The sequence below is a fragment of the Micropterus salmoides genome, unplaced genomic scaffold, assembly GCF_014851395.1.
Source record: "Micropterus salmoides isolate LMB-PRFRI ecotype aquatic unplaced genomic scaffold, ASM1485139v1 Ms_hic_scaffold_2, whole genome shotgun sequence".
Taxonomy (NCBI): Eukaryota; Metazoa; Chordata; class Actinopteri; order Centrarchiformes; family Centrarchidae; genus Micropterus; species Micropterus salmoides.
The window spans coordinates 30,819,481-30,950,923 of NW_024041150.1; the positions used below are offsets into that span (position 1 = coordinate 30,819,481).

At 40.9% G+C, this 131,443-nt stretch overlaps 3 protein-coding genes across 8 annotated transcripts; all 3 read left to right on the top strand.

Annotated features, from left to right (window-relative positions):
* Nucleotides 1–798: 798 nt before the first annotated feature.
* On the top strand, nt 799–18,684 carry LOC119913313 (flocculation protein FLO11-like). Of its 4 annotated transcripts, none has more exons than XM_038732718.1 (7): nt 799–1,060; nt 12,657–13,801; nt 13,963–14,154; nt 14,282–14,377; nt 14,751–14,886; nt 15,044–15,184; nt 17,403–18,684. In XM_038732718.1, exons 2-7 carry the CDS (start codon nt 12,659–12,661, stop codon nt 17,483–17,485), a joined length of 1,791 nt encoding a protein of 596 aa, XP_038588646.1. In that variant the 5' UTR covers nt 799–1,060; nt 12,657–12,658; the 3' UTR covers nt 17,486–18,684. The 4 variants fall into 4 exon arrangements, 3 of the variants coding, with proteins under 3 accessions (XP_038588646.1, XP_038588644.1, XP_038588647.1); XM_038732716.1 differs by lacking the exon at nt 799–1,060 and adding an exon at nt 10,594–11,979; XM_038732719.1 differs by lacking the exons at nt 799–1,060; nt 17,403–18,684 and adding exons at nt 10,597–11,979; nt 15,303–16,299.
* A 2,361-nt stretch (nt 18,685–21,045) lies between these two features.
* arhgef40 (Rho guanine nucleotide exchange factor (GEF) 40) lies at nt 21,046–64,460 on the top strand. Its single transcript, XM_038731231.1, has 27 exons — nt 21,046–21,316; nt 30,282–30,371; nt 31,280–31,387; nt 34,551–34,836; nt 36,343–37,495; nt 37,780–38,018; nt 38,093–38,281; nt 39,748–39,862; nt 40,521–40,614; nt 40,729–40,815; nt 41,719–41,835; nt 42,773–42,871; nt 43,033–43,184; nt 44,206–44,344; nt 44,823–44,942; nt 46,048–46,239; nt 46,359–46,889; nt 48,229–48,620; nt 49,041–49,290; nt 50,226–50,315; nt 51,710–51,916; nt 53,722–53,901; nt 54,225–54,405; nt 55,986–56,096; nt 58,558–58,667; nt 61,509–61,552; nt 61,818–64,460. Exons 1-26 carry the CDS (start codon nt 21,314–21,316, stop codon nt 61,533–61,535), a joined length of 5,262 nt encoding a protein of 1,753 aa, XP_038587159.1. The 5' UTR covers nt 21,046–21,313; the 3' UTR covers nt 61,536–61,552; nt 61,818–64,460.
* Nucleotides 64,461–71,398: 6,938 nt separating this feature from the next.
* Nucleotides 71,399–90,668, top strand: znf219 (zinc finger protein 219). 3 transcript variants are annotated; one of them, XM_038731490.1, is made up of 5 exons: nt 71,399–71,567; nt 80,436–80,520; nt 80,793–83,130; nt 83,308–83,466; nt 85,237–90,668. In XM_038731490.1, the coding sequence occupies exons 3-5, from the start codon at nt 80,796–80,798 to the stop codon at nt 86,433–86,435; spliced, it is 3,693 nt and encodes a 1,230-aa protein (XP_038587418.1). In that variant the 5' UTR covers nt 71,399–71,567; nt 80,436–80,520; nt 80,793–80,795; the 3' UTR covers nt 86,436–90,668. The 3 variants fall into 3 exon arrangements, with proteins under 3 accessions (XP_038587418.1, XP_038587416.1, XP_038587417.1); XM_038731488.1 differs by lacking the exon at nt 71,399–71,567 and adding an exon at nt 76,477–76,572; XM_038731489.1 differs by lacking the exon at nt 71,399–71,567 and adding an exon at nt 76,479–76,572 and having other exon boundaries at nt 83,308–83,454.
* The last annotated feature ends 40,775 nt before the right edge of the window (nt 90,669–131,443 follow it).

The following is a 131,443-nucleotide window of genomic DNA, read 5'->3' on the forward strand; positions in this document are numbered from 1 at the left end:
AAGAAAGATTTGAACACAAACTGAACGTGTTGGGCATATCCAATCCATATAACGTTATAGCATCTACTGTTATAAACCGCCAGGTCCCTGCTGCCGCTCAACTGCGGTAATGTATATTTTTACCTGACTAAAAGTCAGCAAATCCTAACCTCTGCAGTATTAATTTTGACCATTCCTTTTATAATGTGTCTCTATCATGATGTGGAAGCAGAATACCAAATCAGTGGAGTTGCCCTTTAACCCTTCTTTAGTGTCAGATGTGTGGCAAAAGGGAAATTTCAATCCCAGGACAGAAACGTTAAATGAACAACTTACAACTTTCACAATGTTCTGTTGGAGTAAAATCCATTCTGCTAAAAATAAACTACTTGGCATGTTTTTTTCCTATCATGTAAAAATGGTAACAGTCCTCTTTCATTATGAGACATTTCGGAACATATATTAGCCTATATATTCTATCATAAATACGAAACAAGTGCAGGAACAGACCCATTTTAGCAGTTATTATTTGAGTACACTTTTAATCAAATCAAGCTTAATTACAGACTTAATTATGTCCCACCAGGAATAAAGAAGGTGCAATTTCATCAATAACTGAACAATAAGAAGTTATAAGAAGTTATTGAGTTTTTTTGCAATTAGCTACATCTGTGTGGGGTAACGGCTTTTCATTGTCTATTCATTTTCAAGTTCCTCTGGGGAGGGGAATGGAAACATTGCAGAGAAGGACTGTAGTGTTCTTGTTAGCTGAAAGGAGGAGAGGGGAGGGGAGGGAGGTGGGAATGCGTGGGACAGCTGGACAGACGGAGAGGGGAATGGGAAAGAATGCAGCTTCGACATTCCCTGGCTGGGAAATATAGCGGAGAGGGGGAGAGACGAGTACTGTTTTCAAGCACTGAAATTGTATGTGAAGAAAAATTTGAAGAAAAATCATTTCAAGGAGGCCCTTGGGGCTGAAACTGAAAAACTGAAAGGAGACAGTTCTTGTAGAAAATGCAGAGAGAAAGCAAATGCAGAAAAGGAGCTGAGGACTATTTAGGAATTCCTGCCTGAAGTCACGGTAAGTCCCTCCTTCTTTAAGGTATTGGGAACTTGAGTTTGTCTATGTCAATAACATTAGATTAAGTGAGTAAGATGTGGTAGCTTTGAAAAAAGGACATTTGTCTTTGCAGTTGCTGCCCCAAGTTGTAATCGTACATAGCACAGGGCAGTCAGCAGGTGAAAGCCGGAGCCAAGGCAGAGCAAATTGAGAGCTATGGTGAGCCTGATACGTAGGCGATCTGTCAGTTAGTAGGCAAAAAGTCAATGCCACATCCAATCAATTTCAGCAAACATTCCAGCATGATTTAATGAAAAGAAAGTGAAGGTATAAAGAACACTTGGCAGTTAAATATTTAACAATTATTTTATTCCAACATGAAATAAAGCAGGAAAGAAGACCCTGACACACCAGGACACCTTATTTTGGTGATCCACACAAGCGATTTTCAGGACAGTAAAAAAAAAAGTTTATTTATTGAGCTGTCCCTATAGACTTTTATCTCTCAGTAAAGATCAGAATAAGTAAACATGAAGTGCAATTAGGAATAATGATGTTATGTCCTTGCTGTTCAGATACTGAATGGACATGAGTGTTGGAGGTGAGTGCTCTGAGGTGCAGAGATAGTAAAATCCACACTAATAGGTCCCGATAACCAATACAGAACAGTTACCAGAAGGAAATTACTAAACTAAAATAAAAAACATTAGCAATCTTGTAACTATGAACTGACCTCTCACACATTTAATTATTTGATATTTGTTTTAAAATATCAACAAAACAAACAAACAATGCACATCATACAAAAACACCACACTACAGCCGAACATGAGCAAATGTAATACCAGTCAAAGTTTGAGTACATTTGCTAAATACCTGGTTATTGATTTAACCAGATATTTCCCCTAAACAGTAATTCCAGTTCTGTACACTTTCACCCAGAACGATGATGTTTGTTTTAAGTAAGATATCAATTAAGAACAAGTCATTAACTTGTTCAACAAACAGAATACTCTTGCATTTCTCTGTCGAAAGCTATTATCGTCCTGCCTTAAATGAGCTGTCATGTTTCTTGTCAAGCTCCTAACTGAGATCTGTTCTTCGTCATCTTTCTTGTTCGGTTTTATTTTGGTGATAGTGTGTGTACAGCTAGTTCTCTAAGAAAACTGGTGATTGTTTTATTAGCATTTGCTGAGAAATATGTGTAATATAAAAACAAAACCTCTATTCTAGATTCATTGCGTTCCTTTATAGTGCATGTACTGTTTAGTCCAAAGTGACTTGCAAGACACCTGAGTGCATTAGCATAAAGTAGACTGAATGAAGAGCAACTGAATTACACCTTTAGTCCTTTAAAAAAGAGGGACCTGCTTTTACATGGGAGTCTCCTTCTGACATGGGAGTCTGAAAGGAAATCTAATTTACAAATTTCATCCGGGCTGCTTTGTTTCACGTGCACATATGGGTCTGTGATGGAAAAGAAGAGTGACAAATTGCATTAGATGCACTGGCACTGGAAGCTACAGGTTAGAGAGGAGAGAGATATAAGTAAGTCAACTTGACCTCTTACCCAGATACAACACATGGCATAGCTATGTTGATAATACCAACTGGTGTAGCCAATTGTTTTTGCAAAAACCAAGTGTCTGTGCCATCAAGATGTCTGTAGTAACTCTGAAGTAGCTGCAGGTTCTATGGCTAAGATGGGAGACACTATGCATATGTACAACTGTTTCACCAGTCGCAGTGTTATTGAATTTAATTTATTGAAGGATAGCCCCTTGAGATGCAGCACCTCATTTTCAAGGGGGTCCTATAACACAAATACATAATGACCAAATCCAAAATAGAACATTACATAACTATATATAGTACACATACACATATAAAGGGCTTTAGGGCTTTTGAAAAAAATATCAAAGACGCTTTTGCTAAAAGGTACAGATGGAATAAGGTTTTGTGGTCTTTTGAGACAAAAAAAAAAAAGCTTTTTGGTCTATATAAATTTGTAAATGTTGTGCTTGGTGAACTGATAATCTCACAAGTCAATGGTTCCAAACCATTTTAGCTTGTGGAACCTTAAATGAAGCAATGTGTCATACACGCTGCTACAGGAGTAGAGTCAGATGTGCAGGAGTCGGGCTACTGGCTGCCACTCATCATCATCTGCTCTTCTTCAAATACCAGTCAGGTCCCTGCCAGCTTTGTGTGTCTTTCATAGTTTGGCTTTTTCCTGTTTTCCTTTCCCTGCAGTCTTCCACCCTGGACTGACTCGTGCCTCCACTTCTGTTTGCCTTGGACCCTGAATCCTTCCCCCGGGATCTGTGTTCTCTCAAGGTGGATCAGACTTCACTCTGATCCTGGACTTCTCCTGCCTGATTACACTTCCTGCTTTCCTGCCTGTATCCGCTCTCTCTCCTGTCTCACAACTCAAACCTCCCCAGAGCCACAGACTGCCCCACACTCAATATCAAGTGTTGTGTTAATAAATCCTTCTTTGCTCAAATGACCTGACTCAGTATTCTGTGTTTCTGCTTTTGGGTTCTCACCATTGTGTAACTGTGACACAATGTCTGCTTATAACCCTTCATGACAAGAGTTCTTGGCAGGGGCAAGGACACATAGTGTAAATTTACCCCATTCTTATCCCTAAATTTAATTATTTGGTGACCTCTCAGATTTATGTTATTTATTTCTCCAGTTTGGGAACCATTATTATATGAGGTGTCTAACCAGAGGTGGGGCACTCGAGTTGCAAATTGGAAGACTTGAGACTTGCTTGACAAAAACAGACAAAAGACTCGACTTGACTTAGACTTGAGACAGATGACTTGAAAATGACCTGGTTTAAAAAAAAATCACTGTACTTGCATTCACAATACTTGCATTCGCTCATTCCAAGATTTGCACATAATCCTGCAACCATGTGTGCTTCACATAACGTTAGCAGTCCGGATCTCCGTAACAGCGGCGTAGAAAAAGACTGTTACGTAGTACAACACAAACATTCAAGGATTATGTTGTCGATGACAGTAGGGAGAAAAGAACAGTGGTGTGCAAGGTCTGCAGCTCAAACATCAGTGACACAATTAGTGCCTCTGTCAGACCAAACAGTACAAGCAAAATTGACGTAACTCACTTTGAAGCCTCATAGTAAAGTTAACTTAATTCACTGATCGGTTATATTCCAACAAAAACTGTCTTTTTACGTTTTACCTGACAAAGGTCCAGACGGTCTATTCCAGTAAAAAGATTTAGTCCAAAACACATTAATCCATCAATAAATCCCCAGGGACTGCTGCTGCATTGTTTCATATTTGCCGGCGAACGTGGCTAATATATCATTATAACCGTAAAAACTTGGATTTCGATGTAAACAAATGCTATATTTTGTATTCAAATTAGCCGCTTAACTCGACTGACAGCCAGTTCAATCCAATAGGAGCTCACATGTCCGTTTCACAGCCTACAACAGCCAACGAGAGCCCGATAACTGGCATTTTCTGTAGCCCAATAAATTCTTAAAATAACAATATCCAGCATTAAGTAGGAAGGTCATGATCTACCAGCAAAAAAACACATCTGCATCAATCTACAGTGTGATGTTTTTGACAAAAATAAGCTAAGACATATCTTAGAAAAACCTGTGAAAAATATGAATCTTTCATGGTATTGGTATAAAATTTAAAACTGGACTAGGTAAGGCTTTATGCTGTGGCCCCACAGTGTAGTTGTCTGCATGGAAACAAAAAATATATTACTTTTAGTGTGCATAAACTTATATTCATCAATTCCAGTAGCACTTACAGTGATTCTGACTTTTGGGTTAGACACTTCAGAGTGTTATCTTTCAGAAAATCACCAAAACCATGTATTTACTCATGGTTTAAGAACTGCATTTAATTAACTTTGGATATGCTTTGAATAGATGTTTAAAATTAAATTAATTTTACTAGAATGGTTAAGAGGTTACCATTACTGACAAATGTTTCTATTACTCTATTTTTCTACCCTATTTCAATAACCAGTGAAGCCAATAGTAGACTAAATAATAGAAACACCTTTGTATATAGTTCAATATAGTTAGAACAGAAACACTCACTACATATTCCAAAATGATCATACAGTTGAATTGCCACCTCTCTTAAACTGTTTAAACAAACTGAATTCCCAAGAATTTTATATGACTTGACTTGTGACTTGCTTGACTTTCATCACAGTAACTTGGGACTTGCTTGAGACTTGGACATATATACATATACAGTCACCTCTATGTTTTACTCTTTGGCGTACTGGGACATTTTGCATACCGGTACTACTCCCAAGCTGACGGTGTTCTGTCGATTTATGACCTATTACCTATCGAGATAATAATAATAATAATAATGATCAAATTTATTTTATAGAGTGCCTTTAAAAGCAGCTTCTCAAATATCATCTTATCTTCACATATATCATCAGAACACCGGTACTCTCTTCTGCCCTCTCCATTTCAGGTTCTCCGGGTGCTATGGGACACTCACCTGCTCCCTGCCTGCTAATCTCTGGGTGCTTCTCAAGTCTCTTATTTGTCGTTCCTCGGTTGAACCGGAAGTTGTTTTGCTCCGCCATCTTGCAGACCGTCCCAATCATAGATATCCATAATAATGGAAGGAGTTATATCACATTGAGAATGCTTGCGCAGCTGTGGAGAGAGAAAAAGAGGGGGAACGACCGAGCGAGGGGAGGTCCTGAGCGAATATGCGCTGCTTATTTTAGATAGTTAGAAAACGCGGTCAGCGTTGATAATGTGGCAGGCTGCCACAAATAAAACAGTAAATCAGTGTGTGGGAAACTGAAATAATACATTACATTTACTGTAGAGGTCATCCAGCTTGATCATTGCTTTTATTCAGCATCTGTGACTGAAGTAAAATCAATTAATGATATTTCTGAGGCTGGAAATAACGTGAACCTACACGTTGCAACATTATCCTCACTTTAATCACGTTACAGTAACACAGCTCTCATGGGTCTCAGTTATTGTTGACAGTTCAAGACATAGGCTATGCATATTAGGGAGAGAGAAAAGGCTTAATAGCCAATGTGATCAACATCCTTTATCTGTCATAGTCGGTGATTTCTCTTTTTTGTTATTGTAGAAAACATTTTATAGCTTATTTCAACAATCTGAAGCATAAAACGGTGTTGAAACAGCATCAGATTATAGCAAATCCAAAAGAAACCAAAAGAAAGAACTGTGAGACTTTCTCTCCTTTCCTTTCGTAGGGATGGTCTGGTGTACCCTATGCTAAAGGAGATATGAAAGGAAGCATTGAGGCTCCTTTCCATAGCTTTTAGAGAATTCGACCAGCTCTTATCATGGCTTCCTCTGAAATACTTCTGGGTCACTTCACTCAGTTAGGAACCTTCCTAAGCAAAAATGACTCTGCCGGCGCAGAGACCGTCAACTGCAGTTGCTTTTCTCCAGCTGCACAAAGTTGGAACCACACTATTGCCTGGTCATTTAAATAAAGACATTTCCACCATGAATTGCTGCAGAAAATGTCTCCAGAATGCAGGAAGTTAAGTGTTTAATGCTCAAAGTCGTCACACCCCTAATTCTTTCCACTTCAAGCACAGGTTGTTTGGGTCTTGTTGTATGAAGTTTTAAAGCCAAAGTTTATGATGAATGGTACAACAGCTGCCGGGGTTTGTTGTCCTCTCTTACGTGTGGCTGCGCGTATGTGTTACGTAGGCAGGTAATAGGTAACAGAGGGAGGGGAATAACAACAAGCTCATCAGACTTTTCCTAAAAATAAACATTTGTTCTTGAGTACCGCAACTCGAGTCCAAGTCAAATCTGAAGACTTTTGTGGACGAGTCTCAAGTCAAAATATGTTAAATTTTATCACTTGCTAATGTCACATCATCACTGGCCAACCAACTACTTCCTCCCTAATTTTATCCGTTTCAAAATTATTTAAAATAATTCTATGTCGGACTTTAATCACGGCGCTGCCACTTTCTATTAGCCTACTACACTTCCTGGTATTATGCTCATTTTCAGGTTCAAAATCCTATTTAGGGGTTGTACCAGAAAAGGTTTACATGGTTTGATTTTCAAAAAATACCATCTTTTTTGTTATACTGCACATTGCTGCAGCTCCTCTTTTCACCCTGTGTTGAATGCTTCGTTTTAGCTATGGAGTGATACATTTTGTCTCTGAATGATCTTTGTTGCACAGTTCCTAGTTAAGGACTACTAGCCAATCAGAAACAGAGAAAGGCGGGTCAGCGAAAAGACGGTAAACAGCTTTTGAGGGTGTGTCGGACTAGTCGCTCAGCTAGCATTATGGCACGTACTTTCATTGTGACATCACAAGTAAAGGAAGTAAAGGCTGGACTACAAACGAGCTGTTTTCAGGCAGTTCAGAGCAGTGTTTTCTGTGGGAGATGGGAACTCCCTTTGGGCTGGACTTTGGGCTTTTTCACTTTGCAAACCTGTTACATGCACAAAAAAGATATATAACTCAATAAAGGAGAGGGAGAAAGCCAAAAACCATAATACCACCTCTTTAAGGATCAATACTGTTCCTGTAAAGCTGGGTAGGTATGTATTCAATACGAAATCAAAACAGTAGGGCTTTATAGCATTACATTCAAAAGATGTTATATTTCAGATTTGGTGTTGGCAATTGTTGTACAACATGTTGTATGCTGGCACTGTATCTCCTCGGCCAGACTCAATAAACCATGCTATGTTAAGTCTTCATCACATCTGAACCTGGCTCGCAATATTTCTTAAACACATATTACTATCCTTTGTACCAGTATCACCTTTTTATTGCCTTTGTGTGAAGGGTTTGTAATGTCACATAAAAACAATCCCCTTACTAGGTTTTTCTGTGACCTCAGACATGTATGCCTAATCCTATGTGAAGACTCCGGGTCGGATTTTCCAGCATGCATGCTCTGGAGCCTCTTGTCTTCTGATTCTGTATTGTACACACAGCACAACACAGACTCCAACACAACTCCATGTAAGGATAAAAAAATAAGAAAACAGGCAGGCCAGACAAGAATTACATCACACACCAGGTTGCAATCTGAAAACTGGACCGCTAGTGACCACTGAAACTATTGCTCCTTTAAGCTTATGGTTATATAAATGTACTTTATTGTCACTACATACATGTAGTGAAATTCATCCTCTGCAGGTCAACAGCACTGACTGGACCCAGAGAAATCCCACGCAGACAACATGCAAACTCCACACAGAAAGGCCAGGTTTTGAACCCCCAACCTTCTTGCTATGAGGAAACAGCGCTAAGCACTGCACCACCATGCCACCATATTGGTACTGGTAAATTACAAAAGAAATATAATAATGCAACATTTACAAGCGTGAAACGCACTGTATTGTGGTCACTTACTCTTAGCTTTAATGACTGACTTGATAGTTTCTGCCGGCCTAATAGAGCAATTTTCATGTTATGGTGATGTGTAGCACACAGTTTTAAGGCAAAGTATTGAGTTCAGACGTGCTTTGATTTGCTGACGTCAAGATAGGTACAATTGACAGTGAGGGTCACATTACACTCAGCTAGTAAAAACACAGCAACATAAACCTGACCCTCTGCTGTGATTCCAAACTACTTAACAGCCACATGGACCCACATTTGGCTCTTGGCAGATATTCATTTTGGACCCTGAGCAGGTTCTTGTTGCTGTGCAGTGTTTTCAACTACAGCATAATTGTTTAACGCTTTGCAAACACATTTAAGAACATAATCTCAAAATTTCACAATATTGCACCGCTAAATAATGTAGCCCACGCTTTATCACATAGCATTTGTCTTATGTGTTATGTCTTATTAAACCCTGAACGTCTTATACCTTAAATGACGTAAGATTGTTCCATATACAGATCAACTTGTTTGTAGACCAGAAGTACAGGTGCTGGTCATATAATTAGAATATCATCAAAAAGTTGATATATTTCAGTAATTCCATTCAAAAAGTGAAACTTGTATAATGTATACATTCATTCCACACAGACTGATGTATTTCAAGTGTTCATTCTTTTTAATTTTGATGATTATAACTGACAACTAATGAAAACCCCAAAATCAGTATCTCAGAAAATTAGAATATTGTGGAAAGGTTCAATATTGAAGAAACCTGGTGCCACACTCTAATCAGCTAATTAACTCAAAACACCTGCAAAGGCCTTTAAATGGTCTCTCAGTCTAGTTCTGTAGGCTACACAATCATGGGGAAGACTGCTGACTTGACAGCTGTCCAAAAGACGACCATTGACACCTTGCACAAGGAGGGCAAGACACAAAAGGTTATTGCTAAAGAGGCTGGCTGTTCACAGAGCTCTGTGTCCAAGCACATTAGTAGAGAGGTGAAGGGAAGGAAAAGATGTGGTAGAAAAAAGTGTACAAGCAATAGGGATAACCCCACCCTGGAGAGGATTGTGAAACAAAATTCAAAAATGTGGGGGAGATTCACAAAGAGTGGACTGCAGCTGGAGTCAGTGCTTCAAGAACCACCAAGCACAGACGTGTGCAAGACACGGGTTTCAGCTGTCGCATTCCTTGTGTCAAGCCACTCTTGAACAAGACACAGCATCAGAAGCGTCTCGCCTGGGATAAAGACAAAAAGGACTGGACTGCTGCTGAGTGGTCCAAAGTTATGTTCTCTGATGAAAGTAAATTTTGCATTTCCTTTGGAAATCAAGGTCCCAGAGTCTGGAGGGAGAGAGGAGAGGCACAGAATCCATGTTGCTTGAAGTCCAGTGTAAAGTTTCCACAGTCAGTGATGGTCTGGGGTGCCATGTCATCTGCTGGTGTTGGTCCACTGTGTTTTCTGAGGTCCAAGGTCAACGCAGCCGTCTACCATGAAGTTTTAGAGCACTTCATGCTTCCTGCTGCTGACCAACTTTATGGAGATGCAGATTTCATTTTCCAACAGGACTTGGCAGCTGCACACAGTGCCAAAGCTACCAGTACCTGGTTTAAGGACCATGGTATCCCTGTTCTTAATTGGCCAGCAAACTCGCCTGACCATAACCCTATAGAAAATCTATGGGGTATTGTAAAGAGGAAGATGTGATATGCCAGACCCAACAATGCAGAAGAGCTGAAGGCCACTATCAGAGCAACCTGGGCTCTCATAACACCTGAGCAGTGCCACAGACTGATCGACTCCATGTCACACGGCATTGCTGCAGTAATTCAGGCAAAAGGAGCCCCAACTAAGTATTGAGTGCTGTACATGGTCATACTTTTCATCTTCATACTTTTCAGTTGGCCAACATTTCTAAAAATCCTTTTTTTTTGTATTGGTCTTAAGTAATATTCTAATTTTCAGAGATACTGAATTTGGGATTTTCATTAGTTGTCAGTTTTAATCATCACAATTAAATGAAATAAACATTTGAAATATATCTGTGTTTGTGTAATGAATGAATATAATATCCAAGTTTCACTTTTTGAATGGAATTACTGAAATAAATCAACTTTTTGATGATATTCTAATTATATGACCGGCACCTGTAAGTGCAGATAGCTTTAAAGAAAGCAGAATAAAGCCAACTGGCACACTAGAATTATAACAAATGCAAGAAAGAATGCACTAATATTTAATTATCATGAGTTTATTTTGACTATCAAGAAGTTTTCACAATATAAAAAATATTTTGATTTCATTTGATATTCATTCATTAGTTTGTGTTAGTTTTGTCCTATACCAGAACATATTCCACTTCCCTGACAATTTTCTTTCTTTGAACATTTGTTGTACTACTGTGTAAAGTGAATTGGTTGTTTTAAGGGTGCTATAAATAAAGTTCAGATTTGCCAGTTCAATAGGGATGGCTGGAAAAGGTTTATAATAAACCACAGAACACAATTGAGATATTGAAGCAAACAGGAGAGATTGCACTGCCACTGACAAACCAGTTCTTGGCATTGTTTCAATAGTCACATAACTGGTTTTGTATACAAACCCATGGTACTTTAAACATGCACACATGTACAATGTCATATTGTCTGTGTTTTGAATGTTGTTACCTCTTATGGCAAAAATACATTTTTGCACTGCTGGAGGATGTAAATGGAAAGTCACAGGGTGGCTGTCTTTTAAAATGAGAGGGAGCCATCTGGGACATTTGAGAACCACTTGACACTGCTGAGTGGAACATGCTAAAACTACTTTAATAACTAAACAGCATTTACAATACTGAACGATGCTTGATGTATCTTACTTTAGTTACAAATCACTGACTAATAACATTTGGAGTTAGTCAGATGAGCCCTACCTGTCCATTCAAATCTCTGAGATTCATTAAATTAATCTCAAACTTAAAACCCTTAGTATTATGGTTCATATTTTTTATAAATAAAATTGTAAAAAATATGAAGTTGCTTTACATAACACTGCTGTATTATTGCTATATCAGATAACTACTCAGAATGACTCTACACACTAAAATTAGCATGTTTCCTTATCTTTATCATATAAATCAGGTACAAAAACTGTGAGTTCAAGGAAATATGCATTTGGTAAACTAAACTCTCACGGACGTAGAGGGTTAAATGAGCAAAGACATGGGAAAATGCATGTGTGGTTTCCATCACATACACCCTTAAGCTCCAATTCCCCACCCCATTCTCTACAAAACGTCACATCAAGTTTTTTTCTTTTTGCTCTGATACCTTGACTCTTCCCCACCCTTACTTTCCTCCCTTAGTTTAAATAGCTGCTCAGAATGAACAGGTGTCACATCTTTACCTGGGATCCTGTTAAGAACATCAGAAGTACCAGCAGTCCACCTGTAAATTACAGCTGAGAGTAAAACTACACTGGATCCTCATTTCAAGAAAGTGCACATCTTTTTGCTTCCTAACACAATTTCACCCTCACTGAACCGAAGACAAGAATATCTTCAGGTAGGCTAAAACTATATGCAAGTCATTAAATCTATTCATAAATTATTTCTGACCATGGACCAAGACCATGCTGTGAAGATGAAATTAATGAAATATAAATTTTACATTTACACTGGCTGTAGGTAGTAGTGACATGCAACTACATAACATCACTATTACCTATATATTTAGCTAACACTACATAGCAGCCAAAAACATTTGGGGAAACAACAAATGAGACCTATGAGTTTTCTTGTGTCCTCTGCTCTCTGTATCGGTGTTTCACCAAGGTCGGGGCTCAACTTCTCCGACCACACATACAGTGAATTATGGAATGTTATAATGTGAAGCTCAGTACTCGAGTACTTTATTTGTGGTATTGTGTTACATCAACTTCATCGATATTCATAACATCTGGAATACTTTCTTATTTAAGTGTTGAAATGTTATTCATCAATCTCATAATTAGACACTCTTTTTAGTGATAAAATGTGCTTTATCATAAAACACTGTATTCAGAAAACTGTAAACGGAAATACAAAATTTGGGAACAGTTAATCGGAATCTGGAAAAGCTTAAAACAGACTTCAGTAAAATATTTCACCAATAAATAATTTCTCTACAGCTTACCCGATACAATCACTGTGAAGCATCACATTTTATTATTTAACTGAATAATCTTACCCTACCGACTCTAGGTATGGACAACAGACTGATCCTCGTCATCCTGTTAGTGATACTGTCCTGGATATCTGTGGGAACCTATGCTCAAAGTCAATACATTGCAATGGAAGTGTCAAATGGCGTGACAAGTGCACCAGATGAGACCATGGCAACAAGCATGACAAGTGCACCAGATGAGAGCATGGCAGCAAGCATGACAAGTGCACCAGATGAGACAGTGGAAACAAGCATGACAAGTGCACCAGATGAGAGCATGGCAGCAAGCATGACAAGTGCACCAGATGAGACAGTGGAAACAAGCATGACAAGTGCACCAGATGAGACAGTGGAAACAAGCATGACAAGTGCACCAGATGAGACAGTGGAAACAAGCATGACAAGTGCACCAGATGAGAGCATGGCAACAAACACGACAAGTGCACCAGATGAGACAGTGGAAACAAGCATGACAAGTGCACCAGATGAGACAGTGGAAACAAGCATGACAAGTGCACCAGATGAGAGCATGGCAACAAACACGACAAGTGCACCAGATGAGAGCATGGCAACAAGCATGACAAGTGCACCAGATGAGAGCATGGCAACAAACATGACAAGTGCACCAGATGAGAGCATGGCAACAAGCATGACAAGTGCACCAGATGAGAGCATGGCAACAAACATGACAAGTGCACCAGATGAGACCATGGCAACAAACACGACAAGTGCACCGGATGAGACCATGGCAACAAACATGACAAGTGCACCAGATGAGACCATGGCAACAAACATGACAAGTGCACCAGATGAGACCATGGCAACAAACATGACAAGTGCACCAGATGAGACCATGGCAACAAGCATGACAAGTGCACCAGATGAGACCATGGAAACAAGCATGACAAGTGCACCAGATGAGAGCATGGCAACAAACATGACAAGTGCACCAGATGAGAGCATGGCAACAAACACGACAAGTGCACCAGATGAGAGCATGGCAACAAACACGACAAGTGCACCAGATAAGACCATGGCAACAAACATGACAAGTGCACCAGATGAGAGCATGGCAACAAACACGACAAGTGCACCAAGTGCGCCAATGGAAACAAACATGACAGCAGCACCAACGACCGCAGCCCTAGTGACACCCTACATCATCCCAGTGGGATATCTTCAGGTGAGAATTTCCCAAAAATAAAAATATAAAATTTAATAAAAAAAATAAATCTTGGTGGAAAACATTAGAAAAAGATCATATAAAGTCAGTTATTTATGGTGTTTAACTTAATCAAAGTGCACATTTCCCACCCACTTCAATGTTTCCCGTTTCCTTTGAAGACACCTCTTTCTAGGGCAGAATGTGGGACCCAACAGCTCTGTGTGTCCGCGCCTGCTGTCTGTGACCCCTCCAGTGATACAACATGTTACTTTATTGGTGTCAAGCGGCAGAGCGGTCAAAACTTTGAGTTTGCACTCTCAGGACAATCCGCAGGCTACACCGCTAACTCCCTGTCACCTGATGGCACACTGGTATGTGGAGTTCTGTCAGTCACAGATAAAAGTACCATGAAGTCTAACCCAGACCCAATCACAGCCTGAATTTTGTTTGAATTCATGTAAACCGGTTGTATTAACCATTTCTGGTTTTGCTCCACAGGGAGGAAATGACTCAGCCTACGTCTGTGCAAACGACGGCGGTGTTGTTAGATTCTTTACAACTGTCCTCAGTAAGATCCAGCTGATTGAGACAAAGGTTAGTTCTAAGAGTATGAATGAGACTACATAGCAAACACATGGCACACATGAATTGCCTGACATGTAAACACTGTACTATAACATGCAATTTTTTGTAAAGAAAAAAGAATGTGAACAGCAGTAGATACAGCTGATCTAGCCTAGTTATCAACCTTATTTCTATGTCTATACTTCCATTAAATTTTCTTTTTGTTCTAATACTGAACAGACACTTAACATTCAGTGGTTCACTCAGTATGCACAAAATGACACACATAGCCTTTATGAACCTGCTGCTTAAACAATAGCACGGCAAACGTTAATTCAAGTCATCACTATCTGTATGGTATAGAAATATTGGATATATTTATACACTTCTTCTTTCTCTCTAGCTAAACGTGAGTTCAGTAATGGGCAGGGTCGATGGAACCAGAATCCAGTGTACATTTGTTGCCACATTACCACCAACAGCTACTAAATCAGCAACAGTTTACGCACTTGCATTCTTGACTGGATCTTTCAACAGACGTAAGCTAACGTATTAGCAATACACATTAAATCACACATCATTTGCACTTTAATCAGTCAACTAAGATCCACTGTCTTAGTTGAGAGTAGCACATATAATGTCTTAAGAATTGCTAATAAAATCTGCAATCCTTTTGTGTTTTGGTTGTGATCTCAGATTATGGAAATCTAGGAACCCCTGTTGTCCAATTATTGAGCCCTCTTCTAGATCTGGGAAATCCTTATGTGACCAATCAGACCGCTACCTCTGGCATGACCAGTGTCCACGCCACTACATTGCAGCAATCACTGACGCAAGGTAAGCGTGAGAGATAGGCTTGTTTTTGTCCAAAAGTTATCCAAAAAATGCTGGGAATTACATGAGTTTGTTTACTGCCTAATGAAAAAAGTGTCTGTTCTCCCATCCTCCCCTATAGCCCTACTGATCACTGTGGGTGTGCTGGGCCTGACCATCTTATGAGGAAAGTTTTTTTTTAACCTCCATGAGTCAAGACAAGAAAACCTTAACCTTAACTTCCCTATTCATATACATGTGCCACTGAATGTAAACTGTTCAAACAGCTAGGCTCTGAAAGTCATTTTTAAATTTTATTTTCATTGAATGTTATTTGTCCTACAAGCTACTTACTTGCAGGCAAGTACATTGACTCTCTGCTTGTGTAAAATCAATCTTTGACTAGAATTGGGTACAAATGAAAAGAACTATTAAAACTCGAATTAGAAAGACATCACAAAAACATCAAACCCAAATCAACTGTACCAGTACATGGCTTTCAACAATTATACACATTTTGAGTTCGGGGTCTGTTTAACTTTGAAGCCCACATTACCACTGTCAAGCAGAAACCTCGTGACATGGTAACTTCTCTGTAACCCCTACAGAAATCAGTTATTATACTGTGATGCCAGAAAAATATCTGACAAAACTTTTGTCAAAGAGCTCAAAAAGTAATGAAATTTTTGTTAACCATGATATTATTTTAGCCTCAGAAAAAGTAGATGTGCCCTTATGAAGGATCATAATTTTGCTTTGTGTGTGTCATAAATATATATATACAATCTTGTGTTATGTTTCTTGTGGCACACGCAAGATAAGCAAAGAAACAATGTTTTTCTCCTCTTGTGTGTTTTTGCATTATGTTATTATATGATGTTATTGTCTTTGGTGTGAATGTATTGTTGATAATTCAACAATCTTTTTACAATGAAGCCTTCATTGGCTGATATTTTCATGTGTGTGTGTGCGTGTATGTGCAAGTACACATGAAAATGACCAAATGCTCATAAAGAAAATGCTATATACTGTATATGATGCCGAATATTGGTGAAACTGAATTTGCTCGTTGTGTTAGGAAACAATTGAATTTTATTACATGTTTGTCAAATAAATACTTTACGCAAACTGATTACCCAAGTAGTGGCATTAATAATTTGTCATATCAGCAAAAACAACTTTGAATAGTCCATGGTATTTGTTGTCAAATGCAACAACTCTCCATACTTGTGCCACATTTTAATGGATGGTTGGGAGAAAAATGTGTTACAATGTGTTGACTCCAGCAATGTTTGAGCTGTCTCCAATTGGAGTAAACATTTCTGTACCTCATTACGTTTTAGATATTTGGCCACGTGGTAGGGCTCCTGTCATGGATGTTATGTAATGCTAGATTTGGATTAAATTTGTCATGCTTAGCCTTGTTGATATAATATATTCACATAATACAAGTAGGTTACAGAAAAGCAGATCTAACTGTAAGAACTTGAATGGGAGTAGATAGTAGTAGCAGAAAAAACATTTATTTGTAAAAGAGATGATCAGTGTCACACTGGCCTTCATTTTTTAATAAGACCCTGTAATTAGCCCCTTAGTCAGTTATATGTTACATTGGTGAATATATTTGATAGCTGTATCAAAATTAAGCAACATAGTAACCTAGCCACTTAAGCTACTTTAGGCAAAAGTTACACAGACAGCTAGTATGGCTTAGGTCACTTGCAGGTGAAAAGACACATAGAGTAAAATTAAAACAAATAATTAGTTTACATGTAAAATTTACACATTTAAACTGGCTAGCTGTTAGCTACGACCATACGCGGCCTTAGACAAACAAACAGCATTGTCATTGAATTGGCCATTTTCTCCTGGGATGGCCCCTTATCCTGTCAGTGGGTGTAGAAGTGGACTCGATGACTTCTGTTCCTGTACTTTGATATAATCCACCCCTGGTGGGGAGTAGACTTGCTAGCTGTGCACAAGGTTACTGCTGTCACCATCGTCAACAGAAAACAATGTTGTCCTGAAAGGCTGCTGGGGACACAGATCCTGATTAGGAAGTCAATGTCGTACAATAACATCGAAAACCCCAGGTGTGGCACAATATCAACAACTAGAATATTTAAATGTGTTTCTTCTGATTTAGCTTCAGAGCAGCAGCACAACTACACATTAAAGAGCTGCCATTTACATTTTAGAGAAATTGTCCCCAAATCACATGATGTTTCTCTCCCTCCATCAGTTGTGGTGTTATCTCATCAGTGGAGGGAACATCAGTATTCACATTCCAGTGTGCAGGCATGGAAGGTCGCTACGTCATTGTGACCATTCCAGGAGACTGGAAGGTTCTGACGCTATGTGAAGTGGATGTGTATGCTTCTCTGGCAGGTATGGTCCTTGAATATTATGTCCAATAGATAGAACTAGCTATCAAATACTGTGTTATGTCTGATGTGGTTCTATACATTGTTGGCTTCTGAAACTGACTGTTATATATGCACATGTAATTGTTGTTGCTACAATATCCAAAGTCAGGCACAGCTGATGATCCATTCATCCATCCATCCATCCATCCATCGTCAACCACTTATCCTGTGTACGTGAAATAATATTATCATTTCTTCATAAATCAACAGTAACCAGCAATATTCATTCTCTCCAGTACCAGTAGTTGTCATTCTTCTCTTTCTACTGCTCCCCCTCCTCCCACTGTGAACATGCTACTGAGTGGCAGGAATGTGACAGCGGTGGGAGAGTCATCCATGCATTGATGCATTCATTTTCAAGGCCATCACATGTGGGTTTCTCTCACTGTAATCTCATGTAACCATCAGTCTGATGGAGGGCAGATGACTCGATATCTCTTGACCTCTGAGAGTTAGCTGAGACCAAGATTGTCACCTTTTCTCAGCTAAGAGCCTGTTCTTTCTTATTGTTTATTTTCTAATTGTTTGTGTGGTTTTTGTTAACAGTATTCCCATATTTGAGATGAACTAAGAAATCTTGGCAATGCAGTAAACCACTGATTAAATTAAAAAAAACATTATTAATTCATACATTATAATCTCAACATAAGTAGTGACTATACAAATGTGTGAACTGGCATTCCTACATACTATAAAATCAAATTGTATGTATGATGTGTTTTACCACTGAGTAAGATGTACAGTCCATGTAGCTGTAAAGTTCCTTGCCTTAATGTTGTAATATTTTATCACGTCATCTGGTTTTGAAATGTGAGAAAGATCATGGAGATGTGAAATGCAGAACTGAACTATTAATAGCAATGTTCACTACAAGAAACTTAGTTTTTGAATCAAACAACAGAAAATGTGATACTGGTGCATATTTTTCTGCAATTGTCTGATTGACCTTGAGGTAGGAAAGAACTTATCAGTTTCCATGTTGTGTTAGTGTTTCATAATATGCTAAAATAAATAAACCTTTGTAGACAGTGCAAATAAAGCAAAATTATTGAATTGTTGAATTGAGTAGAATTCATGTTAATAATCAAACAGGAAAAACATAAATACATAAACATGTATTTAAATGTACATAAATACATAAACATAAATAAATATGGAAATAAACATTTGTCAGCCGGTTATGGCCTCAGCAATGTTGAACTGTGGGAGTTTTATCTACCTGCTCAGGTTATACACTTGCATCGCTGCAGTTGCAGTTCATTGCTATAGTTAAACCCTCCTATTTAATTACCCTACTGTAACAGAACATTTTAAAAAGGCACCATTATACAGAGGAAGCATTAAAAACACAACAAGGACACATGTTTAAATTATAAGGAGTTGCCCAATCCTGTGGGTTTAAAGGTGCAAAAAGTCCTTCTTGCCAGGTTTCACGACTTTCACCTAGAAATTCGAAGTTTTCTATCCTTCTATTCAATTTGATCAAATGCTTTCGCAAATCCAATATGTCCCTGTGCATTTAAGATATCTCGCTTGATTCATTCCCACACTTCCCACACTTTTGTTTGATCACTTTTCTTTATGTTTTTGATAAACTAGAAACAATCAGGTAAAAATGTCATATACTTCAGACACATGGTAAGGAATGTTGTTACTCCTTTTTTTTATGTAACTGAGCCAGAAACAAATTGCATATTTTTAAAGATAATTTTTAACAGAGTCAAGCAAGGGGCATATGTTTGCCATCATCTTTTATAGTAATATTTATCTATTAATTCCATAATGAACTAAATGATCTGATGAGTAATGATGAAGACAGACTCTAATAGAAGATCGCCTCTGTTAACAGCAAGCTCCTTTTCCAGCAACTACTTTTCCATTATTGCAATATTTTACATATAAACAAGGGGGCGCTGTTGAACCACTGTAGTGGCTGTTCAAAAGTGACTGTAGTCATTGCAGCGGTCTAACCCGAAACCATGGAGGCTCAGTTTAGCAACTAGTGTGGCACCATTATGGGGCAATAAAACCATAAAAGACATGAGAAACTGTGTGAGTCATGGCAACTCAAACCCAAAATGTTGCTTATGTATAGTGCAAGCACGTCTCCATCAACATAGTATAAACATTTTTCCCAATAGGTGTAGTGGATTGCATTAACACATGGCATACACGGAAGGTCATAAAACTGTGCAATGGCATGAACTTTAAATTATCTATTTAAGGATAGTAGGTGACTTGAGTATTTCATTAACAAAATGGCAAAGTTAACCTAATCGTTTTCTTGAGTTGATGTGTCACAGGACATTTACATTGCTTTCAATCCCTTTATAACTTCCAGGCAAGAGTCTGTTACTGTGTGATTTCCAGAAAATTAAACACTGTATTGTCACATGGCACGTTTTAATTTAGACTGTGTGCATAATGTAAATCTTACATCCACACTACTACATTTTTGTTTTTGTCACTTTTAAAAAGAAAAAAATCTCACACCAGTGTTTTAGCTGCGGATCAGAATAGATCTCCGTCTATATTTTATAAGACTAAAGAAAGGATGTCAAAGGGCCATTCATGTACACTGGGCATATGCATGCTGCATTTACTAGGTAGGGGAAGTCTAAAGGCCAGTTTACACTTAAGTGTCAAATCTACACCATAGCCTATGGCTCTCAAATCACCTTTCCCAACTAATGTTTTGCCAGTGTAATTGCAGAGAGACGCTGACACCAACGCACCAGCATAAATGCTCACGTCGGCACGTGGCATAGACTCGATGCGGAGGTATAAACTGGTGAAACTTAATGAAATGAGACCAGGTTGCATTTAGTTGCATTATGGTCCGGAAATGTGGGATCCAGCACTGGAGCTTGATCCATCCTTGGAACTAAAAGTGTCTCTTGCATGTTGTGGAAGCACAATACTAAATTACTGGAGTTGCCCTTTAACCCTTCTTTAATGTCATGTGTGGCAAAAGGGCAATTTCAATGACCCATAAATGAAAGATGAGACAACTTAAAATTTTTGCAATGTTCTGGTGGAGGTAAATCCATTCTGCTAAAAAATCACTTCTTTCAAATTTGGCACGTTTGTTCCCTTTTATTTTTTTGTGTATGACACTATGGAACATAGGCTATCTATTATATGTTATACCGGAAACACGTGCAGAAACAGACCCATTTTAGCAGTTATTATTTGAGTAGCTATTTTCAATTACAAATACACTTAATTATGTTCCACCGAGAATAAAGAATGCCTAATTTCATCAGTAACTGAACAATAAAACATCAGAGGGGTGCTTTTGCAATTACGGCTGGGTGGGGTAAGAGCTTTTCATTGTCTATTCATTTAAGTTACTCCAGTGGGGAGGTGGAAAGTTTGAGTGCAGAGAGGGACTGTAGTGCTCTTGTTAGGTGAGAGGAGGAGAGGGGAGTGGAGGGAGGGAGGTGGGAGTGCGTTGGACTGCCGGGCAGACGGAGAGGGGAAAGGGAAAAAATGTAGCTTGGACATTCCCAGGCTGTGAAATTTAGCGGAGAGTGAGAGAGGGGGAGAGGCGAGTACTGTTCACGCGCTGAAAACGTACGCGAAGAAAGATTTGAAGAAAAATCACTCTAAGGACGTAATGGGGGCTGTTTGATAAAAACTGAGAGAAGTTTTTTGCAGAGAATGCGGAGAGGAAGCAAATACAGGAAAGGAGCTGATGACTATGTAGGAATTCCTGCCTGAAGTCATGGTAAGTCCCCCTTTTTTAAGCTAAGGGGAACTCGTTTATCTGGAGGATGATAGAAATCAAACTTTTCTAGACACGGTGTTCACGTTCAGAAAATATTTCCAAACTCATTCTGGGACTCAAATTGTTCATGTTCGGGAATCTGTATATATAAAACAAAACGATCTTTGCTATGAAGGGCTGCTATCATAGGGTTTTCTGTTTTTGACCTGTGGCAATGTGACATTTTAAGTATTTTAGCCTTCACAGTATATTTTTAAGATTTGCATAGTCTTTTTTTTACATTTTACAAATATCCAGACTTCCACATGTCCTTCAAACCCCCCAAACAGCAGTACTTTTATATTTTACATTAACTTCTCATAAAGGCATGTATTTGATTTGGGAAAGAGTTTAGTCAGCAGTTACAACTTGCAAAGTTGTCAGATCCCAGTGGCCGCAAATTATAATGACATGATTTAAGTTGTGTGACGTTGGTGATGTTTGTGGTTGACTTGCTGGGGGAATCGGGGGCTTCACAAAAGCAAAAGCGCTTTCTGTTGCATCTCTAGGGATTTTGTTTACCATCCCCACCCACTTATGGTCTGATCAGTGACAGACAGACAGAGAGATGATTCAGGCAGACATATGACACATTTATCCATTATGCACATGTGAGAAGATAAATTGCATTAGGAATGAAAGAAATCAGCAAAGAGAGATTTAGATCATGATCCTGCTCCTGTGCCTTGGGCAGGGTGGAGCAGTTTGGCAGAGAGAGGAAGAGAGAAAGAAGAGAGAAAGCGAGAGCTGGAGTGGGAAAGAGCAGAATAAAAGAGGAGGGTAGGGTTACTTTTTATTTTAGGAGTCTTGGACGGCAGCAACGGTGGTTTCAGTGATGCCGCATTTTCCACATTGGACCTGGGAGAAAAGGGGAGAGAGAGAAAAAGGGAAAAAAGTGAGAGAAAGGGGGAACAAGGGATGGCATGGACTTCAGGGGGGGAAGAACATGTGCAGTATAGTTTCATCTTTCTCAAGAACTAGTTGGGGAAGTTTAGGAGGGAAAACTAACAGATGTACATACAAAAACTCAGAGTTACAGCAAAGTCATAGGTGTATGACACCAGGCTCTGAAGGGTGGATTTAAAAATCTGCAACAACCTGTATGAGGGAACTAACAACCTCCCCAATACGTGTCCAAAACACTTCACCCACGAGGAATGATTGCATGCATACACACTCGCTCAGGGACAAACTTGGCTGCTATTACATGCACATGTCACCGTTATTAAAATGCATCAGCAAACAGAGTCAGACATTACAGTGACACATGCAATGGTGCTCCTTTTTCCAAGAATATGTGGCAGAGGGTATTTCCATTCCCTCTGCCTGCTGAGATTTTGAAACACTAATGGGATGTACCAGTCTTACATTCGTGCCAAAAAACAAAGTCTGACAACAATTGTCTGTGCTGGTTTTAACCTGCTTGAAGTACCAGGCGGGTGGAGATAAGAGCACTAAAACAATCCGGACAGGGTCAGCAATGCTGTCAATCACAGGAATCGTTCTTTAACTTTTCCGTTTCCTGTGATTGTCAAGATTCTCTGACAAACATTGAATGCACACCAAGGATGGCTACTTTCCAACATAGCGATTTGCTGCTCATGGCCATTTCATTGCCACCTCTATTGAGATTCCATGCGGTTTCTTCGTTTGCCTTCAGTCGTGGTCTTCATCACATTTTGCCCCATAATCCAGAATATAGCTACAGTATCTCACAAAATCGAGAACAGCCCTCACATTTTTGTAAATAATTGATTATAACTTTTCATGTGACAACATTGAAGAAATGACACTTTGCTACAATGTAAAGTAGTGAGTGTACAGCTTTTAAAACAGTGTTATTTGCTTTTCCCTCAAAATAACACATCACACAGCCATTAATGTCTAAACTGCTGGCAACTAAGTGAGGACAATGATCAAATTGGGCCCAATTAGGCATTTTCCCTTGTTACAAGGTCTTAGGTGTGAATTGGGGAGGAGGTGTGTTAATTTGGTGTTCACTCTCAGACTCCATCACACTGGTCACCGGAAGTTCAACATGGCACCTTATGGCAAAGAACTCTCTGAGGATCTGAAAAAAAGAATGGTTGTTCTACATAAAGATGGCCTAGGCTATAAGAAGATTGCCAAGACCCTGAAACTGAGCTGCAGCACGGTGGCCAAGACCATACAGCGGTTCAACAGGACAGGTTCCACTCAGAACAGACTTCGCCATGGTCGACCAAAGAAGTTGAATGCACATGCTCAGAGTCATATCCAGAGGTTGTCTTTGGGAAATAGACGTATGAGTGCTGCCAGCATTGCTGCAGAGGTTAAAGGGGTGGGGGGTCATACGCTGCACACTGTATCAAATTGGTCTGCATGGCTGTCGTTACAGTTCACTGAGGGAACCATGAATGGCAGCATGTACTGTGACATACTGAAGCAGAGCATGATCCCCTCCCTTTGGACACTGGGCTGCAGGGCAGTATTCCAACATGATAACGACCCAAACACACCTCCAAGATGACCACTGCCTTGCTAAAGAAGCTGAGGGTAAAGGTGATGGACTGGCCAAGCATGCCTCCAGACCTAAACCCTATTGAGCATCTGTGGGGCATCCTCAAACAGAAGGTGGAGGAGCACAAGGTCTCTAACATCCACCAGCTCCATGATGTTGTCATGTAGGAGTGGAAGAGGACTCCAGTGGCAACCTGTGAAACTCTGGTGAACTTCATGCCCAAGAGGGTTGAGGCAGTGCTGGAAAATAATGGTGGCCACACAAAATATTGACACTTTGGGCCCAATATGGACATTTTCACTTAAGGGTGTACTCACTTTTGTTGCCAGTGGTTTATAAATGAGTGGCTGTGTGATGTGTTATTTTGAGGGGACAGCAAATTTACACTGTTATACAAGCTGTAAACTCACTACTTTACATTGTAACAAAGTGTCATTTCTTCAGTGATGTCACATGAAAAGATATAATCAAATATTTACAAAAATGTGAGGGGTGTAATCACTTTTGTGAGATACTGTATAAATCATTAAATCTTGAGTTAAAGCTAGCTAATCAATGTTTTCACACTACCACTGCATCAAATGATTATGTTTAATGGGATAAACCCACAGTCACAGTTCCCCTCAGCTCTATGGAGCATTTTAGCATATTTTAGCTCATTGCTCACAACTGTATCACTGCTGTCATTAGCTTCGCCTCAGCAGAAAGCTGTTTTCACTGGAAACATTCTGATAAACCCTTTAAACACTACCTGCCTAGAAGTCAAACGGCAGAGAAACAAAGTTAGCAACTAGCTGGTGAGCTGGTAGCTAGGTGGCCAGAAATACAACTCCATATGAATGCTCCCAATATCAGCTTTTTGAGGTCCTAATATTTCAGTGTTATTGGATCTCTAATAAAAAGCATACGATTATACAGGTTGTAAACAAACCTTGTGTTAGTCAAACTTATTATAGAAATTGTAAATTTATTAAGCAGATTGTCCTTTGTTAACGTCAACCTTGTTCAACAGTTTTTGTGTGAAATGAGGGATTACTACCAACAAACCAGGCATGGTCACTTTCAGTTTTACCTACATATAATGTGCTTTTATAAAAATAAGACAAAACTGTAAGCTTGTTAACAACCTGTTTGTGTGACTGCTCTTGTCTTTATTAAACTGGCATAGTATGTTGCTAATGTGAAAAAATACCATGCTCATTTTTCACATTTATAAATAACCTTGCACACGAGTGTTGTGTGAAATCTCATCTGCTGTAAAACTTGCCTTTACTCTATTCAGCGACAGACTGTAGCACTTAAGTAGGTTATAACAATCCCGGCTAGCTGTTTGACCTACTGTAGGTCAGGTCAGATTATACAGGAAGATTTTAGGGAAGGAAATCAGTGTCAGGCCTCCCTCTTTCTTCCTCTTCATCCTGCTTTCCGTTTGTCTGTCTGCCACTTTCTTTTTCCTGTCTCCTCTCTTCACCTCCACTGTTATTTTCTCTTCCCTCTTTTTCTGTTGGAGTCTTTCTAATTTTTTTCTCCCAGTCATGTCATTTTCTATCACGCCCACCTTCTCCAAACTCCTTTCGGCTCTCTCGCTCTTCCTCTCTTACTCCTTCCTTTATGTACTGTATGGGTCTACATCTGGTTTCTATCATGGTTGCTGCTGCTCTTGTTTCCCATCGATCTCTCCCACCGGTCAGCCTCCTCCTCTTTCTTTTCTCCTTTCCTTTTTTCTGTCTGAACCCTTGATCTCTGTAGGGCTGTCTGGTTTTCTCAATGTCTCACTGTCACCCTGTCCCTTTTTCAATCTCAATCTCAGTTTCTCAGTTCACTCACACTTCAATAAGCTGAACTGGCATGAAGTTTTAAGTGTTCAGTTCAAGTATATATCTTCCAAAACCACTTGAGTTCCCACTTTTTTGCTTTACCCTTGACTTCTCAATTTTATTACAGTTTTCTTTTTCTAGAGATTTCTTTATCTATCTCTGTTTTTGTTTTGTTTTGTGCCAAGCATCTGTTTTGACGACTACTGCTGCCTCTTCCATTTCAGTCTACAGACAGGACAGAAAGACGGGAAGTCTGACGCAAGAATTCAATACCCTTGTTCCGTACTCTCTGTCCATATTTGACACAAACATGAGGGTACACACTCACTGACATTTCACATGCCGGATGAACACACACACACACTTTTCCTGTGATGTAATGACCACAGACTGTAAATTACAGTGGACTATGTGAGTAAGATGTCACCTGCGACATTGTGACTAGTAGCTTTGAAAACAGGACATATTTCTTTGCAGTTGCTGCCCAACGTTGTAATTGTACATAGCCAGAACAGTCAGTAGATGAAAGCCGGAGCCAAGTCAAAATCAACAACAAAAAACCCTTTGCCACAGGGCGGCTTGTGGTCAGTTGTAAAATTATTTTTACAGTTTTATAAAGAAAAGCTTAAGTCAAGGTCCACTTACAATCTTTTCCCAGAGGTTTTAACTTTGTGTCACTTCGTCTTTTGGATGGAGTTTGCTTTGTTGTCATGGAGGCAGCTTGCTTGTAATGATATAAACTTTGGTCATGTGACAACTTCTCTAATTTTCAATATTATATAAATATCATATCTATAAATATCATCTGCCAGTGTCCTGTGAGAACCAAGTATCATCAAAATGCTGACTTGTCATGAGCAGAGAAAACAGTCCTGTTTTTCAGCTTTGTGTCAGTGCACTCCAGTGGGTTTTTAAAAGGTTAATTTAGTTTAAGAAATAGGAACATTTTCTCATAAAGGAACACTTAACCCTTTAGTTTTTCTGAAACATTCAAAATCACCAAATTTGGAGATACATGGTTTTCTCCAATACGTCATGGACTATGCTTATGGTAAATTCATAAACTGTTTTATAAAAACTGCAATGTTGCACTTGACTCTGCATGTACTGTAGGTTCAGAGGTAATACTCAGTATTTAACCTCTAATTTTGTATTAGTACTATTTTACCTAGCAGACGTCCGTAGTTCTTTGGTAAAAAAAAAAAGACTCTAAACAGTAGTTTCAGTTCTGTACACCTTTTACCAGATTGATGACGTTTGTTTTGTTAGACATATTCTAGTTTCAGTAAGTTATCACTCAAGAACAAGTCATTAACTTGTTTAGCAAATCATGCACTTCTCTGGCGAAAGCTAATCTTATCATGCCTTAAATGAGCTGTCATGTTTCTTGTCAAGCTGCTAACTGAGATCTGTTCTTCGTCATCTTTCTCGTTTGGTTTTATTTGGTGATAACGTGTGTACAGCTAATTCTCCAAGGACACCGGACATTGTGCTAGTAGCATGCAGTACATAAAAACAAAGCCTCTATTCCAGATTCATTGCGTTACATTATAGTACGAGTGAAGAGTAACTGAATTACACCTATAGTCTCTTAAAAAAGAGGCACCGGCTTTTACACTATTTCTGTCTTGGAGTCTGAAAGGAAATGTAATTTACAAATTTCAATAGTGCTGCTTTGTTTCAGTTGCACATATGGGTCTGTGATTGAAAAGAAGAGTGACTAATTGTATTAGATGCACTGGCACTGGAATATCCAGGTTAGAGAGGTAGGTCAAGTAAATCAACTTGACCTCTTACCCACACAAAACCCACGGCATGACTGTGCTGCTAAAACCCATTACCATGATTTTTTGGGGGGGAAATAAGAAATATTCACATTTGTGGTTTGGTGGAAAAGCATCACTCTGTTCCACTCTCTATCATTCCCAGTGTGTTTGAATGATTGTGCTTCCAGACAGAAATTCCATTCTTTGGATTTTAGCTGTGTGTGTATATCCCGTTGAAAGGCATGCTGAGTGGCGTGCAATTGCGCATCACACATCCAAACCAAATATTGTTGCAAGCTAGCGAGCTTGTTACTAAATCAACTACACTGAGTTTAGCTATCATCCAGTCTCAAAATTATTTTTTCTTTTTATTAGTTGCAGAAATATATAATGTGATGCTAATATGTATAGAATTGGTTTTAGGGCAGCTCTCCAAACACAAGTAGCCTATTTGCACCGGCACTTAGGCCTAAGTAATGGAGCTCTATGAGTGGTAGAATGAGTTGTGTTCTCTGGCACAAGCCACACATTTCATCCTGAGCAGCTCCATTAGGCTTGATGGGCTCAATTTGCAGAGTTGTTCCCATTCAACCTGCGTCTACACCTGAGTTGAAAGTACAGACGCTTTGCACGCAGTTATGTTGGCATTAACAGTCAGTTTGATGATACTATAGAGAAAACGGACCAAAAGGCGTTGAAAGGATACCTGAGTGTCCACTGCCATGTTTAAATTTTTTCTTTAATTTAGTGTTGTGCGGAATTAACTCGAGTCTTGTGGGATGCTTTAAAAAGGGCTTTATTCTAAGAGGAAGTTCCTGCTGGCTTGCCTTGCAATCCCCTGAACCCCCTGCTGTGCTTTTACTAGCCTCAATATGTTCTGTCAGTGAGCCAGAAGGCTGTTTGAGCCTCTTTTACAACCACTACACCTATTACACCATGCTGTCTGTTGTTTATTATAGTCCGCACACTGAGACAGCTCCTCCTGGATATACGTCTTTACATAAACTTTAATATGACCCATTTTGAATGTTCCTTTTTTAAAATAATGTGCAAAAGTGTTGATTCAGGATGCTGGATCTTTGACAAAGCGTCGTATGATAGATTACGGTCACGAGTCTAAATTTGTCCCCACAACTATAAAAATGTCCACTAAATAGTAATGTAGTCTAGTTTTGGTAAGTTGAGTTATTAATATAGTAATATGAGTGTGAGGTGCACCATTGCTTTTTTCTGTCTTGTTTCATCATAATGACTTGGACACGCACCCTTCTGTCCTTTTTTGAAGAACATTGTTTGCTCCTTCCAAAAAAATGAGTGATTGAGTTGTTTTGTTTACTAAAAAGCCAACGGACAAACACGACCTTATGGCTGCTTCTGGAAAACTGAGCTGTGTTCAACAACATGTATGTGAGTTCACTGTAAGTCATTTGTTTTTTTCCACCGTATAGCTCACATCCAAAATTCCCTGTTACTATGGAAAAACAAAGCTGTGTGAATTTGAGCCTGACTGTGCCACTATGTTAAGGGCTGAAGTCACAGTTGAAAAATCTGGTTTGCAGCCAAGAGAAAAGGAAACAGAACCTAACATCTCCTGTGTGTGAACCTGATCAACCTCAGCAGAGCAGGTCTCCAATCAGAGTGATACTGTAGATCTGATGTGACGTTTGTCACAAGTGTTCTGCTTTGTTTATAAGTCTCAGACTTTCTCCTCTTTGGTTTTCAGTCCCCCAGTGGCTTTTGGTCTGTTCCTCCCTACAACTGATTGCTTTCTTCTGGGCCTAAATTTCCATTTTCCACCCCTCTGTCCTGCAGACTTCAAAAGACTTTCTCAAAGAACAATTGCAAATAAGTATTGACAGTTGTTTCGACCTCAGTTTGAATACCTGATTTGTTGAATTTGTTTTGTCAGGGCACAAGTTGTTAGTCACAGTTCTTCTCAAATGTTTGTAATACTCATTCTGCCCTCCTCTGTGGCTAAACTCAAACTCTCTACACAAAAACAAACCCAAAAAATAACTTTCAAATACTGTTGAACCTAGGTCTTCTTCCATAAACTCCCACACCACCACCAGCTCATTCCCTCCTGGCCCCTGTCTCGCTAGCCGTTTTTTTCTTTTCTTTTTCCGTACACTCTGTTCTTCCGTTCGGGGTTTTCTCCCATGGCTTTCAATCCATCCCCTTGGTCGTTGTAGTTATTCAGCACAATATGGCGTCTGTTGAAGAGAATCCCAATGTAATTGTTGTCAGATGACATTCAGAGAGTTGGATGGAGGTGAAACAAAGTAAGTTGGGATAAAAAAAGAGAGAGAGCAGGAAGGGGGATGAAACTGAGCAAAAGAGTGAAAGAAGCAGATGGGAGGTTTGAGAGGAAATGTGTAGGGAGGAAGAGAGAGAAAGAGAGAAGTTGGAAAAAAGAGAGAGGAAAAAAGTTGCAGGTTGCCATGCCGACGATACAAAAATAAACACTGTATGTGCTGCGTGCACTGCTCTGTCACCCTCCACCTCACAGGCCGGCCCAGCGTTATGATGCGTGTGTGATTGTGCATGCAACTGTGCGTGCACGTACGGTGTGTGTCTGTGTGTGTGTATTAGGGGGTAAACATGTTGTAGTGGTTGTACTCTTTTGCTCTGGGGGTTCTTACATTTACTGGGCCTTGGAGGCAGTGTTTGACACTCCCCAGAACATACAACAGGAAGTTGAAAGTAGAATATGTGTGTATATTTGTCTGTGTGTGTCAGCACAAAGCGAGACAACCCGGCTGTTAAACACAAACACAGACATTAGCGTTGACTCAGTGTCCGGTTAAGAATTAACCATTTCTTACCATCTTTGTCTCTCTCAGGGTTCGGAGGCAATGGAGGATTGTGTGCAGGGGGCGCTCTCATCGCTTTATCCTCCTTTTGAGAGCACGGCACCACCCCTCCTCTCCCAGGTAGATCTCACAAGCATGCACACACACCTTACCTCCAGTCCACATCTTTAAAGCAATAAACAGGGGAATATATGTAAATAATGCAGATTCAATTAAATGATAAGGAGATGTTGGAGTATGTGGGGAAGGCGATGTTATGTGTAGATAACATGGCTTTCCCAAGATATAAACTGCTGCTAGAAGCCAAACCAAACAAAATCCAACTACCGGTCAATTATAGCAAACTTACAATTTATCTTCCTACAACCGGGAGCTTGACATGGCTTGTTCTACTGAAAACTGCACACTATTCCTGCTTTTAAGTCATACCATTTATTTTGTGAAAGAGCAGTCAGCTGGGAAAAACTGTTCAATAGCTTACAGGTGCACTGTGGGAATTGTTGTATGCTCTAATATCTCTAACTTAGCATTACAAAGTGCCAATGTTGCATTTACTTTTAGTGCTTTTACCTTTGTTTCCCTAAAAGCCAGTCAGTAAGCCAGTAAGGGTCCTTTGAGGTACAGCTATTGGGCCATGCTCCGTTAGCAAATTTGGTAATTGGTTTGTTCAAACTTGCCATGTAGCTTCCAATCAAATTTCTTTGTTGCTATGGAAATAGCTGCATGGAAAAATAATATGGATGAAATTAAGCAACCTTGGTGATGTTCTTGTTTTAATGTCTGATTACATGCTGTCTGGGTTGAGGAAATTCTTCCACTCTTGAGCAAATGAAATGCTTTCAAAACCCACTGGATACACTCAAAACTGCATGAGGTCTTGCTGAATACTGCTCTTAGTTAATGAAAAGCTCATATTGTGAAGATGATTTTTTTCCTCCAGACAGCAGTGAAAATGTAAAGTCTTGTCATTCACTGCATCCGACCGTATTCACTCAAGTGTTTTTGCCCATTTTTGAATGTTTGACCAGGTCTTTTCAGTCCTGGAGTCGACGTATCAACACGACAGTCTTCGGTACCTCCTGGACTACTTTGTTCCGGCCAAGCATCTCCTGCACAAACTCCAGCAGCATGCCTGTGTGAGTTCCAAATTGCAAGCACTGTGAATGAGTACACACACATAGCCATATAATCAGAAGCGCAATCACCTGTCAAATGCAAAAAGTATAGTGTGAGAACTCTGTTAGCTGTTTTGATTCCTTAGATTAAAAAGCGTAATCCGGTCATTGTTATATGTATGTACTGGCAGAGCTGTCTTTGGGGCAACCAAGACCTAAAGGGCAGGTCCAAGTGAGGCCATGCATTTTCATAAAAATTCTGTTGTTTTTAAACCTGCAGTGCAGAACTTTGGTCTCCATTTCTGCCGGTGAGAGTACTTAGACAAACACTGTCGAAGCCTGCTCATAACGAATGTCCACAGTTCTAAGACAACAATCCATTATTTAGCTAGAATAAATGTAATAGCCTGTTCAACAGCGGTAACATGACATCTCTTTATGCCCTCAGTCCCTACTCTTCTCTCAGCTTCTCATAAAAGCGACACCAGTAGTTATCCTCGAGTAGTTGTCCTCGCCGTCGATCACTTTCTTTTTTTGACTTTAGTTTAGTGACTTCCTCTGAATGCCAAGTTTCTTTTGTATCTTGACCATCAGAAACTTTTCTTGTTTCTTGTTCTTAGGTTTTTCTGGCATAGACTCTCCCATTCTTCTGGTTGCTAAGGTTGTTCCAGAGCCATGTAGAGAGAGAGAGCTGCATCATCTCTGCTCAATTTCAGTACATCCTATACAACAACATTGCCAAAGCATATTAACATAAACCATATAACCATACTAAACATAAATAAACAAAATAAACAATAAACAAGTCTCAATAATAAACGTTCTCCAATGGATCTATTTTTTTTTTTTAAACACATCACTACCGATGTGAAATACAGAGAGATTTATCTGGCGGTGATAGGCTTTATCAGCATTGTGTGAACTGGCAAGAGCTTGAATGGAACAGATGTTACATCAGGTCTTTAGTTCTGACGAACAAGTTCAAGCCAAGTCACAAGTCTTTTAAGTCTTTTGGGGCAAAACAAGTCAATCGAGACACATCTTTAGTCATGTCCAGACTTCCATGTCAATCTCAAGTCTTTGTTTTTGTGCCCTGCCCTTGTGCCTTAAGGTTTCAGTCCTGTGTCACAATACCTGATGACATGGGAGACACCAGTGTGGCACAAGTTATAATTTGACACATGTGTGAGCCTAGTAGTTGCTTACTACACTGCGGAGGGTTGAGTTTGCTCTAAAACTCTAGCTGGCCGGTAAAATTAGTGAAAGTGGCTGGTGAAATTGGAGATTTACCAGCCGCTGTGACCTGCAGACAAAAGAGGTAGTTTCCTGCCTTGGAAGCTCCAAGAATGAATTGACAGAGATGAATGAAATACAGTGAACAGAAGGGTAAATAAAACACTTACGTTTTTTAGAATCCCACATACACAAAGCAAATGCATGAAAATAGTATGATATAGGATACATACATGGAAACACTGTGCAAACATGAGACTTCCACTTTGTGCCCTCACATTACACTCTCAAGCATGTTCTGCCTCACACACAGAAAACAAGACAAAGAAATGCGATCCAAGATGTACGTAATTCAAAGCTCCGAGATTTATACTGAACAGCATTCCTTGTATTTTAATTTCCAGCACCCACACACAAAGATAAACAACACACACTGTTATAAGCACAAGCTGGGAGGCTAAGAACGGTCTCATATTTCCATTTACAGTTTCCCCAGACTTGCGCACACACATGCACAGGCATTGTGAGCAAACTGTGTTTTCATTGTAGCTGAGTGGAGCTGCCTGGGACGGGAGTTAGACTGTGAGTCATGACAATAATTCGCTCCATATGTGAGTGTGTTACTGCTGTGAGAGAAAGAGAGAGTGAGTAACAGAGAAGTGGTGGGAGTCGAAGGAGAGAATGAAAATGGCTTTCATTCACCACGCTCGCATGGCGTGTGTGCGTGAAAAAAGAGAAGATGCTGGAGGTTGCAGACTATAGTAGACTGATTGAGGACTTTTTGAGAAATGGTAGGTGTGGAAGAGGGAGCAAACACAGGGGTACATTGAGGGAGAAGTAGGAGGAGGGAGGAGGGCCAGAGGACACAGAGTTGCAGAATGTGGACTGACTCAAAACAGACAAACTTTTTAAGAGAGGAAAAATCACATGCTTTTTAATGCTAATATCCACCCTGACAGATATCAGGCTTTTGCTTCCCCTGAAACTTTGCTACAGCAAGAGAACAGGCAAGAAAAGATGCAGGAGAAAGGCTTAAAGGGAATAAATTGAATAAGGAATGGAGAGGTAGGTAAGGAATATAATTTGATCATGTCTCGTGAGTCTAGAGAACACGGATGGGGGAGGGAGCAGCCTTCTGTTGGTCGATTAGATGTGACTGGGGGACAGAGAGGTTCTGGATCTCAGTTTGTGAGAGAGAGGATGTAGCTCTGTCACAGGATTGATTAAGTTAACAATAGCATTTGGGATTGTGAACAGATTAATTGATTGACAGTGCAGGATCAAACTAGGGGCCTTCTCTCCTTCACCTAAATTCAGAGTTCTTGAGAAAATGCCTTGTGGGCTTTTCTATATTTAGACCCATTTTGTTGAGTGTGCTTTATTTAGATTGATTTTCTCAGTCTCACAGAGCTACTTGATGTGTTTTCCACTGACACTGGAACAGTGGATTGTTTGGCTGGCTGTTGTGAAGAGTTGGTCATCTGCATGCTGACTCTCTGCAGCTATCCAGAGTCTTCTCACTGTGTCATGCCAGCTAAGCAATTTTACACTGTAGAAAACCCTGTGCGAGTCACATGTCTGCCATTTGTATGTGCCACTGGCTTTTGGCCAGTTGAGCTAGTGAATACTGTTGACTGGTGTGGTATCAGTTCTAGAAACTCGACATATAACTAGGCCAAACACAATCACGCAGGCAGGCTCCAGTTAACTCATGTGGGCTGTGGTTTGTGAATGGGAGAAAAAGATTGTATGTGAGCATTAAATAGGAGCATTAAATAGTTTTTGGCAAGAAAATGCAGGATTTCTACAGGGAAATCAGAGCACTATACCTTAAGAGGTATAAGAAGAAGACACAAAATTTAATTTCATGCAGATGAAGGTTGCATTTTTTAAATTTATACATTCAACACACTGTCTTCTCCTTTTCTTCTTCTTCTTCTTGTCATTCCAGTCTCAGTACCTTGGCTGCTTGTTCCTTCACTCCGGCTGGCCTCTCTGTCTAGGTGAGAAAGTGGTTGTACAGCTCTCCACCCTGGATTGGAGGCTCCTGCGCAGTAATGACTTCTATCTGCAGGTGGTGCCCTTTTCTACACGTTGCCCCCGACTGGCTCTAAAATGTCTGGCCCCTGGGGGGCGCACTGTTCAAGAAATCTTGGTACCGGAGTCACAGCACCCCCTTGTGTTCACCACTGAGTGGCTGCACAGCGTCAACAAAGAACGGGGCCACAAGAGAGAAGGTAAGGAAAGGATTCCCTATACTTCCGTTTACTTTTAAAGGTTCAGTGTGTAAGTTTTAGTGACATCTAGTGGGGAGAATTGCAAATTGCAACCAGCGGCTCACGTGCATTCACATGCTCCTCAGATGGTCCCATTTCTCGAGTTGTGAAGTTGTTCTTCCGACTTCATTGTGTGATCATGTGCTCTTAAGTCGGAATGTGGAATCAACGCAGAAGTTGCTACAAAAATGTGTTGGATTAGCATTATTAGAGCATATAAACAACACGCAGACATCCAGTTCACTCTACATGGACAGCAAACTAACTGTTAAAACCATATTACAAATGACATAATTTCAAAATGCATATGCAAAGCGTGACCACAAATCAAAGTTCTGTATGCTTCTTAATTTCCCATGTACATCCATCCATCCATCCATCGTCAACCGCTTATCCTGCGTACAGGGTCGCGGGTTCCCATGTACAGTTCTATTTTTGAAATAAAGATTTAAGGAGGAAAAAAAGATTCTGATTACCACTTGAAGGCACCATCAGTGACCACTCACCGGTGGCTGACACACTGTCGGCTCTTACTAAATAATATGCGTGGTCCTCCATTTGTCCAATTTTTTTTTACTACTACTACTAACTTTACTTGTTGTTGTTGTTCTTCTTCTTGGTATGTATTCAAGGTAGTGATGAAATGTGCTCTGTAGTGCAGTTTGTCCATTCGGGCTACTGTAGAACATGGCGGCGCAACATCCATGTAAGGGCACCCACTGTGTTTGTAGATAGAAATGGCTCATTCTAAGGTAATAAAAACATAATGATTCATTATGTAAGGTCTTTATTTGCATTTCTTTCAATAGATACCCCAAATTATTACACACTGAACCTTTAAACCTGGGAAAGCATGGGTGATGATTACCATCCAAGCCACTGGGATAAAAGTTATTTCTAATCAATGTCTGATCATAATTTTACTTGGTATTTCAGGTTAAGAGTCAGGAAAAGGTCTCCACAGAGGTGTTTATACGGTTTAAGCCAGAATAATGTTTATTTGTTTTTTAGGTGAAAACTGTTAAGACCTTGTAGCTTTGCCAGTAAGTGATGATTGTGAAGAAGAATAGAGGGAAAACAGAGGAAGCAAACAGATGCGTGGCTTGAAGCGGCAAGTTTATGACTAAGGGATGGCGTGTGGAAGGGCAACAAGAGAAGGGAGAGATATATGGGTCTCAGCAGGTGGTGGGTGGTGAAAAGAACCTAAGAACTAAAGAAAGGCAACAAAAGTTTGAACATTTGTTTTACACGTTATGTGGGAGGAACCTTTTGCCTAGTGGATACCCTCAATAAACACAGGGGCTTGACATGAACTAAGTCCTCTATGATCTTTTTTTTCTGTTTGCTGCTGTCTTTTATTAAATCAAATGTAAATCAAATAGGTTTTATGTAAAGCACTTTGAATTGCCTTGTTGTTGAAATGTGCTATAAAAATAAACTCGCATTGCCTTGCCTTTTCTTCCCCAGTTGGAGGAGGACTCGACACCTGCCTGGTTAGTACATGTGATGGTGTGGTTCGTCTTCCGTGGAAGGAGGTTGTCTACCCAAAATTCATCCACGACCCTTCTGAGGAGCTGGGCCTGATGTCCAACGACGAGGGTCCCGTATCCAACCGCCTGCCCAGTGAGGGAGGCAGCAGCCTCGGGGGCTGGGGTGGCTCATCCTCTGGAGAACTGGACACCTGGTCCTGGGATGAAGAAGAAGACGATGGTTTACCTCCAGATGGCGTGGACTCTGAGCCTGTGCTTCCCCGGCGAAGGCGCAGTGAAGATGGGCTTGGGAGGACAACGAGGCACCCTCAGCTGGACGGGGACTATGTGGAGCTGTTGGAGCCCAGAGTGGGTCCTGATGGAGGGGTTGACACGAGGCAGAGGTACCTGGAGATGCATGGAATTTGTAAGACCAAGACTTTGCCTCTGTGCAGGAGAGGTAAAGCCATCAAACTCCGGAAGGGGAAAGCTTGGGGATATGGGAGACTGGAAGGGTCAGGAAGCTTTCGAGCTATCCTTGGTGCCAAAAGAGACGTAGTAACCCCAAAAGGTGACATTTTACCACCTCGGCGTCCACCAGTAGCTACTGAACCTGGCAGAGGGAGACAGTCTTACTCCTCTTCTGTCCACGACTCTGATGAAGGAGATAAAACAAGCAGAAACTCTGAGGGCGTACAAAGCCACCGGCTTTATTTTGATGGCTCGTTCAAAGAGAGGAGACCCGGTGTTGGCAAGGAGAGAGATTGCACTGGCCTCACACAGCCTTGTAGAGGCAACCACAGATGTAAAGAGTCAGAGAGTAGCGACAGTGTGGTCACAAATGAAATCCGTAACATGACAAACCAACATGGTATAGAGGGCCACTCAGATCACGGATCACATTCAGACTCTGTTTTCGAGGATACAGATAAACCACTGAGCGGAGACAGTGATGCCACCACCCCAACATCAGACGCGCCAGAGAGACCATTCACTGTAGTCGTAGAAAGTGGAGAGACTACCAATAGTGGATCTAAAATAAAGAGTTCATCCAACACAAAGGTGACAGAAGAAAGGGATGAAGGGAAGACAGAGGACAGAGTGTGTCCTAGAGGAAAGGAAGTTAAAACTGCAGGATTCAGAGCACCAAGGTACAGATTTATTCCAGTGGGACACTGTACTGTTTCTTCTTATTTATTTTCATTTTCACACTTCCACATGAAAGTACAGATCAGCAGTACAAACTGATACAAACGGTACGAACAAGGTATGTTGTCTGAATTTAGACACATCCAGGCCTGAAACCAATGGTATAAAAGACACCTTCGAAACACAGTCTGAAGGACATTATGTCAAGACAACATAATTTCTAACATGTTACCAATTATTAACTTTCCATTGGACCTCATTAGTACCTTCCTGTGCTTTGTCTTAGGAGGAAAAGGAAGGGAAAGGGGGCCAAAGGGAGGGCCAGGTCTGGTGGCCGTGCACACCAGAAGGGATCAAAACAGCAGGGTAAAGCTGCTCAACCAACTCCTACCACCTGCTTGGCTATTACAAAGCTGCCAATCACAGAGGAGAACCAATCGGAGCAAAGAAAACAGGCAGACGAACCTGATGGAGTGCCACCTTCAACTAATGATGGGACAGAGGATACAAGGAAAAGCAATGCAGGTCTGAAGACAATTGAATATTAATGCATAAACACCTCATACAATAGTTTCTATAAATTTTTTATATCTCGGCAGAGACAGAAGCTGAATCTTTGCCTGTCTGCAATGGACAATCAGGCACATCTTTATTTAACCACTCGAATGAGGAGGCAGGGTCAGGAGAGAAATGTCCTGACCAACTAAATGGTGTTGCATCCAAAGAGCCTCCCCTGCTGAGGGAACTGGACACAGAGCTTCTCCAGTCAGGAAAGCTAAAGTTGACAGGCAAGTTTCTTTCAGGCCTACTATAAATGTGTTGTGCTAGTTAGCAGTCAGCTCAAAACGTTTTTACTAGGACAGCCGTTGCAGTTAGTCTTGCAGATGTGTGACATTTTTGTTGTTTGTTGGGCTAGTAGGTCTTTACCCCTTAGCGTCTGATTAACAGTATTGAAGAGTTTAGAGTCATATGTCAGCCAAATCTGAACATACATACTAGGGCTGTCAAAAATCGCGCTTGTTTGTCGTTAATTACGTCAATTTTTTTAACGCATTTCACGCATGCGCAGTGTGACAAATTATTCAGGTCAGGAAAGTGGTTGGGACGGGAGCTAGAGGCGAGGTGGAGCAAGGTGAGCAAAGTGGGCCTAATGATGGATTCAAATATAAAAAGAATGATGATGGTACAGTTAACAAGTACAAGGTTATTTGCAAGATTTGTAACAAGGAGTTTCAATTTCACCGGAGCTGTTCCATGGTACCATGTCAACGCCAAACATGCGTTTGCTGGGTCGTCAGGTTCAGCAAGTGGTTCGCGCCAGACCACGCTGAATTTTTAGCGGGCCATTCACAAAATCAACCTCAGATAATTTGACCAACAAAATAGCAAAATGGATTGCAAAGGATTGTAGACCCGTTAGTATTATAGAAGACTCAGGTTTCATTGATGTTTTGCAAGTGGCGTCTCAAGACTCATCCTATAGGCCACCGTCAAGAGCCACAGTTATGACGAAAATCCACGAGCTCTATCAAAACGAAAAAGAAAAAAGGAAAGAGGTCTTGGCTCAAGTAAATCATATCGCCCTGACTGGAGACCATTGGACATCAGTGAATAACAACAATGACCTCGGAGTAACTGCACATTTCATCAGTGACACGTGGGAACTGAAGTATCTGTGTCTTTTTATTTATCTTTTGGTATGCATTTCAGAAATTCAGGATTCAGGTGTAATTGCAAATAGTGATTAATCCTGATTAATCCACTGAAAATTCTGATTAATTTGATAAAAAATTTTAATCATTTGACAGCCCTAATACATACATGATACACATACTGTTAGAATCAGTGTGACTTGCACACTCAGGGGATATATATAAAAAATAAATCCTCTTAGAAATCCTAGAAAAAAGACAGACCGTATAACTTAAGATCTTGCCTCATAATCATCATGTCTTGGAAGTTTTCTTTATTGAAAGTAAAAAGTAGTTTTTATCTCTACATGCATGGTTACAGTGCAAACAAGAACTGATGATGGCTAATTTGGGATGAGTTTTCATGGTGCAAATTTGTCAAACTGGAAACAAATATAGGTTAAATAAAACGGACAGATTAACTTTATGGCAACATTTTACTTCCCGCTTGCTTCCTCCAAATCATTATGTGTTAGTAGCTGCAAAACTTTGAAAATGATTGTCCCAATAGCTGTCTGTTGGCCTTCCCACGTAATGCCTAACCTGATGCTTACCGACCACAGGCACAGTGGACAGGTTGGGGCGTGCTCTGGTTGTCACAGAGACAGATGCAACAGAAGAGAGTTTCTGTGAGGAGGAGATGGCCAGGGTCCTGTCGTGCTACCACAGAATCACTCGGTAAGGCTGTTTCAGACATCCCTTTGCAATGCGTTTCTACAGTAGATATTACCAAGGAATTATTATCCCCTTTAATACCATACAATGGTGTTATGTTGTGTCTAATTAACCCTCTGCTCATGCTCTGCTTTCATTCTCAAAAAAACTTTGTCTGTACTTATGCACCTTAAAATCTATGATCAGCTTGTTCTCTCATGTTTATATTTGGGCTTGTTTCATGTGTTACTTGTTACACTGCTCATTTACAAACCAGTTCACCCAAGAGCGCTTCATAATTTTATTCGCCTTGACTTGCCATTCGCTGACTTTGCCAAATACAGCAAAAGGTTGGGCTAAGAAAATGCAGCATGGGCCTGAAAGCAGAGAAAACCATAACAAAATGCTTGAGCTTGCCAGTTTACCTGGCACACTTGTCTGTTGCTCTCAGCAAGTCTGAACAAATGTTCCAAAACAGGTTTGGGAAGAAATTATATCTTTGTAAAATATAGATGACCCCTTAACTGTCCTATGTAAAGTAATACAATTGGTTTAAATTAGTAGGCATCATTCATCTTAATTTTTAAATAGCAGGTGTCTCATTTTATAATAAAACACTTCTTTTCTAGTGACTGCTCTGGTTTTAACCCCACATTTACTTCTCTCCATCCATCCTCATCAGGCCTGCAGCCAAAGAAAAAGGTCTCACAGTGTTAATGGACAGCAGACGCTCTCCACCCTCCGCTCTCAGCCTCTCTGCACTTAAACTTTTCCAGGTGAGACAGAAAGTTCTTTAACCAAATGTTTGCTTCTGTGCTCTTATTTGTCTGTAGATGTGAAGTAGCTCAAGCACATGTGTTTCTGTGTGTGTGTGCTTTTGTGTGTTCCAGGTGTTGGTTCCTGGCGGTCTTGGATCTGTTCTGGTTTTGGTGGAAGAGCAGCAGGAGTCCCTTTCTCATAACCTGGAAGGAGCAGAGGTGAGCTCATACAAGTCACAAGTTTACAGATTATGATCCAGCACGCAAACAGCATAGCGTTGTTCAATTTCTTTTACTTCATTTAGTGTTATTTCTTTTATTTGCAAGTCTAAATAAAACACAGAACACCCACATTGAAAACTTGCCTGAACAACAATGATAAATGTGTGTTTGTGTGAAAACAGTAGCGAAATGAAAGTTCCTGAACCTCCATTGTCCTTCATCATATCAACAGGGATAACTGCTCATTTATAAAATGCAAAATGTTCATGAGGAAATAACATTTCATAAGCCACGCTTTGTTTCTGTTCCTTTCTAAAATTTGATGAATGTCTGATGCTGTTAGCTGGAGCGCACATTCACACTGTGCTTGAATCTAAATGAACCTTATTTCCATACATTTGGCACATCTAGAGTTTGCAAATAAGCCATTTTACCAGTAGCTCAGCTCATTGCTTTGCACTGATGAGAAGAGATCTTTCTTGCCATGTGGTTTATATTTCACCCTGACAGTGGTAAAACATTGCATGTTAAAGGGAAGCGCTGATAGAAAAAACAGCTGTTGGAGCTGCACTACACATTCCTCGGTCCATTTTGTTGTTTCGGTAGTAATTGATTTTATTTCCGCTGATAAATTAACAAATAAAGATGATGCAAGTGTAATAGTAGAACATGTTTCAGCCAAAAACAAATACAGGCCTTTGCATCAATCCCTCAGAATCAAGACAGAAGATTATTTAGAGGGCAAAATATTATCAGCTTTGTTAGGTCTATATTAAACAAGAGATATTTGTTAACAATAAAGCCCTTAGATAAGAGTTTATTTGCACAAGTCTACAGCACGACCCCCTCATATTAAATTTTTTGTGTAAAATGTTCCCTTTCTTATCCTGTTCTGTTCAGGTCCACATAGTACGAGGAACCGGGGTACTTCAGCAATATGTAGACAAGCAACAGCTGCCCAAAGAGATGGACGGAGACTTCACCCACTGTCACCCAGACTGGCTGGTTTTTAGACTAGTGAGAAACTGTTTTTTTGGTCTATTTTGAAAAAAAGTAGATTTCCCTTTCTCTTTATTTTTTCCCTAAATTTCTTCATACTCCATGTTTTTTTTTCTCTATTTTTCATAGTGGATCCAACCAGTACCTCATTTCAGTCATCTATTTATATAGATATGCATAACTTTGCAAAATTATTCACATTTATATTATTTGTATGAATTGCATTCGTCGGCCATATATACAACCTGAGTCTTACATGCAAATAGATCTCAAGATTGGTTTTTAATATACAGAATTGAAGCTGGAAACTTAACATTTTAAATGTGAAAATCTGACTTCTGTTTCATTTTCCGGTTCTAGTAACAGATAGAACTTATAGGTCTAGTATTGATTGACAGAAGTTTACATTAAGGTACAGAAAATCCCACTCGCAGTCTAACATATAGATTCTGAGTACAGGACATTTGTTACTTGTTGGTAACTAGTGAGTTTTTCTTTTGTGAACCTCAGGTTTAAAATATTACCAAGGAAAGTGAGGGAGTAGAGTGGGAGAAAGTGAAGTTTGGAGAGGAGGAAGGACAGATAAGAGGATGTTGGCTGGAAAGAGTGGTTGTCTGGTGGTGGTCGATGATTTCTAAGATTTGTGATGAACTGGGTGTGGAGGATAAATCAAGTATAAGAAGGATCTTAAGGGGTCTTAATGGCTTTCCCCCAGACAGTTTATGTTGCTTTATCCAAACAGATGAAAACATTTTCCTATCCCCTGCACTTTCTCTGACCTCTCTCATGGACTTACATGGAAATGAAAGAAGGGACTTTGTGAAATGTCGTACACTAACCTGTGTCTGTTTCACTTGCTGTTTGTATTTTGAGTTAAGTTGATGGAATAATTAAAATGCTAATCTCAAAATCACTGATTCCACTCCTACTTCTTTACTCTTTTTTCCCCCTTCAGAGTCTAGAGAGTCTGACAGAGCGCTGTGAGAGTGCCCTCTCACTCCTAGGAGAAGCACTGCAGTCTATGGACACTGAGCCAATGCCAGACAACATCAAGGTACAGACGTCAAAGAGGATGCGCTTTTTACCCTTTCTGTATCAGTGATTTGATGACATGATAGTTATGTAACTGTCAGTCAGACCCTAAGTACAAATTTCACTATGTGCCGTTTGGTCACTGCCCACAGAAACATTAATGAAAACATTGCTCTTCTTCAGGCGGTTCCTCTGAGCATCGACAAACACAGACAGCTCATGGCGAGCGTCCTGGCCGACCAACGTTTGACTGAATTACAGCAAAGGGGCGGGGCCTGGCTCGCAGGACTGACCAATAGCGCATCTGGACTGGCACAGAAGTCACCAGACTGCAGGTACCTGAAACCTAGCATAACTACTAATGAACTTGAATGTTGGTGTTTTTGTGGTCCCTTTTGTTGTCATATTTATTTAATTCCCCTTCAAACCCTGTGGCTTGTTGTTGGGAATCAATCTACTCAAATTGACAAGTAGGACCAGACATGTGAATATAACCGCTAACTCCACACAGAAGTATGGTAAATATAAAACCCTACATGTAGCAGAACACTGACCACAGTCAGTGAATGTACACCAAAGAAAGAATTGCTCAATATTATGAAAAGATGTGAAAGAAATTGTATTATAATATTCAGTATATGGACAATTTAAAGGAATATTTAAGACATTATTTACAATAGTAATGTGTGCATCTGCAAGAATATAGGCTTCTTCTTTTTATGATGCTTATGCACAGGCATATTGAAGTAGTGCTATTTTAAGTATAAAAGAATCATGACAAGCACAAATATTCTAATTGGGCAAATACTCAGACATGCAGAAACCACACTAGTCAAACAGCTTGGTCCAGAGGGGCAGAAAAGGAAGCTGCATGTCCTTTTAACTTCCCACTTCTTGTGTTTGATTGAGGGATTTCTTTTTGTCAAGATGAGTTGTTGGTTGCCATAGTGAAAAACAAACAACTTTGTTTTCAGCCAAAACATCTAAACCAGCTGGATGAAGATAGGAATGTGAGTTTAATAGAGACAGAGCGTTACAGCTTGTTTGTTTGAGCCCAGCTACAGCTTAAAGATGATATAAAGAACGTTGTATTCGGAGCTGTTCTTCTTATGCAGTAATGAGTTTTGGCTCAGTCTGTACAAGAATGAGGCCCAATACAGGCGGATTGTTGATTTGATTCCTTTCTAGCCTGACAGTTGTCTGACTTTTTGTTTTTCACCATTTCTACCAGCCAAAATGTGTGATTTGGGGCTATGACAAGTTCTCACTGTCAATTTTCAAAAAGAGAAACCAAATTACCTCTCGCTTCTGTTCATCAGTGGTTGCCTGGTTGTTTGATTTTTTTTCCCCACTCAGGGCTGCCCTTGCTGCTACATCTAAACTCTATGACAGCGTGGATGACGCCCTCCATCGGCTTGTCCGAGTGTCCAACCAGAGAGGTCGTGACCTGGAGGCTCTGGGACGACTAGTGGGGCTGGTTGACAAACTGGAAAAGGTGTGTGAGGGAGGAAGACGATGAGTGTGGTTTTATTCCCATTTCAGAAACTCTGCGGCCTATTGCCTCTCCGGGATGTCATTAACAAACCTTCTGTATCAATTTAAAATCTGAGTTGTAAGCAATTTTTGTGTCCGGCATTGCACTCCACCCATCCTGACTCGTCCTCCCTGTTTCAAAGAGGGATTGCATAGAAACTCCCTGATTTGCTGGTGTTGTAGTGATTGCTGTATGTTTTCTCTAAAATATTCTTCTTCTCACTCTACTGCCTTGTCTTGCTCACACACAGCACAACAAAACAGATATTACAGTGTCCAATGCAATACAATATGCTGGGGGAAAAAAAGAAATACCTGTTTTTTTCTACTTCATGTAAATGTCTCCACTCCACTGCGGGGTTTCTCTAGCCTCCCCCATGTACAGTGAATAGCTTGTGTCCTCCTCTCACCCCTCTCTCCCTCTCTGTCTTATACTACAGTGTGATAAGGAGATTGAGCAAGTCCAATCACAGCTGGAAGACTACAAGGACCCTCCTCTGTCCCTCAGCAGACTCTCACTCAAACAGCAGAAATTCAAGACATTCAAAGAAACAGCCAATGTGAGTGTGCGTCATTTTCAGAAATGACTATTTAAATGTAATTGGCTCACAATCACATAAATCTTAAAATTAAAGCCCCTATGTGCAGTATTTCAAAATTCCTTACATTGGCACTATTCAGTGTTAGTATCACTAATGACATGAGCACATAGTGGCTTTAAAGCTGTAAGATTTGAGAGAAGAATAAAACTCTTACAAATAACAAGTTCAATTTCTAAGCAACCAAATGCACTTGTTCAGTTAAAACTGTCAGGGTTTTTCTGCTACAGCTTTCTCTTGGTCTAGTATGACCAGTAGCCTATCATGGCTAATGTTAGCTAATACAAGCGCATTGTGGATAGATGCGTATAACTTATACTACTGAGTCACTTTGCTTTCTTGATGACCACTGTTACGTGTTTTAGCTTTTACCATTATCTGTTCAGCAGATGTTACAGAGTGTGGCTTTATTCTTGTGGTTTTTTTTATAACAGGCCATTGCTTTTTCTCGCATCCGTAGCTATCTAGCAATGATGCGTGATGAGATAGCAAGTTACCTGAAGCGTATTGTTGAAAGGCGAAGTCCTGACATCACCTCTGTGAGCTACTGTTCTGCTAGCTTCTGTGACTCAATGCATAGAGAGTTTGTTCAACCAGTTAAATGCGATTTCTCCTCCTGTCTATGAGAATGCTGTCTTCTGATGTTGTCTTTCCAATTTTTTTTTTATAATCTCTGCTGTAAAAGTTGGTCCCCCCTGTCTTGCTTTTGTTTACTGAGGCCCTCTAATGTTCTCTACTAAAAGAATTTAACCATCATCGTTATTCAAGGATTAGGAGTCCTATTGGCCCTGCAAGACCCCTCAGCTATATATGTTACTCTGAATTACTTACTGAAAGACTTTAAGAGTCAATTACTGAAATTTTAAAATACAAACAAAGGTGTTTTGAGGGCAGTTTGGTGTTCGGTGGTATATTTGTGTCATTATTGTGCATACAGGCTAACGTAGTTTTGTTGGCTTATTCATGGCAGAGACATTTACCACCATTTCATGTCAAGCCTGTACAGTTAACATGGCAGTGTTTTTCCGTGCAAAGGCTTCACAGTGGATCTTCCTGAATCCTTTAGGAGCTGCACAGTGAGACTCTGTCAGTGCTCAGTGAGTTGGAGGGCTGGTGCGAGCTCGACTGGGCAGGCCTGAGCAATGTCCAGATCCGACTTCCTCCAGTCAGGGAGAAGCTGAGAGACATGTCCCACTGTCTGTCTGACTGCTGGACCACCCTGGATAACACGCAGAGGTTGCTGTCCACACTGACTGAGGTAATGCAGCACAGGAAGCCATCTGTTATGCACATAGGAGGTTATGATCACACGGAAATGGTTTCAAATCTTCCTAAGAGCAAATAACAGTCATCTTTTCTTTCCCTACTCCTGTGCAGGCCACCCAGTGGTGTGATGCAGTTTCCTCCACCTCGTCCTCCTCATCCCCTTCCTCCTCTGTTTCCACCTGCCCTCTCGCCTCCCTCCCTCCGATCCCCCCATCCCGTTTCCAGGATGCTCGTTCCTTAGCCATAGAGCTGGGTGGCGGGGCGCTCCTGGATCTCTGGACCCAGACAGTGGAGCGCTACCAGCGGACCGTAGCACAGGTTAAACCCCGGTTCCTCCAGTCTGACAGGGCCCAGAATCAGGGCCAGGGGAAGCCAAAGACGCCCTCTGCCAGCAGCCTGTGGGACCTGATGGGTCCTGAGGGAGAGGGCGACTGGGGACTGGGAGCTGGAGGAGGCGAAGGGGGGCTGCAGTCCTGGGGATCCCTGGCATCACTGTTCAGACCGCAGACCTGCTCCACACTGAAGATAGGAGAGGAGAAATGGAATAAGAAAGAGGGAACAGGAGGAGGAAGTGGTGGAGGAGCAGGCGGAGCTGGAGGAGGGAAGTTCCTGCAGAACCTCCTGAATCCTGCAAAGAAGAGTGTGAGTTTTAGCTCCATTTTGTATTCAATATCTGTCTTATTTGCTACAACATTAGTACTTAGGGCTGGGATATACGGCCAGAAATGTTCATTCGAGACCATAATTATCACAATAATTGTCAAGTCATTATTTCTTTCAGGTTTAAAGGCTGATTTGTGCCCCTAAATGAAAGAAATCAGATGGTTAATTGTGTTTTTAAACTTTTCTTAATGGTCAGAACATGACAAACAGTGGATCACTTCATAAATCTGAGGTAGAACATTCAAAACAATTATGATAAACTCCTTTTCAACAAAAATGCACGAGTAAAATTAAGCAAAATACTTTTTTTGTCCCTTTTCATGCATAATAAATACGTGTATAGACAAAATTAAGTACTAATTTGTTTGTGATTTAAATTAAATCAAACATTTATTGAACATTTGTTAAATTGTTATTGAGGAAAATTATCTTGCAGTAATTATCGTTATTGTTTTTTTGCCCAGCCTTGTTAGTACTATGTTACTACTTTTCTTTTCAGTTCTATTCTGCTGTTGTTTACATGTTCTTTTTTGAATTAGAAAAAAGTCAGTCAGTATCAGACAGTTGTCATAATGTACTGATGTAAACTGAAACCACTGGCTGTCTGGAAGAAACTGCGATTTAATGATCTCTATAGTGAAACGAAATTGGTCAACCATCAGAGATTTTGCCATAATTTATAAGGAGCTTGCTATCTCTTAAACATGTCTAGGTGTATTAAGCTAAGCTGCAGTTCAATAAGCTGAAATACTTCATGGTAATACATCTGCTCATCCTCTTGTCATGTAAAACTCCAAATTTACAAGTAATTGTAGTCCATTAAAAAAATCATCATTAAAGCTGCTGTTTCGTTGCTGTGATCTTTATTTTTACATTAATAATGCATCAAATTATTACTTGTATGTGAGTGGAGGTCACTCACATGCTCGTGGTGAGTAACCCAAAGAGAACAATCACCAAACTTTGCAGTTCCCCTCATCTTTGTCGAGCCTTTTAGTATCTTTCAGTTCTTTTTTTTGTTGTTTTGGTTCAGACTCACCACTCTCATCAGCTTTCAGCCACATCAAGCAGCTGTTGTAAAGTCTGATAAACCTACTGTAGTGTGTGCTACCTCGCCAGTACCAGCAGACAGATAAAGTTAGCAATCAGCATGTGAAGATGGAGGAGCATTTAGCTAGCTGCTAAAGGACAGATGTTTCCCTCAGGAGTTGTTGCTGACCAAAACAGAGCTAAAAGTGATTATTGAACTTATCAAGGTGATAATTGTCAGTGTTATGTGTATAGTGTCATGTTTCTAACCATGTTTCTCACTTTATAGCCTACAGACGCCCCGCTCCCTCCCAAGCCTCCCAGGAAGCGCCACCCAAGCTTCGACCTACAGGCTCTTCTGGCTCCCCGCAGAGGCACGACCGGCCCTAAAGCCGAGTCCCCAGTGGGTGGGCCGAACCGTAACTCCCCCATGTCCTGGCTGGGGAGACGGGCGTTAGCTGATCCAGTTATTACCACTAGCATGGCTGCAGCCATCCCTGGATGGGGCGGAGGAGGAGGAGGAGGAGGAGGAGGAGGAGGAGGAGGAGGTGTGTTAATTCGAGGAGTAGAGGTCAGCAGCAAGGAGGTGGTTGACCACACAGGGTCACCACGGCAACACGTGCTGCTCGGGAGGACTGAGAGGGAGACGGGGACAGATAGGGCAGGTTCAACTGCACAGAGGTGTGTTGGTGTCATTTTCGCTTCTTCTTTCTTTTATTTTAATAACACGTTCTTCTTATGTATATTTTTTCTGCGTGGGAACTTGTGTGGGAGGCAATAAGTGGGAGAAGGTCCAAGTTAGCCGAGAGCTCCAACTTTATAAATTACATTAAGAACAGGCCACGCTGAGATGAAAGGGTGAAGTGATTCATCCTTATGGAGATAATTTAAGTACAACTGAAGTCTGTTACAGAGTGATTTTATCAGTCAGCATGCAATCTCAGATCATTTTATCATTACTAACTGTTTGATCTCTTTCCATTGCTTACTGCTATCTTTGCTCCCACTTCCTCCTCCCTCCCACTTCTCTTTCTCCCACATTTGTTTCTGTTTTGCAAATTTACTTATCCATTTTCTTGCTCTCCTTATGATCCCGTCCAGTAAGCTGTACCTGCTCTGGTGTAGGATGTTGAGTTCAGAGAGGCAGTACGTGGCTGTCCTGAAAGGGGTAGAAGAGACATACCTCCCCTTACTGGAACTCTCAGACACACCGGCCTCCATCAAGGGGAAGGCAGACACCCTCTTCCCCAACTGGGCCAGCCTCAGCACCTTCCACTCGCAGAACCTACTCCCTGCTATGGAGGGCGCTCTCGTGCAGAGCTTGTTGCAACAGGACTGCTTCAGCAAATATGTAAGTTCATAGATGTAAGGTGAACGGTAAATGGATCTTATTCAATGCTGATTTAGACATAATTTTTCCTTACTGGGACCGCAGAGTAGTTTAAACTGTTTGAACCATAAGTCTCTAGCGTTTCTCATTTATGACCCCTTTTAAAACACAGTGGTTACTTGCAACTGCTCATCACAGGTTCCATATGTCTATAACGTATGAACAGTCCATCCACAGATTGATTTTCCCATCTCAGATTATTTCATGTGGAGAATATTTAGAGGTAAGATGGGGTAAAACAGTCCAATATTTTTATAAGAAATAAGAAATAAAGCAGAGAATCAAGAAAAGTATACAAATGTACATACTTCCTATTCCTATGTTATTTAGAATCTTGCAGCCCCTCAGATTTATCCTAAGGCCCCTTGGGTGGTCCTGACCTCAGTTTGGATAACACCCATTATACAATAACTGTGCATTGCAGAGCCTCTTAAACATTTTTAATGTACTACTATTTAGATATTAGTACCCAAACTTCAAAAACGTGAGCTACTTTGTTAGTTTTCCCTGAAAGACTGAAATGCAGTTTTACAGGGATAACTTTTTTAAGGAACTCATTGTACTTTATTGAAGATTTTCATTTACCTCTGGGCAGGAAAAGATGTTAACGTGGCAGCCCATGTTTTGTTGGACTCACTTTTGTGGTACATAAATCTGTGATAGGTAGTGTCAGACGTTTTAATATCGAAATTTGTAAACGTTATTCATGTAGCGCCATTCAAAACAGTAGTTATAATCTACTTTAAATGACCTGTTGTGTCTTCAACTCAGTTATTGCGTGATTGTTCAGATTAAATTCAATAAAAGAAGTAGAGCTTTGTCTATACAAAACACCAACTTTCCATATGTTCTCTCTTTTATTTTCCCTTGTTCCACATCTTTTTAATCACACACAGCGGGAGCAGTTTCTGCACTATTCCCACTTCATCAGGACTAAACCAGAACTGGACTCTCCACTGGTCACCCAGGCTGCTGACTTCTTTAAGGTAAGATTCATCATGTTACTGCTGTCGAATTAAATCCTTGAATCAGCTTTTCTACTGTCAACTCATTCCAGTAAACATGCTTCAGCGCCCGGTTTTCTCACTGATGTTCACACAATTCTGAATCTATACATTTAATAAGTGTGCCAGGGTCACACAATTCTTATTTGCTTATTTTCTTTTGAGAAAATCTTTTAAATCACAATGTGGGAATGTCATTATGAGTAATTTTGGAGCACATCACAAGCACAAACCAATTAAAGAGGTTTTATTCAACAGTGGCTGCAATTAAAAATGAGCTGTATACAGTAAAGCTAATTACATGTTTAATGTACACTAGAAAAGCCAATTAAAGGCGGATTATAGAGAAAGTAATTTGAGTTTGTAAGCTACAATTAACTAAAACGAATACATTGACAACATCACAAGATTACTATGAGGACTTTACAAGGAGAGATCACAGTGCTTAAAATCTCTGAGGCTACATTGAAGTTGTGAAGTGTTTCACACAGGAGCATTTCTAAGAAACCACCACCAGGAGGCGGTGTGAGTTCATGTCACATCCTGCAGCAGCTTGAACAAATCGTGGATTATGGCTGCAGGAGGGTTTTATTGTTACTGTGATGCTGATGGACGTCAAAGTGGTGCTCAAGTTGAATGATGATGGTGATCATTTTGGGGGTTGTTATGACGATAAAGACAAGACCCAGAAGGAGAATGTGATTTCACAAAGGAGGAAACAACAGATCAAAATGTCATTGTGTTTGTACTGCATTTGTATTTTCCGACCAATAATGAATATCCTTTGTAACTTCAAGATAAAATGACCAAAACAATAACTCAATACAATAACCTGATTACACACGTCTCAAGTGGTAATTATAGCAGACCAAAAGAGCTCTTCACGAGACATAGATTACAAAAACATGTAAACACAGATTTCCACCAATTCCTGTTATCCAGTTCAACTTAAATGTCATTTAATCATCAACCAATAGTTGTACATCATAGGTATTGCTGATGCCCACAATCAGTTTAACCTAAAAAGTGTATTTAGTTATTGTAAGTCTTAACAAGACAAGTGAAAATTGATAAATTGGTGTCCGAAAAAAAAGTTGGAAAAAAATAAACTAAACTATATTTTTCTTTCTTTTTCACAACTTTTCACTTGTCAGTATACATTATAAAATGTTACACGTGAGAAAACTTATTTTCACATGTAAAGAGGAATTAATTTTCTGCATTTACAAAGGAGAAATTGTTCAAAAAGCAAGTGTAGTGAATTCAACTGGAGGTTTTGCTTTGACTTTAAGTCTGACATCATGACGCCGTAAGAGACAGTCAAGTCTGACATTTCCTTAACCCGCAACACCTCGCTTCTCTCCCCTCTCTCACAGTCCAAACTCCCCCTAGCCTCCCCCCTCTCCCCTTTGTCCTTCCCTCACTGTCTTCAGGCTCCCACTCAGAGATTGGAGCAGTACTGCGAGGCCCTGGAGGAGCTGGGAGGGATCAACCCCGCCTCTGACTCCGCCCTCTCCATCTTGAGACACGCCCAGCGGCACGGGGAGGACCTCAGGGCCAGCGACCTCGTCGTCGGATGTCCGGTGAGAATGCCTGTCCCAGTTTATGACTCTGCAACTGTGGATCAAGTCCCACTTTCTTTTCTTAGACGGAAAGAAACAAAGTCATCTTGGTGAGGTCAGGCAGCTGAAAGAGATGGAAGTGTTTAGCACTTCTGCATTTATTATCTAGAGTTCATTATTTACAGACTTTTGTTTTTAAAAAAAGTGATTTTATTAGTATTTATTTTTAATATAATCAAGAACAAACACTCCTTAGGTTAACCATGTTTTAAATGTACTTAAAATAGTATCTGTGGGACTCCCAAGAGCAGAAGTTAATTTGCATTTCTCCAGTTTCTCAAGTTTATTGTGATCAGTGCCGTCTGTGGAGTGTGTGCATGAAGTGAAAATCTGAACTTAAAACAATGAAATAGTCTCTCAAAAATAGAGGAAAAGTAGCAAATAAAAGAAAATGAAAAGATTTTTTTTTTCTTCAGACAGACCACTAGGAAAACGTTTCTCTTGCTCTGCCACTCCTGCAGTTATTATGGATGTAAAATAAAAATTAAAAAACACAGCATTAACCTCTACCAAAAAGTCAGAAAACACCACATCCACTTGCCCCATATTGTGATACTATGACACAGCTGGATCATTCAGAGCTAGTCGTGACAAACGTTCGACTCCCACACACACACACACACTACCCTCTGCTCCCCCTTTCAAGTGATGGGAGAGATTACGACAGCACAAACACTCCCATTGAGCTACTTCAAAATCTCGCTGCCAAAGCTGTCCAAGCAAAAAGACCCTAAGTGTGTGTGCGTAGGTGGGTGTGGACGTGGGTGTTCATAAAGTGTGTGAAGCATCACTTACATCCTGATTCACACGTCACCACAGGTTTAAAAATAAAAATGTTGTGTGACTGGCTGCTGGTAAATGATCAGTCCTTTTAATTTTATTGGCAGAGCAGTTACGGTTGAGACATGTTTATGTACATTTATGTTGCCCCTTTTGCTGTTTGTTTGTGTCTTTGCAAGTAGAGTCTAGTTTAAAGTCCTTAAGGAGCGTTACGTAAGATTTGACTTTTATCAACCTCTGTCTGCCTCTGGTAGGAGTTGCAACAACATCTCTCTTTTAACCCTGTAATTGGTATGAACAAAAAAGCCACTTTTTTTTATTATTTTTTTTACAAAAGACATGAGTCAGCCGGCCAATTAGAGGAAAGATCCAACAGAAAGAAAGCATCCTTGTGAATAGGGAATTCAGTATGTCACCATGCAAGGCACTCTAATAACAACACTGCTTTGTCCTTGTCTTTATTGACTTGAGAATAAAGCTTTTCAGTCTTTGGAGCTGAAATGTCTTGCCACTCTAAATCGAACATTTGAGTATGTGAAGGAGCGAAGGGGTGAGATTTTGCCCCAAAACAGAGAACAGACCAGAATGCAAGTGTTTAAAGCCCCCCGAAAAAGAGCTCCGGTCATGTAATAAAGGTGTCAATAACTTCATGAAGACTTTCAGATTCAACACAGTTATTCATTTTTGTGCTACAGCCATTTGCCATTGTTTTAAGAATCCTAATCTGGCCTTTTACAAGATTTTGTTACCTGTTTCAAGAAAATTAAATTAAACTGGATTGAAAAAAAGTGAAACATTTCAACCCACTGGCAAGGATGGCAAGATGTTAAAACTCAATTTAAGGCTAAATGGCCTCATAAGATAGATGGATAGAAATTAAGATGGTATCTTTCACAGATAAAGGCCCTGGGCCTGGGCCTCAGGCCAAGATAAGTGAATTCTAACGTGTGTGCGTGTGTGTGTTTGTGTACTATGTGTGATTTGAGATCCCAGTGGCGGAGCGCGGCGAGCTGGTGCGGCAGGGCGAGCTGACGGTGTGCGGGGGAGCTCGGAGGAAGCGGGCGGGCGTGAGGAACGTTTTCCTTTACCAGCACGTCGTCATCTTCACCAAACAAAAGAGCCCCGGCCTGGGACGCATCACCTACAGCTACAAACACAGCATCAAGGTTTAGAGCCCACATACACACACTGTCTACACTCTTTTTACTATCTTACTCTCTCCCGAGCGCTCTGTGTTTGAAGAGTTTTGAGAGGAAAATCCACTTTTTGTGTTGATTAAACTGAAAGCAAACTACAACAAACTGAGTCTGAGGTGCTTACATTTCTTTATTCTTTATTATTTTATTATCTTTATATATATCTTACATTGTTTGGCAAGACACTGACGACAAGACAGGAATCTTGTCTTAGTTTTTTTATTCCCTTCCATTCTCTCTACTCTTTTCCAGTCCATCTTGACTTTAACATTTCCGCCCTTTTCTCCCTGCAGACGGGTGAGATGGGTCTGACTCAGAGCGTGGGTGAGGAGGGTATGAAGTTTGAAGTTTGGGTCCGACAGGCCCCTCGAACCAGAGACTGCATCACGCTGCAGGCGAAGGACAGGGAAGACAGGGTGGCCTGGACTCATGACATTGCCCACCTGCTGTGGACACACGCCATCAACAACACAGGTACAGGCTGACCTTTGACCCCAGAGGCCTCAACTTTTAACTCTCCTTTGAAAATTTTAAAAATCCCTTATTGACTTAAAATCTACACAAAACTACGGAGCTCCAAGTGTTGAGATAATAAGTGAAAGGGAAACATTTGGGGAGTACTTCTACATATATGTATGAAGTTGAATAGAGCCTTTTGTGGCTCCAAAGAAAGTCTGATATACTTACTCAAGTGACGAAACTTGACGTAACTTATCTCTGCTTGAAGCTAGCAGCTTGATGCTATATTTGGCGCTACTAGCATAACGCACCTGATTCTTTTGAGTTGCATTGTGGGTAATGTAGACGGCAGGTTTTGACAAGGAAAAAAAAAATGTGTTAAAAAAAAAAGACATTCTTCTGATCCTGCTGCATCAGTTTTTATCTTCTTTTTAAACTGTACGTTATGAGTCCGACATTGTTTTTGGAGTGCAGCGCTAAATTGGTAGAGTACTCTTTAAGTCAATGGAAGTAATAATAAATTTACTTTGCAAATTTTTTCTCAAATCGCCCATATTTTTGTCTGTTTTGGGAGTTGTCTTGATCTTCATTTTCCCGGACACAATCCCAGCATGCACGGGGTATGAAGCAGGAAAAAATCCTGAACAAGTGGCTGCTCAGCCCTCCCTTTGCAAGCACGTAGGAGAAGCTACGGTGGCCGACACGCTCTGTCAGCTCTTGTGCTAAATTATATGTATGGTCTTCCATTTGTTCAAATTTCACTTCTCGTCTTCCTTCTAATAAACCCATTGACTACTACTACTACGCGCTCTGAAAAGGTTGTGCTACTGTAGAAACATGGCGGCACAACAGGACCCGTGGTGTACATAGATAGAAATGGCTCATTCAAAGATAACAAAAACATACCAGTTCATTATGTAAGGTCTTTATAAACCACTGAAAACTAACGTCGTAACTTGGACAAGATGTGAAATTATGGCCCATAACATTGTGCAGGGGGTTGTTTTGGTTAGTGGCTTGGGCTTTCAGTTATTGTTTTTTTTAAAATATTTGTTAGAAAGAAGCAAAAGAGCAACTTCCTCTCAAATGTCTCTCCTTCATAACTTTACCGGGGCTGATAATTGCCTTTCCTAAATAGTAGAGAACACATAGAAACACCAGTACCAGACAATACCAGTTCAGTCTGTTGTTTGATAGTTTTTTTCTTTGCCCGGCTTTGTAAGCACAAGGAACCGTTGGCTATCATGTGTCATATGCACCTCCTTGTATCCATAAAACCTGTGCCTCGGGATCGCGCTCTGTAGTTGTTTCAGATTACAGTATCAGACTGGATAAGATACACTGCAGCTGGCACTCATGAGGCACCGTTACTTGGCTTTCAAACAGCATTGTTCTCATGCACCCAAGCAAACAACAAACAGTATTTTCCCAGATAGACTGAGTTTTTGCCCCATTACACCTGTGTTTTCCTGAATATTCAGTCATTATACTACAGTGTGCTTCATATAAGAGCATCTTGCAAAAACAATGTACATCATGAGGTTTCTGTAAAGAATTGTATTGTTTTTTTATGACTTATTCTCTTTTTCTCGCAGAGTTGTGTCTGAAGGAGTCACTCTGCATGGGAATTTCCAGTAAGTTGCTGCTGGACGCGACAGGAACTCCAAGCTCAGAGCTGGACTCCATCTACAGTCTTAATGACAGAGGTAGGCTAAAAAGGGAATACATCTGTAATACTTGCTACAGGTACTAGAAGCACTGTGCTCTTAGGGAAATTGTGCAGGAAGAAAAGCATTTGCATTAAAGATTTGAATAGGTAGTGTTTTTTTCCAAATTTCCCAATTCCTTAAGGAAAACCCCACTTTGTGCGGTAGAGTAATAAACAGATTTCAGTTCTGTGTCGAGTTTTTATTTGAAATCCTGCACATCCTCTTCTCACCTTACAAATATAGAAAGTCTAAACTGTTTTTCAGTTGAAACTGTGGCTTCAAGAAGTCAGTCAGGTTTGTGACCAGATTGGATTACTGGATAGTTCAGATGTGCTTTCTGAGCTGAAAGTGATGTGGCCCCGAGATTACAGACAGGAAACAAAACGGTGTATCTCCCCATGTGACAAGGTAGCAACGTGGTACATGTTTTTATTTCAATCTCTTGCCCCCGGGCTATTCTATGAATTTTTGATATTTGTCTCTCACTGAGAAATTCTGAGGAGCTGGGATGTGCCTGCAGAGAATATGTAGCGCAGTCAAAGATTTTGGCTATGGAAACACATTTTACTTCTGCTATGATCAAATCCCATCACATCCTATGTCTCCCTTAGACTGTGGCTTTGTCATTCTACACAGTATCCATAAACGACAGATATTAAAGGAAGGACTGCTGTGCACTGTTTAAGACAGCATTTTCAGCTTTATCTCGCATTTCCTGTATTTGTTTCTGTAGGGCTGGGTGATAATTAAAACATGATTGTTTATTGACTTTCAGCAGGATCATATTTACAGATCATGTTATCACTCCATAGATTCCGGTTTAATAACTCTGATCATGCAGTAATTAAAGTAGCATTATTACTCATTAAATGCAGAACATGGAGGAACATGTTTGCTTTGAATTGTGTGATTTTGATTGTGGTTTCTTTGTAGTCACATATATCGATAGTGGACAATTTCTATGAAGCACTATTAATTGTTTTTTTCAGGCTGCTCGGTAGCAGGGGAACAAGCTGTAAACTCAACACTGACTTATTATTTATTTATTTACTCATTTCTTTATTTGACAGGGACTGTGCACAGCTTCCTAGCTGTACCAGAGTTAGCTACAAGCTATGTTATATTTGTAGTCCTTGAGCAGGAAACAGAGAATAACATCTCTGTTATAAAGTTAAAATGGCAAATGCATTAACAAATAGTTACGTAGTTACACATCCAGCAGACACAGAGTAACATTTGCATTAATTTGAAGTTTATGGCCACAATATTAGTCCAATATTCACTCTCCTTTTAGCTCTGTTTCTGGACTTCATCAACTCCTGAGAAAAATATCTAACTATGTACCTGCTAAATGTTGCACTATGTTCACAAGCTAGTTGCTAACGTTGTCTGTCTGCTGTTTGGTGCCGGGCAGGTAAGAGGGATTTGTAAAAACAAAAACACTGGGCTGAAAGATGCTAAAAACACTCTGTACAGCTGAGGGCAATGTTGTTGGGTGATAATTATCTCTTGGAACACCACTGCGAGTGATCCCTTACACATTACACATAGACATATCTGCTGTTCTAATAAAAGTGCTACTTTAATATTAAAGGATTTTGATTATTCCTATGTAGATAACTGGTCAAATATTGAGATATTTCCTGAGTGGCTGCAATGTAGTTTGGTCGCAGAAGTCCATTAGGCAATCCTAAACTTCTGTATCTGTTCAATGTTCATGGTATGAATTAAGGTAAATCTACCAATTCTATGAAAAATGTTTAATGGTATCAGCAACATTAGCACACTCTCCATGTGAGGTGGGTTGAAGGGAAGTAGCAGTTTCAGTCTTAGTCACAAAATAATACCTGGAATACACATTATAAATTGATGCTGTATAATTATATTGCAACATCTGAGAGTGGTGTTTCCCTTTAAGAAACATGGCCCTTCCACAGGGTTAAAACATAAAATATTGAAATAAAAACACACAATCTGAAATGTAATTCTTCACATTCCAGACCCACCATCCAGTCTCCAAAGGCCGCTGTTGCCCTAGAGCCAAAGCGATTTCCCATTCATCGCTCAGTGTAATGCACATACTGCTCACCAGGTGTCTCATTGAGTGCAGCAGCTCAGGATTTCAATGCATGAATTGTCCTCCGGGACTGAACTCAGTGTTAGAAATTCATTGAACAGGATGAGAAAAATGCCTTCTCTCTCTGGCTCCTCTCTCTGACAAGAAAACATTGCGACACAATTATTTGTGCATTATAGTGCATACACACAATGCTAATGTAAATGGCAAACAATCCATGCATGAAAATCACGCCTGCATGCAGGATGCTATCATTATCTGAACTCCACTACCCAGAGCAAAATATATATTTTAAGTGTGTCTAACACCAGCTGAATTTACTGAGTTTTATACTATGTGTTAACCTATAAGGACCTCTTTCACACACCGTCTGTCCTTTAGTCCACAGTAGCTGCTCAGACTCCTCCTCTGTTGGCAGTCAGAAGGAGGGGGGATCCCCGGCATCTGGGAGGGACCCCAGGAGAAGCTCTGGATCAACAAGTTACTCACAGGTGGGGTCACAGTGTACCCACATAACACACACTCCAGTGATTCGAAAGTGGATGAAAAAAAATGCATTAGCAGAAATCTCACTAGCAAGGACCACACCACCAACAGATGCATTCAAATGATTAATTAATGGAACAAAAAGATTGTGTGCGAGGCTTGGACAGCTTTTGTTTGGTACCACTCATAACCCTATACGGAGAGGAAGAAGGGGGTGGGGTGCAGAATATGAGAGCGAAGAAGAGGAGATGTGTTATGTGGTTATTTATGGAAATGATGGAAGTGGTATAATTGAGGTGTGGCCCTGCTCCTGAAACTCTGCCAGAGAGCTCCAATAATCAACACTTCATATAGATATGAAATGTGAGGAATGTTAACGGATGAGGGAAGGTTGGGGGTTTTCTTTTCTTTCCCATTAAAATCAAGCCTTTTTTCCAATGCCAGAAGGATTTCCAGGAATCTTATTAAGGAACTTTACCTGCATTTCCCCATAAATCCCTGATAGGATTTTCTGATGGCCCAGCAACTATTAGGGTGGAGTTTGCAATGCTAAACATGTGTAACGACAAGCCTTAAGACTGCTAATGCATACCACATTTTTCTAACCACATGCTGTGGGTGTCACTTGTATCAGTTCAGTCAGCCAACTCAGGGAATGGATTATTTTGTCAATGTACAATATGTACAGCGTTGATATTTGGCAACAAGCCTCTGATTTTCTCACTCCCGGAGCACCAAACATACCAATGATATTAACTTTCCTTGTGGGAGAACGCAGATTCACAGCCTACAGGTGGATGGTGTGGTGGAGTGGTGCTTATGAAATGCTGAATGAACAGCAGCCACACCGTCAGGCCAACAGTAGCCGTAAACGACAGCTTTGCTTTCAAGCTCTGATTCTGTTGCTCTCCAAATATGGCACAGCAGGAATTGGGGAGTGATTATACTAACTTCCCTTGTAGCAGAATCTGAGTCTACAGGTGGATTCTGTGGTGGAGTGGTGCATTATGATATGCTGTATGAACAGGAGACACAATGTCATTAAAAAGAAGTGGCGGTAAAAGACAGCAAGGATTTCAGGTGAGCAGTGAGGCAGCAAGAAAGTAAGCTGAGAAAAGTACACACAGTTGCGGTTAGAGAAGCACAGCATGTAAATGTGAACAAGGTAGAAGGCTTTGCTTAATTATTAGAACCAGAGACGGTATTTTTTTCCCTGCGCCAACCCATCTAAAAACAAGTAAGAGTAAAAAGAGTGGGCCTCTGAGACAAAGAGTAAATGAGAGAAGCAAAACTCACAACAATTTTGTTTTCAATGTGGATAAAAAAATAAAAATGACTTTCCCTTTCAACTTTAACTGTTGGCCAGTACTGTAACAAGTCCACAGCAGTCTGTGTTGTTGTCATGGTTTGGGGCAGGCCTGGCCACTATGGAAATAAGTTATTTTAACTTCTGGTGATTTTATCCTCTTTCTGTGTGCAGTTTGCATGATCTCCCCATGTCTGCGTGGGTTCTCTCCGTGTGCTCCGGCTTTCTCCCACAGTCTAAAGACATGCAGGCTAGGTTAATTGGTGACTCCAGAGGTTGTTTTGTTCCTCTGTGGCCTACGATGGACTGGCGACCTGTCCATGGTATACCTCGCCTCTCGCCCATTGTCAACTGGGATTGGCTCCAGCCCCCCGTGACCCTGCACGGATAATCAGTTATAGATAATGGATAGATGGATTTTATCCTGTTGCACAGTTCAGTTTTATGTACAACACTTTGTCTGTTTTACAGTTTGTTCTATTCTGTTAGTTTTGTGTTTCTGCTTGTCCATTGGTTGTCTAATGACAGAATCATGCCAAACCCCATAAACACATAGCAGGAGGGTTAGGTGTTAAGATGCTGACCATGAACCACAACATGCCCGGTTCATTTCCGGCTGTTCTCCATCTCTCTCTCTCTCTCTCATTTCATTTCATGTCTCTGATATTTCTGTCTAATGAAGGCAAAAATATGCAAGAACTCTTAATAGTATCATCCACCTCTGCAAGTATTTTTTCAAGAGTGTTTGCCTCCATTCGATAGCAGATAGCAAGGTGACAAGGAATGGGGGTGAAGAGAAAATAGGCAAGACATGCAACAAATGTTCCCAGCTGCACTCAAACCGGAGATGTTGCAATCACATGGTCAGGGTCTTAGACCCCAGAGGCCTGAAATCTGTCATTGTCTGCTCTTTTAGCAGTAATTTGCCTCCATGCATGGTTATTTTTCTTTAGGGTGAGTGCATTCATAAGCCCATTTCCAGCACTATGAGTTTTCTCACGTGTTTTTCCTTTCAAACTAAACGTCTTTGTTATTTTTGCAAAACAGAAAACACATCTTATATGTTCCTCAGCTGCTGTGAAAAGGCAGCCATTTGTATGTGACCTACGGTATGTCGGATATCCACCAAACAGCAACAGCATTTCTATATGTTAGTCAAGTGAAGATAGTGTGCATCCTCTTAGCTGTAAGGAAACAGCACTACCTGCCATCTCCATAGTTTAAATGAATTTGCTCTGTGCACACACACACACACACACACACAGACAGACAAACACACACACATTCTCTCAATCTCCTTATCTAGCAAACAGAATATGACAGATTGGCAAACAGACTGCGCTGAGAACAGATTGACAGACAGACGGACACACGCAGCACAAACAGATAGGGCAAACACACAGACAGCGATATGCACATATTCAACAACAGAGGGAGGATTGCCGCTTGTGCCCACCTACATACACACTTTGGCATGCCTGCACACTGTAGCGTAGAATAAAAAAATGTTACTGATTCTTGTTTTTTCTCCCCTTCTCAGAGTCAGTCTCCCTCTACAGCTGTGTAACTGCCATCTCAATAAGAGTAAGTTAGTGCGTTTATCATGTTTCTTTCATCTTTCTTTCTCTCTGTTGTTGCTTTCGTTACAGCTGCTACTTATATCGCCGCATCCCTGCCTCTCTCACTTTCTGATTTTACACATTTTTACTGATTCCTCACTCTTTTTCTCCAGAAGAAATACACAAATGTATCCTGAAGAATGCTTGAGATTTATGTAACTAACATTTTAAAATGTAAAAATGAAATGATTATTTTCTTTTTTTCTCTTCCCATAACTTTTTACAATCAGAAACTGGACCCTGGACTTTTAAAGATTTAAACATCTCTATTCCACCTCTGGGCAAGCTAAACTGGACTTCGAAGAGCAAGAAGACAAAAGATCTGAAAATCTGAACTTCTCCCACATGCTTGCTCTCCTTCCCTTTGCACCCCTTCACCTCCTTAAAACAAACAAAATGCCAGCAGATTAGCCGAAGCAGCACTGCAGTGCATTTTAAACCGCCCAGCTCTGATATGAACCCCTAAAGAAAAGCTTCCTTCAAAAAGGATCAAAACTGCCCTGTTTAAACCATGACAAGCACCAGCGGGGCTCTCTGCACTCCGCCATTTTGGATCTGCCAGTCTCAGTTGCTGGCAGAGTCATTGACACCAAAGGCACTTCAGCCACACAGTGCGGCCATTGTCTGCCCCACGGCTCCCCACTAGGCCAAACCACTTGGTCTGAACCACTGACTGCCTGGCTGGCTGACTGTACGCATCACATGCTCCAGCAACTGATAATAAACAGGAAGTGATACACAGGGCGTAAATCCACCGTAGAATTGCAGATTTAGAATGTTTTATGTTCTTTGTGATTTTCATAACGATGAATTGAGTACTGTAGGCTTTTTTTTTCTCTCCTCCCTGTGTAAAAATGTGTGGCATAGGCTAGGTGTGATTGCATCTATGTAAATGAGGCAGGGGTGGTGTGAGCATACACACACACACACACACACACACACACAGTGTCCCTCAACACATGCAGTCATTCTTATTGTTATAAGACAGTGGAGCACTATTCCCATTCACGTGCTCACACACTCACTGAGGCCATTTTAGAGCCTGGTACAGTTGCTAAATCAACGACAGGACACAGACTGTAAGCGTTGCCTTGATGATGAACGGGAATGTCTTACAGTATCATATCCGACTGCTATATACATTCTGTTACTGTGTTTGTTTAAGCTAATTATGTTGTATTAACACAGTGGCAAGGTTTTAAGGGCGACCTGGTTTTTAGTCTTCTTGGTGCCTTAAAAAAGTTCTTCAGTGTACTGATTATGTTACAAGAAGTGCTGATAATGAATTTAATACTATACCTTTTAATATAAGATGCCATATTCCGTATGCCAAAGGTATAAAATGGGTGTCTGTGCAATGTTGATTTGTGTACAAAAATATATTGTTGTTGCATTTAGACTAAGCTTTCCTGATTGGAGTGTTTTCTCCATAAAATGGAGAAAGGTGGATCTGTTCAGTGTGCTATTCTGGTTTTACTGTTTTGGTGCTTGCGGCCAGAAGACAAGTGATATCTTCAAAGCCTATTTCCTAAAATGTTTGAGATGTTGAAGTCGTGACGTCAGGGGACTGCTTTATCCTAAATCTTAAAGAAATAGTTTGACATTTTGGAAAATGGAGTTAGAGGAGAAGGGCGATACCACTGCAGCTGTTTAGCTTAGCTCAAAACCCCATGTACCAGCACATCTTAAGCTCAGTAATTAACATGCTGTCACTTTGCTTAATCCGCAATCACAAACCGTGGAGCAAAAAGGACAAGTTATTGTTTAATGGGCCAGAGTATTTATTGGCCGGGCAGAGCACCTGCCTGGACGCCAGTTATGTGTAAAAGTATTTTGTATGGATTAAAGAAATTTTTGGAGTGGGTAGGCAGATTTTGTAACCTTAAAACAGTGGTAGGCTAGTGGTATCCCTCTGCATCCAGTCTTTGTGCTAAGCAAAACTAAGCTAGCTTCATATTGACCAGTGGAATCAATCTTCTCATCTAACACTCAAGCAAATAAGCCTATTTCCCAAAATGTAGAACTTTCCCTTTAAGGTAGCATATCTCAAAATTAATGGAACATGCAATGAAAATAACTTCCAGAACAGCAACTTAACCTCTCCAACTCTGCAAGACTCACAAGTGGCTCTATTAATAATAACACTGGTGAATTTTATTCAAACTCTCAGAACAAAAAAATATATGAGGAAATTAAATGAGTACTGAATGTGTACAAAAGTATATAACCATATCTAGAACTTGTCATTTTATGTTACAATGCAGCCAAAAAAGTTTCATATGATGACATATACGTAGGTAATAAGAGTATGCACAGTCAATAAAACATCATCCGTGTGTATGACTATCAAACCATAACATGCTTGAGGTACAATATGAAACCAGCAGGTAGCGAAAGCCAGCAGCAGCGGGAGGTTAAGCTCATCTCTGCAGACAGTAGCAGCAGCTCGTCACCGTTATCAGATTTAGCACGTTTCATATCTGCATTCCAATTCAAAAATCACAAATGGCTATTGAGCTGTTTTCTTAATCAATATGTAATTTGTTGGCTTGGAGTAGCCTTGTACACTCCATAGCCTTTAGCTGTTTGGTACATTGCGTTATATTGGAAGCAATGTAATGAACACCATCTTTCATTCTTACTGCAGTATAGATTGTCATATGCAGAATTGTTCACTTTTGTATGCCACGGCAGGGCAGTATTAATGTATAGAAACTTTTTTCTTGCTCTTTTGCTATGACACACTCTGCCTGATGTTTACATTTTTTGGGAAGGAATGTGGAATGTTTGAAATGCATGTTCTGCTTACTTGATAATTGTACTGTTTTATACTTTTCTGTGTTGAATTAAAACTGGATGCAAGTTCAAACCTCTTAGAGGGAATTGTTTTTTTGGGGGGGGGGGGGGGGTAGAGGTTGCACTTGAACCTTTTAGCAGGTCTAACCTCAAAACGAGGCCTGTAACCTCATAACCCCAAACTTGCTCTAATGAGCGGGGTCCCTCCTCTGAGAGCCAGCTGTACTGCTGCTTCCACCAGGCCTCACAAAAACCAGAATGATTAGATAACTACAGTGCAGCGCCATATCAAATAGTTCCAGGGATCAAATTCTCTGAAGGAGGGAGGGCAGATCGAGAGCACGAGTGTGTGAGTCCATCTGTGCATGTGAGGGACATGGAGAGAGGAATGAGAGATAAAGGGTGGGCAAAGAGGGGGGAGGGGGGAACAGGAAGGGGCAGAAATGAGGGAGAGAGAGAAAGAGAGCGACAGAGGAGAAGGACAGGAGACAGTAGGTGGGAATGATGGGAAATGAGCGAGGGCGAAGGGGCAGACAGACAGAGAGGCACAGCCAAGGGGAGAGCAGGAGCACAAGGGGGAGAGGAAGAATAGAGAGGGGGGCTTATAGAAAGAGGGAGACACAAAGTAGAGTTAGAACTTTTTTTTCCAATGGAGAGAACTAAGAGAGGGCCGAGAGAGCTGCAGAATGGATGAAGGAGAGAGAGTGAGCGGGGTAAAAGGGGGGATGTTGACAAAGCAGCGAGACTGTGGCGAACAAAGAGAACGTGAAGAGAATGAGTCGGGGGAAACATCAAAGGGATTTTTCAGGCCCGGTTACCGGGACAACAGACATTTGCATGCGATTAGCTTTTTACATCATATTAAGAAGGGTTAGGGTGAGGGAGGGAGGAGGGGAACTATAGATCATACACACACACACACACACTGTACGAGATAGTGAGAGGGAAAAAATAGAGAAAGAAAAAGAGGGACGTTGGTCATCTCACGCGGATAAACTGACTTATAGGCAGCCAGCCAAGCGTTTCTTTTGTAAATGAGAGTGCATGTTGAGGGGAGATACAGTAATATGCCGGCGCAGACATTTTGGCAAAGGGAGGTCAAAGCAGCTAGTGTGTGTTCTTTTATTTTAGTTGTTTTTTTCTGTTTTGAATACAAGTTTAACACCAATGATTTCAAGCAGTGAGGATCAATCTGCCACCGAAACCTGTGAACGCTGATTTAAAGCGTCATTTGTGTTTATTTTACTGTCACACTATTGCATCAAATTCATCAGTAATTTGTCCACGTTATTTGACCAGAAATCTATATATCTATATCTATCTATATTTTAAGCTGCAGAGTATAAGCCAGACTTAAAATATAATGAAATCGATCCAATATAAAGAGAGCGATCAAGGATGAACCAAGCAGATGTGATAAAATACTATTATAATGGATATATCAGCGTGTCGTCGCTTCTAAAAGAGGACCATGCAAACACAATTTTCAGATAAACTGAAGGAGTGTATGTTGCTTTACGGATTGAGAAGATTCACTCACTTCTTAAGCAAAGCAAACCATTTCAAAACCCATTATGAGCAGAAAAATGCGTTGTCACAAAGCTGAAAACAAGGCTGACATTTTGGAGATACATGTTTTTCACAGGACAACGAAGATATGCAACACATTAAGATTCTGGAAAATAACTCCATACAATAGATTGATTGTTATATCCTAAATTTCCAACAGAATCATCTTATAAGCCCTCCACACGTATGGTCTCACATATATAGACACAATGTCTAGACCCAGGTATATATAAATATAAAAACCTGAGTGGATGGATCCACATTACACCATAAAGGCCTCGTTGTTTGCACACATGCAGTGCATACATCACTCTGTCAAAAAAAAAGCACCTCACACAACCTTCCCTGCAATCGTAAAAGCCATTAAACATGTTCCTATGGGCAGACACCCTCCGGCATTTTACACATGTAATATTATCCCACCATATCTCTCCTCCACCCCTCTTTCTCCTTCCTTCCCTCTTTCCTTCCCTCGCTCCTGTCTCTCCATCAATCCACGTCCCCTACACTTCCCCTCCCACTTTCCCCTCCATCTCCATCACCATCTCCATCCCTTTTCTCTCTCTCTCCCCTTTCTATCCATCCATTTTACTCCCTCCCCTCTTAATCTCCACCTCTCCCTCTTTATATTTCCCCTCCCCTTTCTTTTTTCTTCTTCCTCTCTGGCCTGCTCTGCTCTCTCCGTCTCTCTGAGTGTGTGTGTGTGTGTGTGTGTGATGCTTCAGTGCCCTCTGTATTGTGGCTGCATTGTGCCAGTAGGCGTCGCCGCGACAGCCGTTGTCACGGCAGCATTGTGATGGGGGGTGGTGGGGTGTCTGTGTGGGGGGTGGGGTGGGGACGGGTGTATTACAGTATCAATACCCTGACACTGCGACAAAAAGGACAGCAGCCGTAGCCACATATCACTCCACCTCTGCACTCCTACTCCTCCTCCTCCGTCGTCTCCTTCCTCCCTCCTTCCATCCCTCCCTGCGACCCCCCACTCCCCCCCCCCAATCAATTCCCCCTCCCCTCCTTTCAATTGATTTCCCACCATATCTCACTGAATATGTAGGTATTGATCCCCTCCTCCCTAGCCTCATCCCTCGCTCCTTTCTTTCTCTCCTCTTGTTTTACTCAAACATCTATCAGATTTCATCCCCTCTATCTAAGCCCCTCCACCCTTATCTCACTCCATCTCTCTCTCCCTCTTTCTCTCTCTCTAACACACACACACACACACTTTCCTCATCTTTCATTTCATCTCCCCAATTCTTTCCCTCTCTCTGTGCCATCTCTTCTGCCCCCCCTCACTCCTCCCTCCATCACACCTCCCTCCCCGTCTCCCTCCCTCTCGGCTGTTTTTTTTTGTTGTTGTTTTGTTTTTTTGGGTTTTGTGTGTATGTGTGTGTGTCTGTCTCACTCACTCTCTGAATATTAATTGGTGCATTTCTGCTGCGGCGGAGAAAACAATCAAAGCGTCAGGGGCGGGTGATGATGCCATTGTGGCAGCAGCAAACACGTACACATATGTACCGTGAGTATACACACAAACACAAACAAGAGTGCGAAGGGGAAACACACAAACAAGACAGACAGACACACACACACACACACACATACACATTACAGTTACACATCAGCAGACAGAGAACACATAAATATGGGCACTTGTATACACATATATGCTGCTGACATGCAAAATGTGCTCACCCACACACACACTCATACACACACATTGATTTACTATGTACACACACTGAGACAAGCATGCACTGCACATATGCCACAGACTTAGTCAGTCACTCTCAGATAGCTACACAATAGCTGGCTTACAATGGCTGATCCAGGAGATGTTCTGCGTCAGCAAAGACATTTGAATTTCCCAAGCAACATTTTCCTTCACACAGTACTTGAGCACATCTCATTTAAAGCAACATTATGTAAGAATAGGTATTTTTTGCAACTTGGAACCCCTACAGTTTTGGAGAGCATGGGGGGGGCCTTACACTGCTAGCACAGGAGCTAGCAGTGTAAGGACCAACACCCCCCGGTGCTCAGCTGCACGGCTAACTCTGAGCTAACTAGCTATTGGCAGCTACAGTTAGCAGCAGTTAGCGGTTATTTTAGGAACCAGTAAAACAATATGTCGATCAAGAAAGTAATAACAAAAATTACACCAAAATCAAGTGGTGTTTCTGTACAGTGCTCAGTGACGCCCGGCCTTCAGAAACACTCCACTCCAGCATTTATTGTTTCTCCAACCTTCTTCTCGTCTCATTTGTCACTATTGTCCAAGCAGCTCATGGAGCGAAAGACCCATAGCTAGTTAGGCACATAGTGCCAGAACAGGCATTACAAGGTATTGTACCATAAAAATTATTTTGCAATCCGTTCTCACTCCAAAGTTGCCACATATGGATGGTCTAGACCCCTTGGCGTCCGTTTGTAATGTACTTATAAGCACTGGGGAAAGCGTCACTTATGAACGCTAAAAGCTGATGTAGGATATAAATAACAGAAAAGTCAGAGTGAAGAGGTGGTTGAAGTGGATGGTGAAGTGGATTGAGACATTTCTCAATGTTAACCACTAGTTTTATTTTGAAATTCTAAGAAGATGTTGTATATTTATTATTGCCAACTTAACAGCGGAGCCTTACACCTAAAAAATGACACAAAGGAGGTACCCAGGGTCTTGACCATATGTGATGAGTTTGGAGAAAGAATGTGTTGAATTTTGAAGCAGTTACTTTAAGGTAAAATTATTGCATAATGTTATTTTAAATGTTAAAAATAATTAAATCAAAGCATTTAAAAGTAAGAGAAGTGAACATTTCTGTAATTATTACTGAACAGGCTATTCAACTGGCTTTTTGTTGTTCAGTCTGTTCTGTATCTCACTCTGTAACTCTCTTTGATAAAGGCTGAGAGGTGGTGGAAGAGGCGTGTGGGCTTCATCACTCCACTCGCATCCTGGCCCACGTACTGTAGATTTGACTCTCTGCTTTTCGTTGTTGTCGTTTGCCCTTATACAGTATAATACTCATGCAGGCCACTTACACGGAAAATGGAATGCAAGAACGAGTCGGCGGAAAAACAAAGTCTGTGTTGAATTCTGCACTTGAGACTTTAAAATGCTGAAGTAGATGGAGCAGATAAAGCCCAAGGTCTAATGAAAATATTTGAGTTAAATCAAGAGCCAACTTGTTGAAAGACCTTTTTTATAACAACAAATGATAACAGGATTCAAATTCCAATGCAAGTTAATATGACTATGTGTCCCAAATCTAGATCAGTCATATCAAGAACGTGGATATGCACTCAACCAGATTAAAACTGAATCTGATAGAAAGTTGGTGGGTAAGGCTCTTATTGTCTGTTCATTTGTCTGTAGCTGTTTGACCTCCCCTGTGTAGAATGATGTAGGCCTATGTGCAGAGTTTGACTTTTCACATTCATCTGCTGAAGAAGAAAGGTTTCTCTGTGCTCATCCAAAATCTGAATTTAAAACCAGTTTGTCCACTAGCAGGCCAAGCATGGTCCAGTGTGAAACTTACACAAATGTGATGTGGAAACTTGAAACCGGCAGCAGACAAACTTTTGCACATTTACTGTTTGGTTCAACAAGTCCTCATACCTGAACAACAAACTAGCTCCCCAAAACGAGATACTGTATGATGGTTTGGAAGTAGGCTACCAGTCAACTGACAGACATATCGGACCTTAAGTACTTGATGTAAGTCACATAAGTCGTATGATGTTAAACATGTGGTTAATGTGTAACGGTAAAGGTATATCAGGTTGGTTAGGAAAAGATTGTAGTTTGGGTGAAAAAAGTGAGTTGGGTAAGTCACATGACTTTGAGTGAGTAACTCCTTTTAAGCAGAAACTGTAAATAAGTCAAAGGTGACTTGGTTTCACATCTTGGTCTCCTGAGTGAAAGTCTTGAGTTTGTTTGACCCATCCGTCCCCCCCAACCACATCCTTACATGGACACTTTTTAAACTGTCACCTGACTTCCTCATGTGCTCCCATTATACACCCACCAGACGTCACGGCCTAATAATAAACATAATTAAAATGGGTAATTAAAAGCTGATGCACAATCAAACTATACAGTTGTATTTCTGATGAGGATGGGCAGGTTTGCGTCATGTTTCCAGCAGCAGCAGACAGACCTTTTCAGCAAAAAGAAAAAGCTCTGATAAGCCCACCGTACACTACCTGCCCAGAACCAAAAGGCAGACAGACGAATTAGCAACCAGCTGGTAAAGAAAGTCAAAACAGCTGAAGACTGAGATAGTTTTCTTATAAGCTGGCCAACTACAGAGCTAAAATAAGAGTTGTATTGGACTCAAATTCATCAGGTGGTCAGAGACATCATTTGCAAAAGGATGTTGCTCCATGTGTGTGTGCTGGATTTGTGAATATGCAAATAGTTAGCCATAACTTTTTAAGTAGATGGCGTCTGTCAGTTTGTTTTGGATTTATTCTACTTTCAACTGGCCAAAACTCTATAAATATAGCTGTGTATAAATGTTCATGTTTAAGCACAGGGAGGCGCACCAAACCACACCCCATTAATAAGAGGACACATAAGATGACACAGTGGATATTTTATGCAAATTGTGTTGATGTGGGTACATGGGTTGGAGGGGATGTGCACCTGCGGCAATTAAACCATTGTCAACTGAAAAAAGCTGCCGTGTACAAAAGAGCGTGAGAAGCCATTATTTACATAGAACACAATATAACTACTATATTACTATGTTGTATAACTATTAATACTTTGCCTGGGCTGTCTATTTTCATGAAGTCAAATTTTGACTGCATGCATGCTTTTATTTTGTAAGGAGTATTTTTCCCAAAGCATACTGTACTTTTACTCTGCCTTTCCCACTGTTGCTATTTTTGCTGGTGGGGGACCCCCTGGAAACCTCCTCAGGGACTCCTGGTGGTCCCCGGACCTTATGTTGGGCACCCCTACATCCAAATATGTGCACTTAGTATCTTCCCATCCTGTAAGTGGCCATGTGCTTCCGGGGTGGCTCACCACAACATTTAGACTGCCCCTCGTTCATATCATCACTTTTAAAACACACTTCAATTGGTGTGAAACTTTTTCCCCCCTTCTTCTTTTTCTTCTTCTTCTTCTTCTCCTTCCTCCACCAAAAAAAAACGTCCCTCCAAACTGTCAGCTACCCGCCACCCCAGATGCCATATTTAGGATACAAATGTGAAGAGATGACAGCGTTGTAAAATGGTGCCCGTGCTGAGATTATAATTAACATTTCCAACCTACATCACTCTCCCTCCCACTTCTCCTCTGCTTCTCCCTATTCACCCACTCCTGTACAATAAATGGGAAAAAACGCTAGAAGAAAGCAGAGAAAGGGAGAAGGAAAAGAAAGGGAGATGGAGGAGGACAAGGAGGAGGAGAGAGTGAGAGAGAGAGAGAGAGAGAGAGAGAGAAAGGGAGAGAAGAGGGTGACCAAACGGAGGGAGGAGGGAGGGGGAAACGGCGTATGCTTGTATACAACCCTGATTTCCATTTTTTTCCCAACTCGTAATGTATTTAATTCAAGTGAAACGTAATCATGACGTGTCGTGTCATTAATCTCCTCGCCGCCTCTCCCGTAAGTACACTGAGTCTTTACTTTCAACATATACCCTATATCTTCATTTATCTAGTTTAATTTTGATCCACCACTATGTTTACATATACACTTTTATGCATGGTGGCGTGAAACACAGGTGATGAAACATCCAAAATTGTTTCATTTATTGCGACTGTTGTTGCCTTTTTTCCTCCACGAGCACCACACGGGATAATAGCCAATATAGTTGTTGTTGTGTGTTATTTGTCAGGCTACTCCGCTTTTTATTTGCAGTTTGGATTGTGTGCGTGTGTGTGCGTATGCGCGCGCGTGTGCTTGCTTGCGAGTGATCGGCATGAAGCATGTATGTATGGATATGTATGTAGGTTATGTAGGGTCTGTAACCGCGCGCTCCGGACCACTTTACGTGTGTGTCATGTATGTAAGCCGGTGTATGTGCGCGCGTGGCCGACATGCATGTAGCCTCCGATCCCTCCTATAGCCCGTGACATGACAAAAAAACCCCGGAGAAATGCACTGTTTCCCCACATAATTCAGAAAACACTCGGCGTAACGTTTTAAATAAGCCGATTCGGCAAGTCAACTCGAAATTAAACGCGACTTTAAAATGGTCGCAAGTGCACGAAAAGTCACTCGGGAGTGGTTAAAGATGTATTTTTTTAAATTCGCGTAACTTTAACCAAGTTGTGTTAGCTAGCAGTTATTTCTACCCACGCGAGAAAACCAGTTTTGAAACGAGGCAGCGCTATGACCTCTTCTCCTTTATCCCTTTTTAACCTCTCCGAAAAACGACGTTTGACCAAAAAAGTAGCTTTTACAAAAAGAGGCACAAGTTCTCGGTGCGTAACGGAGGATTTCGATAAGCCGCAGACATATTGTCAAGGCGTAAAAGTGGATTTTTGCATGTTAGCAAGTTGATATACAAAGCGCAATTTGTGGGTAGATGCGATTAGCTTGACTAATTCTTTTGTTGGACACACATTAGGCATTGTGTAGTGCATTGTTTTCGAGATAAGCACTGCCACTTTCATCTGGGATGTGCGCAAAAACGCATCCAGAGTGTAATAGTGTTTTATAAAGGGTATACTTTCACCACCTTTTACTACGATGTTTACTACAAACGGTTTAGTTGTCCTAACATCACCTCCAGTGTCTTAACTACAAGCTCAGAAAGTAGCATAGCAAGTGTGGCATGCAACGCTGTAGCCGTGTGTGAGAGCAAAACGCGTGTTGCCAAATTGTAGCCTATTCTGTACAGAGAAGTTACCGGTTTTTCATCTGCGGTTGAAAAATGTGCGTTTTTGGACACGATGTCGCTTTTTTGGGGACTGATGTCGGTTTTGGGAGATTGGCAGAGGATTCAAGATGAAATCCATGATGGCACTTTTTTTCCTCCCGTCCTCTGCCTGCTCGCTCACTCGTCTTTTCCCCTCCCTTAATCTTTTGTATAGAAAATTTAAGAACAAAATGGAGCAGGGGAGAGAGCGATAGATAGGCTGACATGACACACACACGCCACCCCCGACTTCTAAAAACTACGTCCCACTGTTTATGATTTTTAATCGCATTTTTTGGAAGCGGGATTGTGCGCGGACACCATCTGCGGGCAGGGTTAATCTCGTTTTAGTGGGGGTGTTTATTAGTGCATTGTTTGTTGATGGTTATTTATTTCATTAATGTGCCTCTAATTGAGATGGCCGCGAGAGAGAAGAGGGGAAAGAGCGACTGAAAATGGTTGCACGTTATTGACGCACATCATAGGGGCGAGGAGGAAATTCCTCATGAGATAAGGCGCAGACGTGTCATCTGGGTTGACCAAAGACACTCCTGTCGGCTTTTCCATATCCAATGGAATATGTTTAGAGATCCTGAAATGCCCTATTTTTTTATCCACCCAAAATGTCACACTTTTGAGAGCATGTGCACAGTGGAAGTAGGTTGACATTGCTGGCTTGTCCTATAAATAGGGGGGTTATGGAGCATCCTTAAACTCTACTTCATCTTATAATTTGGGGATTTTTATATTCTCTAAATCAAATAAACCTTAACTACACATCCTCTTAACAAATCCTCTTTTAGATGAAAGCATATATTGCCTTAAAAAAAAGAGTAAATCCTGAAAACTGTATACATTCTTGTTGCCCAATTGAGTGACTTTTTGTTATTAGTGATGTTAACAGGCTACTAAAATCTTATCACCGTCCAGCCTTTGCCAGAAACTAACGAGACATATCCACATAGTATTAAAACATAAAAAGAACCATATCTCTGTTGGAAAACTATCCCCCAACACCCCTACAGGTTGTCTACCTTTTGATACAAGATGAGGATTTCACACTGCAAGTACTCCCCAGGAACCTACTGTACTAATGAACATGAGACACTGGTCCTGTGTTAAAAGAGCGTCTAATGGTTTTGCTTCATTCAGACCCTTCTCTGCCTGTTGTGCTGAAGTAGTATCCTCCTCCTCCTCCTCTGCCACTATCAAAGCCGCCTCCTCCCCATCTTTGTACATACTGTACTGTACTTGTGGGGGCACATACACCCCATCCAGGTGGCTCTTGGGGAAGATATTGTATGTGACAGAGAAAGAGACAGAGAGAGAGAGAGAGTAAAAGGGAGAGGAGTGTAGCACCAATCAAGGCTTCTGATTGATATAATTGGGTCATTAGTGCGCTGCGGGAGAGGCACCTGCTTGCCCTCAGTTAGGGAGAATCTACTGCATTGTGACATTTTGAGACTGTTGAGAGTTCTGCTGGCTGCTCGGGATTAGTGTGTATTTAGAGCATTAGGGTCTTACTTAAATAGTACGCCACTTGTGCCACTTGTACTGAGTTCACTGGTTTCAAACTGATTTTCACCATAGAGGTGGACAGGTAGGTTCACTTTTCCTCTCCGTCCTGTGTGTTTGTGTGTGTGTGTGTGTTTTGACTGACGAAAATCATAATTTTGGTAGCAAAGCAATCTAACTGGTCACAGCAGTGAGATCATAGCACCGGCAGGAAGAGCCTGGTGTGATTTAAAACAGCAGGTCAAGCAAAAGATAGAGCCACAGTGGTCCGATCATCAAGAGATGGTGAGCAGAAGAAGACTAAAGGTTAAAGATATTAAGGCATCAATGTCCTCCAATCACAGAGCTTGTTGGGTGGTTGGAGCAGGGTCTGAAACCCACACCTTTACTCTGTTGCTACATTCGACAATTTCTGTGACTTTCTGAAACTGACAATCTGATAAGTGTGCCCACTTCACGTAGCCGTTGGCCAGATCTGTGGAGGTGAGAAGTAAGGTAGTTTTGAACTTCCCTCAGGCTCTTTTTTTTCATTCTTTACATAACTGCTTTTGACACTTTTCATGTGTACAGCACTACAAATGCCTTCTAGGAAAGCCTGTCCAAAAGTGTGCACTAATATCCCCGTATTTAAAGAATCACTGCATCTCGCCCCTGTACATGACGGACGGCTTTTCAACCCATGATATAGAACAACTATGAACACTTTTGCGATCCAACATGGTCAGACACCGCAAACTAGCTCGATATGATTATACTCTCACCTTTAGGTTCAAATCCCTTGACAGAAGTTACTTTCCAGCCTCATATATAGGTACTGTCAAGGTGCCCTTGTGCAAGGTGCATCACCCCGAATTACATGAAGAGGTGTCGATTTAAGTATTGACATGTAAAAGTGTAATTCAGAGTGCATGAAGCAAGGTGTTTGCTTAGCAAATTTCCCCAGGGTAAATAAAGTATCAACCTATGTTAACAGTTTTTATTTTCTTTCTATAGGGGCTCCAATGTCTGATTTAAGTGATATTCATATTCCACAAGGAGGTCACAGTGTAGGGTCAGCATCCCTGGCGATTGTGGGTAGTCTGCATTTTGCTCAAGGGAGGAGGGGGTGGTTGTTGCTGAAGAAAGGGTTTGAAATTAGGTTTGATCCAAGTTGGATCGGAATGTTCATAATTTGATTGACAGGTTTCAGTGCACATTTAGACTTTTTATTAGAAGATAAAGAATCATGTAGGCATTTGTTTCACCTGTGGGATGCATGATTGCCACATCCCTTCGCTTCTTTTCTCTCAGCCCTTGCAGGTGATCATCAATGTGCACAGAAAAGCCTTTTAGGAAGAACACATCCAGTGATTTGCTTATGACATTTGCATGCTCATAACCCATTCTTCTTTTAGAGGCCTCAGTCTTTTAATGCCGAATCAGACGAGTCAGTCAGCGCTTCCACTCATTGGTTTAGACGCAGCACGGCCTGTATGACTTGGAGCGAGAGCCTCGTTTTCTGCCGAGATGCTGTGATGTTTCCACTGCTCAGATTCACTCGCTCAGATCTGGCACCGCCGCGTCGCTCCCACTTTCGGCGCTCCGCAAGTGTCGGCTCGTGTTCTCTGCTGGAGGAGGAATTCATTCAGCAAGAGCAGGAGCAACAGCTTGAGAGGAGATGGAGAGTGGAGAGAGAGAGAGGAGAAGAATTTAAGTGGCAAGGTTAGGAAGAACAGGAGCAAGTGAAAGTGGCACATAAAAGGGTTTTCTTTCACTTTTTCACTAAATGTTGCTGGTGGCCTTCCAGGAGCTATCAAAAGATAGATCAGATTGAGAGTCTAGGGGTGAAATGTATAATTTTTGCGTCATTGGTTTTAACTGTTTCTTCATCTGGCTCACAAAATATCTATCAAAAAGGTCAGCCTCATGTCAGTTTATTGCCCGAACGCTTTTCCTCCAACGGCACCATGAAAGCCTGTAGTTTTGTTTTTGAGGGAGGTGTAAGCCTTTTGATGGCACTTTTTGCTTCCATTCTTAAACCAAAATGACACACGAAAGTTAGTATTTTCTGTTCAAGGAATCCGCTACTCTCATTTTTACAGTGGTGGAGGCACGGTGGACTTTTGTGCTTATCACTATCAGCTGAAGATGAGGGGAAGGGAGAGCGCGAGCCAGACAAAGTTGGAGCGAAACAAGGAGTGAAGCAGGGGGTTCAGGGAAAGGTGAAGTAAAGGAAATGAATACTGTCTGTGGGTAAGTTCGCCACGTGACCATGCGATAAAAACCACAGGGCTAAATAATACTGTACCGCGCAGAGAGCGGACCCCCCCCCCCCCCCCCCCATCCTCTCTTTCATACACATTTTTTGCGGTCAGTCTCTCATACACCCACTTATGCCCAAAGGACACCTCACCTCGCGCACACTTCATCACATGGGAGTTCAAGTAATAGAGCTGGAAGAAAGATATACACTTGTGAGGATTCACTGAAGTACACACAAAGACATACACAGCCCACAGACACACATTTTACTTTAAGCCCTAAGGTCCAAGCCTGAGACCTTGGAGATGTCTGCCTATTTTTAGGTACATGAAGGAGGATGTGTGCAACACACACACACATACAGGCACAGACAAAAACATATAGGTAGCACATGCTTTTCACTCTTCAGTGTCCCGATAGGCCAGGGGTTCCCAACCTAGAAGAAATTCAACAGGTCGTGAGATGACTGAGGAGCATGCAAGGAGTAAGAAACATATTTATGCCACTGAAATTGATGCTTATTTTTTACATCTCTTCTCAAAAAGTTTTTCTTTTGAAACTGCAGGCAACTCCATAATGTCCAGCCCATAACACACATTTAGACTCATATCATTAACATAAAGCTGAGCAGATATAGCACTTCCTGCCCACACACACACACGCACTATTGCAAACACAAAGTGAATAACTTTCACACCATCACATTTACAATTATGGTGTGTAGCGTGCTGGCATGTACCAACCTGAACTAACTGCCTTCACAGTAAAACTGTACCACTCAGTGGATATTTAAACAATGACATCAACCCCCCCCAAAAATAAACTTGTCTGAACATATTGTGCTCCTACTCCCTTGGCAACTATTTATCATGGATGTGATGTATGACTCAGCAACCCCCCCTTCCGCTACACACACCTTGTGACATAAGCACTGGGTAGCTATTTTTGGGTGACTAAAAAACGAAAGTTGGCATTTTGACCTCTAGACCTTTAAACTAATTTCCAATCAAGGTAATTCCATACTTCAAGTCAGCTATCTCAGTGCCTGCAAAGTTACACTGCAATTACTGTAATGGCAACATCATGGCAATACTTAACACAACAACGATATGCTTTAAGCTGTCATTACTGTGTGAATTGCAGTGCTGGTACACTGCTGCATGTTCACTGCAAATTTCAGTGTCAGCGTAAATGCAAGGGGGAAAAAGCACTGAAAGAGCAGGGAAATCCAGTTTAATAAATGTTTTTTTTCTCCATCTCACGTTAAGACAGACTATATGATTTAGATGGATCACATTTGCACCTGACATTAAAAATGCATTTCCTTTATGTGTCTTTTTAAAATCAGATCTGTCCTTCTCTATGCTACCACATGCGGGCCACTTACTCATACAGTATTCGCATCCTTCAAAACTGATAGTTAACACCTTGTTGAGCACCCGTATGATCCATTTGTGTGCAATTTCGGTGTGCAATTACATAAGAAAGTACCTAAATTTGCAGATTGGGAAGGAATTGCATTTGTTGATAATGTGTATAGACATGACAGAGGTGGTTTAGGTGGCTGGTTCTTCACTTCTTTTCTTGGTTCATTTACACCCGCTTTTTATGTGCTGCACCACCTAATTTCAATCTGATTTCTGTCCCTCAGTCGCCCCAACCCCCTTCCCTGCATCCTTTGCTGCACCCTATCTCCTTCTCTCTATCTATCCAAATTGTCTTTATTGGCATGACAGGGCCTGTGGTTGGCGACAGCCACCGTCACGGTAGAACAATGCATTGTGATGGTGATATTCATATGATAATGCCATCAGACATAACACTGCTGCAGATACATTTAGATAGCCAGTTTTCCCCCCTTTCTGTATCTCTCTCTGTTTGTCTGGATGCATATGTCTGTGTGTTGACTTTTCAAATTATTTTTAAATCTGTTGTTCTCTCTTCATGTAATGCCCCAGCCTGCCACTCCACCACTCTGATTTCTCTCCTATTCTCTGTTCCAACACGTCTGTCTCTTTACCCTATTTTTCTTTTCCCCTTCAACACCGTGCTGGCAATCACATTAAATCATTTTCATTCACATGGCTTCTGACAATGTTTTTTTTATGCTGCCCAGTTTGTAACTGCACTGTATGTTTCTCTCTCTCTTTCTTTCCCTCTGTCTGCCTCCTTTCTCATTTTTGCTTTTCGCCATGTTGGCAGGGCCCAATCTACCAGCTGATATCAGCATTCCCTGGCACTCTGCCAACTGGCAACACTGCAGGAGAGAAAGAAAGAGAGAGGGAGAGAATGAAAGAAAATTAGTGAATAATAGACGGAGGGAGGGAGCGAGAGAATGAGAGGGGGATGGGAGGAGTATGAATCAGGGAAAGAAAGAGAGACAGAAGGGAAAGGAAGACGGAGGGAAAGAACAATAATGGTGGATTAAGAAAGGACTCTGTGTGTGTGTGTGTGTGTGTGTGTGTGTGTGTGTGTGTGTGTGTGTGTGTCTGTCGTTGTGTGACTGTGTGTGTTTATGTGATTGATATGGTGTGATATCCCTGTGAGTCATAGCTGAGCTAAAATGTCAACTGGCTACATGAGAATCTCTTTGTCATCCACGCTCAGTGATACACACACATACATACACACACAAACGCATACACAAATCCAACAGATCATATAAACACATATGTGACCATACCGCCGCATGAACACAAATATGGGTGACACACCTGCGAACACAGATGTTCCATTGTTTTGCCACAATGATTGATGACCTTTTGTTTTGTTGTGGGCGCCTCTGCTTCTTCTCAACTCCACCAAATGATGGACAAAAACAGCCGATGTGCATAAATCCAGTCTAACTTATGCAAACTGCTGTGCCCTAAGAATATTTAGGTGTGTGAGCATGCTTGCCAAATTGCTTGTGTGTTCAATATGCCGTATATCACCCTTTACATTTTAGCTGACTTTGTTATCTGGGGCGATGGTTGCAGTACAGTCAACACAACAGTAGAATAAGCTTAGATTTGTCCATTACTTAAACAAGTAACCATGACTAAGCAGTGAATGTGTCAATCCACCACACCCAGGCAGTAGATTTAACAAATATTGCATGCATACTATACGCGAGTGTGTGTGGTTGTGTGCATGTCTATATACAGTCCTGATTTAAGCAAAAAGCTGCTACTGTATGAGTGTACAGGAAGGGTGTGTGGGGAAGTCAAAACATTGCGCGCCCATCCTGTTTGGGACAGTCCATGTCCTGTGGTGGTGCCCTTAACTCCTAAACACACACTGACACACACAGAGACAGTGCACCGGTGCACATTCACACTCCGGCTAATCATCCCATATGTGCTAACAGTATGCTGGAGTGCATTGTGAACACATGCAGGAGGCAGAACAGGTGCACACCTGTTACACATTCAAGCGCACACATACACCTACGCAGACTGAAGAGTAAATGAAGATCAAATAAAGATTTGCTTTGTACTAAACATTTACATGCATTAAACCACATTCAAAACAGTGTTGTAATTAGTATGCATTTGATTCTCTGCTATTAGCATTTATGATGGAAAACATTCAAAGAGTCTCAGTGCAAATCCGTTATCATCCTGTTCCACAAAAATCTACTACCTGCAGATCATCGCTCAGTATTTCAAAAGCATGTATGCCCACATCGACACTGATATTGCTAATTTATCTAAAGTCTTTAGTTAGATAATATCTTCAATAATGTGCCTCAATTTGTCTTTTTTAACTGCCAACAACTTAATTTCAATTGCAATAATTATTGCAAATAACTGTGAAAAGAAAAGTGAAGTTTCTCATTCATCATCAGGGTTGTTGTTGTTTTTTGTCCCTAGGAAATTAAAGGAGGAGGCTGCCACAGAAGTGTGTCCATCGTCAGCCGAGACACTAAAGAATGGCATAACATCACACACACTGCTGGTAATTCTCTGTTCTCATACACACTCACACATACACATTTATTCACGCATATAGGAATATAAACCTGTTAGGCAAACTAATATTTATAAAATTTGAATGGAAATTTTCTATACTATTTTCAAGATCTTGTCAAGGTCATGTTACAGTTGAAGATAATTATGCACAACATGGAAATGTAAACTTTTCTCTTGGTTTTTAAAGTTGTTACTCTTGAGCCATGAGTCCCACTCACTATCTGCCTCTCTCCGTTTCTCTGTGCTTTGTACTGATAGAGGATGGATTCTCCGCCAGAGTGTGTGTTGTCTCTTTCTTGTGAGCAGCCCCAGTCTCCCCAAACATTGCCATCCCTCGACCATAGCCCCCAGGCCTCCTCTCCTCATACCCTGCTCTCTCTGCCTGACAGCCCTGTTGTCCTGCCCATTCACAGCCCTGAACCTTCCCCCCAGAGCCTGGAGTCCACACCTTATTTCCCCCTCTCTCCCTTCCCCCTCCACGAGGACAACAACGATCACCACGATGTTGATGAAGAAGACAATGAGGAGGAGCTGGATGGAGGTCCTCCATCTCCAACCCCGGCAGTGGCTCTGTTCCCAGGAGGAGGGGGACAAGAAGCTGGGTGTAGCTCTTGTTTGGATTCCTCTCCACCGGCTACACCATCAGCACCATTCCTTGGATTTGGAGCCCTGGAGCTAGCCCTTTCATCAGGGCAGAGTGGAAACTGCAATGACGAGCTAGACCTCCAGCTGTTCCAGAAGGATACTGTTACCAGGGCGATACCTGGAGTGGGAGGGGCCTCGTCAGGACCTGCGCTCAGGTTTCCCTGTCACGTATGCGGGAAGAGATTCCGATTCCAAAGCATTTTGTCTCTTCATGCACGAGCTCACAGTCTGGACCGAGACCGCCGAGCTTCAGCCCTATACCGTACTGGACTCCCCTCAGCTCCCCTAAAGCAGCACCTCAAAATCCAACAGAACCACAAAGACTTAATCCAGAATCACAGAAGTCACCCAAAACAGCGTTTACTGCCAGCGACTCTCATCCAGCATCTCACAGAAGAAGAGGATGTTGATGGTGAGGTCAAAGGTCTAGATGACGGCCTACAGACAGACCAGAACCCAAACTTTTTACTGGATGACAGCACACCCTTGACGCCTCCACTTACAGAGGACCCTGTTTCTGTAACCTCTCCCTTTTCTTCTGCCATTGTGGAGGGTGCGTCTACTCCCATAGCGCCCACGTTTCGCTGCCATGCCTGCAAAGGAAAATTCCGCACGGCTTCAGAGTTGGCGCGCCATGTCCGTATTCTCCATAACCCGTATAAATGCACTCTTTGTCCTTTCTCTGCCAGCCAAGAAGAGAGCCTGGCTTCTCACTTGCAGGAGTGCCACCCTTCCCCTGAGGTACCTGCTCTGCCACCGGTCTTCAATTCCAGGCCAGTCATTGCAACCCCTGACACTCCGGTGCCCACCCCGACCCATACTCCAGCCCCAACCTCATGTACCCCACAGGTGGCATCAGCGGCTACAGTCAGTCCATCCTCCTCACTGCCAGCATTTCGCTGTGATATTTGTGGACAGCGGTTTACCCAGTCTTGGTTTTTGAAGGGACACATGCGAAAGCACAAGGACTCGTTGGACCATAAATGCCAGGTATGCGGCCGTGGCTTCAAAGAGCCTTGGTTCCTCAAAAACCACATGAAAGTACATCTCAACAAGCTTGGGTTGAAGGCTGGGCTGGGAGCCCTTGGAGGGCCAGGAGTTGCTGAGCAGCAGGCCAAAGGTTCTGTTAGTAATCAGTCTCTAAACGCCCTCTACTCAAGCCTCCTTCTGGCCCAGCGAGGAGGTGGCAGAGGTGGACAAGGAAGATCAGAGAGAGAAACTGGAGGCAGAATTGGGATGGGCTCAAGCAAATCAGCCATCTTGGGCTACCTGGGGTTGCCCAGTGATGGCAGTGGGGCCAGCTGCATGGAGAGACTTCAAGCAGTGGCTCAGGTGGCAGAGATGGGAAACGGTGGTGGTGGCGGCATTGGCGGCTCAGGAGGAGGGGGAGCAACTAGAAGAGGGGGCACAGGTGAAACTACAGCATCAGTTTCAGAAGGAGGGGACCAGGCAACTTGGTGGCAGCTGGTGGCTCGCAGCCTGGCAGTAGCTCAGCAGCAGCAACAGCAGCAGCAGCAGAGACCCCTCCAGCGAGGCCAACAGCAAGGCCAGCGAGGCCCAGGTCGGAGCTCGGTGATCACGGAGGCCGATCAAGTCAGAGCCTACCTTGGAGGCCTGGATCCAAGAGAAGAGTCTGGTGGAGCAGGAGGGCCATGGGAATGCCCAGACTGTGGAAAGCTATTCCGCAGCCTACAGCAGGTGGTGGTTCATGCTCGTGTTCACACTCAGAGGCCCCAGAAAGGAGGTGGGGGTGAAGAGGAGGGCAGTTGTAGTGGTAGAAGAGCGGGGCTTGGAAGGGGAGACAGTGGTGAAGTGAGACAGGAATCTCAGCTACACAGTGGTGGATCCCAACAAACGGGAGAAGTGAGACAGGAATCAAAACTGCACAGTGGTGGTTCACAACAAGCAGGAGCAGCTACAGGGTTTCATTCTGTCATCTCAAGCTTTAAAGGTACAATCACCTCCACTATTTTCTGTTTTATGCTTTGGGTTGTTTTTGTTTGCTCACATGTTATGGTGTTATTATCAATATTTTCATGATACTTTTCTGGTGTAAATAGAAGATCTTGGGGGGCCCTTCACACCAGCTGTTATCTTTACATTTTTCTACCTTTTTCTCCACTTGCAGGCGAAAATGGCTTGACAGCAGTATCCTCCATACCTCCAGTTCCCACCAGGGAGCGAGTGCGTGGTAGAGGGATAAAAGACTGCCCCTACTGTGGTAAAGCCTTCCGTTCTTCACACCATCTCAAAGTGCACCTGAGAGTTCACACAGGTGAGAACTGCTGTGAGTTTAACAAACTACATTTACTTTTTTTAACCTTTATAAATCCCTGGAAAGGTTTCATTGAGCATCCTCACTTTAATAGCACTACCTTTTGTCTTTTTTTACATATTTACCCCAGAGATCTGGCCAGTGCTAATCATAGCCCTTTACTGCAGGCAATTGAGCAGCTCCAGTGGAGCAACTCCTGGTTAAGTGCCTTGCTCGAGGGTATATTAAGAGTAGTTTTTGAGGAAAGATCAAGCCACTCCAGGGATTAAAATCACAGTAAAAAGCTCACTTCTCTCACTAGCCTGTAAAGAAGAAAGGTACAAAAACAATTTTATTTTTTCCCTGTAATTATAGTAGCACTCTTTTTTCTCTAAGTTTATTTGCCTAACTCTAAATTGTGCAAACTGAAAATGGTTTGGCATAGGGTTATTTTTGATAATGTATAATGATTCTTATGTAAACATCACAGCAAGAAGTATATGCTCACAGATTTCTCCACAATAACATTGTTTCCTTTTTAATCTTTCTGAGATTCACATTCATTGACCTTGTCACTGAAGCAAGCCAATCTGTAATTGTTTTCCTTAAATTTACCTCAAATAATTTCTCTGTATAGCACAGACACAGCAAACTCCTGCAGACACTTTCACAACAAGACTCTAACCGGCATTTCCAGGACTTAAAAAAATAACAAAATTTTTTAAAACCCATAATAACTTTCTGGTGACAAGTGAGTAGGACTTTAATGAAAATTGGGAACTCTCACGGCACTCACTCACACCCCATATGATCCATATTCATAACCAGCATGAGTCATTGCCATTTTTTATTATTTGCCTTTGTTTAATGTGTTTGATGAAAATTAAGAAGCCTCTTCTTTCTGAGATGCCACCAATCTCCAGCAACTGGTAACTGGAGCACATCCAAGTCTTTCCAGCAAGACGGTGCCCAGAATGCATTCAATGAAATCTATTTAGTAGTGCCATTATAAATGCTCATTTATGGCTGACAGGTCCTATCACATCACAGCTATATTATTCATGTTAGTGTACAGCTTCTTTTCTCATGCACTATTGCCTCTCTGTGCCATCAAGTGATTACCACTGGTCAGTAAATTAAGTGAAGGCATCCAATTATAATAATATTCTCTTGATATTACAGTTGTCTTGAGACTATTGCCCCTTGAGACTTTTGTCCCATTATTATTTTTTGATTCAGCCACAAAATCAAATTGTTCACACCTTTGCATGTACTTCTGCATTCATCAATAGATCTGCGTTCTTACAGCTGTGTTCTGTTTTATTTTTGTTCTTGTGAATAAGATAATTTACACTTTACATATGTAATACATTTCCTGCTGTTGAAATGCCTCCAGCATGATGCCCCCACCTCTTTATCTTTCCCCACAGTGTAATTTTAATCAGTGATGGAATACTGCCATCTCCCTTTAAAATGTGTAACTACATCTCCCATTCACCACTATTTTAAGGAGCACACCAGTTCCAATTTTTAATAAATGCAAATGTGGAAGTGTTTCAGATTTTTTAAAAGTAATTTTCTGACTTTGCAGGCAGCCATTGTCTTCTATTCTTTTCTATTCACCAAAGTATGGTATAAAACTTAATTAGCAGGGTCTTGAAACTTGCCTGTAATGTGTAATCCATCACACGCAAGGTTAAGATTGTTTTGTTTTTTTGCAATGTAAAATATTGTTAGTTGCTACTTGTTGAAACTCCAATACTATGTTCCCCCATCTTATTTTGTTAATCTTATTTTCCCTAGGTGAGAGACCCTACAAATGCCCCCACTGTGACTATGCAGGTACCCAGTCGGGCTCACTGAAATACCACCTCCAGCGTCACCACAGGGAGCAACGCAATGCCTTAGCAGCCACCTCCAATTCCTCCTCCACTGGTCTCACCTCCACTATCAACAGTCTGACCTCTGGAACCTCTGGGCTGGCCAAGCAGCGCCGATCCCAGCTGAACCATTGCCCGGTTAACCGAGGCTCAACTGACACAGCCACCTCTCGTCCCAGCCAGCAGTCCTGGCTCCTGGGGCTTCCAGACCAGCAGGAGCATCGGAAGGCTTTGGCAGCTCTAAGGGATGTCGACTTGGAGACGCAATACAGGTATCTGTCTGGGGTGATGGGGGCCCTTTACCAAGGTGGAATGGAAGGAGGCTGGATCAGGGAGTCTCCCCCACCAAAGGCCCCTAAAGTGTCCCGTCGTAAACCCCTTACTACTAGCCGAATGGTTCAGCAGTCGAGTGACAAGGAAGTGCCTGCACCTTCAACTCAAGAGGGTGGGTTTGAACCCCTGGATCTTTCCCGTCGCCCCTCACCTGGCCTTGGAGGGATGGAGGAAGATGGAGGCATGGCTGTAGGGGAAGGAGGAGGTATCGGTGGTGGGGATGGCGGAGGGGATAGTTCAACAGGGGTGAAACTCAGCCAGTGTTTGTTCTGCCCTTTCCGTACATCCTCAGGAGAGCTGATGGCCATGCATCTCCAGGTCAACCACACAAGTAAGTCCAGGCGCAAAAGAGGCCCTTCAACTACTTTGGATGATGATGGAATTCCAAAGGCCACCAAGCCCAGGAAGGATAACACTGACCTCGACCCTCTGACAATATGGAGGCATGTGAACGAGGCAGAGTCCCAGGCACCACTGGGGGAATGGTCCTCAACTCAGGCCAAGACTCTGAACGGGCTCTCTGTGGATACTGCAGAACAACTGGATGACATTCTCAACCACCCAGACTCCAACATGGCCTCGGCATCCAAAAATGTAAGAGACGGTCTGGCACTCAAGGGGAAGATGGAGGGGGATGAGGAAGAGCAAGAGGAGGAATTGGAAGAAAATTTGGAGAACAGCAGTCTGGAGGATTCGGAGGACCAGGATCAGAGGATGTCCCTCACTCTTTCACCGGCCCTGAGCGCCAACCACATGGTGGGAGAGGAGGAAAGATTCTTCACAGATTAAAATAATTTTGGATGACACCATTTAAATTGGAACAGTTGGGTCCAATGTTTTTAAGTACAGTTGACACAGAATTGAAGAAGGGGCGGGTAGCTTTGCAGAGAGAAAAGGAGATTAAGGTCAAATAAATATTTGCGCTACGTTATACTTTCATTTCTGGACAGAGGATTCTTGACTCCTGATGTTTTGTGGATGGAAAGAAAAATCACTGCTGTTATGTTTCCTCCGACATTATTCGTCTGCTTCAGTTCTGACAGTGTGGTCATCCATGAAATAAACTTCCTGTACAAAAGAGCAAAGATGCATCTTTTCAGGATTGTAGGCCACTTTTTTATTTTTTTCCCCTAAGCTTCCCTCCAAGATGGATGATTTTTATAAGATGACCTCCTATTTCATAAATGAAAGAAACGTATACTGTAAATGATTCCACATGCAATTATTTCACACTAGTAATGGACTGAATATCCCAGACTACTATACTGACCAAGTTCAAGCCAGCTGTGAAGATGTGCTTTCCTGACTGACCACTGAATAGTTTGAAACTTCAAACTTTAAGTTCCTCCTCAGCCCACACAGATAGGGAGGAAAGTTTAATCGAGAAGTGTTTCAAGCTGTGAACCTCAGCTAAGCTATTTGGTATTAATTTAAGGCATGAGATAACTTGCAGGCCACGTGCTTTTCCTCAACTATATATCACTGCCTTGTTTGTCTGAAAAGTGTTTCTAGATGATTGTCCTAAAGAAAAACTGAAAGAAAAGTTTGTAACTTTTTATTTTAATTTTCAGTTAGTGCCTGTTTGTGTATGTTGTCAAGAGAGTCTCTGTTATTCCTTCACATCGAGGCTCTGTTAGGTCATTAATTTTACCTGAATATACAGTCTAAAACATTTTAAGTACAGTATATTTGTTAAAAGTGGTTCTAGGGTGTTGTGAATAGTTAAAGTTGTACAAGAAATCGCAGCGTGATGTCCTTGACACAGACGGCAGCCGTTTGTTGCTCAGCTTATAAAGAAAAGAAAAAAAAGCAGTTGATATAAATAATGTATAATGTGATAAAAGAGGTCAAAGGCTGAGTGATAAAAAAGGGGCCACAATTCAATATTCAGTGTTTACAATGCTGCCGAATGCGGGTTGGGTTGCCAAGACAATGTAGATGCGTGGAAGAGAACAAAACACAGAGCGGCAGTCTGTTTGAGGGCTGTAGGGACATCGCTCGAGCCCACGAACACAATCAACTGACACACCCTTTTTAAGGAGACAGAGACTTAGCAACTGTGTCAAAAATGGAACAATTTCATTTTTTCAAGGTAGAGAACGCAAAAGAAAGCAGTATCCCTGCCAAACAGGACTAAATCTGAGAAACAAACTGTACTCTCGGGGTATGGTGTCTTCTAGATGAGTAGATTCCCTCTCTTCTTCTTTTTTTACAAGAAAAGAAAAGACAATGGTAGGAGTAATTATTAAAACACTAACAAATGCATAGACATCCCAGTAGAATATGTGTAGCTTTTGTAAAGACAAGACAAAAAAGCAGACTTTTGTTTATTTTAATTTCAAGATGCTTACAGAAAAAGGTTATCACTATAGGTAATATTGATTATAATGTTTGTGAGCTAAGACTAGTTGGAATGTCTATACAGAGCACTGTGCAAGGTTTGAGTTCCCAAAGTAGTTGTTTTCATTTTGACTTTATCAATAGACCAAACGTTTTTCAATGGAAGTTGTCACTTTCTGTTGTTGTTTTAAATGTGTAAAGCTGTGGTTTCAATAGATTAACCCCATCGATTAGCGAAATCGGTCAATCAGTTGACCAGTGTATCAAATACCCAACCATTGAACTGGTTGTTAAAGAAAGTTCAAATTCAAAGTACATATTTTTTGTGTAAACAACAACAACACCGATTGCTATTCATTGAAAACAATCTCTTATCCTGAATTATTGTGTTTAGAAGGTAGATTTAGGAAAAACAATATGATTGTGAGAGAGTAATATCCCCTTACACTGGTTAACAACCACTATTTATCTACTTAGACTTCTTTTTGATGGGGTATTCTATGGTCGCAACCACACAATAATGTGCATTAATGTGTTTAAGTTCTTTTTTTTAGAGCACCTTATGAGTTTTGTAGTGAAAGTCCCTTAGTGGTGTCTCCTTAACAACTACTGTCAATGCCATCGTGCCTTCTGTTTCAAGCACTTCCTGGTGTATTTTGTAAAACTCACCAAAAGCACTTAGCCTATATCTACACACTCTCTCTCTTCCCCTCTGTCTCTGTCCTTCCACTTCCCTCCTTTCTCCTGTTTTATTTTCCTCTGCTCCTTCATCACCTCAGCCCATTTCATTTCCCTAATCCTTTTCCCTTGTCTTTACCTCTTGACCTCTCCCTCCTGGGAGAAGCTGTCTTCACACCAGATTTCTCTCCTACTATTCAGCCTTAAACAAGGTCACTAGGCCACATTACAATCGAGCATGGCTAGAATGGACTATCTAACCTTTAGACAAGTAAAAATCATTATACATTAGTGGTAGGTTTAGACTACATTTGGTCTTAATACTAACCCTTGGTAAACCAAAGCCCAAGTCTAATGAATATTATATTTAATCTCATACGGTGCCAAAACATGTCGGGGGTGACACTAAAACACGTATCACCTTGAGAACCTGAGAAAACAAAATAATTCACCCGTCTTCTCTCTTTCCCTCTCTCTTTTCTCATAGTGTCTTTTATAAACCCCTCTTCCTCCTTTTCTCTCTCTCATGCTTGCTCTTCCTCCACGCCCCTCTCTCGTCCGTAAACTGTCTATCTCTAGCACCACTTGAAGGTGACGTGTACTATCTGGTATTGAGGCCTTTATTAGATTTTTATTTCAGTTTGTGTGGTGTTTGTTCAATGCCGTTGAGATGGAAAAATGCTCTTCTTATAATGATAATTATTATTGTTTTGGCATTATGTTTAAAAAAGCAACAAAAAAACAAGAGAAATGTGTTGTTGAATGTTGTACAGATAGCACTAGAGATGTTGTGTTTTTTAAAGAGAGCACAAACCTGAGTGATGGTCCCTTCTACTCCTCCCAGCGGCAGATGGGAATAAAACAGCCTGCCAATCAGTCTAGATGTCTAATGATAGAAATTTTCTCTGTGATGACAGATTTTCAAAATAAACCCCTTTGTATAAGTAGCGTACTTCTCTGGAGATTTGAATGTAAAAAGGCAGCCTTTGACTCAAACTCCATCCCCAAATTTCTTGCACAAAAAAAAAACCTCTCTGAAAGACTAAAGCAGCACATGAGCCAATATTTTTACTCCTTTGAAGGTATATTTTGATATACCTGAGAAACTGAATGATTTTGCCTACTTACTAAGAATTAGACAAACACATGGGTGCCTTTTTATATGTCCATTAACAGTCTGAAAGTATGTTTAGGAGCAAGTTAAGCCCATTTTAGCTCATTTATGTACATGGGATCAGTAGAAGCTTAACTGAAATCCGAAATACACCTTTACATGTATCCAAAGATGGACAGTTGGCTATCATCTAATACATGAAAATGTATTTATAGAGTTGCTGATTTCGCTTTAATGACGTGAGATTACATCAAACATCTGTTTATGTGTGCCACAGTGGAGGAATATGAAACTTTTGTTTTTGATAAAACAGTTTCCTACTGTACTGCTCCTATTTAGACATCCATTGACATCCATTAATTGAGTAAAGTAAGCGTGAGCTCACTATTCAAACTACCTTCAAAGTTCACAAAATACATGCTAAAGCATCATTGAGTTCATCTGACTCTGAATTAAGTTGATAAAATGGCAAAATTCTCTACAAACCAAACTTTTACATTACTATTTACATTTCCACGTGTTTTCAACTGAATACAATGTGGCTCCCTTGGGATTTTTCAAACGTATGTGAGAATTGCACCTTATTGTCTCCTGATTGTGAATCAGATAATTTCACCAAAAGGATAACACTATAACTTAGTGGGTATCGTACGGGCTGAACATACGTAGACAGTATCTATAGGTATGATCGTTTTGAAGGTGTGTTTTTTAATGAAATGACAAATCTTTGCGAGGTGAGGGGGCCATGCTGGGTTTGGGCTCTTGTGTAGTTTACTGCCATTGCAGTGAGGGAAAACTGATCTAACATAGTAGTGACTAATATGACTTTGTGGACAGATAAAAAAATAAAAATAAAATGCATTAGAAATAAATAAACATAAACAAAATAACCCTGTCTCTCTTTTTCATGTATTTGTACACCAGATACCATTTCTCTTTTAGGTTTTAAATACTCATAACTTCAGGTGGCAAACAAACCATATGATTACATAAATCCCCCGGACAGTCATCTACCCTAAATATTTATATATGTCAAGACAAAAAACATGTACAATGTCTTGTGGCTTTATGTAGAATTGTAGGAATTAAGAGACATTCCCACTTCTCCAAATTCGTTTGTTTCCTTTGTTTCCAGACAGGTTATAGAAATACATAGTTTTAAAGGTTGTAGAAATCGTGAACAACTCAAAAAAGAATTACTGTAATAAGGAGAGAGCATTGTCTGGACATTAAGGGTTGCATGTAATGTAAGACATTTAGCAATTTAAGCTTATTAATAACCATTTCATTAGTATTCTAGAGCAGTGGTCCCCAACCTTTTTTGGCTTGTTTGTGGCTGCTTGAAAAAAGCAATGTGATGAGTGATTTCCTTGCTATGGAACCCAGTCAAAGTTGGGAGCCACTGTTCTACAGTATGAAACAGTTTGGGGACTGACTCAGAAGGTTAAAACTGTGAACTGGCCAATGTTAGAAGGTAGGTTATTGTTCTTGTTGGAGACATGTGACAACTTGATATAAAAGATCTTTCTTTAGGCCATGATCTGGCCCATGTATCATAGTAAACTGGCAAATGTTAACAATAACTATCCATCCATCTTCAACTGCTTATCCGGGGTTCGGTCGCAGGGGCAGAAGCTCAAGGAGGGGACCTCAAACCTCCCTTCCTTGAGCCACATTAACCAGCTCTGACTGGGGGATCCCGTGGCGTCCCAAGGCCAATGAAGAGATATAATCTCTCCAGCTAGTCCTGTGTCTTCCCCAGGGCCTCCTCCCAGCTGGATGTGTCTGGAACACCTCCCTACAGAGATGCCCAGGACTTGTTGTTATGCTTTGCTATGCTATGTTAAAAATGACTGTGTAGTTTGAATGCTTTTCACATAATATTGTCTTGTCTTTTTAACAACAATTTGCAGGTTAAACATAACTCTAACTAAACTATATGTCCGCTACGTACAGAGGTTCAGGGGCCAGGGCGTTTGTATGAAGCTGCTGTTAACACATAGAAGGTCTGGTTTAGTGCCATCTAACCCGTTGTGTCCCTGCACCCGGTGGCCATCCATCCATCTACCTCAGCTATTCTTCCTAAGTGCAACACAAATGTTGCAAATTGTAAACACCACTGCACTTTTGTGAGTGTCTTCAGGCATCAACTAATTAATTAATTCATAATTATCTGTACCTGAAGACAAGGGCACAGAATTAGATGAGGAGATGTCCCGACCAATATCCAGTGACTATTGAATTGTCCCTAGCAATAACAGTGATAAGAAAAAGAAATATAACCACCACTGTTGTCCTCAGTGTTTAACCAATGTATTTGATACACAAACGGCAGGCGCAAATTAGAGAGAGAGAGAATAACATAAATCAAGTAGTCTGACTACACGGAGTAGGGGAGAGGGTATGGTTGTAACACTTTTTGCTTTAGCAACTAAAACTTTACTTTTTTACTACAAGAATATCACAGACCTTGTGAGTTGATGTTAAATACACGGTGTTCCTTTGTTATAACCTACCCCTCATGCTAGGGTAAGTTGTAGCAATAAGACCAAAGAAGCAAAATTAGATGCCAGACCATATGATTTGCTTCAGGCATATTGAAATAAAAGAACAATGTTTTTTCTGTAACAGACTCTGTCTGATTGACTCACACGTGTGTGAGTAGATTTTTCCACTAGAACAAACTTACTTAACAGTATTAAACACTACTAAAAGATACCTAATTAAAGAAAATCTTTGTACATCCTTAAGTTTAACAAAAAAAACGTGTGTGTGTCTCTGTATGTCAATGTGTGTATATTCTTAATCAGAGTCACAGTCAATGCTTGAAGTGAGCCTGTACAAAGTACTTTTACATTTTACTCTTTGGCGTACTGGAACTTTATCTTCAGCCCTTCTCACAAGCTGCCGGTCTGCCCTCTCCACTAGCGGAGACTGATTAAGGAAAAGTTGGGTTACGATACACAAACCAACATGTGAACAACATGTTAATGGGGAGTACTGGTCACAGTGCTGACAAATGAATGCTGGTAACCTTGGAGTGCAGGGTTGTTAGGCCCAGAGACTGTATAGGGCACTCTGTAAAAAATTTTTAAAGAAGTGTTACAACCCACCCCCCCTGCCATAGTTGAACTAGCTGTATTAGCATATGGTTTTGAAATTAGCAGGGGAAAACTGCATCACATGTTGCCTAAGAAACTACATTTTAATCTAATATTAGTCTATTAATGTTATCTGCAATAGTATAGTTACTAAACAAAATATAGCCTAGTTTTGGTCACAAAAATAACTTTCTGACCTCAAAATCAGCCTTTTCTCTCTATATTCTGTTTCCAACATTGACAACCGACATGCCTGATCAGGGAGGAAGTAGGTAAAAACTGAAATGATCTCATAACTCCTACCTTATCTCTAATTGGTGGTGTGGCGTTATTACAACTCTGCCAATGTTACAACTGACCCCCCCGGTCTCCCCCTACCTATCTGGGCCACCGTCTGAAAAACATGATAGTAATCTGAGATTTTGAGAATAAAGTCATAATAGAATAGGTTGCTTCGAGTCATATGTGTATGTGTTTGTATTTCCTGGCTTTTTCCAGTTATTTTAGCCTTGTGTCTAAAATAACAATTTAGTTTTCCCTCCTTTTGTGTCTTTTGATTGGGGAAGTGATGTCTTTAAATGTGCATGTTTGTGCAAATGTGCAAATGTGCATTTTAGACTTGTTTCTAAAATAACAGTTTGGACTGCAGTATGGCATATTTTCTGTGACCGGTAGCTCTGTGTCACTCAAGTCTCTGCATCACTAACCTTTTGCACTGTTTGGGACTGAAGCAGCTGTGAACTGCACTTTACCAGAGGTGGTGAAGTTAATATTTGTGTGGGTTAATATTACAACTTTATTCTTGAAATATCAGAGAACACAGATATGTTGGATAGATTCTGAGTGTGTAGAAAGTTTTGGACACTTACTGAAACACATGAACAATAAAATTCTAGGGGTTTATAACTAAATTAAAATGAGTGAATTTATCAGTGGCATGAAAAGGTGACACATGCACATTTAAAGACATCACTTCCCCAAACAAAAGACACAAAAGGAGGGAAAATTAAATTGTGCCTACCTGTGTTGACTCAGCATGGATAATATTAAATGAGCAAAGTTGATCAACAGGAGAAACATATCTGAAAGCAGCACAGAATTATAGTTTTTATAGTATCAATGCCGCCTGAATTCTGCGTTTCCCTTTGCATACATCAAAACATTTCCACCATAATATTGACGCAGAAGAGGCAGAAATGTGTGCACAGAAAGTCAACAGAAAGCAGGATATGAGGCGTCAAAGTGTTCTCCAATGCTGAAACGAACCCTCTGCCCTTTAGAGATTTTACAGCAGCCTTTCAGTATCTGATGATGTAACAGCGCCCTCCAGTGGAGACACTTAACAGGGTTGAAATAACCAATTTCCCTGGATTAAACTATTAGTTACACTAATAAGATATAATTACATTAATTAAACAACAGAACTACTAATTGAGCAAGTTAAGACACATTTTTTGATTTTGTGTGGCCCACCCATAGACTGTATGGGCTCACCTCAAGAAACGCAGTCCAACCACATTAAAGTCAGCAGAGAGCTGCACAAAACCGGATGTAATTGATTTACCTTTCAAAATAAAATTGAGAACGTTATGGCCTTTGAACTTCAAAAGTAATAGATCTATGAATATGCAATTAACAGTACAAACAGAAGAAAACGACAATATTATTGTAATGCCCAGTTCGTTGTCAAACCATCATGTATTTGTGTTTATGTGCTTTAATAAATTAAATGTAGCCTATTTTGAAAGGAAGTCGTACATTAAGTTAAGCTGACTTTACAAAACTGGGCAGTGGAAAATTTAATCGCTCTACTAATGGACAAACACCAGCACTGTTGCAGGGGGTTTAAGAAAAGGTGCAACCCCTAAAAAGGAAGTCAACCTCCCTCACCTTTTAATTAGTGAAACTATATAGGCCTATATATATATATTCACACATGTCTTTGTAAGCCTATATGAACTAAATAGATACAGAGCGCACAGCAAGGATATTAGCAAAGGAAATAAATAAATATAAAACATTAATTAACACTGTTCCGAGAGAGGCAGTGTTAAATGCTCCAGGGTTAACCTTCTTATTATGTACCTATTAGCCTACATCCCTGTACTAGGGCAATAGTCTGCTCCCTGGTGACTGGTTGAGACTGAGTGGGCGAGACAGCGAGGGGGGGGGGGGGGGGGGGGGGGGGAGAGAGAGAGAGAGAGAGAGAGAGAGAGAGAGATCCCATTGCCCATAAACCGCACCGTTACAGACACTAAAGCTTCCTTCCATCATCTCTACTGGAGGAGAACAGAGCATCACTTCACTTTGTCAGCCCGCCGCTTGACTCGGTCTCGGATCATCTACAGGCAAACAAGACTCTTATAATTTGGCACAGCTTGTCCAACACACACATATACGGCAGCACACTTTTACGGTTTGGCTTCGGTTCTGAAAGCGGCTGAACACGGAGAGAAGACTGTGAAGTCCACTTCTGCTGCAGAACTCTCTTCGCGCACATTTCCAAGATGAGCGAGGTGAGTGCGCGCGTTAAAAGCGTAAATCATGACTGGTGTTAAGACTGGATCAGTTTGGAACAATTGGTGCAGTTCTTTTGAGTTATTTTGCTGCGCTGCAGTCAGTGTTCTTCGCTGTGCGGTAATTTTCTACACCATGCACCTGTATAGCAGACACCCTGTCATTTCACTCCAGCAAGCATGCACAGGCAATGGAAGCTATATAGGGTAATTTTTCCGTCCACAACCTCCAAACCACCATCCCCCCCAAAACCCGCAACCAAGGCGCGGTTAGGTATCAGAACAAAATGTTTTAGCGCAGCGCTGTCGACTCTTGCTTGGCTTTGGTCCCAAGTCTGACAGAAGCCCTGCAATGAGAGGCGAGCAGCAGCGGTGACACCAGCTCACATCGCCAGTGGGCACTATGAACATCTGTTGGAGCATGAGGGTTTCCCCAAACTGGGGTCCGGGCCGGACCTCCGGGGGGTGAGGGGTGGTGGGGGGTCCACAAAATTGTTTTTTCTTCTTTTCAATTAATGTTTGGAATAGCTTGATGATATAAGGACTATTTGTAATTTTGCTACTCCTCTTGCAGAGGGAGAAAGATAGGCCACTGTGCAGTACATTTATGTGATGCTACAGGGATTGTGGGTATCTTGGAAAATTATAACATTGTAGTGATAAGAGCCTGTGTGTAAAAGAAAGCTTAGCCCACTTTACATAAATGATGCAGCATATAAAGTGCTTTATTTCCTCTAGAACCACTGCATCAGGTCCTTTCCAAACTGGCTGCATATGCATAATTTTTATTTTGCATAATAAAGTAGATTTTTTATGATGGATATGAGGCTTGATGCTTCAGGCGTCAGTGCTAAAGGACGAAGACTTTGGGAGTTGTCATGTTTGATTGGAGGAAGCTATGACAATATTTATGGACACTTCTTAACAATCTATATCCCTGTACTTTAGGTTAGCATAACACTGAACTAACCAGTTTTAATATTGAGATGCTTCACAGTTCTTGGAGCGCAGAGCTATTTAGAGTCTCCAAATGCTCTTGACGTTGGAAACATCAAACAGAAAATGTGTTCAGACATGGCTTGAGTCTGACTTGCATTCAGCTGTCTGCTGAGGCTCTCTGTCAGCGATTTATTACTTATAATCCCTAAGGTTTAATCTGCAAGTTGACCTGGAAGAAGCTCTGCAACAGATAATAAAGGTATAATGTATTACTGTTGCAGTCTTCAACGTTCACCTTCCTTAGCCCTCTTATAGTAACATGTATATGCGGCGTTTCTTTAAATTGGCCATAGAATGAAAATGATAATCAGGTAGATAAAAGCATAGAGTAGCTGTGCTTTGTAAACTACCATGTGTCCCGTCAGGAGGAGCAGCGATCAATCAATCTATTCCACAGCAATAAAAATGAAATCACAGAGGTCCCTGTGGAGGGATTATTTTCCCTTCACAGAAGCAGAGCATTGCTCAGTGTCATTTTGATACATAGCAGATGATGCCACTTCTGCACATGAGAGACTTCAAATGTAAACACAGACTGATAGATGGAACATCTGCCAGTCACATCTGCAGGTCACTGATAACCAAAAGAAACACCCACTGCACCGTGGAAGCCTGCTGTGTGAGAAAGGACTGTGGCCTGAGCTGAAGCTGAGCGCTTTGCCTCTCTTCAGTTCACCTGCACGGCCTTTTAAAAGAAGTGCACTGCAATACAATTTGGACATTTTCCTTCCTAGATGGAAATTTCAAATCTAATGCCGATGTCTGAAAGTTAAAGAACAACTTGCTGGATTAGTTGCCAAGTATTATGTGATAGTCAATCAATAATCTGGGAGTTCTTGGGCTCTGTATCAGAAAAAAATAGCTATTTGAAGACATTAACTTGGGCTTTAGGAAGCTCTAACGGGCATTTTACACTATTTCTGGATCTTTTATAGACCAAATGACTGATGGGTTAGTTGAGAAACGAGATTAGTTGATAATGAAAAAATGGCCAAAAAGTTTTTACAGTAGTTGATTTCAAGAATCTTCTTACTCATTAACATCGCAAACATTTTCTATTCCCTTCAAGTTCAATATGGCATTTCAAAAGCAAGATGAACCAAGTCCATGGCATCCTTTATCAAAACATCGCTGTTTGACCGTAGATTTAAAATCTTTCATACCATCTAAATGTGGTGTTAGACTACAGACCTACCTCACCAGCCTGTAATCTCTGGGGGCCATCCGTGCCATGCTACTTTTAAAGCACACCATTTGGACGGATACAAGTTGAACCGGTGACCTCATGCATTAGACTGCAGCCATGCCACGGTCCCAATGGATGAAGCGCTAAGTGGAGTGTAAAAAAAAGCATTTCTTGTTTTTCATAGCAATTTTAAACCTCCTCCCTCTGACACTGGGTCATAGAAACACATCTGCATGTACAAATTTACGTAATACAGACACGTGAGTACTTACAACGTCCACTTTGAGTCTATGTAGACAACAAACAGCATGTGATAAAGGCTTCATGCATGACCATTTGATAAGCTTATGTGTTTAACAATCGATAATAACATTTAACAAAGTAATTATTACTACAAGAACATGCTAAAGTAGATCATCTTAATATGCACATCCTCTTCTTTTAGTTTGTGGAAGATGATGAGGGTGTGTGTCATAACTCCACAGTGAATTCAGCCTATCTGCAAGCTACATCCACTCTCATTGAAGTAATGGCGATGAGCTATCGCGCTGCACCTTCCCACTGCTTTGACAGGCTGTCTCCTCCAGCTGAAGTCTTGTCACCCACTGCCTCATTTCCTCCTCTTTCTTTTCACAAACGTCTATTCATCTCCCCCTCTCCATTTTTTTCTTTTTTCCTCTATGCCTCCCCCCCCCAAGGGCTTGACTGTATTCTCCTTAGCAACAGCGAGAGAGGACTCTGGCAGGGTATTAACACTTGCATGTGCACATCCGGGAGCTAACATCTGCACAGCGTGAGGCATAGAAGAAGTCAAAAAGAAGAGGGGGTGGGGCGGGGGGCACTTTTAATTTATAGGAATATGAATGGAATATGCAGGGAATTAAAAGAGTTTGGGGGTGTTATGTAATTCGTGTTTGGCAGTGGTTCTACAGTGGTTTGACAGCTGTTTGGTGGATTTTCCTTTCATCCTGCGCTCGCTCGCAAAAGCAGGACGGCATAAGGAAGAAAAATAAGAACTCGCCGTCTTTTTTAATACTTTTAAAATGAGGCCAGTAATCCAAAAAGTGTCTTCGTGTACAGCAGAGCGCACACACAAAGTAAGAGAAAGGTAGCTTTCTCATTATGCTGGTAATTATCACTTAGCAGGCTTACCCCCTCACAAAAAGCCACCCTATTCCTAGCAAGCTGGCAGGGGATAATTACCAGGGCCTGATGTGGCTCGGAGGCCAATCTGAAGGTAGTGAAGTAAAACTGAGAGAGCACCAATCCTTCTTTCTCTTTGTCAATCTGCCTCTCTCCATCTGTCAGTCCCTTTTCCTCCCTTCCACTTTCTCCCCCCTCTGCATCTCCCTTCCTGCCTCCACTTTCCCTCCAAGTGAGATTGTATAGCATCTGGCATGTTTGGAAATCACTGGCTTTCCCCTACTCCCTCATGGAGGTATAATCCTTTTATTTCTGTCTATAAATACATTTCTGCTGAGCTTTTAGAGGCTTGCTGCCTCTTTTTCCTTCCATCTTCTGACAGCAAGTGCAGCACTAAGCCTTGTGTGTGTATGGCTTAAGAAATGTACTGTATGTGTGTTTCAAAGAAGACACTATTGAGAATTGAGCACAAGCCGAGAAAGGGGACAAGGAGAGGACTTGTTTTTCTATTAAAGGAAACCTAAATTTGTGCTGCCAGTCCCTGGGTTTTTTCCCCCTGCTTTTTAGCCACTGTTTTTTTATCCCACCATTACTAGTCTTGTCTCCTCCTGCTCTTCTACCCAATCACGTCCTTCCATTTCCCAAAGGGGTGAAGTGGTGAGGGTTTATCCGATATCAAACACTGAAATGTGAATAGGTGAATGTTTAATGACAGGAATGCGTGCTTGGAATATCAACTGCAAATTACTTTGATGATGTCAAAGCCACCACTGAATTTTTCGTTCTTACCAACAGCACTCATTCCTATGAACAAGAACATGGATGTGTAGTGTCTTTAAAATAAAAAATAAAAATAACTAGAAACACGGATCCATTCTCTGTAAACTAGGATCTTGAGTGTAATAATCAGTCTCAGTGCGATCTTTCAACTATTGATTGATTGTTTCGTAAACAAAATGTCAAAAATTGTTATAAATGGTTTTCGCAAGTTTGCATAGCTCAAGGAGACGTCTTCAGGTTGCCTGTTCTGTCCAAACAGTCTATACACCAAAATATATTTTATTGACAATCACATAAAAACAGAGAAATGCAGCAAATTCACACATTTGAGAAGCACGCCAGCGGTATTGGGTGGTCGGTCCACCACTTTGATTCAGTCTGTAATATCTCAACAGTTATGAAATAGATTTGCGTTACATTTTCTACAGACATACATGGTACACAGAAGATGAATCATCATGACTTTGGTGATTCCATCTAGCACCACCAGCAGGTCAAAGTTTTTCCTTAGCTAGACACATTTTTGAAAATCTGCTAGATGGATTGGCTATTTTTAGGGGTCCAAGCCTGAGTGGGCTGGGAACCCGTGAATGCAAGGCATTGCGGTTGATAGTACCAGCGGAGCTGGGAACCTATTGTATTTGCTAAGATTTATATTATTATTCCGCCGCTAAAACTCATACTGCAGCCTAGACGGAAAATGCTACACATACGAAACTAGGGAATACTTCCTCCAACTAGGGAAAGTAGAAACATACGAGTAGGTCCAAACTATTGCAAATACCTCAGGCGCAAAAATCTACAGACTTCTACCACTAGGGGTGCTATTGCAAAAGCTGATGAAAGTTTGCAGAGGAAATTTTGATTTGTGAAAAAATTTCCCAATTATATGCTAACAGATCTTTGTGAAAACGCTAAAAGCAGGAAGTAATATCATATCTTAGGTTTGGAATGGCCGATCAACACCAGACTTGGAGCACCTAATGTGGCATTGGTGGCTGAGTGGCTGTGCAATATTTTGTGCAATTAGCCCCTAGGTGGCGCTATTTAACACAAAATATTACTTCCTCCATAACCACAAGTTAGATTGATACCAAATTTAGGTCATTTGTTCCCCATGAGCTCCTGATGACACCTGAAAACTTTGGTGCAATTCGGCCAAAATGTGGCGCTATAATCAAAGCTGAAAAACCCAGGGAAAATCCTATTAATTTCAAAGGGATTTTGAACCAAGGGCCATTTTGCCTCACAGCTATGCACCACTACATCGCACATTCATAAATCTTATATCTACATGTTTGGGGGATAGTGCCAATTCGTATGGTATAGGACGCGCCTCTGTGCGATGATGTTTTCATCTCGCTAAATCGCGAGATGAATTATATGCAAACAAATGTTTGCAAAAAACACTAAAAACAGGATATGATGTCATGTCTTAGTTTTGCAATGTCCGATCTACACCAAACTCGGCGACCTTATCTGACCGAGAGGGGCTGTTTGAAATTTGGTGTGAATTGGCCTCTAGGTGGCGCTATTAATCGTATATAAAATAACACTCCCATAGACATACATTCATCTCCGTAACCGCAAGTCCCTTTAATTTCAAACTCTGGTCGTTTATTCACCGCGAGCCCCTGAAGCCACAGCGGGCCACAGCGGGCCTCCGTGGGGTGAGGGGCGCGGCTGGCGCTGGGGGGCTTGGACCCCGCTTACAACTGTTCTAGTTTAATTTCATGTCAATCATGTTTTTCAGAGGTTAAATTCATCCCAATAACTTTTCTTGTAGTGTCACATTTGTGTTTTGAGTGTAAAACTATAGTGGATGAATCGTTGTGCAGTTTTGTGCAGACATCCAGGCACCCCTCAGGATGAAATGAACTCACTGTGGTCCTCCTGATGTTTTCTCTTGCCCCGTCATCAGGTCAAAAGCTCAATTTATGCAATACTTTGATTTAATACCTGCAAAACATTCCATTTGCTGTACTTTGTGATTAGGGATAATTAGGAAAACTAAACGCTAAACCAAGGTAATATGGTAAAGATTATACCCACTAAAAATCAGCATGTTAGCATCATCACTGTGAGCATATTAGCATGCTGGTATTAGCATTTAGCTCATGGCACTGCTGTGCCCAAGGACATCCTCACAGTGGACTAGTCTTGTTGCTTCAAGTAATGATTGGTAATCGAAATTGTCAATGACCGATTTCCTATAAATCGAATGTATTATTAATAAATTGGTAAATCATTTCAGGAAGTTCAACTGAGTATAAGAATAGCGTTTCCTGGCCAAAGCTTACTACTTGCCCTAAGCTCAATCATAAATAAAACAAGATTGCTAAACATATTGTTGCAACATTTACATAATTTAATTAAAATTTGTTTTTTAATTTAAAATCAAGAAATTGAATGAATTAAAATCTATTCAATAATGTAACATAATAAGGTTCTTTAGATTCTGGTGCACTCACTCTATGCACTTTCATTGTTAATTATTCTATACCAAGTCCTCTTACACATAACACCAGCCATTATCCCCACCTACCCCCAGGAATTATAGTTATTTCTGAATTGCTCACTCACCACACAGACCCACACCCACTGACTTATATAAAGCCATTAACTGGCATTATGCTATTTTTAGTGGGCAGGTACAGTGTGTTTCAGCATGAAGAGGTTGGTACGGCTCAAAAACTGAGGCAGAGGGGAGCTGAGCTGCAGAATTTGATGGACAGATGGAGGAAAGGGCCCCAGTTTTAAAAATAAAATAGTCACCAAAAGCAGATGGATGGGTAAATAATGGCTAAATGCACAAAAACCAAGGCTTTTCTTATTGTTAATTTTGTATTTTTAGAAGATTAAATCTTAACGCTACATAATGTTGATCATCATGTTCACTTTATGTCTGGATGCCAATGTTGGCTTGGTGGGACAAAGAGAGATGTACCGTAAATGTAAGAGGACCTACAGCACTGCTCCACACAGGTTAAGCTGGGGTCAACTAGCTTTAAAATCCTAAAGCCCATTTAATAATACAATACATACATGGTACAAACATAATCTTGTGAACCTTGTGTCCATTTTAGATCCATATCTTTACAACTCAAAGTCCAGCTCTAATTCTAATTCTAACATTATAGCCTAAAGTTCATCTACAGCCATTTTGAGTACCTTAGATTAGTATTAAGCTGTAAAAGCAGGATTTTGAATGAACAGAACTCCTGGCTGCATGGAGCATCCAGAGAGCTTAATAGCTTGGTCCACTTAATGTACAGTAAGAGCAGCTTTGAGCAGATGTTCAGCTCGTACAGTAGGACACACTCAGCACCAACGCACATCTGGTCACCCGGCCACACAACACAGACCATTAGCAGAGTGTCTTCAGAGGAGGGATGGAGAGATGAGGTGGAGGAGGATAGTGAGGGGGAATACAGCGTAGATGAGATGGAAACAACAACTGGGTGGGTGTAAAATTGAAGGGTAGAGTGCAGAAGAGGACAGAAGAGGAGATGAAAACACAGAAGAGCATGAGTCCGCCCAGGCTAAAAACGTAAGCACTCATGGAAACTATAAGGTGGATAAAAACAGCCCTCCCCCCCACCTCCCAGATGGCATCAGTTATGTAAGAGAGGATGAAAAAAGAGACGGAGATGGATAGTTGTAGACAAAGAAATCCTCAGCTCCCTTTATCTTGACATAAATAAGAAAAAACAACAGTAACAGTAACAATGTCGCTTCCCTGAATGATGCATTCTCCCTCTGGACTAATCAACATTGAATCCAGTGCGTAAATCTTTTGACATGTATTTATGGCTTCGTGGCATTTAGTCTTTAGGCTAGTTTCCCCAAGACAACATTTTAAATTGTGTTATTATGGAGAGACAGAAATATTGTTTTCCCATGCATGAGACTAATTTATCACATTAACTCTTTATCATCCCATTGATGTTGCATAAGAGTCTAGTTGGATATTTTCATCATGGAGGGGTTCCTCTATGCAAATAAAAGTTTCATAATGTTAGATTAAAGTAATATTGGACAAATGAATCAACTGGCTGGTGAAGTGAAATGTCTCCTATCGAGGTCCCACCCGTATACCTGACCGACTCAGTAGCGAGCAGTGCTCAGCTGGGCCTTCTTATAGCGTGAAATAACTAAAAACATGAAATCAGAAAAAAAAATCTGATAATTTAACACTTGAACAAACATCAGCGTGAAATAAACTTACAAAAACCATCTGTGGGAAAAATGTCTTTGACATGTATTTTGATCTAATTTGGCTCATCAGCTAAGGTCAGGGTTATCAGGGTTAGGAGGGGGGATTTAAGACCTATACTGTAGCCCGCCACCAACGGGCGATCTAGATGTTTTGGCTTCACATTGGGGGAGCTGTCATGTCGTCCATTTTTATACACAGTCTGTGGTTTACAGCATTCAGCATTTGGATTGTTCAGTACGTAAAAACCTCAGTGGGTCAGTCAAAACCATGAATATGTCAAATTATATATATTTGAATAACAGGGTTAAATATTAGCAAAATATGTAAATTTTAATTACATATTTTGCCCCCGCCTCCCACACACACATACATTAATACAAAACAACTCCTTCATGAATAAATTTGGATTCTACGCCAGAAAGGACCAGTGGGCTAGTTTTAGATTTGAATCATCTCTGACAATTGCAGGCAGCTCTCTAGGACCTTATATAACTTATCTAATATTTATTGCGTTTATTCCAAGAACACTTGGCTTTGAGATCAAGGGAGAGTGGAAAAGGGCCAGCTAGCAACTGATAAAGAAATGTGACAGAAGTGTGAGGAAAACAGCTTGGAGAGGTGTATACCCCAGAGGAAAACATTGTTGTGAATGAAGTGCATTGCATTGTGTAAGAGGAGGAGAGAGTCGGGAGGGGGGTACATGTGTTTCTTGCTTCTGTATATGTGTGTACAGTACAAGCATGTGCGCGTGTGCGTCCATCTGGACTCCATTAATGCCAGCCGAGTCTTTTCTGAATAGGCCGTGTACGTTCCAATCTTTCTCACTGAGCCAGTCTGCGAGCTTATTTTTTTATCACCCTCTTGCTACAATGCATGTCTCTTTCTCTCTATCTTGCCTCCCTCTTCCTCCATATGTGTCTTTCTCTCTCTCTATCACCTTCAGCGGCTCCCCAGGGCAGACTATTAAATGCTGCAATCTGTCTCTGTCTCCTATCCTTACCCTCCCTCCCTCCCTCCCTTTCCTTTCCTCTCAGCCTTTCTCCGAGGCTCGCTGCTCATGAATCACAGCTCTAACTACTACATGTAAAAGAGGGAAATCCCTGACTAAAAGCAGAGGGTGGAGGGAGGTGATAAGGACATATCTCAAGGGGGGTCAAAGCTAGCTCATTTGTGATTAAGAGGGAGGAAGTGGAAAGGACAAGAGAAGAAGAACAAAGGACGGGACAAAAAGGTGAACAGATGATATGAGGATTATTATATGGAGGGTCAGAGGTCAATTTTTAACTTAATTTCAGCCAATTTGGAAAGCTCATTTCTGACACTATCAGTAGAAGAAACACTTTCTTACAGGAACATAGCAACATTAATCTTCTGTCGATCACAGAGCAGCTTCACTGGAGCAAAAGGGGGTTAAGTGCCCTTCAGAACTAATGGTGGTGGGAGAGGAAAGTGGTTCTTACACGCTATTTTCAAGCAGAAATTCCCAGCAGGTCCGAGACACAGACTAACAACCTTCCCCTCCGCAGTCACACGTCATGGTTTCTTCAAACGCTCAGAGATTTAGTTTGTGTTTTAATAGGGAAGTGAACTGACTGCAACCCTCAACTGACTCTAGCTGAAAAGACAAGAGAGAAGGTGTGAGGACAGATGGGACGGCTGTGAGGGAGATAATACTGCAAGCAGAGTGAGAGCAGTGTGATTTTGAGATCAGGGGTAAATCAGATCTGAATATTTAAATCAACCACATTAAGTTATTCAGGCATAGTTTTACATATTTCAATTCCTCCACAGTTAACAGACTCCAAAGTTGGAATTAAATACGTTATAGTGCTAGTCAAGAATTAGTGCCAAAATAAGAGGTGTTGGCAGGTTGGTGACTTAACAACTGCAGTAGTTATCGTTGGTTGTCGCTAGTTTTGCTTGTGGCAAATTTACCATATTGGCTGTACTTCTCTTTAAAGGTGAAGTAAGTGATTCTAGAGAAATCTAACACCATGACAAACACCATGATAAAGATCGAACAACGACACAGCAAGTTATGTAACTAACTTAAGCTTAGTTGTGGGCTATCAAACTGTTGCTACAGCTGCTGCGAAGCTAACATAAGAGAATGAGACGGCCCCAGAGCCAGCACACCAGCTCAGACAGAGATACTCACAAATCTCCTGCTACTGTAACTGACATCACTACAGCAGCATGTCTTGGTGAACTAGAAAGTAAGCTCAATGTCTTAGGGCAAGTCATTTAGAGCCCAATCGATATGGGTTTTTGGGGGCTGATGTCGATATTAAAGTGAAAAAGAGCCGATTTATGAGCCAAAATTTTGATTTTAAGAATAATTTGGATAGTACACACCTTTACTGTACTGTACAGCTGTCTGTAAACAGAGAGAGTGAGAGAGAATAAGCATGTGTATCTCACTTTACACATAATCTGCCATAATTTCAATGTGGCACATTCACATCTAGTTAATCCCTTTACCAGCACTCTTCTAACCAAAGCTACGAGAAACCATTTAACCACCATCAGTATAAATCATGCCGTCTATAATACAGTGAGCTGCTGTTGAATGCATCTAATACTACAGGAATGTCTACAACGAGGACCTGCAACTTTGAGATTTCATTTAACGTTATAACTACAACCAGAGCCGTTACGGCTCTGACTACAGCGTTTCACATCTACAACGTCACAAAAAGAGGAGCTACGGGAAGCCGTGTTAGATTCTTGTTATTTACATGTCCGCTCTGGTTTAATCATTTCAGACACGCCGGCTAACTTCAGACAGTCGGCTCGCAGATATATTTATAATATGTCATTAGCTTTGTGGCTAATTTAGCAGCGGGCAGCGTTAGCTGCTGTAACGTTACGTGATTTTAGAGAATATTTAGAAGTGATGAACTAGGGACAAATGTGGACCATTCGCTTGAACTGCCACACTGTTTGAAATAAATGTACAGTTACGTCTGTCCAGCAGTGTAGCTTTCAACACCGAACTACCGTAACATTAAACTGCTGTGAGCTGGTAGGAAAACGGGAGGGTTAGCAAGTCATGAATGTTTTCAGGAGAGGAGAAGTGACTGGGTCTGTTTTTATTAGAATTAGATAATTAAATATTAAAGTCATGTAATTAACTTGACAAAAGACAGACTCACATCTCACACAGCCCTCTGCGTGTTTCTAAATGCTGCATGTAAGCTCCGGTAAGCTCCGGTCTACAGATTGTTTTCTTCTGTGGTTTTTGTGGTGAGGCAGTGTAGTCAACAGGGGAGCTGCAGCTGGTCGCCCTATGTTGGGCAAACTATGCAACACCCATGACATGAGTGAAGGGTCTGACTCTAGGTTTCTTTTTTAATAGTCATATATCTGCTGTTATAAACGTCCGATGCCGATTAAATGCAATTAGCTCATATCGGCCGATGATATCGGTCGGTCTCTAAAGTCATTTAATATTTCCTGAGCACCTTTCTTTGTTTCCCATTGACAGAACCAGGGCTATGTACAAGTTTTTTTTAAGCACGCTAACAGAACAAACAGCTAGCAGACTGTGAGGAGATAGAGGAGATATGAATTTGACAAAAAAAGGTGTACTGGATTAGAATTGCATACCTTTAACTTTATATCATTGCAACACAACAGTCTGATATTAATTAATTCCTGCTTTGTTTTATTTGTGTTTTGGTCCCACAAAAACTCAAATAGTGGGTGGAACGGCAGGAATACTGTTGTGTGGCGGGGTGAGGGCCACTTTATTTGTTTCTGATTTACAGAGCCAGGGCTGAGTACGAACACCAGAATTGTTTTCAGGGCACACACAGAACAGACAGCGGACCCTGAGGATATTCACTGAATGTAACATTGAAATTGTTTACCCCACATTTAACAAGCAGAGCCGTATAGAATGTGAGTGTGTGACAGCTAATTATGCCTGTTAATTAGTCAATGGCAGGAATATTTGTGCACTGTTCACCCAAGTAATTTCTAAATTAAAAGATTTACTTCACCTCCATGACTAAATCCATGTGGGCATTCTATTTAGATGAACTAATTTTGATAGTCATTTCACTGTAAATACTGACCGTGCCCCATATTGGCAAGTGTATCGGAACTCTAGTCACCACGTACACCATGCACACTCTTTAGTCTACAATTGAAGCTCACATTTTTTAAATCTTTAGAAGGCCACAAGTACGTCTTATGTCCAGCTGATAAAGTTTGGTGTTATGAGTCTTTCTTGTTAGCAGATGCTCTTGGAGATTTACTCAACTAAGAAGACAATAACCACAAACATTTTGGTTCTGCTGAGATATTTATTGTCCCACAAGTGGACAAGCAGCAAGAAAGAGATATACAGTGCATAAAAAGTAAACACAGTGAGACATATAAAGTAGAGCCCTGCACGGGGCCCAAAACTCTAGCCCTAGCCTGGTTCTGTTCTGCGGCCTGTGATGTTCCCAAGCCCTAGCCTGACCCCCAGCCCGACAACATCTGCAATTTTTCAGCCAGAGCCCGACCTGAGACAGACACCAATATCACTTTAAGCTCTCTCTGATACACCTAAACACACACACACACGCTAAGAGGTAAACTTATTATAGACTTAAAACATAACTACTAGTGCTACCAACAATCATGCCCACAAATTATAATACCAGCTGTCCATTAAAGAGAAGCATTGGAATGCAATAGAGAATATAGCCAAGCTACATGTGTACTGCGTAGGCTATGTATAATATTTATAATAGAATCAATGTAATGATATTTCATACAGTTACCTATGTGTACTCTGCACATATATGGGCACAATTAAAGGAGAGAAGTTAAATGAAGTCCCACCTAACCCTGATCTATGAAATCAAAAGGACTGATCCTGGCCAGTACTCTTCAGGCAATTAAAAGTGCTGGTACAATACCTGCAATACAAAATACAATAAAAAAGGTCATGACAAAAACACATGCAGGGACATCAGGTAAAGTGAAGGTCAGTTATTACGTGAATTGTTGTTAATATGAACATATGATTCATGGTCAATGCAGATGTTGATTCTGCCTGTATTTGTCTTTTTCACACTTGCTCTCCATTTTCTCCTACAAGTCACCAATGCTTTTTGGTTTTTAGCCTGTTTGTCAAGGACAAATTCAGTCTCTCTCTCTCTCTCTCTCTCGGCTTATCAGACTCACTCTTGAGAGAGGATCCTTTCGGAGTAAAAGCCTGTTTTAATGCCTCCTTAGCTGAAAGCTTCTGCACACTTACTGTGAGATGTGTAATAATGCTGAACATACAGGCCCTCTCTCTCTCTGCAGTGTTTCACCCTCTTGCTGCAGACTTACTTACTCATATCTCTGCAGTCTTTCTGTCTTTTCTTACCTCACCGTGTCTCACCAGTTCTCTTTTCTGTTTTTCTCGCTGCTTCTCTGTCTGTTTCACCTTTGCTGCTCATTTTACGTTTGTAGTCTTGATGCCTTGATGGCTCAGCATGGCCACAGTGGTGCAGTCCAGCTTGGTATGAATAACACAACGATTTACGAAGTCATTTGGCGTGGTATTCCAACGCAGTTTTTGCTTTTCGCGTGTCATTTCATAACGTTTAGACTGCATTGACTTTTATTGTGCAGAAACGGCATGCCATTTTACCTACTGTCACAGGTAAAATCAATGTGTGTGGGATATAAATAGCCATGAAAGTTCAATACTAAGGTGGAGGAGGGGTGGTTGGGTGGATAGTAAGTTCCCGTTAAAGTTTAAGTAGCTAGCTAGCTAACGATGCTAGCATTGACATCCCCCCGATGTACTTCACTGCTAACTTTAACCATCATTCATTATATGTGCATGTCGACGGTTAACCGTATCTGCTAGAAGATCAGCCATGAGGCCGATAGCCCCTTTGTGTTGCTTAGGAACAGCGTGAAATGACTGCACAGTAGAAGTCAATGCAGTCTAAACGGCCATTTTTCAAAAAGCACACCCATTTCCCCTAAACTCACACAAAGCCCTTCATTTCTCACTGCCTACACCATGTGGTAATTCAGAAAGCACTAACATTCAATATTGTTCACTCAAGTCAGCACAGGTTGAGCTCAATTACGACACAACTACCCCGTTGGAAACACAAACAGTCATAATTGATAACACAACAATCTTCAATAGAAAGATAAAAGGACCAGAGTCAGTTCAATCAGTTTGGAACAATGGATCCAGAGAGATGTGAAGGAAGAGGTAGAGGCAAGCGGGAAGCTTCCGGTCAGCAAACTGATGCCAACCCGGGAGTCCCTTAAACCTGCATTTTATTGAACAGCCAGCAGGGGGCAACTCTTCTGGTTGCAAAAAGAAGTCCGGCTCCGTTAGAAATAATGGTGAAACGACCCTACTTCTCACCTAATTTATTAGCTTACTAGGAGTTGGCTGTTCACTTTCTCTGGTGAGTACATTTAGTTTTAAGTCTGTTGTTCCCTAAATGACAGTTAACGTGAATTACAGATGCACCCAGCTAAGCACGCTGCTAGCTCCACACAAGGCCGTTAGCTCCACCGTCTCGTCCAAATATGGTTACGTCCGGTGCCTCTGGTTGCAAAAAATCAACATGGCGGTACCCTATGGGCCAAACTCAAGGCTTCAAAATGGCAGTCCACAAACCAACGGGTGACGTCAGATGACTACGTCCACTTCTTATATACAATCTATGGGAAGAGGACACCAGAGAGGAGGAGGAGGAGGAGGAGTAGTGCGGAGGAGGAGGGAGGCAGAGGAGGTGGAGAAGGAGGTGAAGGATGAGAATCTCTTGTGTGTCATGTCTGATGACAAAGTTTGGTTTTTCAGCAATTTGACCTGTAAAGTAGGATGTTTGGGGAATTGGGTGAGAAGTTGTGGATTTGTGTTTAGAGTTTCGAGAAAATGAGGCATAATTTCAAGAAATGTGTTTAAGCAATCAAGAAAAACTGTAAAATGCGTTGACATGGCATGCCGAAATGTCCTTAAAAGTGGCGTGCTATTTATACGCCATTCCACGATATCACGTTGTGCAGTAAAAACTTTTTTTCTTGCTTTCCCTTAAACAGGGCTGAATAGGACAGGATTGAGGTTTTTCTGACCAACATTGCAACCGTGATTTAAATCACAGTGTAATTATTCCTTTAAAATTTTACCTTGCCAGATCAGCAGCTTTGAACTATAGTTGGGAAACCTTTGGTTTCCAGCTAATTCAATTTAGGTTTGGCTAGTAGATAAGATCAAGCTAACAGTCCGGGCCAAGTCCAGAATCACTCCCATAAAAAATATGCTAGGCTACAACACCTTTTATAGAGGAGACACGCCACTCAGTCACATCCTCAACTGTATGGGGAAAGCCCGTAACAACAAAGATGTCATCCCGCCCCTCCCAATAGAAAGCCACGTTTCTGCTTTTAACAGCCAAAGCGGGAATCATATTTTTGCCAATTGTGTGGTTTGACTGACGTAAGGGTCTGTTCTGGCTCTCTCCCCATTCATTCAGATAAGAGCCTGGTCTTAATAGTCTGAATTAGCTGCGCAGAGGCGTTGCCAAAATGGCTGCAGAGTGGCATGACTTGCCTGTAAGGACTTTGACATTGCACACAGATAACCCACTAAGCTACCTTTCAATGGGGGCATGCTCAGTAACAAATAACTCCAAGCCTGGACTTGTGTCCTGCATAGTTTAAAATGTTTGTACTGAGCACAATCACAAATGTCTCTTCTATGAATATAATCTGATAAAATAATTCATTTTCTGGTTGTTGAGGTTCAATTTTGAGATCAGTAATTCTGAGAAAAGTTGACTTCTAGGTAAACTTGTTGTGCGGTCAAGTTGGTGTTACTGAATAATATTGATATAATTTTGACATTCAAAAGTGGCTTTTTCTTTATCAATAACAACAATTACAAACTGCCGTGGTAAGTCATATCTGACAATATTTTTATAGTCATGTTCTGACTGAGGATGAGCTACTGTTGACAAATCCACACTGTAGCTGCTTAAGCTAACATAATATTGTCACAGATGGACAGGACCAGCTGTTTCACAGCCTCAAATCCTGGAGATCCTGATTCAGAGTGTAAATGATACTGTAAGCCTAAAATGATGATATAATAATGTTCACAAGCTGTCAGTCATTTACACCCAGGAACTACATAGCTAAAGATTAGCTATCTGTCTTGACGTGAGGAGATCACCAAGATTATTTGGAGAAAGTGTCACCACTCCATTGTCACTCCTTTTCTTTTCAAACATCAAAATTCTACTGATGTTCCTTCTTGCCAAAACCACCTTTAGCCAAGTGTAAATAGTAGACAAACAGGAGAGAACATTAACCAGACATCAGAAAAAAGTTTCCATTTTTTGTTTGGCCTTCTCAGAATTTATGCTGGCTGCAAACATTTGCTGGTGACAGTTGTCAGAGGTCTTTTTCAGAGAAGACATTTCAACATGTCACAGTAATAAAAGCACATTAAATAATACAGTTATTGATAACTGTATTCCATGTAGCTGCTTTAGTTTCAGGGTTCTAGTATTGTGCATGCTAACTCACTTTTGTACTACTGTACACTACTGGGACACTTAAAACAGAGCCAATTTTAATGTTATTAGTAACATCTCTGCTTGACAGACCAAATTGTCTGCTGTGAAAAAGGCCTATTATAGGTGGCAAAACAATAAACATTCACCTCCTACAGCTTGTTTTGGCACTAAATTTGCAGCTCTTATGACTTAAAAATGACACAAAAAGTATTCGTTGCTCAGACACATTTACCGTTTATATTTATTTCTTTTCTTTCTGACTTGTTATGTGATGTCCTGTAATGCTTCCTTACCTGTCATTTGAATTTCTTCTCTCGCAGCTCTTCTTCTCTCCCTTCTTTGCCTTACCCCCTCTCTCTCTATGCCTCTCTATTTCTCCTACCAGACACATACTGTATATACTCGTAGTCAGTGAACATTAGTTTTCTTCTCTGTCTGTCTGCTTTGAACGTGGGCCCCCCGGATTGGCTGTTGACCCATTGGGTTTCTTTTGCACGTGTGCACACACATTAAAAAACACACATCATGCTCACAGACTGTTTGAGCACAGAAAAAACTCCCACTCAAATCAACACATCAGCACACACATGCACTCATGCATGCTTGAAGACATAGGTACACACACAAACATACACACACACACCCACAAACACACTCTTTCTGAGTTATTGGCAGGGCAGGAGTGACATGCCTCTTTCACCAACTCATTTATGCTCTGTTGGAGATTGTGTTATGCATGGGTCATTTGCTACGTGGATCATAAAGTGCAATAAGGACAGAATTAAGCAGGAATATATGCACATACACACACTTAAACTCAAGCACACATGAATGCGCATGCAAACACACATTTAGACATGCGCAGACTTCTCTCTTCTTTTTTTTCCTGATGCGATATTGCATAATCGCAGAATCTGTCTAAATCGCATGCCCCTTATCAGTCCATGTCCCTCTCTGTCAGTTTTCTTCACTCTCTGTCCTGTATCACTGACTCATATGTCCGCAAGAGTAACTAATAGTGAGGTGGTAGAAAGGCAAGTATAAAGCTTAGGAGGGAAGGAGAAAGTTTAAAAAAAAAAAAAAAAAGGAAAGAGAAGTGAGAGGGAGCCCAGGAAGAGAAGCTGTTAGAAGTATGACAGCTAATGGAGGTCTGAGTTAAAAATAACATCTTTAGCAACGAGTGTAGAAGTGTAGCGGAAAAAGTGTTCAAAAAAAGACAGCTCAGAGGAGAGTGTAAAGTGGGGATCACATCTTTTACTCCAAAATCTAGAAAATAGTGAAAACACAGCACCTATAGTGAGGCAACGATAAAAAGTTGAAAACATTTCCCTGTACGTACACACCACAATTTAAGCAAAGAAATCACAGGGTGCATGCCAAAGATTTCTATAAAAATGGACACACACTGTTGATTACTAGTTAACTACGAATATAAGATATTGCGTGGTATTGTATTGTAAACAGTTTTCATTTATCGTTTTGCCACTCGGGGCCAGAAGAACAAGCTGTAAACACAGTATCAACATACTTTTATACTAAATTCTGTTATCAACTTTTGAATGAAATATCTGCCTCTTGAGCTGCTAAATGCTCCACTATGTCCGCTAGCTAGTCACTACATTTTTCTGTCTACAATTTGGTGCTGCGAAGGCATCAAGTGGGTTTGGCAAAGCTTTTTTGCTGCAAAAGGCTGCTGCAGTGAGTCTTAAGGTAGAAAATAATTATGTAGAAAATAGTTTGGGTCTGATTTGTAGTGACAGACATTATCTTAAGGTCACCGACTGGATCGAAGGCACCCCAATGAGAAACCCACTTCAGACAATGAAAGCGAGCTAACCGGGAAGCGTCACCAACGTGTTGTGTGCTAGTCGTGCTATAAGATGTATGAAATCTTTTTTCTGTGCTAAACATAGCACACACAAGTGCAACTAGCTGATGGCGACAGTCCGCATCCATGTTAAAATCTGTTAAGATCCGAAAATCCTTTAGTGTGCTCCAGGGAGCCTGCCCTCCACAGAAAAACAACCAAATAGGCCGTTTCAGCCACACAAAATTATGACTCATGTTTACATTTATAGTGAAAACCACCACTAGTGGCTGTACAACGCAAACACATGACATAGACGGTCTTGTATTATAAATAGCCATAAAGTTGTACTTCAGCAGTGGTGGGTTGGGTGGAAGGATTGCAACTTAGCCTGAACCTAAGTGTTTGGAAGTGTGTTGACCGGTGAACCCAACAGAGATTCACCTGCTGTGTGTCGCTGTGGTCTCCACATGTTTAAGTCTTCCAAAACATAGGTCCAGTCAGGAAATGGAGTTTGAAATTGCCGTTTTGAGAGGCATGGACAAACGTAGGGGCGCTATTGTAGGATAGGCTCAGATGAGCATTATTTGAAGGTTTGTTAAAATGACCTATGTTGTCGTTTAGGTTGAAGGACTTGTTGGCTCCAGGCATTAATCAAAATGGTAAAGTTGCAGTCCAAACCAAAACAGTGAAAAGGTGCTAAAATACTGTGTAGAGCTGAAGGGAACTGCAGAGTTGGGTGATATTTCTCTGTGGATTTGTTGGTGACAACTTTCACATTTTACATAGTCATTTTATTTTTCATTGTTAATATAAAAAGTTTGATAAATGCAGCTTTAAGAAGAGCAGCAAGATCAGAAATGCCCACTCACTTAGAGATATGTAAATGTGTGATTTAGCACAAACATGCTAACAAGTGGCATATGTTATATATGTGAACAGTGCTAAGAGAGCAATTTAAAGACATGTAAACAGTGATACAATGAGAGCAAATAAGAGAATTTACCTAAATTGAGGGATAAATAGCTAAAAGAGTAACAAACGAGGCGACCCTGAATAAGAAGTCTGAAAAACAGATTGGATTTTAGTGAAACAGACAGAGGCAGATCCTAAAATTAGATGACATGTCATCTGAATATGGAGCTGTTAGCCATAGCTCACCCTTGTCTTGCTCTGTTGCTCCTCTCTGACGGTAAACTTGTGGCAAATTTGGCATGTGGCAAGATGTGCGAGAACCTGGCTTACACTCATTCAGCTACCTCTCATTCAGCTCTCTCTGCACAGTCAGTGTGTCAGGCTGGCACTCGCATTTGAACAGTTCCAAGAAGACACGATACAGTCGTCTGCTTCTCACGCAGTCTGCCAGGATGTGAGCAAAATGTGAGACCATCAGGCTGCACTGTTTGGCAGAATGTTGCAACCGAATCGAGAACACATTTATCCACAGTGTGTGTGGGAGCTGCAGTATTTATTAATAACACTAATGACACTTGGACCATTCAATTATGACTGAAAACACTTTCAGCAATCAGGAAGTTGATTTTGCAGTAGTTATGCTTATGTTGTATTGCATAATATGTACTTGTGTGTGTTTAAGTACATGCAATTGCTTGTGTACAATGAACATCTATAATACAAATGCTGGTTATTCCCTAAGTGTCTATTGGCAGGAACAATTAAACAATTCCTTCAGGTGTAGAACAAAAGTCTATGCAGTCATGTGACAGCATAATGTATACAGTTACAGTACATGTTCCTCAAAGTGTTGTTTTTTCTTCTCTACAGCTGGCATCTACTAACTCTGCTAACAGCAGCCAGACGACTGCAGCTGACAACAAAGGTCTGTCTGAGTTTTGTTTACCTTCTCTATAACAATGTCCAATTTGCTTTGCTGTGGATCATTGGTTGCATTGTTATTTGGTCCTTTGATCAAGAGGAAAAGTGCTGCAAAATTTGGCAAACAATGTCACTGTAGCCAACTTAGCAATCTTGCTGCTATATTTGGAAAACTTTCAGACAGCTTTAGTCATTAGGAGCTGAGCAATGTTTTTCTTTTAGCAGACATGAACGACTTTCCTTGAAAGAGTTTCCATTAAAGTTCTGAGAGTCTTCAGGCTCATTTGTACTAATTTCTTCTCTCAAACTCACATTACATACATCATACAAAAGGAGGTAAAGGGTGCTCAGTCTTGCTTTTGATGGACGTTTTAGATACATTTGTCGTCACTCTGGAGATACAAACTTTGTCAAGTGGCAAACATGTCTGAAAAGCGTATGTGTAACTGTTTCTCTTACTCAACCTTTTTTTTTCTGTTTATCTCTATCTTTTACTTTCTCTGTCCTGCTCTTTCTCTCTGAGCTTCCACAATACAAAAAACTCGACATACTGTTTTTTTTGGAGGTCATACCAATGATTTTCCATGAGCTAAGCAACCAAGACAAGGCAGTCTTTTGGCAGGAATCACCAGTGTGTCAGCCAGGAGAAGTTGGCTTAACTTTTGTGCAACGTTGCTCATCAATAACCAGTTTCAGCACTGCAGAATTTATCATCTATCAGTGCACCACCAGCCTGGATCAGACTGTGGGATGAGGTTGCGTGGCATCTCAATACACACAGTTTGAAAAGGCAAAGTCTTTCCTTTTGTGTATCAGTTTCTCTCCAACCCACACCACATCAAATGTTTATTTTCCTGATCCTTATCATTTCTTCCTTCTATCTTGTCTCCTGTCCTTTCTCTGTTTTAATATGCCTAACATTTATTGCACGTAAAGGTTTTCCATTCTAGCTCCGAGGCAATGTTCACCTCCTGTTATGCTTATATGGTGCCTTGCAGTTAATATACGTACATGTATGAAGAGAATGTGCAGTAGAAATGTAGTGTTGTGATTCACACTCTGGTCGATCAGACACATACAGGTACAGCAGGCTAAGGTATCTTAAGAACTATTATATTAAGTAGAAATGTACTTCACACAGCTGCCTTCTGTTGTTGATTGTGGTTTTAACAATTTTCCTTTTCTAAATAGTTTAGTGCTCTCTGTACACTGAAGGTGCCATGATCTGCCTAGTAATGTGCAATGTAGCTGGTTGTTCATTGCTTTCCATTTTTATATTTGATTGTGATGACAGGTTATATGTATTTTGAAAGTGATTTTTTAAAGTAAAGGTTGTTATTTGTATATAATATTCAGATATGGGTACTTAATATATATGTTACAAGTTAATCAAGTGCAGTTACACAAGTACCTTCTCTGAGGAGAAGTTTCAATACAGACTTGTTTTTAAGAATGAAATTAAAATAAATTGATAGTCCATACTTGGGGTGTCACGATACCATATGTAGTAATCAATACCAATACCAGTGAAATTCTACGATTCTCAATACCAAATTCGATGCCACGTAAAAAAAAATAAACAACAAATGTACCCATGTACTTCAACATACACACCTTTAATAAATTATAAGGTATATCTCAATAAACACTAACAGCATTACGACATATGACACAGACTGTACAGTAAGGACAACAGCCTACTACTACAAGCATAGGTGTCCCCACCACTTTTTGAAAGCATTTGTTAAAAATGTTCTGAAAAATAGCTTGCATTAAGAAAAGTTAACAGAATGTTTTATTTGCACAATATAAAAACATGCAAAGCAATTAAAAAAAAATAAAAAATGGAAATACGTGAATTGCCCCAACATAGTAACTTAAGCTAAACAAAAAAAACAAGCTGCTGATTACTGCATTATATTCCATTATATTTTTATATTCTGGAATTGTCGTCTGCCAGCTGAAGTTTTTATTTCCCTTTATATAAATAAGGACATTTCCACTTTAAATTGGAGCAGAAAATGTCTAGAATGCAGGAAGTGTTTAATGCTCCTATTTTCTGGGGGAGAACTCCCAGACCCCTCCCCCCGCTCATATATTTTAGCATTTCATATTTCTTCAAAGTAGTGTTAAAAATTTCCTCGCCTTGTTCTCGTGTGTCATCATGCCTCTAATCTGAGCCCTTATGTCGCCACATAGTGACACCCTTGACTACAAGCTATGTTTACGTTACGTTAGCCTAAACATGGTAGCCATTGAGTTTAGCCATTGCAAACATTGTATGTATCTTGTTATTCATGTCAGTGCGAGACAGCTCCTTGATAATCCTGATCATCCTTAATTGTCACGTAAAATCAACCTTAAAAATTAGTATCAATTCTCAGTCTCACATATTTTACCCTTTATGAGACAAGTTGATCATCCAGCACTCCAAACATGAGGGCTGCCGACTCTTAGCCTGTTAGTTGACATGTCCGTCTCAAGCGTCTTTGTCAACAAAGACATATTTACTGAACATTGTTTATCGCCTTTTCTATGGGGAATGAGCTGTTCCTCATGACTGAAAATTAAGAATGACATCTTTCAGAATAACTCCAAATGTCCCTATTGGTTTTAATAAGCACCAGATTTTAAGAGACCCCTCTGCATGACTGCACTCATCTTCAGGATGTGCTGTTTGTTCATCCACACAGCTCTTTGCAGAGTCACAGCAGAATACACTGACATGCTATGTGGTTTTTAAAACACCATCAAACAATGACTTGTTACTGCCAGTTAAGTACATTTATAGTCTGTAGATTTTTATCACCTCCAGCTTCTTAGTCTTTATTATTTTTCCTTCTCTAATCAGAGATGGGATGTTTTGGAGAGACTTGAGCGGTTTCAAACTGCTGAAATTAGCTCTTGTACAGTAACAGGCACTTGCCCTGACCTCGCTGAATAGCTTTTAGTTTTACGTTACCAGGAACAATCCTGCGTTTGGTCAAGATGAAACTTGATTAAGATACTGCTAATAAACTGAAATGTCGACAGACTGATTGACTCACTGACACTTCCTGTCCACTCTGCTATGTATTAACCTCCACCCTTTGCCCTCCGCCCCTCTAGAGAAGGCATCAGCGGTGAAGCCTCAGGAACAGGAGGAGGAGGTCGACATTGACCTGGAGGCGCCAGAGACGGAGAAGGCAGCGCTGGCCATCCAGAACCAGTTCAGACGTTTCCAGAAGAAGAAGAAGTAGAGCTGAATGAAAATGAAATGAGAAAAAAATTTAAAAATGCAAAAAAAAAAAAAAAAAATAAAATCTTTCCGCAGATGTACATACATACAGTAAATGATTGAGATGAGTGGTTTGAAGGGTGACGGAGCAGGGATTTTACATGTTCAGGATTTTTTGTCATATTATGCAAAGTGTCATGACACGCCTTTTTGCATGAGAGATTGACTGATAAAGCGATGAGGGAGTTGAAAGAGGCAAAAAAAAAGAGGGAAAAGATGAGGAAACAAAAAGGTGGTTATTTGGAATTTATAATCTAGCATGACAAAATACTGTAACCTCCCGTCACCAAATTAACCTTTGCAAATGTCTCCACATATCACCCTGTGTGTCCCTCGATGCTCCTGAACATGCAACCTCTATCCCTTGTACTCTCTACTGCACACAAGCAGACAGAAGTGGTGCTTAAAAAAAAACAGATAAACACTTCTCTCTGCTGACTGACAGAACAAGCACACATCCGTCTACGTCGGTGAAACAGGAACGCACAAACAGAAGAGAAGCACACTCTCTAGTTTCCAGGTTCTTTTCTTTCCGCCATCACACGCTTCCTTTCATTCTCTCTCTCTCTCTTTTCAAGGATGAAAATAACACTGAGTAACTGTCTCAGGTGTAAAATAACCTCTGTATCACCTCCATGTAGGCCAGATATTGGATCGCTTCTGCCAGTCGGATCTCACAGGTGACGGAGGTGGTGGTCATGGAAACTGGCTGCCAACTCGCACACTCAGAGGCAATTTGCTGCAGGCGAGATCAATATGTGATGGAAAATAGGGACACATCATGCTCAGATGAGTCGTTAACACCTCTCTTGCACATTACGGTCAATCATTGACATATTAGTGATCATCAAGTGTTTATGTGTCATACAGCGTCTCTATCTTTTAACGGCCCCGCAGTGATACCTGATGCTGTTTAATATCAATGAGCGCCAGGCGGCCTGGTGGAAATTCATTCAAACATTCATGCCTACTCATTTTGAAAACAACTATTCAAGTGGCTTTAATGAATGAGTCAGTTGAGAATGGGTTATTAGATCTGAAGAGGTTTGCGCGGTGGCTGCAGTGACACCGCCACTGCCGCGGCCGCTGGTAGCTCAAGGACAATAAGTGATGATTAATTAATTCTCACTGTTTGTTTCAATTTGATTAAACTAACAATCGCCGGGGTTTGGCACAGGAAGAGAAGTCTAGCAATGCAAGATTAATGTTGTCTTTCACACATCTTGGTTGTAAATAGATTTTTCTCTGCGGCAGTTAAATCTTGTGAGATTTGTGAGAGTTGTATCTTGTCCTGATTACTGACCGTCCACTAAACACTGACTCCTTCCTTACTGTTGCTATGCCTGTAGAAAATCTTCAAGATTTTCTAAAACTATGTGTCGATGGTTTCACGCAGAGTTTGACTAAAGCAGATTTCTCATTTCTATGACCGTCCATCTTGACAAGTGAAATAATGACCTTTACTGATGGGGGTTTTTTGAGCCAGCTAGCAAAAGAGCTAAAGTTAGCTACACAAGTTAATTCTGGCCGACTTTTTGTTGTTTGTAGCTGACGAAAAGTCTGTAAAAGTGTTTTAAATTTCCACTTAATGGCTATTGAGTCCTATTGTTAGAAGTGTAATAAGGAGAAATGTAATGCAGAATGTATTTTGTTCCAGCAATACCCTGTCGGCATATGTTAAAATGTGAAATTACTAATTATTAATTATTGTTGACTTTCAAACACATGTCATGGTCTTCCTCAGCTGTTGGAGTTTCAGTTGAGATAATGATATGACATAATGTGGGTATTGAGCTATCTTCATAACTGAACAAACTCTTATCATCTGAGAAAGACTGAGATGTGTTTGAAATCTAGTAAGGATACCTTAAGTAAAGGTGTTTATGTCAAACTATTTTATTATGGATAGATGTCGAAGTTCAATGAAAAGTTTGGTCCCTCCTGTTTAAAAGGCATTTTATAATACAAAAAATAGAAGCTGAATACAGTGGGCATTGTTATCATGCCATAGCTTATGACCTCAGCACCTTTCAACTATCTTTATACAACCAAGAATAGTGTTGAACTCCAACAGGGCAGGCCTATAGCAGGCCTGACGCCACTGATATATAGTGTTTGCTGGTCTATACAACTGGCAATGTATTGCTTTGCCTAAAGTCACATTTGTGTGTTTGTGTACGGCTGGGAGCACGCAACAACGTTTGGTGTTGGGTTACTCAGTGCCCCAGTAGGTAACTCAAACCTCCGCACCCTTAAATAACCACTTGATAATGATTCTGAGCAGATGCCAGCCATGAACCCGAGCCCCGTCACCTTTAGATCAGACAGACGTTGCAGCTGTTGGACAAAGACGGAAAGAAAGGAGAAGAGAAAGAAAATGAAGAAAAAGCACTTTTCTTGTTAGTCAAACTGCAGCAGGAAATATGAAGCACTGTACATATCAATGACTCCTGCAATATACACATACTGTACTTATTTAGTAAACACACATGCACACCCTCCTTCTCATCCATGTCCCCACCCCTTTCCCCCTCAATGTATGTAGCACACTGAACTGCTTTTTAAAAGCCAGACGCACTCTCCATTGCTTTAATAATAAGCGCACTAATTACTAGAATTATTATTGGAATGTAACCTCTTTTCTATTTCGAGGACAGGAAGTGGTTGCAAAAAAGCGCAACCAGCACAAGCCAGCCGTCATCGCCGCCCGCTCGCTCTTTTCTCCTTCCTTCAGTGTAGAGGAGATTTGTCGATGACATCACCTGAGTTGCTATCAACCGCCCTTTTCTCTCCTAACTGGATTTGACATGGTTTTCAAATAATTACCTGACATACACTTAGTAATACGGATTTAAGTGGATTTGACTTGGCAGGCATTTTGAATAGACACCTCAAGTAAAAGCATGGCTTGTGTAATTCTTTATTCTTTTTTTTTATGTGTGTGGGCCTATCCAGTGTAGATACATTTGTGCCTGAGCTAAAAGGATTAACAAGTCAGAAAACAGCTCAGATAAGCTTACTGGACACCACTGATATTCAACCTTCTTTATGTACCTGCACTTTCATATCCAGCTGTTCAACATCACCCTCACTGTACACTTAAGCAGTGACTGAATGTCATACGCCTGTCTGCAAATAGTGCACATAATGAATCTGGAAAACAAACAGTTTCTTTGTGTGTTTAGAAGACCGTGATTTTCTCAGTTAGTTCACTTACTATAAGTTTTGTGTTCCTAAGTAAATTTTCAGCCAACGTTCAAAGTCTTAATTCCATCAAAGAGAGATTTTGTTAGACCCATTGGACCACTATGACCTGCAGTGTAGAGGTCACAGCCAGAGGTGTAAAAAGTCTATTTTTCCTTGCTTTTTCCTTGCTAGCTTATACTACAGACCAAAGTAAACAAGGAAGAAGCACATAACAAATCTCAACCTGCATATTTAAGGATCCCTTCAAAAGTTTTTCCTCTAATTCTTTAATGTGTGGGTCTGCCACCCAGCAAAAGACTTTACCCAGCTCCGTTCAAAGTGTCTGTCTGGAGAAATATCAGATAATGAAGTGGACATGGTGTAATGACTCTGAAGTAAAAAGATATTTGAATTAATCAGTTCCTACTGAAGCGTGTCCACTGTAACAACGCAACATTGTTAAACCCACATTCAGTGTGGTCTAGATAACACTGGAATAGTCCGCACAGCCAATAGCGGTCAGCTGGCAGTAAACATGCTAGCAGGTTAGCTTGCTAGGGGAAGTAGTGCTATCCAGCGGTCCATCAAGTCTCCCAGAAATGTCTGTATTTCTTTTGTTAAACTTTTAAGAAAATAACAGAAAATAACAGAATGTTGACCTTTGATCGCTGCATATTTAATCATAAATACATAATGGATCGGATTTGAAACCCCATTTTCAAATCTTTGCCTATGTGCATCATGGAAATGGTTTCAAGTAAATCTGTATTGTCATGACTTTTGTGCATTTGAAATAGCAATAACAACTTACAGCATATATATGTCCTGCATATATAGAGGGAAGGATTTTGAATTGTCATTGTGGGACCTCTTCAGCAGCCAGATCTGTGTAATTGAAAACAGAGTCTCTCTCTGGAGGCCGTAAATAGCTACCTGTCAGAATCTAAAGGAGGTTAATGTTGCTTGGCAACAGACACAACTCAAGAAAGTAACGCCAAGCTGGTCATTTCAATGTGTAATGTGACTTGTGATAAGCCTCGTGGATTTGAGGCTGTGAGATCTTTCTGGCGGTTAGATAAAGGTGACCTGCAACTGAAAAGGTCACAGGTTTGATCCTCATGGGTGTCGCTGTCTGCGGCCATCTTTCTTATGGCATTGAACAACATTGGTGGATTAGTTTAAATGTCAATTTTGCCCACTTCAAAAAGCGGTGTTAAAGGGGAGAAAGGAGTTTGATACAAATTCAGCCTAAAATGGATAGTCAAAAAAGCCATCAGTTCCCTGTGCTCAGTGATGAGTTTGCATGTAGTCAAATCTTTTAAAACAGAATCTCATAATACTGCCCGTGTATGACTTGTAACCACTATTTAGCAGGAAAAGCAGTTTTTCTTTGCAATATCACAACAGCCAATACCTTTACCAATCCAAGTATTGCTCCTCCTAAACAGCTAATTTTAAACTGTTAATAAGCCATTCGTGTGGATGCACTTTGCTAACATAGCTACAGTTGTTATGACATGACAGATGCTTCAGCATGTTGTTTAAGGTGTGCAAGATGTTTTAGGTTAGATTTGTCAAGGCATCATATCACATCTTGATTCATAATTTATAATATCTGATAGTTTTACACATTTAGTTCCCCCTAGTAATATACTGCACCACCTTTTAGCATAAAAGGAACACTAGTTTGTCTTTATTTCCATCTTTATTTCTTTCTTTCTTTGTCAATGCTGTGTTTTCGCTTTGCTTTGTTAGCCTGACCTCATTTCACTTTTCCCCTGAAGCCAACCAAATGAGGGGTTTGGCGGCACAGCATGGTCGCTGTGAATGAGAGGAAAGAAATGGGTGGAATAGAAAGCTTGTCTCACTGCTTCTATCATGAATGGTTTGTCCAAGATAGCTTAAGTGAAGTCCCCACATCCTCCGTAAAAACCTCTTTGACGTCACGGCAGACAAGAGCTTGGCAAACAGAGGCCAGGGTTTTTGTACATACCATTTATACACACTACAGTGTCTGTACAGTGTCTCCCCAAATCCATGCCTGCTACCTTAATATTCTCCTCTGCTTGTATATGTTTATTGACATCCACTTCTTATTATGCTTGACAAAAATATAATGTACTTGATAGTGAAAAGTAATTGGTGCGGTATGCCAACAATGGATATTTGGGCACAGCTTTACAGCCTAGAAATGACATCAAAGCCATACTTAAGAGAAGAAAAACATGTATATTTAGATAATCGTTTTCTTGAACATCCCTTCTGTTATGTTGTCTGTAGTGCTGTAACAGTCAAGCAACCCAGAAGAAGAGTAGATCTAGTTCATTCTGCTGTAATGACCATGCTGCAAAAAGGCAGCATGGAAAGTCAGGTTTTAGTTTGTGTTTGAGATGATTGTTAAGTTCACACTGTGGCGTAAGGTGTGGGCTTACCCTTCACAGCGTGGCCAATTACTGGCCACTGTCCTTTCAGGGAGGCATCTGCCAATCAGGAAGCTCTGCAGGGCCCCATCCCACAACCCACCAATCTTCTTATTGCCTCATCACCTCTTCTACCACGATGATTGATGCTTTATTTATTGACGGTTTATTAAATTACGTTTCTACAGTTTATGTGGATACCTATGTTGTTGTGAACTCCTTCCGACTTGTTCTGTTGTGTTTCTGATGTGAAGGCATGTGAAATCCATATTTGTATGTTTTAGGCTACAAGTTCCTTCAGTGTATTTTGGCATTTTCAATCTATGATGTGTTGTTGGACATTTAGAAAGGGCGGCTAAGGTGAGAATGCATAAGAACACTCCCTGTACTGTGTTTTCTGCACTAAATAAAAGTTGCTGCATATTGCTTTGAACTCTACTTTATACGCTTTTGTCAGGTTTGTCAATTACTTGCATTAAACATCAAAAAAACTGACAGTAATAATGGAGGACTTTTCTTTGTCCATTTCAAATATACATTTTCATTTGTATAAAACACACACAACCCATTTCTGTAGGTGTATTCCATATGTTAAATAAATCTGAATGTAGAGCTCTCAAATTAATTTCAATTGCTTGTAGAATTGTCCTTCTGACCTGGACCCTTCAGGGGATGCTGGTATAGCTTTGAGGGCCCCTGTAGGAGCTGGTTTCAATCTAGTCCCCTCTGGGTGCTGTTCCAGTTCAAACAGGCACTATAGTGGCTTCTTCATTACAGTGCTGGAATTTAGGAATTTGGAGCACTCAGTTATACACAGGGTAAATAGGACGCTTTGTCTTTTCACATCCCCTTGACACACATGAATGCATATACATGTGTCATACCACAGGGGTCAGAAAGGTCTTACATGCTTCACTGGTCCCAGCCAGGAATAGATTTGTATACATTTAAGTGAAATAAAAGACATTTTTTACATTACACATATATAAACATAAACATGAAAATGTTTTTTAAGCTTATAAAATTACATTAAAAAATAACATTCACAAATGGTAATATAAAAATGACAATAAAGTCATAATATGCAGTGCTATTTATGTAGAGCCCTTCTCCAAACCGAATTATTTCCTATGCGCTTCAATCGGACACAGCAAGAAGGTCGCGGGTTCAAACCCTGGTCGTCCAGGCTTTTCTGTGTGGAGTTTGCATGTTCTCCCCGTGTCAACGTGGGTTTCCTCTGGGAACCTCCGGTTTCCCACACCATCAAAAACATGTTAGGTTCTTCCATCAGTGCACTGGCCAACACTGATAAAAATCTGGAGTTGGTCCCCAGGCACAGCGGCAGCCCACTGCTCCCTTGAGGGATGGGTTAAATGCAGAGAATGAATTTCGCAACATGTAGGTGTATGTGACAATAAAGTTTCTTCTTCTGCTTCTTCTTCACTGCTCAAAGTGTTATTGCGCTTAAATGGGGTTTTGTTTAGTAATTATGGACAGTATTAGGGTCCAGTAATCCAGTGACAACCTAGATTTTGCCTAATTTCAAAAATGACTGTTTAAATTGGAGAAAAAAATGATCCAATACGTGATACTGACATGATATTAACAAATATCCAATGAAATGACATTTGATTAGACGGGATCAAAAAACTTAATTCCACACTACGGTCTCAATTCTAGGGCAATACGAAGTTTTGGCAAACAGATAAAACAGCTTATTTTAATGCCAGACATCAGTCTAAAAGGAAACTCACTTTTTTCGTGTACTTTACCTCATCTCATAAGTCAAGATTCAAGACTGAAGATCAGAAATCTGACGTAAAGACTGTATTAGAAAGACAGACATATATGCAGTGCAGTAAGACATTCACAACATATATTCTAAGAAAAAGTGAGTCAGATCAAAAGTGCAGAAAATAAAATGCATTGTGTGCCAAAGCCAATTCTTTCCCACTGTCTTTATTTCCTGACTTTTTTTAGTCTTTGCTTCCATGTAAAGTGTATTTTATATCTACAGTATATTTCCCAAAGCTGTATTTGATGGAAAGAGTTTGTATTCTGCAAACAATGGGACATGAGAGAGGCCTGACATCATTTTACTAAAGTGTGACAAATACAATTTACCCCAAGTGGTGTTCTGCAGGGATCTTAAAGGGTGTGTGTTGGATTTATTTTCTATAAATTCCATATTGAATAGCCTACATTTTTCCTTTAGGAAGATCAATTTTCTTTTTTGAAGATCAGTTTTCCATTTTTTGTCAATTTCCCAATAAAAGACTAATAAACTCATTCCTGGAGTGGTTTTAGATTCACATTTTGGAGAAATAAGCTGATTGTTTTGCAGAGTGGAAATGCAAACGTGAGTAAAATGAAACTCGGATCAACTTGCTTGATCACCAACATCAGAGGGCTGAAAGAGGAGAGCGTCCAAACAAATGATTTAGGTGTAGTCCATGTTATCCTAGAGCATTTTGGGTCTTTACACACTGTATGTATTATGTGAAGACATACTGTAAGTGAGATGTTTCAAACACACTGAGCAAATATTTCTTAAAGTTTGTTTATGTTTGGATATGTTGCTCAGGTAAAAGTTTTTCCAGTATGGACTTGAGCATCTGACTGCCTTCAACCTGAATTGCTCTTTGATCTTGTATTTCTTCTCCTATCTTAAAAAAAAGAAAAGAAAATCTTGCAGCTAAAAAGAATAACTGTTTACTGCAGTCATATTTTGGGAGTCTATAATTTAAGAATGGGATTTCACATGTTTATTGACCCACATGATCTTTAGCCTCAAAACGTCTCATACGATGGTATGAAGACATGCTGCATGCCTTTTGTCTTATGCGGCTTTCAATGTCTTTTTTAAAGATGTATGCAGAGAACAATTCAGATTGCACAAGATGAGGAGAGACAAGATCAGATCAGACGGAATCAGATTAGATCAGATCACATCTGAAGGGAGAGGAGACGATGTTGCTGTCAATAGCAGCACTGTGCGTGGTTGTTTAAGCTGTTTAAGCAGAATATGGTTTAAAGAATGTCCTACATTTGCCCGTCTGTTTTTCAGTCTCGATTACATTTAAAAAAAAAAACACACACAAATTGGTCATCGGGGCAACAAAAGCCATGTGATGCTTGAAAAGGTATTACCTGACACAGGTGTGATACAGATTTTACAGTGAAAGGATTCTGAGATTCACTTGACCCACGAGGGACAGCGTGTGTGCACACAGACAGAGAGAGAGAGAGAGAGAGAGAGAGAGAGAGAGAGAGAGAGAGAGAGAGAGAGAGAGAGAGAGAGAGAGCGAGAGAGCGAGAGCATGCAGCAACAGGCAAGAGCTGAGAGAACAGAGCAGTTTAAAAATTAAGTGCTGCAGTGTTGGAAGCTTTTCATCAGCTGCATGTGTCTGTGTGGTGAAGCTACAGAGACTGAAAGCACATTTTTGACGGGGAAGGGAAAAATTGCTTTTCAGTGAGTCATAGGCAAAAAATTATTGTTAATTATAATGAATAATTATTAAATTGTTTCTGAAGCAGTGTAGAAAAGGTGCTATTTACCACTGGGAAGGTTTGGCCTTCTCATTGTTTTGTTTCACATTTACACAGCTGCATAGCTTCAGTCTTGCAGAGACTGCTGACGTGTATAGATATCCGTCTTTCCCGGGAAAATCTTCGCCTGCACAAGAGATGATGAAGTTTAACATTTAATAAAGGAGTAGTGTTTGAATAGAAATAAGGCATAGGGGAAACGTAAAATGCTGCAGTATCGTGTGCAAACAATCAAAGTGATCAGCGCACAGCAAAATCAACCGAAGAAGCAGTCTTGCTGTTGATTTGGTACTGTTGAATTAGAGGTGAGCTGGAAATTGATGCTCTCATTACCCTGTTCTGACTTCCCCCATCTTCCAGTCATTATCTCTCTTCTCAGACCTTTAAACTCCTTCCGATGGGTCAACATCTTACAAGCCAACCTAATATTTAATTAGTTTGATACTTAATTAGTTGATACTTTGCAAAACAAAACTTTAGAGTCTACAGCCACGCTTGCAGCTCTGTGAGACTGTTCTTTGGATATATTTTAGACAGCAGGCATAATGTTTACCACTTTCGCTATCGCATGTTATGCTTCTATTTGCTAGCCGGAACTAAACACAATGTAGACTATAACGTAGGATGGTGGAAATAATAAGTCTACTTTTAAGTTATTTGGTCATTAAAGTTCTGTACAAAGGGACAGTTTGACTTGATGATGCTGCTGGATGAAAAGTTTAGGAATATTTCAAAATAGACTCGCTGAGAGTTAGATCAGAAGATTGATACCACTAAAGCCGACAGGACGGTTGCACTCAATGACAAGAAATCCCTTTAGTTTATTTATAAAGATAGATACTCCTGTCATACCTGGACGATAATTACAAAGCTACTGCCAGCAGCTGGTTAGTTTAGCATATCAAAAAGACTGAAAACATTTTGAAACAGCTAGCCTACCTCTGTCAACCTCTTAAAGCTCACTGATTAACAGGTTATTTCTCGTTCTCGTCCACACAAAAACTGAAGCCTAAATACAGCACATTGTGTTATTTTGTTACTTTTGAACAGAGCAAGACTACCGTATTTTTCGGACTATAAGGCGCACTTAAAAGCCTTTATGTTTTTCAAAAAACGACAGTGCGCCTTATAATCCGGAGCACCCTATATATGGACTAGTTGTGCTTAATGACCGCGAAGCGATTTTGTGTGGTACATGGCGCTCATAGTCATGAGCGTCGCGGAGTAATACATACAGTAGGCCTACTGTGTTTCACCATAATATTACAGTGTGACCCCAAAATGGCACCTGTCAAGAGACATGCTTACAACGCAGACTTTAAACTCAAGGCTATCACTCACGCAGTAGAACACGGGAATAGAGCAGCAGCGAGGGGATTCAACATTAATGAATCAATGGTACGGAAGTGGAGGAAGCAAGAAGATGACCTGCGGCAAGTAAAGAAGACCACACAGAGTTTCCGCGGGAACAACGCGAGATGGCCAATGGATCGTGGATGCCTTGGCTAAGGTATCAGTCTCAACTGTGGTCCGAGCTTTCACGAAGGCTGGAATCATCACTGAACTGCCAGCTAACAGCAACGACACTGACTCGGATAATGACGAGAGGGATCCAGGCATGCTGGACGCTGAAGATGAAGAATTTGAGGGGTTTGTGGACGAGGAATGAGCTGAAAAAGTGAGTGTATTGTGTTGTATTCTACGTGTTATAACTGAACAATTTTGAGAGTTATTGTGATACGCTAACGTTTGATTTAACGTGTGTGTGTGCGTGTGTTGAACACATCCCTGTATCTGCATGAATTGGTGACAATAAATTGTCCGTACGTGTGAATGGTTGTTCGTCTCTATGTGCTCTGTGATGAACTGGTGACTTTTTCACGGTGTACCTGCACCTGTTTTTTAATAAAGTTTGACTGACTTATCTGACTGTTTTGTTTCGCTTAATGTGCCTTATAGTCCGGTGCGCTTTATATATGAAAAAAGTTCGAAAATAGACCATTCATTGACAGTGCGCCTTATAATCCAGTGCGCCCTATAGTGCGGAAAATACGGTAGCTGTTTCCCCATGCTATGCTAATAGCTAATGTCAAACACATTTGCTCCGATTTAGAACTCCTTTTAACTTGCACTGGCAAATTCATTTGTCTATTTGGGATATAATGTTGGATAGAAAAATGTTTTTTAGCCACTGAAGAAGCAAAAAAAATGTGCAATGCACTGATTTACATTCAGCATTAGCTAATTTGGCACTTGGTAGTTGGATCAGTTGTTAATAATAGGGGCGAGCCGGGATGATTGAATCGCGGGACAAATGAAACACACCAATTTTCTCAGAGCCCATACAAGTCTGATATGCCAAATTACCTCAGCACATACAATACACAGTACTTACCAGAACCACGAAAAATCCGGTGGATACGTCACACTTTCACGGAGTTATACGGAAGAAACTGTTTTCAATCACGGAAAGTAAATTCACTCAAGCAATCTTTTTTTTTTTTGTGGCCTGCTTGATACGAAAACCCAGAATGCAATTCGCCATCCAAGCGAAAATCCCTCCCTTTCTTCTCGTGGATTCTAGTATCCCGATTGGACACAAAACAATCAATCAGGGTTACTTCCTCTAAGCCTGTGATTGGCTGGTTTTGTGGCACATTGTAACGCTGTGCCCGGTTCAGTGAGCGCAAAGACAGAGGGCAGTGCAGAGCAGAGTCTGCGAGCACTCAGGCAGAGTTGAGCTTGCACAAACAAATCGCTCAAATGTATATTTTCTCTTCAAAGTATAACTTGTGTGCTCACAAAAGTTAAACTGCGCGCACAAATGTCCCTCTGTGCTCTCAGGAATGTGACACACAAATAACGCAGTAGTATTGATAGAACCCACACGTGAGTTGTTGATAACAACAAATGATTTCTTTCTGTAATGTTATCTTTTAAAATGACGTATATCTGAAAAGTGTTTCAATCATCTTGGCTCTCCACTATTGGTGCTGATGTAATTTACATGTTATGTCACAAATTGACAAAGCATCACTGCTCCAACACTACTGTGGAACAATCAATCAGTCTGCACCAATACTCTGATCTAACCATTCAGTGGCAGGGTTAG

Excerpts from the sequence above, each read along its gene's own strand:
- znf219 (XM_038731488.1), top strand. Across the intron at positions 80,521-80,792 it reads TAACATCACACACACTGCTG|AGGATGGATTCTCCGCCAGA; the intron begins GTAATTCTCTGT and ends TTGTACTGATAG. Across the intron at positions 83,467-85,236 it reads TCACACAGGTGAGAACTGCT|GTGAGAGACCCTACAAATGC; the intron begins GTGAGTTTAACA and ends TATTTTCCCTAG.
- LOC119913313 (XM_038732718.1), top strand. The coding sequence starts at position 12,659 with ATGGACAACAGACTGATCCTCGTCATCCTGTTAGTGATACTGTCCTGG. Across the intron at positions 14,887-15,043 it reads GACTGGATCTTTCAACAGAC|ATTATGGAAATCTAGGAACC; the intron begins GTAAGCTAACGT and ends TTGTGATCTCAG. Across the intron at positions 15,185-17,402 it reads GCAGCAATCACTGACGCAAG|TTGTGGTGTTATCTCATCAG; the intron begins GTAAGCGTGAGA and ends TCCCTCCATCAG.
- arhgef40 (XM_038731231.1), top strand. Across the intron at positions 49,291-50,225 it reads AGGACTGCTTCAGCAAATAT|CGGGAGCAGTTTCTGCACTA; the intron begins GTAAGTTCATAG and ends AATCACACACAG. Across the intron at positions 56,097-58,557 it reads CTACAGTCTTAATGACAGAG|TCCACAGTAGCTGCTCAGAC; the intron begins GTAGGCTAAAAA and ends TCTGTCCTTTAG.